The sequence below is a fragment of the Myodes glareolus genome, chromosome 14 (genome assembly GCF_982192425.1).
Source record: "Myodes glareolus chromosome 14, mMyoGla1.1, whole genome shotgun sequence".
Lineage (NCBI taxonomy): Eukaryota > Metazoa > Chordata > Mammalia > Rodentia > Cricetidae > Myodes > Myodes glareolus.
The window spans coordinates 19,960,135-20,104,313 of NC_142039.1; the positions used below are offsets into that span (position 1 = coordinate 19,960,135).

The 144,179-nt window shown below is 38.3% G+C and overlaps 2 protein-coding genes, 1 long non-coding RNA gene and 1 pseudogene across 3 annotated transcripts; 2 read left to right on the forward strand and 2 right to left on the reverse strand.

The window, feature by feature from the left end:
* Nucleotides 1–29,457: 29,457 nt before the first annotated feature.
* Nucleotides 29,458–87,818, forward strand: LOC125417514 (uncharacterized). The gene is made up of 6 exons (XR_015734925.1): nt 29,458–29,554; nt 34,471–34,570; nt 48,043–48,154; nt 56,398–56,494; nt 84,927–84,978; nt 87,462–87,818. It is a non-coding gene; the product is annotated as an uncharacterized LOC125417514 (long non-coding RNA).
* Nucleotides 58,598–59,301, forward strand: LOC148119764 (large ribosomal subunit protein uL6 pseudogene; annotated as a pseudogene).
* Nucleotides 87,819–102,763: 14,945 nt separating the features above from the next.
* On the reverse strand, nt 102,764–106,445 carry LOC125417580 (uncharacterized). The gene is made up of 2 exons (XM_087896735.1): nt 106,360–106,445; nt 102,764–106,146 (listed from the first exon to the last, which is right to left on the reverse strand). The coding sequence occupies exons 1-2, from the start codon at nt 106,443–106,445 to the stop codon at nt 102,813–102,815; spliced, it is 3,420 nt and encodes a 1,139-aa protein (XP_087752861.1). The 3' UTR covers nt 102,764–102,812.
* A 7,641-nt stretch (nt 106,446–114,086) lies between these two features.
* Nucleotides 114,087–117,147, reverse strand: LOC146891936 (uncharacterized). Its single transcript, XM_085699676.2, is given in 5 exon segments — nt 114,087–115,351; nt 115,354–115,504; nt 115,506–115,828; nt 115,831–116,901; nt 116,904–117,147. Coding segments are annotated over 5 exon segments (3,054 nt in total).
* Nucleotides 117,148–144,179: the final 27,032 nt, after the last annotated feature.

The following is a 144,179-nucleotide window of genomic DNA, read 5'->3' on the forward strand; positions in this document are numbered from 1 at the left end:
AATCCACTCCTCAGACAATTAAACGGTGCCAGCCCATATTAAAGGAAGGTATTTCAGTCAGTTTTTTTTTTATTTTGGTCCACAGACTAATGTCTGTGATGTCACAAACTCTCCCACAAATAGTACTTCACCAATTTCTAAGCATCCCTCAATCCACTGACATTGGCTTCTCAAATTAACCATAAATGTGGATAAAAATGCAGAAAATGATTAAGTACCTATTTGCACCTTCTGTCTATAGAAATTCTGTCTATAGAAAACCATTGCCAAACTTTTCCTTCCAAGTTGAAACATTCCCTTGAGGAGGGATCCAATGCAATAGTTTTCTATAGACCGAATTACAGATGCAAATAGGTACTTAATAGAGCTTACTAATGGTTAGGACATTCAAGCAATTTATCCCATTCAGGAGGCTCACAAAACATACCAGGCTCGTGAAGCTCAGAAATATACGTGGCTCACAAGTCACTCTCCCCAACATCCTAGTGTTGCACAAGCAATAAACTGACTCATGGAAAGAAAGAAATTTCAGTGGAGTTGTTTGGAAGTTTAGTAGAGAAATTGATAGCACAGTTTTTATGAGTTATTACTTACGAGGTGCTCGGAATTTCAGTGGCATTGGTGTCTTTTAGTTACCCGTGCATGGATAAATGACCCTAATAAAAGCATTGCTTTCTCAACTTAGACCTGAATTGAATGCTGCATTTGGTTTGTCCTGGGTAACCCTTCTAGACTGAATTGATATCTATTATTAGCTCCCTAAGACGAGTCACAAAAGAGTAATAGTGTTCGTTTGCATTTTCTGTTTTCCTGGGCTAGATTTTACATGGATCTACAGGAAAACTGCAGTCAAGAAGAGAATTGAAAATCCAAAAGAGTGTAAACCAGGGTGCGGGCAACATTTTCCTTCAAGAAGAGTTCAAAATAGTCAGACAAATACAAGCAGACCGGGTTTATTTCAGAGGGATGATAGCAGAAGTGTATTTGAGATTGGGATATGAATGCAACAAAATAGAATCTAAGTATGAATTGAAGGTGGGGTATCAGCAGTTGCATCTACTGAGGAGATAGCTCATTCCTGGTGAATTACTTTTTGGATCCACTTACTTCAATATGATTTTCACCTCAGTTTAGTGGGCAGAAAGTATTTATTTTCTTCATTCTTTCATCCATTTAATTTTCACACTTGAGAAAATCAGTTTCTCTCCCTAAGCCTTCCCCCTCTCTGTTTTCTACAAGAGTGTTCCAATTTTTAGTCCTGGAACTTGCACTAGAGGTTCAGAGATATGCCTGCTTCTCCTGCTTCCCTCCTGAGTGTTGGGATTAAAGGCATATGCAACCCTGACTGGCAAGAAAACCTCACTCGATTTCTTATGTTGCCCCTATTATGTCCCACACTATTTTCATTGACTCATTCAGTACATCAATAATTTCTTTAGATTGTATTTTTAGCTTTTGTCAGTATTTTTCCTTTTATTAAAAATAGACAGTGGGACCAGGATCTATCCCTAGTGCATGAGCTGGTGTTTTGAAGCCCATTCCATATGATGGGATGCCTTGCTCAGCCTTAATGAGTGGCAGGGCTTAGTCCTTCCTCAACTGAATGCTCCAGGCTTTGTTGATTCCCCATAGAGACCTTACCCTTTCTGAGAAGTGGATGAGGGTGCTTTGGAGGGGAGAGGGAGGATGGGAGGGAGGGGAAACTGTGGTTGGTATGCAAAATTAATAAAATAAAATAAGAAAGGATAAACTTTTTTCCTCACATAATATATCCAGTTGATCTTCTCCTATAAATCTACTTCTAGCTCCATTCACACCCCCTCCCATCTGAAACTCTTCCCTTCCTGTCTTTCATTCGAAAACAAATAAACATCTATGGAAAAACAATAAAATAAAGTATAATATGATCATATAAAATAAAGACTAATACATTAAAATTAGACAAAATAAGCAAAAGGAAAAAAAAACCGAAGAGAAGACACAAGAAACAGAGACTTAGTAGTTTGTACCTTTTTGCTTTCACCTTACAGGTCCTTCACTCAGGAGTCACATGCCTTTAATCCCAGAACTAGGGAGGGGGAGACAGGAATGATATGAACTGGGCAGAAAGAGATATATAAGGCAAGAGAACACAGGGAACTCTGAGTTTTGGTGGAGAACATTGCAGTCTGCAGTCATACAATTGTTTGTCTGAGCCTTGGTAGAGGTAAGAACTCTCTAATAGCTTGGCTGCTTTGCTTTTCTGATTTAAGTTTGAACACCAATATCTGTCTCTGGGTTTGTATTGCTATTGCTAAAAGTAATTTGTTTCCCCAATGTAACTTCCTTTGAGGAAACTAAGTTTTCATTTGCAAATGGTTATCGATTAGAGAGCTAAAGATAGGTTTAGAGTTAGGGAGGAGGCATGTGTCTCCTTATCCTTTAGCGCTTGGAGCCCATGTGGTGCAGCCCCTTGCAGGCACTATGCATGCTGCTTCAGTTTCTGTTAGTTCCTATGTTTAGATCCTTGTTTCTTGGTGTCCTCCATTCCCCATGGCTCTTACGCTCTTCCTTCCCCCTCTTCAGCAAGGAGTTCCTGAGCCATGAGTAGAGGGATTTGATGGAAACATCTCATTTAGGGATGAGTGTTTCAAGGTTTCTCACACTAAATATTGTCTGGCTATGGGTCTCTGTATTTTTTCTCATCTGCTGCAGGTGGAAGTTTTGCTGGTGATGGTTGAACAAAGTACTAATCTCTGTATGAGTAGAGTAGAATGTCATTAAGAGTCATTTTTCTTTTTAACATTAGTGTTTGGTTTTACCCTAGGTCCATGGTCGCTCAAGCATCATTGAGTACAATTTCTATCACACAGAATTTGCCTTAAATCAAATCAGATTTTGGATGGTTACTCCTACAGTCTGTGCCATTGCACTAGCTTTTATCAAGGCAGGACACCACTGTGGATCAAGGGTTTTGAGGTTGACTTAGTATTGATGCTTCTCCTTTAGTAGCATGCAGAGTTCCTTACTGTACCAAAGCCACTAGCATTTGAAAGTGAAGGCTCTAGGTAGGCACCAGCTCAAGTTCTCAATATTTAATTAGTTATGTAGGTGTTATTTTCAGCAATGGGTACTTGTCTGGAGTTTCTGTATAGCAGTCAATAGTCTTGATGACAAAATGGGTTGTTTTGGGGTTCCATGAAAATTGGCCAATAACTCAATTGTAATCCATTTCTTGTACTAGAAGCTTCATTTTGGTAGCAAAAGATATCCAGTTGGGTCTCTATCTTCACTTTATTTTGGTGATTTCACTTGGATTGCTTTCAGACATAAAATGTATTTTAGGTAGTCTTTACTGTATTAGGCTTTCATACCACTCCTCAAATGGTCATTAATTTTAGCTGTATTCTTGTTATCAGAAGGCTCCTTGCTCATTTCCCTGCTGCCTAGACCCCAAATAGTCACACTAAACTGTATTATTACAACACTGCTTGGTCTATTAGCTCACTTTTCTTCTTGGTCAGCTCTTCTATCTTAAATTAACCTATTTCTATTAATCTGTGCATTGCCATGTAGGTGTGACCTACTGGTAAGGTTTCATCTGACATTCAACATCAGTCTTCTCTGGTGGATAAATGGCTTCTCTCTGTCTCTGTCTTCTTTCCTCATCCATCTGCTTGGAATTCCTGCCTTGCTCTATTCTGCTAAGCCACTGACTGAAACAGTTTTTTTTTTATTAACCAATGCCAAGAAAACATATTCACAATATACAGAGGGGAATCCCACATCATTTCCCCATTTCTACCTTAAAAAAATGAAGGTTTTAAGTTTAATATAGTAAAATTACATATAACAAATCAGGTATCAAACAAGAATTACAGTTACAATATTTATATTTACTTAATCTTTTATCACAACTAAGAAAAACTATAATTATAACTATTTATTCTTCAACTCCATTAAAAACCCCAGAAGGATATAATATTACCCAAGTTTACAAAAAGTGCATTGTAAGCAACTTCCAAAACTCTAGAATTGCCTGGGCAGAATCCAAAATTTTTCTGTAACATTAGAGCATCCATCTTCAGCCTATAGACCCAAAGTATCCAGCATATTTTTCCATGAAGCAGGATATTATAAAGACAGTTCTACCTATACTGGCAGTTTGTCAGTCACTTTCTTCTGTGTTCTGCGGTATTTTAGGCAGACTCTTTCATGAAGGACTGTCTCACCTTCTTTATATAACCTCAGCAGTCATTTTTCTGTGGGTCCTGTATATCCAGTTTATGCAGCGTACCATTAAGCAGTCCTGACAAGAGCAGTTTCTTTTCCAAATGGCTAACCAACTACATAATAAGACTCTTCAATGTACATAATCCTTTTGAAGTAGATTGGTGCTGCCAGGAGCAGCATTACCATGAAAAGTCCTAAGTTCTTAAAACATTTTAAATGTCATATTCTGTTAGTCTTTGAAGAGTTTGAAGAATAACTATCCATCTGAAATATATCTCTGTACATCTAGAAAACCTAACTAACATGACAAGAAGATTGATTGTTATAAATGACTATCTATTAACCTGTATTTATTAAGTATACTTTACATTTTTAAATGAGCTGCACAAACACTATACCTTAATCAAGAGCAGAAATATACATATAACAAAATTTAAACTTAAATTTGTATAACTAAACCAAAGTTCATACCAATGCAAAGTATTCATCTCTATATCATATCACCCTTTAAATGTAAACAAATATTTATAAACAATGTTTGGGAATTTGAGCATAGTTCTCTCCAAACTGCTTCCTGCTTTTTTTGTTGGGCAAAGTAATTTTGGGTGTTCACAGAGACCTTTTGTGGCAGTTGTTGGTCCATCAAACCACATTAGTTTGGAAGAAATCCACAGGTTCCCATCCTCTGTGGGGAAAAAAAAGCAGAACATTTTTTTCCAAAGCAATATATCTTTAGACCCAAATTTTGAAGTGAAGATACCTTTAAAATACATATGTTGGTTTAGTTTAGCAGCCTGTACAATGAAATGTCTCTCTGTAATTAGCTCATTCACAGTCAAAAACTTTAAAGAAAACACAATAGTATACATAATCCAGACTCTCTACTAATATTCCATCTCGATGTGGCTTATTTTTCTTTACTCCTTTAATCTTTAACTTTCTGTACTCTTTTATATTACTTTTACTGCTTCTTTAATGACCTTACTTCTTTTTATAACTCTTTTTTTTTGTTCCTTGGGCAGCAGAGGAGAGGGTGCCTGAACTGGCCTTGTCCCATAACCACACTGATGAATATCTTGCATATCACCATAGAACCTTCATCTGGCAATGGATGGAGATAGAGACAGAGACTCACATTGGAGCACTGAACTTTTTATAACTCTTTATACTCTTTTTATTCACTCTCCCACCCTATACACATTTTTAAACACACACACACACACACACACACACACACACATATATCACTGTGATCCAATTAGAGGTCTTTTTTTATCTGAATTTGTCTTCATTGTGTATCTGTAATCTTTTTCTAACCAGGACGGTCCATTAAAATGTGGCTAGGCTATGACTAAGGCTGCCTTGCTATTTGGTTATACCCAGTCCAGCATGGTGTTGGTTTGTTCACTTCCACGGAGATGCGTTGTGGGGAGGGGTCCTCACCACCTCAGCTCTGGTAACCAATTGGCTCATGCTGCCACCAAGTAAATTGTAGCATGATTCCCACAAACCCCATTCAAGTACTCAGCATTCTGAAAGAACCAGAGTTTGTGCTGACAGCATGAACCAAAAAGCCGCCATTTCTTATGCTGAGTCAGTAAGTCTTTTCTGAAAGGTTCTGTAGCACTATTGCTTGCTGCCAGCAAAGAGAGCCCATCTGGGAAAAAAAAGTAGCTTCCAAGAAGCTGCAATAAACTCAGCTCTTTTCTGTCTAGAATTTCTTTTCAAACTTTCTCTTAGATTTTTATGGATATAGTCAGCCCCACATTGGGTGTCAGATGAAGATGGATTCTATAAAGTAATCCCACACTAGCTCAAAATTGAGTATAATAAAGTTTTTATTTAGGTGTGGACTCACAGATCACAGTCTTCTGAATAAGTAGAAAGTAGGAACTGAATCCTGCAGCCGGGAGAGAAAGTACACAAGCTTTATGATTGCACTTATAGTATAAGAGACCATGCCCAAGTGGACTGGTATTTTAAAGGCTATTGGCTGAAGTAGTTCCCACAGAATATTCTCTCCCTTGTCCCCCTATTCCCTGCCTTTCCCACAAGAACAGGATGATCAATTGGAGTGTATTTCTACCACAAGGCAAGGTACAGTTTAAAATCACATGGTATAAATATTAATAGCTTATTTTTAGATCGGGATATTTATCTATAGCTAAACACAAACAGTCACATATTTGAGTTTTAGTGTATATGTAACATTGGAGAGACAACTAAGGAAAACAATCAGTAGCAAAAATTAACTTGAGAAATAATATAACTGTTCTGATACTAAGTTATATAATTTCAACTTTGGTGTATGTGTGTGTGTATGTGTGTGTGTGTGTGTGTGTGTGTGTGTGTAAATTCAAAATAAAAAATGGTGATAAGAAACTTCCTGGGGCCTGTGCCTTTGCCTTTGTTGCCTTATATAATCTGTTGAGCTATTTTAATTCTATAAGCACTTTAATAAGTAGACCTCTCTGCGTAAAATTACCAAATTGTCATTTGTTAGTAACAACTGGAATTTGAGGAAAATTTGTCTCCTGATACAAAAAGAAAAGACATGAACAAACCCAGAGCAAAAAGAATCCATATGAGTGCTTTTTTTTAAATCAATTGATGCACAAACCTAGAGCAATATTATTCAACAGAAATGTTATATTCGTACTAATTCTTGAGCTTTATTGATGAATTTGTAATTAGGCACAGCATTCTCCATTACATAACAGAGAAGAGAACAAAGCACTGATTGAAACCACACAATTCCTCCCTGCACTGGCACGGATCCTTCCTCAGAATGGACCAGGTTGGATCATACAAGGGGCCCATTTGCCAGAGACTAGATTTTCATAATGTGAGCCATTCTTTCTCTTTGTAATTACAGATAATGTTGCTGGGAGAGCTGAAGACACATTGAATAATGAATTCAACATTATAGCTCTCTATTGTAGGGCATGTCGGGCAGCCTTCTATTTATGTCCCATAGACTTCAAATGTGATTCAGGGTCAACACTTCTCCATATCTTTGTCATGTCTATCAACCCTTTTCTCATTGGCTCTGTGTGACATCTATACATATTTTTAAGCTGTCCTAACTATTTGAAATGTATATTTAAAATCAATGTTCACTTCGTCATCTAAATTTTTTTCTTGAAAGAATTGAATTGTCAATAATGCAATAACTATGTTTGTCTTTTATGAATTTCTTATGCTACCATTGGATGACTTAATTCATCTAAAGTACATACATGCTTGACATTCAACCTGGGTAAGTTTAGCTACTGAGATATAAACATCACCATCTCTAGTGGATCTATATATACATGAGTTCAGATTCAAAGGAAACCAGGACTGAAAAGGAATCATATCATTGACACTTAAGCTTCTCCTAATGTTTGCAGTGTAGCATACTTAAATTGTGTTTTCACGATATTTTCATAAACTTTTTCTTGAAATCAGAAATAACTACTTTGTGTACTATTAATTTATAAATATTAAACCCCCTTTTAAAAAGCTGTGAGTATGTCTCATATGGGCAGCCCTTTCATATTGTCAATGAACTTTCTTATACTTTTTTGTTAGTTTCGTTGAAACCAGTGTGTGTTTTGTGAACTTCTCACTATCTTTTCTTTTAATTTTGAAAAAAGAATACTTGAGTTTTGTACATGACGATAGGTATGGATCTATTTTCATTCTTCTACATGTTGATATCCAATTATACCAGCACCGTTCTGTTTTCCATTTTATATTTTTTGCTTCTTTGTCAATAATCAGGACTTATCCTAGGTGTATGGATTGATTTATGGGTCTTTTATTCAGTTACATTGGTCCTCCTGTCTGTTTTTATGCCAGTACCAGGCTGTTTTCAGTACTATAACTCTGTAGTAGAGTTTGAATTCAGGGATTGTGATGCCTCTAGAAATTCCTTTATTGTATAGGATTGTTTTGGGTATTCTAGATTTTTTGTTTTTCCATATGGAGCTGACTCTTGTTCTTTTGAGGTCTGTGAAGAATTTTGCTGGGATTTTGATGGGCATTCCATTGAATCTGTAGATTACTTTGTCAAGAATGCAATTTTAACTATGTTAATTCTACCTACCCAGAAGCATGGGGGATCTTTCCATTTTCTGGTGTCTTCTTCAATTTGTTTCTTCAAAGATTTAAAGTTCTTGTCATACAAGTCTTCCACTTGTTTGGTTAGAGTCACCTCAAGATATTTTATGTTACTTATAGCTATTGTAAAGCTATTGTATATTCCTTTGATTTCTTTCTCTATTATCTGTGTAAAGGAGGGCTAAATCTCAACATAAAACCAACCATACTGAACTTCATAGAAGAGAAAGGGGAAGTACACTTGAACACATTGGCATAGGAGACTGCTTCCTAAATATTACCCCAGTAGCACAAACACTGAGAGACACAATTAATACATGGGATCTTGAAACTGAGATGCTTCTGTAAAGCAAAGGACATGGCCAACAAGACACAGCAGCCTACGGATTGGAAAACTATCTTCACCAACCCCACATTGGACATAGGGCTGATCTCCAAAATATACAAAGAACTCAAGAAATTGGTCATCCAAAGAACAAATAATCAAACAAAAAATCGAGTACAGACATAAACAGCAAATTCTCATCAAATAAATCTCAAATGACTGAAAGACATTTAAAAATGCTCAACATCCTTAGCCATCAGAGAAATGCAAATCAAAGCAACTCTGAAATCCCATCTGATAGCTGTAAAAATAAACAAGATCAAAAACAATTATGACAACTTATGCTGGAGAGGATGTGGGGTAAAGGGAACACTTCTCCACTGTTGGTGGGAGTAGAAAACTAGTACAGTTGCTTTGGAAATCAATATGGAGATTTCTCAGAAAATTAGAAAGCAAATAGCCTCAAGACCCATCAAAACCACTTTTGGGTATATACCCAAAGGATGATCAATCATACCACAAGGACATGTGCTCAACTATGTTCATAGCAGCACTATTTGTCATAGCCAGAACCTGGAAACAACCTAAATGCCCCTTGACCAAAGAAAGGTTGAAGAAGATGTGGTACACTTGTACAATGGAGTACTTACACACAGGAAAAAATAATGACATCTTGAAATTTGAGGGCAAATGGATAGGTCTAGAGAACATATTGAGTGAGGTAACCCAGACTCAGAGAGAGAGATATAATATGTACTCCCTCACAAGTGGCTTCTAGACATAAAGCAAAGAAAAAACAGCCTACAATTCACAATCCCAGAGGACCTAGACAACAAAGAGGACACTAAGAAAGACATACATGGATCTAATCTATGTGGGAAATAGAAAATGACAAGATCTCCTGAGTAAATAGGGAGTGTGGTGATCATGGAAGAGGGTAGAAGAAGAGAAGGGAGGAAGGGAGAGGAGCAGAGAAAATATTTAGCTCAATAAAAGCAATTTTAAAAATGTATAAAAATAAATGAAAATGTAAAAATAAACACTTTCACACAGTATATTCTGAACAAGTTTCTCCTTCCCCCATGCCTTCAAGATCTTTCCCACAATCCCACCCACTCAACTCTACTCCCTCTTTTCTCTCTTTCTGTAGAAAACAAACAACAAACATATAAACAAATTAAATAATAGACAAAAACATACCATCAAAACATAAAATCAGAAACTATAACATATAAGCTAAAGACCAATAGTATGAAAAATACTTGAATACAAAGAATTATAAGAGAAAAAAATCTACAAAAATGTAAATAGAGTTCACTGTATGTTTTCCATCTTCTTCTGGGCACTGGGCATACCCCCAAGCTTTGTTAGTATACCCAGTGAAATTCCATTAGAAAAAAAACTGATTTTTCTTTGCAAATGAGTGCCAGTTGCAGATAGCTTCTTAATTATGTTTGTGATCCCTTGTCCTCTTTTCCCTCTAATCTCTGGGAACCCATCTTGATTAAACATGTTCAGCTCACCCAGGCTCTTGAGTTCATATGTGCATCAGTATTGTTGGGTCTGGAAAATATTGTTTTCTTGGTGTCTATCTTCTCTGGGTCATAATCCTTCCAGTTTCTCTTCTGTATAGTGCCCTGAGGCCTAAAAGAGGCATGATGAAGATATCACTTTTCAGAATGAGTACTCTAAAGTCTCTCTAAAGTCTGTCTGTTCCCCCCATCTGTCTGCACATTTTCCAGTTGTGGGTCTTTGAGTTTGTGCCCAACTATGCCAAGAGGAAGGTTCAATAATAATGGTTAAGATAGGTATTGATCTACAGTTTTAGAAGAATGTTTAGAAGTCATTTTATTGTTTCTATAGCAGTATTTTGTTTTCCCTAGGCCTATGGCCTATCTAGTCTATGGTTCAAGGCTACTCAAGCAGTGTTAAGCTAGGACTCCATCTCACAGAGTGGGTCATAAGTCTAATCAGGAAGAGTGCTTCATTACACCCGCAATGTTTGTCCACTCTTGCTCTAGTGCATCTTGCATTGAGGTCACCACTGTAGATCACAGGGTTTGTAGCTAGGTTAGTATTTTCCTTTCTTTTCTGGTGCTAAGCAGAGCACCTTCCAATACTATGAATACTAATTGATAAGGTTGAAGACTCTAGTTAGATACCAGCTTAACATTTAATGTTCAATGAGATATGCAAGTGCATCTTCCACAAAAGGTTCTCAGCATTAGTTTGTGAATTGAAACCAATAGCATTGGCAATACCCTGAGAAGCTTGGTGTCCGTTAGGTCTCTTTGGCCAATTAATCAGCTAGATGCAACCCATAATGACGCTGGAGTTTTCTTTGATGGCAAAAGATATCTGGTTGGGGAATTGTCTCCCTTTATTTGGTGACTCCATTTAGATTTCTTTCATATATGTAAATATTTTGAGAAGCTTACATAGTAGGTTTCCAAAGGACACCTCAAAATGGCTCAGTGTTATTTGTCTGTCCCCATATACCCACCGCTACATCAATCAATCCTCCTGCTCCAGTCTCATGCTGCTCTTTCCTTCCTTGGAATATTCCCCCCTCCACCCCAGTCCTTACTCTCAGCCTAACCTCTGTGGTTATGTAGCAAGTTTGTGAAGGCTTAAAATGAATGTCACTATCTTTTGTTTCTGTATTTAAGTGGCATCCCAGTATCTTCAGCCTGGTAAATTTAAGAGTTGAGAAGTTACTTCTGATTGAATTCTGAGATGAATCTTTTGAGCTTTAAAAGCTCATTTGGCCCAGATTATGAGGTGTCTTCAAAGGTATGTTCTATAAAACAGAAACACTACCTTTCCATTTACTCATTTTTTAGACTGCGGCACAAAACAACTATGCCTTATTCGATCCTTGGATCACTTGAATTTTGAGCAAAACTCAATATCAATTTCCTCCTTTCCAAATAACTGCAAAGAAGACTGACACCTCCAGACACTGACTGCTGTCTGAAACAGCCACCGATGTGTTCAGCATTGGTAGCGTGGAAGAAAGTAGCAGAGCATTGTAGAGCATTGGGGTGGAGAGGGAAAGTAGCTGTGGGAACCTCCAGTCCTTTTCTTAGAATAAATGCAGGAAAAAATGCTAATGCTAAGTTATTTTTAATAAATATTAATATTAGAATCAATATACTGTACAATTTCAGGAGTCTTACTCAAAACAGTTTTCATGAATTCTGCCACAAAACAATGGGAACATAATGCGTACTTGGTCAATTTTTAAAAATCCTCCTGAAAGTAAAGAAAATGATGTTTTATATTCTCTGATTGGCTTATATGGGGAAAATCCGGATATTCTCATATTTATGCATGAGTTTTAATTCCCATTCCTTATATTTGAATTAAAGTAATACCAAAGATTTGGCTGCAAATAATTGCCTGAAGAATGTTTTCTTGAAGAAATAATTGAATTACATAAATTTCCTTTAAACAAAACACAAATAAAAACTCTAGTGATAATAAAATCACAATGCTGTGAAGTGAGACATTGAAATTAAAGATGAACATATTGGAAGCAGTGTGTTGTATTGCTTATGATTATAGACATTAACAATGTTGGTTATAATTCACATTGTTACATTGAACAGCCATGGTGAGACTGCCTTGAAGAACAAGGGAGATCTTCACTGTGTTTATTTTATTATAATACTTGCTTTTCCAAAGTGCTTTTAACACAGAACAATGGCCAGATGGCTGGATGGTGGTGGCACACACCCTTAATCCCAGCAGTCAGGAGGCAGAGATAGGTGGATCTCTTTGAATTCGAAGCCAGCCTGGTCTACAGAATTGGGTTCCAGGATTGGCTCCATTCATGGCTACTAAGAAACCTGTCTTGACAAAAAAAAAAAGAAAGAAAGAAAGAAAGAAAGAAAGAAAGAAAGAAAGAAAGAAAGAAGAAAAGAAACAGAAAGAATGAAATGAAAAGAAAAAAAAGGAGAAATGGAGATACAGTGAGATAAAGATGCCTAACTGAGAGATCTGATAGGGCATCACTTATACTAGAGCCAGTGAACCCTTGTACCATCAACAATGAAGACCGAAACCCAATTATCTTAGCCAGCAAACCACATTAAGAAACAAGCAAAACAACGAATTAAAGGCATTCAACATTTTCCTTCTTAAGTGTGCACCTCTGTCAATACTTGGGACAAAACCGCAGAAGGGAGGAAAGGTCTATGTTGCTCATGATTTCAGAAGTTTCTGCTCCATCTCGGTAGGGAATATGCAACACAGACGAGAGTAAGACACCCCAGCCCTGTATATCACAGTAGGCCTGGAAAAAGGAGCTGGGGGAACCAGGACCTCAGCCATGACTTCAAAGGCTGGGTGCCATACTCGGAAGATTCTAGAGTCTCTCTCAGGAGTGATGAGCCTCAATGGTGGCAGGGAGGACACTGCATCTTCAAACCAGAGCAAATAAGAAGAGTGTGTTTTCATACATTTGGAGTTACATTAACGGGTTTCCAAAGTTCTTGGTATCTAAACCATTCTGAGCATCTTGTCTTCCCTTCATTATACAGAGGAATAGAGGTTCAGGCACTGGGCTTCATCCATAATAGAATAGGCTTTGGGCTTCAACAGGAAAGAAGAGAGAAAGAAAGGTCCTTTGCTGAGACAGCAACAATTTGGCAAAGATCTCTCTGAGCACCGTTCACTCTGGAAACCCAGAATGAGTATCACATAATAAGATGTAGCCCCCAGATTATTCTTCCACAGAGAGGAAAAAGTGAGTTAGAATGATGCAGGTAGAAATCTGTGTCATGCATTATACAAGAGTGAACCGTGAGAGAAATGTCTGTGACCTGTGTTCACTTGTGGGGCAGCACAGACGCAGGCCCTTCACTTGTGCCATACGAGGGCAAACACAGAGGCTTGCTCCTTGCACAGTCCTCTTTCCCTACCTTTATTTCTCACTTTTGTCCCTTTATTTGCTTTTTGTTTTATTTTTTGTTGCTGTTGCTTTGTTTTTGTTGTTGCTTGTGTTTCGAGACAAGTTTCCTCTGTGTCGTTTTGGAGCCTGTCCTGGAACTCACTCTGTAGACCAGGCTGGCCTTGAACTCACAGAAATCCACCTGCCTTTGCCTCCCAAGTGCTGGGATTAAAGGTGTGCGCCACCACTGCCTGGCCCCTTGAATTCTTTTATTTACTGTCTAACCTCAATATGGTGAAACAGCTCTGTCCAAACTCTTTGGGGTCAGAGCATCCCAAATGAATGAGGTGGCTTGGGGGTGCTGGGAACCCTGCTGTGCCTCTTGTGTGCTGTGTGTCTTTCTTCACCCTTCTTTCCGCCAGTCTATATTTCACTGGAACTGTCCTATGTCCTCCTTTCGTCATCAGCACCCCCTATATGAATTTTTTTTCTTCTTCCTTTTTCTGTTGATTTTCTTCAGCTCCCAAACGTTAATGTTTTATCCACCAGGACTTTTCGTTGTACTGAACATACAGACTTTTCACTGCCCGTTGATCCCCTGGTGCCTTTTCACATCTTTCAAATCAACATGCATCCCACAGTTCACTTTTCTAAACATTGCCCTCTTCTCATTTGCTTCCTTTTCCTTCCCTGGCTTCACTGTACTAACACAGAAAATTCGAGGCCTTTGTTAGGCCCAGCTTTGTCGGGTTGAGTTGGGCCTCAGTTAGCAAAACACAGCTGAGAACACGCACAGGCATACATGTTGTAAATGTTTGAGTTCCTGACAAGTAATTCAAACCTCAGCTGCATTCTTTTTTGATTGTTTCCTCAGCTGTGATCTTAAGGCTGCCTGGAAATTCTGTTACATTTCCCTAACCCAGTACCCTCCTCTTCTATTCAAAACTGCAAATCTTTTCTTTCAATGGTCTCATTAGATGGTAATAAAATTTTCGATTTCAAGGAGAAAAAGGAATCACAACAAATGAAGAAAAATCACCACAGACTCCCATCACCATATACACCAAGTCCTAGCATTCATTTTCTCTGCTTTTAGCATTTTATTGTAAATGGATTTTCCATCATATCTCTGAAGGCAATTGCTCTATCTGTAGCTAGATTCCAGCTCTCCCCTACTCCCTATAACATAAAGTCATACTTTTATGTGTCCCATCTGAAAAAGAAAAGGCCCTCTCTTGAATCCATCAGCTCCGACACATTGCTTTTATGCCATTTTCAGAAAAGCTTGAAACTGTCTGCATAAACTCTTCACATTTCATTCCCTCTCTTTCTCTCAACCTACCGTGGTGGGATTTTTCTCCTCTTGACTGCCCTGGAGCCATGATTTCTTGGTGCCAAACTCAACAGGCAGTATTCAGTCCTGTACAGTCGCATTGGGCATCCTTGATCACTTCTATTTTGATAAACCACACTTGTATTATTCAACCATGGTTTTGCCTTTGTTTTTATATCTTACCACTGGTTATTTATTCTCTTTATCCTTTCCTGGTAGCTGTTTTCTTTTAAGTTCTCCACCTTTAAGAACTCCAGTCTATGTGTCTTCTTGTAACTAATTGTTTCTCTTGACATTTCATCATGATCCTCTGATGCTTTAACAAATATTCTCAGAACAATGGAAATCAACATGAAATATATATATATATATATATGACTTTGCTGGGGTGACGTAGGATGTCCACAAATTCAGATGCTTAATCTTTAAAAGTTTTAAATGTTAAAAGTCACTATGTTTTCTTGATCTAGGTTTTAACAAATGAGACACTTGACTAATAATAATGAGATACCTACTTTTGGCAGCATGGAGACAACTGGAAAATAAACAAGAATTCAAGGCACAGTTAAATATGGAATTTAAAGATTTTCAAGTAAATCAGTCAGTTGTCTGCTGAATGATGTGGATCAGAGTCTTACTGCCTTACTATTAGACCATCATCTGCCTACTCTTCCCTGACACAAAGCTTAGTAGCATACAGTAAATTATTGCATGCTATAGGAGGCCACATAATGAGGGCCTGGCATTTAGAAGATCTGAGATGACTTTAGACTTTATAATACAAAATGTCTACAATCTGGATTTGGTGCCTCATCATTTAAAACCATGTGCATGTGTTCAAAACCTACTATTTTTCCCCTAAGAACACAGTTTAAAACTTGACTAAGTTCATAATAAGATATATTTTGGCTTCTGACAGTTGTTTTTAAAAATGAGATTTCTTTTTTCTCAAGAGAAAAATATTAATGTCATGTGGTATGTTAGTTACTATGGTAACCACACTTTTGTGTTTTTCCCCCATAATAATTTGAACTGACTCTTAAACCTGAGGAAAAAAACATGTCTGTGGAGGAGTTAAGTTGCTGCTTCACCAGAGGTCAGCGCTTCAGCCTCTCCCCAATCTCCCTGTTCTTCCAGAATCTGATTTGACATTTATTCACCCAAATTCATATCCAGTCCCCTCCGTTAACTGTGAAACATGACACACTTCTGATATGGAAGTCCTACGTCAAAGGCTATTGTGGGTTTCCCCACTTCCTTCTGCTGATAGAAAAAGCAGGTGAATTTACCTCTTAAGCTTCTTGAGCCTTCTCGATTTAGCACAACAAGCACAACTCCATTTTTTATGTTTTTTTCCCCTTTGCTTCTCTTAGATTCTCTCCACATCCCTGCCTTTCCAAGTACATGCCTCTTCTCTCTTTCTCTTGAAAAAATATAAAACAGACAAATAAAAAAGACAGACAAGAATAAAACCAAACAAAGAAACAGGAAAGAAACAAAGAAATAACACACACACACACACACACACACACACACACACACACACACACAAACCGCATTCGCACACAGAAACTTCAGGCTTCTTAATGGGTGTCTGAACTCTAGCCAACATTTAAGTCACACTTAGGTTCTTCACAATTCTAATGATACCGAATGAGGCTTCAATTATCCAACAGTTAACATGAAGTCAGCCCTCTCCTCCTTTAGGAGCATCAATGTCATGACAGCAGAGAAACCCAATAACCCTTCTGCTCTGGCTTTTATGACTTCCTCTAAAGAGTGCCCGAAATATATCACCTGCATCCTAAAGTTATGGAATTATATAAGAAGTGAATTTAGATTTGTTTCATTAGATTTTTACTTATTGATATTATTATAGGATTTATTTAAAACTATCAGCGAAGTAGATTTCTAACTCCAGCGTGTATCGTTAATGTATGGATTTGGATTTGTGTGCAAATAGCCATTAACACAGTCACTATGCAAAGTATATGAACTTTTGAATGACACCCCAAGATGTATTACAATATGTTTAATTTCACCTAAAATATAAATAAGGAAATAACATTATATAACTCGGGTCAGATCAGAATTAGTACTAAAACTTTAGTAAATATTTTTTTCATTCAGGAGACTTGGGGGAACAGTCACTCTGCATATAGCAAGACATTAAAAGGAAAGATTCCTAATGGATATAATTCTGACACCATGTAGAAAAGAGGAACCATGTATCTTCTGACCCTGTAATTTTACTACTAAAATTTAAATTAAAAACAAACTTGGACATCTGGGTGGTGGTGATGCACACTTTTAATCCCAGAATTTAAGAGGCAAAGGCAGGTGGATCTCCAAGTTCGAGGCCTGTCTGGTCTACATACAAATTTCCAGAATAGCCAAGGCTACACAGAGAAATATTCTCAAAAAAAAAAACCCTTCATAACCATACTTGGACATATGTCAACACATATGCATTACCTATTTGTACACATATATTAGCATATTGCTTTAAAAGCAGAATAGAAAAACTAAATACCTGTCATTGGTTATTTTAAAAAAATAAGAAATTGTTATCTCACATTTTCAAAAACTTTATGTATTATAGAGATATATTGTCATATATAGAGTATTAATAGGTTAATTTATTAGACATTTTTGCTCTATTTCTGAAATAGACCTTGGAAATGATATCTTTTAAATATCAAATATGTATAAAGTAAGAAAAATTGGCATATGAATTACCAATGCTTCATGCAAATGTGTATATCATATATATGGTATTATATATTAAATTATATGGTATATATAAATTCATGTAATATGTCATTTGTTACATGTTACATGTTCACCAAATACATAGTGTTTATTTAACATGTATATAATATATGAAATGTATGCATTAAAAACATACTTAAAATCTAGGTTTCAAATTGCAATTAACAGTATTATTTGTTTTTATAATGGTAAAAAAAAATACATATTATTGGGAGATACTCCTCATCACACAGTTAATCCCTAAAACCTTTCAGAGATTACAAACTGAAAGACCTCTGCCAGCCGACTTCAAAACTCAGGAAGCAGCTGAGAAGCTCCTCTCTTGGGAAGTTTCTCCTTGCTATGTAATCCCAGGGTGGAGGTGTAGTTTATAATAATCCCTATCTCCTGTGGTCCAAGGATGAGCTCCTATCCTGGGAAAGACCTTTAGGACACTTGGTCTATCATCCTCACTTAATATTCATTATGACACTTCTCACTTAGCCAATGCTACTTTTCAAAGAGTAATAGAGAATAGGAGCCAGAACATGATTCTGGTGATGTCATAACTTCTCTAGTAATAAAGTTTATCCAGGAACACAAAACACACATACACACAAGCATACAAGCACACACATACAATGTATTGCTTGGTTACAGGGAAAAAAACTGAGAAATGCTTTTATTCAATTTGATGTTCTTATGTAAACGTGGTATTTTATAGTGTATTATGGGGATAGTAACAGTGTTATGAGAATTAATAAGAAATGCAGAGAAGCAAAAGAATGCTTCTCAGATGGCCTCTTGTAATGGCAATTTTTATAAAATCTTATCGTAAGTGTAATTTTCAGAAATGGACACATTTATGAAATTTTGGAATTGTAAAGACTTAGAAGAGATCTGACTGTGGTACTACCAACTGTAGAAGCACTTAAAGGATGTGATAATCCTAGCTGTCATTTTGGCGGGATCTAGCCTCACCTAGGTGACGAACCACTGAACATGGTTATGGGGTTGAGCTGAGATAGGAAGGCCCACCCTGAGTATGGGGAGGACAATTGTATTGGTTGCAATCCTAGTCTGACTAAAAGGAATAAAGCTAATGAAATATCAGGTTCTGTCACTAAGGTTCCTAATGGCAGAGTCAATGTGACCAGTTGCCTCACGCTCCGGCTGCAATGTCTTCAGTATTTTAGGATTGCACGTTAAAATATTTCACCTAATGATCTTTTCCTTCCTTAGACTGACCTTTTTGAGTATTTTATCAGGGCAACCAAGAAAGTAACAACTACAAGTAGTATGAGAGATAATGAACATCATAAACTCAGTTGGTATCTAACAGAGTGATGTGAACACAGGGGCACACATTTAAATGCGAAATTAGGTACATGAATCCTTAGTTACATTTATTATTGAATAGCCAAATAAAAGTTGCTCTCAGCAGCAGTTTAAGAAGAATTGTAAAATCGTCTTGATCTCGAATTGAGCTGACTCCAAATTGCTAATGCAAGGACCTGGGTGAGCAGGGGCTGAACGCTGAGGTCTTTGGCTGTGTGTGTTTTCTTCTGTCACCCTCTGACTTGTGCTCTATGGAGAGATCTCCTTCCCTTCTTGCGGTCCTCCCACATTCAGAGTGTTGCTGTGTATTGTTCAGGATCCTTGGCCATGAACGGCATGGAGGAGACTCTGTCTTGGAATAGGCTCTGGTCTAAGGTTGGCCAACCATACTCAAATTTTGGAGTGAAGCTTTGCTTTCCCTCCTGTCATTTCTGCATGTTTCACATTTTTCCATTGCTGTGTGTGCTGTGTTGCTCTCCGATCCTCATCAACCAGCAGGCTCTCTGTACAAATACTCAGAGTCATCTGATCTCCATGGGCTGTGTCCCCTGTAGAACCTTTCCCTGTGTCAGGAGATTTCATTTCTCCATTGAATCTTTATACGCATTGAGAGTTATTTTTAAGTCTTCAAGGCTAAAGTTTATGCCCCTTCTCTTAAGGTGCAAATCTTTGGAGAGAATAATCACAGTGAAAATGGAAATTTCAAAGCCTCTTTTATACTTTTACCAGAAAGAGTGTTTATCCCAGCCTTGCTACTTCCAATCTTTTTCATGAGCACGCAGAAGGAGTTTATGCCAACACACCTACAAGTATGGATTTATTTTTGGCTGGATCTCCAAAGTGTTCTTTATTTCTCATACTATCTGATACTCTACTCAGACTTTGTCCATTGGCCCTCGCATCCGTCTTCTTTTCATGACTAACTAAATGTAAGTACTTTGCCCAGGCCATTTTGTTCTTCATGGAGAAAAGCTTTTCTGTTACTGGTTAGATTTCAAGCTGCCTAGGTGGCCTTGTGGCCTTAGCTTTCTGATAGTGTGATTTTATAGTTAATTCTATTTTTTCTTTTTCAGAATAGGAGAGAAATATGCTTTCCTAAATATGAGGCTAAAGTAGAACCTCATGCTTTCTTTCACAGTTTTGATCTTTTCTTCTCAATTGAGTCATCGCATAAAGAATGTAAAGACTTCTTTCTTGGAACACCTAAGCCTGTGCACACAAGCTCATGCAGACGGTCAAGAACAACTTGACCGTTGTTCAAGAACAAGCATGAGCTCTGACTCCATTTCTCTTGATTTCTCTTGCTCAGTTTTATCAACTACTAGAACAGAAGAGTTGTTCTGGTTTCTGTCTCCAGCTCAGGAATTTAACAACATTTTTAAAATGTGCATTCTAATAGAGACAGCATTTGTAAGTCATGACCAAGCTGTTGCACACATGAACGCTCACAGCAGCTGGTACTGAATGAACACGACCTAACCAAGATTTAATGAGCCAAAATACTATCCTGGGTTGGCAAGGGTGTCACAAGATCCCATCACAAGTGGAGGTAAAATTTAAAATGTGTGGCTGTTAATGGTAGGGACATTCTGTTTTCTTTAGGGCTGTTGGCATTAAGAAATTACTCATGGTCCTGTATATCATCCTACACTAATGGACACACAGGCAGCATTATATAGACTCAAGAAATTCTAAAAATGATCACATGAAGTTGGGATGGAAAAGTGGTGAGGGGACTCAAGGACAGATTGGAAAGGAGGAAATGTGTGGTCGGTTAAATCAAAAATCTGGGTGTACATGTATGAACTTCTCAATAAGAATTATACAAAGAAAAACGTGTCTAGTGGCAACTCATAGAGAAAAATAAAGTAATATGATCACCTAAAATGACAATACCAGATGACTTCTCAACGTGAATGGGGAAAATTTCACAAGGCTCCATCCCTAGATAAAGAACTGCAGACCCTCAGTGGCTAATGAGAGAGGGGGAATCAGTTTCCTCTAGGCATGTGCTTTCTGATAGCTTATTCATTTTAAAGTGTTCATTGCTGAACATATGTACATATGAGCAAGACTCAAAAAACTCAGTAGGGTTATACATATGTACATATGCATATATGTAAATATGTATGCAACTCTAATAACTAAAGAAGATGTCATAAATTCAGTAGGGAGTGGATGAGATGAAGGAAGAGTTGGAACAGAGAGAAGGAGGGAAAGGCATGATTTCATCTATTATTTATGTATGAAATTGTAATCAAAATTAGAAGGAAAATATATATATATATATATATATATATATATTACTAGGAACTTAAGAAGGAAATCAAATAAAAATGGTTGTACATAGGCATACACTCACTATGTTAGATGAGATCACAGTGAATATAATACACAGACACACAGAGAGACATACATGTACTAATACACACAGGCATGCATGCACATGTATATATGTATGCACACAGAGAAACTCTCAAAATATGCAAGAATGAATGTGACTACAAACTGATTGCACAGTTGGAAAAAGACAATCTCAATCAGGAAAATACTTTTGACTACTTCAAATCACAACCCTGAAATGAATTAGTGAGGGTGTGTGTGTGTGTGTGTGTGTGTGTGTGTGTGTGTATGTGTGTGTATGAGAGAGGGAGACAGAGACACAGAGAGACAGAGGCAGAGAGGGTTAACAGACAGATATGCATGTTCATGGACAACTTTAAGTCTATGAAGCAAATGACAAGACTTCACTTTTACCCACTCAGTCACGCGTGGAAAGGCTGCATGGTGAAGAGAGGACTAAACTCTTCACCATGCAAACTAAACTTTCACTCTTGCAAAACTCAAGGGTGAAAGAAACCCTGAGAAAACTGATATCTGCACTTGGTCTTTTTTTAGTCAAAAACAAATCATTAGGCTATATCCCACTGTTTTATGATCCTAATATTTAAAATTAAACACCTAATAAGAAATGTTTACTCAATGGGGTGTAAGTCACAATTCAGTATTATCTTTACCAGTTCCATTATGATACCAATTCTCAGTAAAGTCCATCAGTCAAAGAAGTGTGTAAGCTTTAAGCATTGTTAAGAACATCTTTAACAGGAGAGGTAAAGGAGAATTTCTTTCTGTAATTTTTAAGCTACTAAACTCTTTGATTTCTTGTAAAATCATTAGTTAGATCTAATCCATCATTTATTGTTTTACCTTTTACCTAAAAGGTATAATATATTCTTTAAATCGAGTATTAATACAGTGAGTGATACAACAAAAACTGCAATGTTGGCTCGAATTCCAATGGGTACCCCACAGAACACAGACTCCAGTGCGGTCTGCAATTTATGCAGAATGAAAAATAGAGTAGATTGAGTGGTGACACATGTCTTTATTCCCAGCACTCAGGAATGCAGAGGCAAGAGAATATCTGTGAGTTCGAGGCCAGCCTGGTCTACAGAGGGAGTTCCAATACAGCCAGAACTGTTACACATAGAAACTCTCTCTTAATAAAATCAAATTTATTCCATAATAATTTAATACAAACAGATTCTTCTTTTCTTATCAGATATCAAAACAAATTGATCATTATATTTTTCCGTTTTGATAAAAAGGAGTAAAGGTAATTCATTTTAAAATAAGGACTTAAAACAGGCAGGAAGCGAGCGTGCCAGTTAGCTAGTTTCCATGGGGAAAATCTTCTACCATACAATGCTAGAGATTAAACATCAAACCTTAATACTCTCCAATAATGGCCCATAATTTCTAGGTAAGGATAGTCAAAGAAGGATTTATGTTAGTCATTTTATTTTCTTCCTGTGACAAAATGCCTGAGACAAGCAACTGACAGGAAGATTGTTTTTGCCCATGATTTTAGAGATCTCACTCAGGCCATGGTTGTCTGGTCCTATTGCTTTTAGACCTGTGGCATATGACAATATCATGGCTGGAAAACATCAGGTAGGAAAGCGACTCACCTCATAGAATCTAAGAAGCAGAAAAGCAGAACAAGGGGGTGGGCCAAGACAAACTTATTCTGGGTAAGTCTGCAGTGGCATGTGCGTGGTCACATTATCCTTAGCTCCTATTCTTTGTTATCATATAACACCATGAAATCATCTATTACCAACAATGGTGTCAGGCTCCTCATAGGCCAGATGTTTCCCAAATCCTATCACCAGGCATCAAAACCTTCAATATCTAAGCCTTTGTGTGACGGTTTAGATTTCAACCATAATAACAGACACAGGGCATAAACCCCTATTGGCAGTTTCCTCATTGGTCTTCAATGAAGAATGTTCAATTAAAAGCCTTTCAATGTTTACAATTACCTTACATCTACCATGTCATAAAATCCTTATTATTATTACCCTAGAACAAACAAAAGACTCTCTTTGACTTAATTTTTCAAACCCTTTGGCTTTATGGCTTTGAAAATGTCTTGCAATTTTCTTAAAATTTTTCTTTTTGCTTATTATTGTGGATATCATTATGCTACGGTATACACGTGGAAGTTACAGGACAATTTTCAGGAGTTAGTTACTTTACTCCATCATCGATTTTTCTTAGGTGATCATGTTTAGTGGCAAACACTGTGACCTCCTAAGCCATCTTGCCAGAATAAAAACTGTTTCTCCGTCATGTTAAACTTTCATAATCATTGCATGACTGTGCATGCCAATGGAAATACTGTGGGTTTTTTTATCATGTTTTTTAACTATTTGAAGAGTTTCATGATATGAAGAAATTGGCTTTGCTTTCTGTCACACTGAGGTAAATCTCATACCATGTCTTCCTTGGTTATCTACCCAGAGAAAGTTATGAAGCCTATACAATGAAAAACTTCACGTGAGTCTAGGAATTTTTGTGGAAATAGTTAATATTTATATTAGATTATTATGGAAGTATAATTTCATGGATTCTCAAGAGAAGAAACAGTTAAGAACTGAACAGAAGGACACTGCGATATTTCTATAATCTTTTCCCTTAAACTCACTTCTTAAACCAGTCCATTAGATATTGAAGAGAACACTTGATGAGCTGCCAACCATTTAACGCGCATGAATAAATGCATGTACATATGTTGAATCTGTAATGCCTTTGAAAATGGTTCCTCTCTGATAGTTCAGGAAGGAACAAACTCATTGTTTCTTGACCTTCGTTTGCTGTGTCATTGGGGAAAAAGTGTTTGGGTGAGTGCTTCTGCATAAATTGTGTCAGATTTAGAGTGGGGGGTGTGTGTGCACGCGTGCGAGTGTGTGTGTGTGTGCATGTATGCATGTGTCCATGTGTGCGTGCGTGTGTGTGTGTGTGTGTGTGTGTGTGTTTCATTGTCTCAAGACTTCCAGAGGTTAGTTGCTAGGCAGGCTGAATAAGTACTGAGGAAGACAAAGCCACATCGCACAGACTCGAGAGCATTTCAACTGCACCATCTCCACCATTTCTTACAGCCTATCATATTCATGTGTCTTCAACCTTAAAATTGGTTTCTCTGAGAACCATGACCAGCAGACTCATACCTTGGATTTACTTTCTCATCAATGCCGAAACCAAGGCAAGAGGAATATCCTGGAATTTCTTACATTAAGTGAATGACAGATGAATGTATAAAATCTGAAGTTTGTTCTTTGTCCCCACATTCTTATAAAGCGTTCCTTCTCTTTGAAGCAAAGCAGTAAGCCAACGTTGCATATAAAGGCGAGATTCCCAACTTTAAGGTGTATATCAACCACACTCCATAACTGTAAGTGCCCAGCATATGCCGCTGTTGCTGATTTGGACCAAGCTGGAAAAGCCAAGTTTACAGCGACATCCCCAGACCAACTGCTCAGATGAGAACATCTTTCTGAACATAGAAGAATGTGTGTGTGAGAAAGTAAAAGTAAATAGTATCCTAAGATAAGTAAGCTGAAAGGGAATGTTTTAAGCAGCCACATTTTTAGACTTCCATAACCATAAGATGTTATTCAGAAGGAACTCTTTTCCAGACACTTCCGAACATGGAATGGCACCAAGGGAAGGGGGCAGGTAAATCAGGTCTGAGATGCCCTACTGTATCACCTGCTTTCTCACCTCCTGCTAGCACCCAATCTGCCACATCCCACAACACAGATACTTTGTTTACTCTGTGCTCTTTTCCCAGTAGGTCCTTCCCACTGCTAACTCTAACCAGACAGGATGTTGAACCAAATGGTATCCAACAGAGCAGTAGCAGCAGCAAGAGATACCGTTTGAGAGCATTTCTAACTTGGAAACAGCCTCTCAAGTGAGGTATCAGGTTTCTATTTGTTAACCAAGTATCTGGCTTCTGATACAGATCTGGAGTCATCCTGAGTCATTACACCTGACATCACATGCCCATCCTTGTGTGTGTGTGTGTGTATGTGTGTGTGTGTGTGTGTGTGTGTGTGTGTACACACTTACTCACTCACACTTGTACACACACAAAAGCAAGACACCTTTTTCAGGTTTCATTCCTCATCTGTCATCTCTCTGAGTCCTTTAAACACTGTGTGTCATTTTAAAGAGAGGGTTTCTATGTGTAGCTTTAGAGTCTGTCCTGGAACTTGCTCTGTATATCAGGATGGCCTTGAACTCACAGAGATCCACAAGCCTCTGCCTCCAGAGTACTAGGATTAAAGGTGTGTGCCACCACCACCTGGCCATCTGAACTATTTTTTCCTCATCCTCTCAAAGTCTGCATTAAACTTTGGGGATAATAAAGCATATGCAAAAATAAAAAAGTCCTAAAATTAGCATAGAAACTCCACACTTATTTGGGGACTTTATTGTATTAGATATGACTCAAAACTTCAATAAGTTATCATTGATTCATTTTTGCTATTTTTTTCAAATTCTCAAATACAGGCATGGAAAGATTTGTTAATGACTGGATTTTCTCCCTTTTCTCAAATGAATTCTCATAATTATGAGTCTCTATAGTTATGTGTTACTTAAAAAATCTACACAATATTTTTCTTTGAATTTTATCTGACAGGTTGTTTTTTTCGTTTTATTGCTCCCTCCTTGGTTATTTTGTTTAATTTTTGTTGTGGACTTTTGGAATAAAGAAGTCATCCCTGTGGTGAGGTGTGCCTTCTACACTTGCCTGTGGGTATAAAGAGTATAGTACAGAATTATGCTGGTTCAGCAAAATAGTAGTAGTAGTAAATTGTAATATCCCTGACCTCACAAGGCACAGAAAGCTGGCTAGGTTTTTAATGCCCAGCATGACTTCTTCCTCTTGAGTGGGCCTTAAGCCAAATATACAGTTCTTGGCTGTCAAAGATATGTGATTACCGTTTAGTACACCTTAATGCATAACCTGTCATGACGGCAATGGCTGTGGTTCATATGTATGACAGCTGAGTAGGATCTCTGAATTCACTTTCCTCACCTGGAAACCTGCACAGTATTTTCTGAAACCATATAAGCTAGACTGCAGAAAAGAGGATTGCAGGTCATGTCTCATTCTACGGCTTCAAGTCCTGTGGCCTAAGTGGTCAACGTCTTCAGCATTAGAGTCCCTCTTTAACATCTTAGTGTCAACCAAGGACTACACCTATAGCATATATTGTTCGAGAAGTAAATAATGAATGACAATGTTATAATAAAAACTTAGGCAAATGTTGTCTTTCAGTGCTAAAATTTTCTTTCCTTTCACCTTTCCACTTGAAGAAAGCACTTTATGACTTCTCTTCGTTGTATACAAGCTGACAGAGTAACTGATCTTTTATTTGGGGCTGTTATTAAACAAAACAATGGTTATTTGCAAATGAGAATTGTACAATGATAACATAGATCTCCTTTAAATTTTGAGGCAGGCAGCTTATTTGCAGTACACTGCCTCAACCAAGAATGATTTACCACTATAAGTGCATGGCATGAAGACAACAGAAGATTTCATCATTCTACTAAGAAAGAAGTGTAGATGACAGCATATGAATTGTTTATTTCTAGAAATTCTCATACTGTGTTTTCATGTGTCAATTGACTAAAATCATGGATTTAAAGAGGAGGCTATTGTAGTTCTAACCTCTGTCATCTTTATTATAATATGAATATAACTCCTCCTGAGGCAACCGTAAACATGATGATAGTCTATCTATGATTACTCTAATTAATTTCATATGTGTCTATTTTTTCTACTTAAGTCTTAAGACATTTTAAGATTGACTTTATATTATTTATATTACTTTCTTTTTACTACAAGATAAAGTGACTTTTTTGTCACATGAGTAAATAAATTATTCTTTAACTACAATTGGTTTCCTGAAGTTTCTGTGTGTCCCTTATCAGTTCAGTGTAGTTTCTTTCCTCTTTAGACAATCAGGAATGAGTTTCTGTCTTTCATCGTTACTTGTCACCAAAAGCATCAAGCACTCGTGGCAGCTCATTTGCTATGACAATTCATGCAGTCATACGGTGAATGAGTTAATAATCAGGAGTTATCTCTTGGTGATGTTTTTAAGACACACTGTTACTCAGATGAGAAAACGCTAAAATCCTCAGTGACCTAATTTCATTACTTTTTGTTAGTAGCATCAAATGTATGTCCACGGAACACAATTTATGAGATACATGTCCAATGCCTTGGCAGTAGCATTGATTTCTTTTGTTTAGCTGTCTTTTCACAATCATAAATAGAAAGCAGAGGATGATCTCGAACCATGTCTACAGATTTGTGTTATAATTTCTCAAAAAAACTAGACTTTCTGTTTCTTTTCAAATTGTCTTCCTTTAGTTATAAAGAGCAAGGTAATTGGGGAAAATGTCTCTTAAGATCCTATACATGTTATGTTTATAGAGAAGTTAGAGTGAAGGGCTGAAGAGAGGGCTGAACAAATAAGATTGCTGGTTGTTCAGCCGGATGGTGGTAGTGCATGCCTTTAATCCCAGCACTAGGGAGGCAGAGGTAAACAAATCTCTGTGAGTTCGAGGCCAGCCTGGTCTAAAGAGTAAGTTCCAGAACAGGCTCCAAAGCTACACAGAGAAATCCTGTCTTGAAAAACCAAAACATTAATAAAAAATAAAAGATAAAAAGAAAAAGATTGCTTGCTGTTCTTCCAGAAGACCTATTATCAGCTCCTATCACCTCAGCAGAACCTTACAGTTTTTATGTATTCTTTCTTTCTTCATTTCTTTATTTCTGTCTGTCTGTCTGTCTTCCTTTCCTCCCCCCTCTCTTCCTTCTGTTCTTCATTTGCTTGTTTATTTTACATGTCAACTACTGTGTCCCCTCCCTCCTCTCTTCCCATTTCCTCCCCCAACCTCCCTTCTTACACCTCCATCCACTCCTCCTCCATCTCCACTCAGAAAGGGGCAGGCCTCCCATGGGATCCAACAAAGCATGGCATATCCAGTTGAGGCATTTATAACACCATGAAGTTAATGTATCTCTACTTAGACTTACCAAGAACAAAGACACACAGTAACTGGAGTATACCTAATGCAAGTAGGAACCATTAAAGATTCCATGATCATTTGTACAACATTAAAAGTATATCAACAATGTTGTTTAATGTAAACCTAAAATAAAATGGACACATTTCTTAAATGATGCAAAGACATGTCTATCTACACGGCAGACCCTGAATGTACAATTTCCAATCTCCCCACAGAGAAAATTTTAATAACATGTTGTTCTATTATAAATTCTGTCAAACAGTTAAAGAAATAACACTACTTCTCCAAGTTAACTTTTTTCATAACATAAAGACCAAAAGGACTGCTGAGAAGGTTTAGTGGGTTGAAGTACATAAGTCTGATGACCTAAATTCAATCCCAGGACCCCGAGAAGAAGGAAACAAACAACTCACGAAAGTTTGTCCCTGACTTTTGTGACACACTGACCCCTTGACACATCATACATAAACACATACATATTAATAACAATGAATTTTAAAGGTCACTCCCCTAAAAGGGAAAAGAAAGGGCAAGAGAATGTGGTATTCTGCAATCAATAGTAGCCTCAAATCTTACAGTAGCATAAATAGCACAACATAAGCTTTAAGACAAGATCCTTCATGGGCACAAATATACACTTCATTGAATAAGCAGAAAGAAAAATATTTTAACACTGTCAAAATATATGTTCCATCATGACAAAAGCAGGGAATAGCTTATTCCACATGCTCAAAGTCCATGGTCAAAGTACCTATAAAAATAAGAGACCATGACAAGAGCTGTTTAATGGAAGTTTTGTGTGACATGAGAAATTTCATAAGGAAATAAAGACTAATAAAATACAGGAAACATTTTTCATATCATGAACCAATATGACTGAGGAAAAAGGAATATGTTCTCTTGGCATTATAATTTGACTCTTAAATGTCATTCTAAGGCCCTGTGCTTAGGGCTTAGTGACTAACCTATGGAAGTAGTGGGAAGAGATAAAGTTTTAGGAAATGAAGTCCATCAAGAGGAAGTTAACTCAATGCACTAAAATGGGTGACAGAAAATAGCCTTAAATTTTTAACAGAATGTTTTAATATTTCTTTTCATTAGGTAAAAGACACAGAAATCAGTATGGAATTGATGACTTGAAACTCAACATAAAACAAGCCTACCTGTTGTTCTCTCTTTGCTTTGAGGCAACCAGGAGGTGAGCAACTCTACAACGTACTCATGGTATTATGTTCAGCCCCACTATAGGCCACAAAGTATAAACTAAATAACTTTTTTCCTGGAACTTGCTCTGTAGACCAGGCTGACCTTGAACCCACAGAAATTTGCCTACCTCTGCCTCCCAAATTCTGGGTTTATTTATTTTTTTAATTTTATTGATTTTTGTTGAGTTTTATATTTTTCTCTGTTCTGATCCCTGCCTTTCCCGTCCCCTTCAAATGTCCTCCAAGGTCCCCATGCTCTCAATTTACTCAGGAGATTGTATCTTTTTCTCCTTCCCATGTAGGATCTATGTATGTCTCTCTAAGGGTCCTCATTGTTGTCTAGGTTCTCTGGGATTGTGGTTTGTATGCTGGTTTTCTTTGTTTTATGTTTAAAAACCACTTATGAGTGAGTACATGTGGTAACTGTCTTTCTGGGTCTGTTTTACATTACTCAAAATGATGCTTTTTTGTTCCATCAATTTTCCTTCAAATTTCAAGATGTCATTATTTTTTTCTGCTGTGTAGTACTTCATTGTGTAAATGTACCACATTTTCATTTTCCATTTTTTGGTTGAGGGGCATTTAGGTTGTTTCCAGGTTCTGGACATGACAAACAACGTTCCTATGAATATAGTTGAACACATGTCCTTGTGGCACGGTTGAGCATCCTTTGGATATATACCCAAAAGTGGACTGAGTCTTGAGGAAGGTCTAAGTGCTGGGTTTGAAAGAGTGTTCCACCACTGCCCTGAGAAAATGAATAACTTTTGAATGAGACCTCTGAAGCCATGAACCTAAACCTACAGCTCGCTCTCTCTCTCTCTCTCTCTCTCTCTCTCTCTCTCTCTCTCTCTCTCTCTCTTTCTCCCTCCTTTAAGTTAATGTATTTTGGTTATTTGAAACAGCAACAAACGCCCAATTAACACAGAGATGTAATAATCTAGGGAGACTGAGTAAGGCCTGCTTGTTCAGATTCTGCTCCGCATCCCTAGGTTTTCATAAGGATGAACTCATGCGTAGCCTGGGCTCCTTTACATTAACAACTTATGCTGACTTTTTTTCCCCTGGGGAGGAAGCAAGAGTAATCCACTTGCTTTTGGGGTTTTCTGTCTTGAAAACACTCATGTTTTGAAGTGATAAGTCTTTACCAAAGGGAAGATTAACTGAAGATTGTGTAAGGGTGTGAAGTTCAGTTTAATATTTAAAAATCGAACAAAATCATTATTCAGACAAACAAAGTAACAAAGAATAAGGGTTAGAATATCTGAATGCTGTAAATAATTATCAGAACTCACTCAACTTGCATTCATCATAAAAAAAACCCCACAAAAACCTAAAAACTAATGAGGACTTTCCAAAGAAGCTTAGAGGCATGCACAGTTTCACCAGTCAAGCGTTCTCAAGTCAAACATAAAGCTAAGGCAGACTCTATATTTTTTCAATAAAGTACAAGATGACTTACCTAACTATATAATAAATGAGAGAAGGAAATCAGATGTGTGCATGTTCAAAATTTAAATCAAAACAAATATTTATACTTACAGATTAAGTTACACATACTCACTTTCAGATTTCTATAAAAAAAAAGAGACCCTGCTGCTAGCATTTAACAAGGCTACATGGTAAGTCCACAGAAACTCATTATATTCTTGCACATTAGGTCCAACAACTAGAAATAAAAATTTAAATACATCATTCTCATGACATCAGATATCAAGAAATATTTCATATTCCTAATAAGCATATACAAGGGTTTTAAAAACGAAAATTACTAAGTTTTTCCAAAAAATTGCAGAATTGGGAAGATAAGGATATGAGTTTATCCACAGAATTCACAAAAAAATGCACTGTGGTCACCCACGGTTATAATAGACGCTGTGATAAGAAAACAGCAAGAGGTAGGTCACTCGGTCACGCTCCATGCCAGTGAGAGACCCTGTTTCAAAATAAAAGGAATGGCATAGGAATGGCACCAGATGTTTTCATCTCACATCCATGTGCATGTATACATGTATTCACTCATGTACCTGTTCACATGAACACGTACACATACACACATGTACATATATATATATATACACATACATACATACACACATTTATACTTATTAAAAAGAAGTGCAATAAAAGTTTTGAAATGGCTATGCTGATAAGCATCAATGTAAATACGGTCTCTACAAACAAATGTAAAAATTCAAAATAATCAGTGCAGACATTATAGTAAAAATAAGTAGAAGTACAAGGAACATTGCATAGAAAAATACTCACAAAAATGATTAAAGTAAATTGTTGTTCAATGCTTTGCAAGCAAAACACACAATGCAGGAAAATGAGTGCCACAGATGTGAAAACAAACAGGTCAATGGAGCTAAGTAACTGGTCAATTGACTCTGTAAAATGGTGCAAAGTTTTAAAAAGGAAGAATAGATTCTTTTTATCTTATTATGCTTAAAAAATGCTTGATAAACAACACAGTATTCCTTTATAATCTGGATTCTTATCTACCATAGGCATTTCTGTAGATCGCATACAACTAGATAAAACATTCTGAACAAGCACTCTTTCCTGATGCATAAAGATTTCTTAGAAAAGAAAGTTCTGTTACTTGATTAAAGTAAATTTAACATGTCAAGTATATCTACTAAAATAAATTTCATGGTGTTTATCTGTTCATATGATGAGATCATGAGGGAATTACAAAGCATGCCATCATCCTTAGGTGCCTGTGAGACGATATTGTAGGAAAACGTTGACATCATTTGCTTGTATGGCTGCGGTCCTTGAAATTTTGTGATAATCTCTTGGAAACTGTATCACACAGCTTTACACACAATTTAAAAAATATATGGGATCTCTAAAACCAATTCATGGCGTGAACTTTATCTCAACACAGTTACTGTAGCTTCTGTGAATTCTGTACTCTGGAGCCTTCCAACCAATAACACTAACCACCATACTTTACCTTGGCCAAATGCAAACCTTTTTATATTTATAAATTGTTGTTGTGTGAAGAATGAGAGAGGGGGAGGAGGGAGAAGGAAATGGAGAGCGGGGAGAGAGAGAGAGAGAGAGAGAGAGAGAGAGAGAGAGAGAGAGAGAGAGAGAGAGCTATTAACTGGATTTACCTTACACAGTAGAAAATGTTTCTACTGGGATACTTGCCCCTGAGTTGTTGGTCAGGGGTGGCTTGGTGACCATTAAAACAATACAGGCTATAAAAACTTGATAGTAAGGCCCTATTACTGAAGACACTATATTATTTGGACACAGGGCAGAGGAAAATAAAAGTAATGCTCCCTAGGAAGGTTCCTGTCTAGTGGCTAGTCTGCATTGTACTTAAAAGTACTGTGTAAGCTCTTGGGGAAAGAGGACACAATCAACAGTCTTACCCAGCTGTGACACTGAGTTGGGAGTGGATGGGGAAGTAGGTATAGATACTGAAGGAGTTAGAGAGAGGACTAGGGATAAGGGGATGGATATTATCAAAATATGTCATATGGAAGCATGAAATTCACAAGTAATAAATAAATGTATCACTAAAATACACTTAAACTGGAATTGAAGTTGTATGCCTGTAAACGAAGCACTTGGAGATGGAGGCAGAAGAACCACAAATTATACATCAGTTTGAGCACACAGTTCAGGTGTACCTTGAGCCATCCACTAATATCCTATTTCAATGTACATCTCTGTTATATATTTCAGTACTATAGTACATGCCTGGGCTGGAGAGATGACTTAGTGGTTAAAAGCACTGCCTGCTCTTCCAAAGGTACGGAGTTAAACTCCTAGTAACCACATGGAGGCTCATAACCATCTGTAATGAGATCTGGTGCCCTCTTGAGGAAGAGACCTGGTCAGTCCTGATCAACATAGACCATGAAACCCAATATGGACAAGTTCAACAGAACTGTCATATATAGACTACTCCTGCATGCTTGAGCATTACCAGAGCATACATTTTTTCATTCATACATTCATTCATTAATTAATTCACTCATTCAGAGTATATGCCTAGCTTGTGAAAGATAGGCGCTTTGATCTTTACCACTATACATGCACAAAAAACCATAATGCAACCTGACTTAATATTCATCCAAAGAAACCCATGAGCTGAAATTCATACAAATTAGCAAACCACTCAATGAATATAAAAACATAAAATAGATTTAAGAAATGAGGTACCTGGGCTGTAAGAACACGGATAACGGAATATTTGGTTCACTGTTATCACTGCAAACTATTAGACAAAGGCAATAAGCCAGAATGATATAAGTACTTGTTTGATTATGGAAAGTACTTATTCCCATAATGTCTCACTGGAACCAAGCAAATTAAGTTATTTTGGAATTTTCCTAAAATATATATTTTACCAGTGCTAGCTACATGGAGTTTACATTAATTCACTTTATTGGGCATCTATCATTCTTGAGATGTGTGGTTGAGGATTGGAGTATGAAAATGAATGAAATAGCAAATTACAGTTCCTGTTTTCTGCAGCAACAGGAGTGAAGTGCATCCTGAGCTGGAGAAAAGTTGAAGAAATATAATATAGCTGTGGAACTTTGGGGAAAAACTTTTACTGTGGGACAATGGTCTTGTACCCTATAAAGATTTGTCATTTTTATTAATTTAATAAAATGCTCATTGGCCAGTAGCCAGGCAGAAAGTATAGGTGGGGTGACCAGGATAGGAGAATTCTGGGAAGAGGAAAGGCTCAGCCTGCATTTGTCACCCAGACACAGAGGAAGCAAGGTGAGAATGCCTCCCTGATGAAAGATACCAAGCCACGTGGCTAACATAGACAAAAATTATAGGTTAATTTAAGATGTATACATTAGTTAATAAAGAGCCTGAGCTCTTTATTATTTATATAATTAATTTATATTTATATTTATAATTAATGTAGGCCTCTGTGTGATTCTTTGGGACTGAACAGCAGTGGCACTGGGCGAGATGGAAACCTCTTTCAACAGGCTTTCTCTGGGAAATAAGTTCAGAAGTGAACTGTAAGTAAATATCACTTTGTATTTTCTTGTAACAAAACTAGAATAAAAATACTCAAGGCAAAAATAATACATTCTATAAAATCAGCTGACAGCAACTTAGTTCCCAGTTTCCCTTTTAAGTGGAGTCTGGGGCACACAGAAGTAACTCTAATGCCACCATAAATTTTATTAACAGGAATTAACTAATTTTAGTAACACAGCTTAAGGTGTAGCAGAGAAAACTTGCTCTTCCTTTGCATAACAATTACATACAGGACTTCTGGGATAGATGGAGAAGTGTTACAAAATGCCTTGGAGGTGTAAATTGTTTTATTGCTCAGAGGGGAGTCATTACATGAAGAAAAAGATCAAATCTTTAATGAAAGGTAGACAGGAGTTACAAAATGGTTTTCTTTTCTTCCGTAGCTTATATTTCCTCTATTGGGAGAGAACCAATTCGTGTTGTATATACCCAGGTATTTTCAGAGCAATTAGACAATGTCAAACAGACCCACAGTGACATTCTCGAAGCAGCCTGATATACTGATAAGAAACCATTATTCAAGATGCCAACCTCAATGCATTCCAGAGGTCCTCCGGTCAATAGGTTAAAGGCAGCAAATTATAGATAGCAACCAATAACACCTTGATGTCTCTACACCATGAATCAAGGGCTTTGTGTCGTGTAAACAGTGATGACCTTCTATCAGTGATGACCTTTTCAGATGCCCTGCACGATAGAATCTGTGTGAAGATTATGACTAATGTGGATCACATAAGCTGGTTATAACATTAAAGTATATTCTCTGTCAATTCAAAATAAAGAATTACTTTTTAGTAGATTATTGGATCTGAGAAAAATCAATGCCCTAGCCCTTGAGATGAGCATTTAAAACATTTGCAAGCATCCAGAGTCATAGATTTCAGACAATCGCTTCTTTATTAAAGATAGAGGGGAACATTAAATTGGGGTCAGTTAACCCATTGGATGCCTTTATACTCTCAGTCTATGAAACATTTGAAGGTGCCTCCCAGTATTGGTTCAAAATAAAAATAAAAGCTTTGACAACGTGGAACTACTTGGATTAAAATGAGAAGCAGTCTTCCTGTTATTATTATACAGGTATCATTGCTTTAATGAGGAATGATGATAGATTAGCAAAGGGAAACAGTCAGGAATTGAGAAACAATTGTGTGTTAGGATGATACCCTAGGAGTGTCCATTGGGCCCTCTTCTCTTGAGTTATTTAAGTCTAAGCTGGACAGTATACACTGGTTAAAATGGATCATGAGTGTTTCTCACTGAGTCTGGAGGTTGTTGATTAGTTTGTCTTGCTCAGATGGCCATCAAGTCCCTGGGATCCACCTACACATTCCTAGCTCTGCCCCCTAGTACCACGATTGCAAGTGAAGAGCACTAGGCATACTTTCTTTCAGATAGTTGCTAAGTTTCTGAGCTCAGGCCCTCATATGTCCATAATAAACCCAGTTACTATTGAACCACTTCTCCAGCTCAGACTTCAAGTTTTAAACCGCAAACACGTCTTAAGAGATCATAATTGTCAAGTATTAATTATATAAAGTCATTATGAACTTCCTTGCTTAGTACATTATGGGGCTAGAGTTTTTGGCCTATTGCAATGCAAAGATTAGGCTTTGTGTTTTCTAAGAAATAACTAAATAAATGTATCATTTTGATAGAATGCCATCCCAATATTCTCTATGAGGATACATGCTGCGGGAGTATCTTCCACTGCTTCAGCCAATAGTCGCTGAAGCACGAGCCCACGGTGCTGCAGGAGCGCCTTCCGCTCCATCAGCCAATAGCCACTGAAATACCAGCCCACTGGGGCATGGTATATTTCTCTTTTAAAAAGAGCCGCAGATCTCGGCTCGGGCCTCTTGGTTCCAGCTCCTGCTCCCGGCTCCTGCTCCAGCGACTAGGCTCCCTTCCTGACGGTTTATGATATATGTAAGTTTTACCCCCCAAAATAAATACCCCCTTAAAACAAAATTGATATGGGATTGATTCACCTTTAGATACATATGTCATTGACTTTACTGTACTCCTCACATCCTAGTGACCTAAGGATACGTATAATGATGCATGTATAAATTATAGTGTGTGTTAGATAAGTATCTCTTTCATAACAGTTCAATGACTTGTTCTCTCTTAAAGAATTTTTAAATCATCAGTAGCCAGTTTTTCCAAACCTACATCAATGATCACAAGTGGTCTGTGAATTGTACTTTGAGTATTTCCAAATCCAGTTTTACTGTGTATTTGTTATGGCAATCTTTTTTTTATTGGTTTTTTATTGAGTTCTACATTTCTTTCTGCTGCCCTCCCTGCCTCTCCCTTCCCTTTCAACCCTTTCCCAGGGTCCCCATGTTCTCAATTTATTCAGAAGATCTTGTCTTTTTTCTACTTCCCATGTAGATTAGACCTATGAATATCTCTCTTAGGGTTCTCATTGTTGTTTAGGTTCTCTGGGATTGTGATTTATTGGCTAGCTTTCTTTGCTTTATGTTTAAAAACCTCCTATGAGTGAGTACACGGGATAATCTTGTTGCAGCAGTCTTACTAAGAGATAAGTGAGAGAGGCTCTCTTGTAAATCAAGGCAATGACAATGAAAACAATACTCAGCTCAATAAAAAAGGTCATGAATATTTTATAATTGCTCTTACTAAATGCAAAGTAATAAGTTATCATTTCATACCTATGTAGAGATGTCATGGTTCCAGTAATGAGAAAAATCATGTGGTGATTGGAAGTTTTCTCATAGGTCCCTACAAACAAGCCATCTTCAGCTTTACGTAAAGTCTAAATGGAAAACAATGGACATTTAGAAATTTAGATTTGAAGTTTACTTTAACTTTAATTATGGAAAGGCAGTGATAATGGAAAAGGACCCATGGGAAGCTCCTCCTTCCAGGCATGGGTGATATTCAGGATATGAAATAGCCACCCACATTTTGAAATCATCTTCCTGTTTTCGTTTAGAAGAAAAATAGGAAAATAGGGCTTCCAGCCATTGAGGAGCAGGAGTAGCTGAATTAGGGCTCAGCTTCGTGAGTTCTTCATTCTGTAGTCACTAATGGGAGGACAAAGGGAGACTTTCACTGACCTATTGGAAAGTTCTACTTTCATATTACTATACACCTCTTGAGATTGCTATCCTATCACAAATCCATCAGTGGATTAATTCATTGACTATAGAAATAGAGGGTGGCAGCTATACAGCAATGAGAATGTACATAATATCCTGAAGTGTATATTTCAAAGTACCTCAATGATAGTTTTCATTTTTGTGTGTGTTTATGCATACGAGTATGTTTATAATTTTTCATTTATACACATTGAAAATTTGATTTCCTGTTACTAAAAAATAACACGGGAATGTCAAATAAAGACGACTAGCTACTAAATAAAAAGTTGACCTATACTATATTGTGCACTACTAATGCTAGCTATAATTTCCTGCTGCGTAAGCACCAATAGCTCTTCTCTCCCCTCATGGAGAGAAAGAGTGACATTTTGGTTTATTTGTACTTGTCTTAAAGAGATTTTGATTAGATGCACCAGGTAAAATGGCATGCTAGCAAGAGCAAACAATGTTTCCTCAAGGAATCTTGAATTTCAAATCACTAGATAAAATGTGTCAAGTGGTTGAGTGGGAAACACTTTACTTACAGTTTTAATAACTTGAGGGAAAAGGAATTCTTAAAGATACTTTGAATATAGCTCCTCAGTGACAGAAACCACCATGTTCTTTTAATGTTAGGCTCACTTTAAAACTGATTTATGAAATGAGTGAGAAAATTATTGTCTAAGTGCTGATAAATACTTTAAACTATGAACAATAGTACCTTAAATAATAGAATATTTTATTATGCTCTGTAGTTTCATTTTTTCTTTAAACTTCTGTATTGTAAATAATTCAATTGAAAAACATAACTTTAAATTTCTTTTTCCTACTATATTTTATGTTGAATATCACAGTTCCCCTTTTCTAGCACTATCTTACTAGTTTTGATGCTACCGCTGAAGAAACGCTGTGTATGTGTAATTATTATTTATATTTTATAATAATGACATAATATCTTAAGAATGGTTAGTGTAGGTAAATACACGGTCATACTCGTGATAATTGAGATTGACAATCATATAAAAATCAACTATTTTGCTTTCTCTAGGTCATGTTTTTTCTTTCTTATTCTATGAACACCTTGGTCCATTTAGAAAATTAATTCGTTTTCTGAGCATGTTCAAAGACAAAAGTTATAAGTTACCAACATTGCTAATATGTGAATTAACCAGTGACTTTGTGTTGAATTCTTCTGTTGGAGAGGGTGGCAAGCCCATGTAGAATGAGTGGTGAAAGAATAACAACCAAATATATGTAACATATCTGTATCTGTATGAGCATGCACACATGTAGGCATGTGTGCATGTGCGAGCCCATAGGCAGGCATGCGTTCTCCATTCTAAGATTTTGGCACCCCAAATCACATTATCATGTGCCCTGGTAGCCTTAAAGGTATAGAGTGTACACTGTTGGTTGCAGGACTATGGCTTTAGCCTCATCTCCCCTTTTTTGTATCCATACCTCTTTTTGGAATAACAGTCTTTATGCTACTGAGTTGGGAGATTGCAGTAGTTTTTTTTTTTCTTGCTTTTGAAGGATCTCACAGGAAAAGGTTTGCCTTTGAGCCTCAGAAGAGGCTTTGGACTTTGTCTTTTGTTCTTTTTTGTTGTTGTTGTTGTTTAGTTTTGAGATAGTTTGGTGTCTCATAGTGATTGTAAACTTGATAGGTCCAAGAACCAGTGAAGATAAACACATCAGATTTGACCTAAGTCTGTGACCATCTTGAATGTGGCGATGTGAATGGTGCCATTTCAGATGCTATGCTGTCAGGTGGCTTAAAAAGGAGAAAATGGGCTGATATACCCACACCCTGTGATGAACATCTGCCTCAGGCTCCTGCCATGTCTTCTGAAAGAAGCATGGTCTACCCATGTAAAGAACTTCTACTCAAATTCCTTTTTACTATAACCTAATTACCAGTAGATTCCTTCATGACTTCTTCATGCATTTGCGAATTGGGGTTACCTGTGTACACTATCTCTGTGCAACCACCCCAATCTAAACCTTCAGCCCAAGGTGAATACCTGGTCATTTCAAGTCACTTCTGTTCTGCTGTTTCCTCCGATAATAACTTTTAATTTTCCTTCAGTATTAAAGGTTTCTTCTACCCTCTTCACATTCCCTTCCTTTTGATTAAGACTTCTACCTTCATTTCTCCATCTATCAATCTCTTCTCTATTGGAATGCTGTGCTGCCAATACACTCCCTTTCTGTCTCTACTTTACCTGTATCTTACTATTACCCTCCCTTAGTGTGTCTTCCACCAGTGTCTTGTTTCTAATTACCTAACTCCCACAAGCACAATGCTTTTAACCTCTGATCTGTGTTAAGACCACATCGAACTTTAGGTCCTACCTATGTTTTTCCCTATGCTTCTGCATCCATCACAAATATGTTAAGCCTTTATGTGAGAACTATTTACTGTTTCACAAAGTTGCTACAAAACAACTTTTGCATTCTTTAAATCTCCCCTGACTTTTCCTTTTTTAGTCTTTTCTTTTTTGAGACAAGATTTCTCTGTGTAGCCTTGGCTGTCCTAGAACTGACTTTGTAGACCAGGCAGGCCTCAAACTCAGAGATCCACCTGCCTCTGCCTCCTAAGCACAGGGATTAAAGGCGTGTGCACCACCAGGACCCACTGCTTTGCCTTTTTTCTAGTTATATTGTTACCTGTCATCCTTCAGAGAGCTCTTCTTCATTAACTGAGCACATCGTCTCTTCTGCTATTACTGCTGGATAACTGATAAATATCAGCTTATCATTCCACATGTTGAGGGCTCAGATGGCATAAGAATGAGAAATTGAACTGGGCACCAGCAGTCAATCTGGGTCTGTGTCTTCCCCCTGACAGTGGATATCATGTGATAGCAGCCCTGATGGCCTGCTTCCCTGCAGATTCAACACGACTTCTTTTTATCTATTCCCAGCTCTGCTAGACAATTACTTCAAAAAAACTTCCCCCAAACTCCAAGTTCCTTCTCTAATTTATTGCTACTAATTTCTTTTCTTCAATCGTCCTTGAACTTAATCAAGAAATTCTAAAATCCATTGTTCTTTTGTGGGTTCTTTTTTTATGAAGTTCTTTATCACTTCTCTATCATTAAAACAAACTTTCAATAATATTTTTATGCATTTACATGACTCTCTCTTTTCCAATTGCTGGCAAAATCTCCTTCCATATTAAAACAAATTACTCAGTTGTCTGTACATAAGAAAATGCATGGGAGAAAAACTCACCATGATGAACAGATTCACTTCAGAATAGAAAATCAAATCAGACAATTTCTGAACACTGACATCAATTTGGACAGTCCCGTAGATAATACTGTTGACTAGTAAGTTCACTTACTGGCTTCAGCATGCCTCTTTCATACATCTAGCACCTTGTCCTCCATCCTCTGCTAATGCCTTCTCTGCATACTTCTTAACAAAAGCAGAATGAACAGACGAGAACTGACTTATCTAAAAATACCAGCAAGTGCTGCAGCATAAGTGCCGCCTGCCCACACACTTGTTGTCCCTTCTGCTAGAGTGGGAGAACATTTCTGCTGAAATTTAAATCTTGCCTCTCCACGTTTGGCTTCTCTTTCTTTTTCTGTCACATTCCCAAGGACCCTCAGAGCTCCCTTTGTCTCTTGTCTCATGCAGTTGTCTTCTTTTCTCACCTTTCTCCACAAGAAACACTTCAAAGGACTCCCTTGTGCCCCTGCCTGTCCTCTTCTCTTCCCTCTTTCGTTGATTCTCACTGCGCAGTTTTCCATGTGACTTAATTATAATGATTTTTATGTATCACACACACATACACACATACACACACACACACATACACACACACACACACAAACACTAGAGGTGGGGATAAGAAAAACACAGGCACATTGGATAATTTGCATCAGCATTTAACCAAACTAAACAATAAACAGTGACTATTTTCTTATGCCTTTTGGTCACTTTGTGGTGCGGGAGAATGGTTTGTATTCTGTCAATCATGTTTTAAATAAATGCTGATTGGCCAGGCAGGAGGTGTAGGTGGGAAACCCAGACAGGAAGTGGAAATGATGCAAGGAGAGCAGGGGGAATTCTAGGGAGGAGGAAGCTGATTCCCCCACTCATGCCCAGATCACCAAAGCAGCAGGATGTGAGCTGCCCCACTAAAAAAGGTACTGAGCCACATGGCTAAAACAGATCAAAAAAATGGGTTAATCAAGATGAAAGAGTTAGCTAATAAGTAGCCTGACCTAAAGGGCCAATCAGCATTATAACTTAACGAGATCTGTGTGTGATTTTTCTCTGGGACTAAATAGCTTGGGGGCCGGATGAGACAAAAAGCCCCCAACAAGCAGGCCCCCTCATGTTACAACTTTGCACTTCCACCAGTTTTTTGTTTGTTTGTTTGTTTGTTTTTTTTTAATTTTCCTTATTTCCTTTCTTCTCACTGAGTTCACTTTCTAAACTTACGTCTTGTCTGCTCCATCAGTGAGGATTTCTAAGCCAGCCGTATCCAAGATCTCATCTCTGCTTTCTTTTCTGTATGTCTTATTTCTTCACCTGATTTCACCTTGTCCCGTGAAGGAAAATTATTTCCATAAATTCCGTCAACATGACAGGAGCAGTTTGACATTTAAATGTGAGCTGCTTCATGGTGATTTTTTGACTCAAAGCTTTCGGGTGACCTCCGTATCATGTAGACGAGAAGTGACATCCCTGCACGAACCCATGGTCCAGCTTTCATTACATTTCTCCTCCAGTATTTTCCCTGATCTTGCTATGTTGTGATTGCAGTGAAATTCTTGATATTTTTCAAGCCAGAGGCATGCTCCTGGACCCTTCCTGACCATCCTCTGTAGGGACTACTGTTCCCACAAGCGTCCACATGGTTGACTCTAACTACCTTCAAATTCTGTTCAAATGTCACCTTGTTAAAACCACGTTCCCTTTGGTATAGGAAATGTGTTATTAGAAACTTGAAGAAAGGTCATCCTTGTTATAAAATGGCAAAGAACTTGGCTGAAATGTGTGCATGTCTTACTCGTCCATGGAAGTGGGAATGCGGGAACAATGAACTAGGAATCTCAAGCAGGACAGTCAGAATCGATCTATAAACCTACAATAAAGGGAATGGCAGGATTTCTCTTGATTGCTTTATAGTGATTAATCAGATAAGAGAAATGAAGGTTAGATTTTAACAAAAATGAAGCACGATGTAAGGATTTTTAAAATCCTGGCCATGTTGTTAAGAGTGCACACGCATGCTCAGAAAGAAACAAAGATGCAACTCACTGATCTTTTGATGAGATTAGTAGATGGGCAGAATTTTACAAGTCAAGAGAGTCACAGTCTCGCAGGTAGAACTCTCTCAGAAAAAGGTGCCTTGGTATTCATAGGACCTCAGTGTTTTCTGCCTGAGGTGACCTTGGTGCTCTCCTCCCTACATCCAGATAGACAATCCTTGAGCACTGTAGTGGTGCCTCAACTCAATAGGGCTCTAGTAGGACACAGTGATAAATCATAGCAATATCTCTGCAATGTTCTTTCCATGGGTATGCAAAGTCCAAAATCATCAAAAGTCTAACTTTCTCCATACAGAGTGCTGAGGATGTTCCCCTAAGCATCTTGGCTTAGACAGAGAGCATTCACAGAGACAATGCAATGACTAAAAATTCAGATGAGAACAAGGCCCAGGATAGCTATGCAGGAGAGACACTGTACATATTCTCAACTGGGGCAAGGTCCAGTGGAAAGGTGAGGCCCCTGACGACATATCTAATAAATGAGATATGGGGTGGGGCACTGCCTACATTATCAAAGAATAACAGAGCCACGTGGGATCCCTGAAGATTCCATCCCTATCTTATTCTATCTGGAAAGTAGAAGAGGAGGTTAAAAAATGTTTCTCAATTCCAAGGTACAATATTTGCTTTCCATTCTGGCTACACTTGAAATTTTTTTTCCATTTTTTCTTTTGTCTATCTTTTCTTGGGATAAGAATATTTATTCTGAGTCCGCCCTATCTCTATATTTTAGGAATACATAACTTATTTGATTTATTTTCTATCTAATCAAGTCTTCATAACCACTGCTTTACTGTAGGTTTATAGCAGATCTCAGAGTGAAGGTAATTAAGTCCCAGCTGAATCTCTGACTCACAGACACTGTGAGAAGAGTTCATGACTGCCTTTTGTTGTTGCAAGATCTACAAAATTATCAGTGATTGAGAGCTTCTTGAACCTACGGTATTGGCTGTGAGAATTGCACCACTGACAATGTTAAGTGCTTTAAAGTTCTGAAAGGTTTGCCATGGGACTTGGCAAAGGACAAGTACAAAGCTTCAGGTCTCACCATCAGGTGAAAATTAAAAATACAAAAATTTACTATAGAATTTGGACTTTATTCATATTATTGATGCAAACTTAGAGGTAAGCAAGATAAAGATGTTAGTAGCCCTTAGTAGCCAAGGGAGTCTCTCTCTCTCTTCTTCTTCTTCTCATGATTATTATTATTATTATTATTATTATTATTATTATTGTTGTTGTTGTTGTTGTTGTTGTTGTTGTTAGAGACATAAAACTTATCAGTACAGTTTCTGGGGTATTTTTTTTAAATTTTGGTTAATGATTTTAGACATTGTACTACAGCAGTGATTCTCAACCTTCCTAATGCTTCCTAATGACCCTTTAATACAGTTTTTCATATTATGGTGACCCCCAACCATAGAATTATTTTGTGGCTGCATAATAGCTGTAATTTTTCTATTGCTATGAATCATAATGTAAATATCTGATATGCAGGATATCTGATATGTGACCTCTGTTAAAGGGTCTTTCAACACCAAAGGGGCCATGACCCACAGATTGAGAACCACTGTAGTACAGGCTCATTTGACTCCATTGCTTCTGGGTCCATGTGAGACATTTCACATTTAAGCCTTAACTAACTATTCTCTTAAAAATAATCAGTTAGATGCCGAAATTTCAAAAGTAATTTGCATTTTTTCAAAGCATTGAAATACATAGGCTGAAAATAGGGCTTGAAGGTGAAGATTTGATTATAATGTGTTAGACTATAGTTCTGATGCTTAAGAATGGGTCACATGAATGAATGTAACAAATGTATATAGGATCAATATACAGAACTTCAGTAAACATTGTTATAAGTAAATAATAACTCTCTAAATAATAAAAGGATACATGCATTATTTCATAGATTAGAAGACTTAAACTGGTCCATAGATTCAATGTCATCTCAATCAATTTCCTTTTCAATTGATTCACAATTTGACATCTTTATTTTAAATTTAAATAAATACAAAATTCCAGGCTATAAAAAGTGAAAAGAAAATTGGAAGATACACATGATTTGAATTCAAGATTAGTAATAACTATAAAAAGTCAAATAGTTAAAATAATCTATTCTATGTCTAGATATTATTTAGTGGAATAAACAGAACAAATACACAAATCCTTTGACACACAATGAGTAAAAGATAGCTTTATCACTAAAATGTGTTTTAATACATGGTGCTTTATCTGGATGAAGACAAGCAAGGAAGGAAGAACAGTGGCCTTATCTCACAGCAGAGATGACTTATGACGGACTTAGGGTTCTAAATATATGAGATAAACCTTTAAAACTTCTACTTCAAAAATGAAATAAGAAGTAAAACTTGTGAAAGAATTGAAAATACAAGTTGGGTTTAAAAATAAAAAGCATCATTTACAGAGAAAATTCAAAAGCAGAGTCCAGACTGGGAGGAAACATTTGCACAATAGAGATATGATAAGCCTCTAAGCACACACAGACAGCAATTTCACTCCGTAATAGTGGTCATTGCTATTATTATATACGGATCTCAGAAAAACTGAGGTAATATTTGAGCAAGAATTTACCAATAAGAGAAGAAAATGCCCTTAGGGTGGTAAATTCAACTTCATTAGTAACTAGAGAAAGTAAAATTAAAATGCAGGGCCTGGGCAGATTGCTCAGTGGGTAAAAATGCCTGTTACCTAAGAATTAGTTCCTGAATTTTGTTCCCCAAGACCCTTGTATGATGTGCACCTGTAATTCCAGCACTGTAAAGGCAGAGGAAGGCAGATTTTGAATGAGCTGCTGGTTAGTCAATCCAGCTGAATTGAAAAGAAAAAAACACAACAGGGTGAAACAGAATAAAGAAAGAAAGTCAACGCCAGGCTGTGGTCTCCACACACATACGCAGGTTACATGCTCTCAAACCCAGGCTTCCTTATCCATACATGCAACACACATACACAAATATGCAGATGTACATACACAAGTATTGTATGACCACACACACAAATGCAATTTATTTTAAAGGAATATGGCTGACCGTATATTATTCAGGAGAAGGGAAACAAGTGAACCTTCAATATGGTATAACCACTTTGTAGACAGAGTTACCTTCTGATAACAAAACCAAACTTACAATACAAGTATCCTGTGACCGCACATTTTACCCCTAAGTATTTAACCAACAACCATGAAAAATAAGTTTTGATAGGATATGAACATCAAGTATCATGTCTAAATACACACACACACACACACACACACACACATAAAAGAACTTCTGTGAGTTCTTTGAATTTGAATGTTCCTCAGAGGCTAAGAATGTATATGGAGTGTGTCCACACAATCTTCTATGGGAAAGGGTTGATAAAGGAAAGAGCCTTGAGAGGTCTTCTCTCACAGATGTGTTAAGGACATCAAGAGAACAGCTTACTTATGGTGGGACTGAAGTCCTGATGAAATTTGGTAAATCCCTGCTCTAGACCTATAATGTACTCCACCATGTTAAGATGAAGCAAAAGTACTTATCAGTGATGTCTTCACCTTGTCTTAAAGGTTTTGGTGTCCAGAATGGGAAGGATTAATTTCTCATTAGGTTTTCTTCAACATCAAAGACATTTTATCATGAAGACATCACAAGCAAGCAACATTACTTGATGCATTTATATGTGTTATGAGAAAGGCCATATACATTTTTTCCTGTATCCTTTCAAAGGAGAATTAGTATTCAACTGCATTTCAAAACATGGTGTTGAACGTATTAAGTTGAAAAATGTTCATTGATGTTTTAAAATAACATTTTTAAAATTGTCTTTCATTGCACAAAATGCTGGAAATATAACTTTTTAATTAGTATGCATTAATTATACATACTAATGAGGTTCAATGTGATATTTCAATATGAGCATGTAGTGCTTTTCTTTTTAAATTACCTAGTCTGTTGTATTCTGTTCAGAAATACCAAACATACTGAGATAAGTGCATATTGATTTCATTTATCTATATATGAAGTATACAACAGAAAATTAAGGTATATGAGTACTTACTAAGAATATTGAGTATGATAATTTGCTGTAAAGAATAATATATGAGGTAAAGGTAAACTTAAATTTTATAAACATATATACATATATGCAAAAGTCATCAAAATGACTGAAATGGATAAATTTAACCATATGCAAATTAAAATGAGATAATGTTGATTTTAAAAGCAAATAAGATTTAAATTTCTTCTTTCCCTCTTAGTGTATAACTATGATGCATTTACTTGGTTTATGTAAACCTTAAACGTACAAATTATAATATTATCTACTCATAGTTATTATAGCTTACAATACACAGAACATATATACCTGATATATCAAGAAAATGAATGTGACCTATCACAAACTTAGTGGCTTCAATGCTTTCTTAAATGTGTTGAAAATTATATATATATATATATATATATATATATATATAGTATTAGCCATCATCTCTGCTGTTATATGATTAATGAGCTCTTATTAAGATGAGCTGATGGGATTAGTATTTGTGTTTGTGATATGAGAAAAAGTGTAAGGAAATTGGTAATTAAAGGAATGTGCATGCACACACACACATTTCTTCATGTGTGTGTTTGTGGGGTATATGCTCAAAGGTGTGTGATTGCTCCTGCCTATATGTGTACATAGAATATGGAGTTCAATTCTATATGTCCTTCTCTATAACTGTGTGACTTTTTTGGCTTTTTACTTGTTTATTTTAAAATCTGGGAGGAAGTGGGTGTTAGTGATGCATACCCATGATCGAAGCACTTAGGAGACGGAGGCAGGATCAGTCTAGATTACATAGGGAGTTTTAGGTTACAGAGGACTTGTATATTTCCTACATAATAGAAGGACTCTATCTTTTAAAAAAAATCAAAATCAAAACAAAACCAAAAGATCCAGAAAACAGGAGAAGCAAAGGGGTGTGTAGAAATTGGACAATATGAAGAAGGATAACGGATTAACAACTATTATATTCTCATCTCCTGATTTTATACTTCTGACTCCTAGTATGTCCATGGAGAGTTCTCTTTGTGAAACACAAGATGAAATGTTATAGATTCTCAAAGATAAAATGAGACTTGAAGGACAACTGGAGGCTTTGTCATTAGAAGCCAGTCAGGTAAGGGGCGTTTGATTGTTGCTTAATGAGACAAGTCTTGGAAAAAATATCTTTTTGTCTTTGTTGTGTGTAAATTTATAGATATCCTTAAGTGTAATTCATCAGCCAAGTTGTCCATGTTACTCATTTTGTGTGCAGAGTGTGTTGGTGTTATACAAAGTTGTGTTATTTGTGTCTTTCCCTTTGTCTCCATCAGAATTTGCCAAGAGCATGTCCTAAATATACCTGAGAGTGTGATAGTTTATTTCTCCTGGTGGCTTTACATTTCTCTGATAGAGTAACAGTTTCATTTTGTCCCTATTAGTACTTTTCGCAGTGGCTTCTGCATTTACATTTTTTTCTTTCTGTTTTTTTTGAGACAGGGTTTCTCTATAACTTTGGACTTTGTCCTGGAACTAGCTCTTGTAGATTGTGTGGCTTAATGACTGGAGGCAGGGTATCTTACTGTATCTGAAGCTAGACTAGCTGAGCAGCGAGCTTTATCAATACTCTTTTCCTCCACTGGTTTGGTAGTTTGGATGTAAGTGAACCCATAATCTCATAGGGAGCAGCACTTTTAGGATGTGTGACTTTGTTGGAGAGGGTATGGCCTTGTTAGAGGAAGTGTGTCACTGAGGGAGCAGGCTTTGAGGTTTCCTATGCTTAGGATACTGTAGCCCACTGTCTCAGTCGACTTCCTATTGTCGCAACTACTACTCCATCACCACGTCTTCTTGCAGGCAACCATACTATCTGTCATGATGATAATGGACCAAAACTTAAAACTGTAAACAAGTTACCCCACTTAAAAGTTTTCTTTATAAGGTTGCATGATCATGGTGTATTTCACAGCGATAAAAACCCTAAGGCAACTGGTGACAACTTGGCTTCTAGGGACCGATGGTTACAATCTCTGATTCTCACATTTACACAGTAAACACTATTCCATGTTGAAGCATACCTTCTTCCCAGGAAGCAGATTTTGACTCAGAAGAAGTAAAAGCATTTAAAATTTAAACTAACCTCTATTCAGAATGAGTGACCACATCACAGCAGTGAGTTTTCAGGGTTGATGGGCATTGAAACAAAGCTTTAGGTATCTCTTAAGGTTATAAAAAAGAGAGGCATTGATATTGCTGAGCAGGGACTTAGAAGTCCTCTTATGAGAAAGCTTCTGGAGAAGAAGAATAGTATAAATTTTCTTTTGTGTACAAAGTGGGCTTTTTATATTTAGAAAATGTTTACTGTAGATTTGCCTTTGAAAGAAATATTCTGCTATAAAATTAGCATTAAAATACTCCTTGTAAGAGGTGATATTATTGAACTTAAAATATTTATGTGTGTCGCATGTGAATGAGGTATGCATGTCCATGTGTGTATGAATTCACTAGTGTGTGGGAGTACTTGTGTGTGTGTGTGTGTGTGTGTGTGTGTAGACCTAAGACTAGCACATGTAGTTTTACTTAATCATGCTTCAATTCATTCTTTGATGCATATTCTCTCAGCCAAAGCAAGAGCTGGCTTATTTGACTATCCTAGGTGCCAACTTGTCCTGGAAATCTTTTGTCTTAGTTACCTAGTGTCATTATTGAAAGAAATCTGCTTTCACCTACTCAGAATTTACATTGGCTCTGGGGATCCAAACTCCAGTTTTCATGTTTGTGCTGAAAGCCCTTTATCCATAGAACCACCTTCTCTGTTCCTTCAAGTAGCTGAAACCCAGAGAATTATAATGAATTTCTAGTCTGATGTGTTTTGTGACTTGCACTGCAAGTACCACAGGCCAAAAATATGCATGCATTTGCAGCATGCATCACGTTCATCACATAATAAAATAAGAGATATGCAAGAGCTCCCAGCAACACAATATCATTGAATGCGCCTTCCTCAAGCTCAGAGAGAGCTTGTCACACCACACAGTTTCCACTTTCTGCAGCTCTGAATTGCACCCTTACAGAAACTTCATGCTCGCTGCATTTAGCCTCCCATTTCAGCTTTCAGAGACTTTATTCCATCACTCAGCAGCTCACTGATGCACAGTGCTGTCATCTGAAAGCAAAACTGAAAACTTTAGTCTATTTTTCTAAGTGCTGCTCCATGTATATGGAAGGATTTTCAAATGCCCGAAAGGAAACGACAGTGGGGCAGGGAAAGCCACATCAGACAAAATTATTTTAATAAAATTTGAAGGGTTTCTAAACTCTTAGAGACAAACATGGTCGTTTAGCAATTAATTAATTTTGGCAAATTCATTCTTAAAGCTCATGTGTAGTACAACTGCAGGTGTCACACATGCGTCTTTGCGGCTTTGGATAATAGTAGTGCAGTCATGAATAATATAGAGTTGATGATTGTATTTTTATTCAGTTGCTCAACATTTTATATATCTGGTTATTTGAGAAGGAAAGCTCCCTAAGCACAAGCATTACGATCAGGTGAGGAGTGGATGCTCTTTGTTAAAGGTAATATCTAAGTAGCTATCATTCTGTCTCAGAGATTTGGGGTTTGAGTTCTAAGACTGACCCTGGACTGAGGGAAAACACTCTAATAAGTTACATACTTGCTTTCAATGATGTAGTCTTTGGGAATTAAAGACAAATTAAGAATCTGTTGTTTGTTCTGAATTGCTCATGTCAATAGAATGCATGTGCCATTCTGATGCTTGCACTTTGCTCCTTACATGTGTCTTTGACATGACAGACTTTTAAGAGCTGGAAGCTCACTGACAAGTAATTCTCCTCTGGACACTCCCACACATGCTGCAGTTCTTTAGGCAGCTGTGAGATATCAGTCACTTGTGAGAAAAGAAGGAAGCAACAAAAATTAAAAATCTTCAGTTATCTACTGTTTAGTTTAACTTCTTCTAGTTCCTCTCATGACTCACTTCATGGTTCATTAGGACTCTGCCAGAAGGTGGCATGGCGGTGACTGCAAACAGAAAGAAAATCCAAATTGATATGGTTTCACAACAATCTTGGCATTATTCAAACGGGGATGCTTCAGATGATTAGTACGTGAAACTGCATCAATGTGAAGACTTCACTCCTCTCATCTTATGGCTGGGTCACATCTACTTTGCAAATCAGATGATTACATGACTGTTGAGGTAAATGCCTAGAGAATGATAATGTACCACATTTCCCTTATCCATTCTTTGGTCAAGGGGCATTTAGGTTGTTTCCAGGTTCTGGCTAGGACAAACAATGCTATTTACACAATGGAATACTAAACAGCAGAAAAACTAACAACATCTTGAATTTTTCAGGAAAATGGAAGGAGCTAGAAAACATTTTGAGTGAGGTAACCCAGACCCAGAAAAACAATTATTGCATGTACTCACTCATAGGTGGTTTTTAAAAATAAAGCAAAAAAAGTCCACAAACCACAATCCCAGAGAACTTAGACAACAATGAGGACCCTAAGAGAGACATACATAGATCTAACCTACTTGGGAAGTAAAAAAAGACAAGATCTCTTGAGTAAATTGGAAGCATGGGGACCTTGGGGGAGGGTTGGAGAAGGGTAGGGACGAGGCAGGGAAGGGGACCTGAGAAAAATGTAGAGCTCAATAAAAATCAATAAAAAAATTAAAAACTTAAAAAAGAAGAATGGTTATGTTGGACTAGTCAGAGCATATTCTAGAAACTGGTATCTGATCTTATTGACAAAATCACTGAGAAATGAGGTACTAGAAAAATCACTAAACTGGTAAAGTCTGAGTAAGCATGCTGACCCAAGGATGAGCCTTAGAATTCAGGAATCCATGCATGAAAGCTGGATATGGTAACTTATGTTTATAATCCCATACCTATAAGCCAGAGACATGTGGTTTCAGTTTCTCACTGACCAGACAGCCAAGACTCCTTGGTGAGCTCCTGGCCAAGGAGATATTTACTTTTCTCCAGAAACAAACAACAATAACAGGAACAAGAGCACAACAGCTAGTTGGGTATTTCCAGAAAAATGATCCCTTAGGTTCATTTTTGATAAATGTATGAGTGCGCACATGTGTGCATGTACATGAACAAACACAAAAATGCACACACACATACACACACTCACACACACACCTGTACCCACAGAACTTTCTTCTCAATACCCATACCAACACAAATAATGAAAAAATGTGATTTTGGATTCAGACAAATAACTAAAAGAAATTGGAAGATGTGATCAACTAAGGTCCTTTCCAGATAAGAGCCCAGTACATCACTGGCTTCCCTGAAACCTATTCAGTTCATAATCCCATCTTGAGAGATATTATGGGACATTTTTTCCTACTGCAACAAAACTACATTACTTCTAAAAGTGAAACAAAGAAATGGAACCACCTTGTACTTATTCCAGTTGCCATTAACGTTATGGGAAGCAGGGTGGTTGTTACACAATTTCTCATCACAGCTTATTTCTCTCTGTTCCCATCAAATATGACTTTATTGACCAAACTGTGCTATGGATCATTGAAAACAAAACCTATTAAGTACATTTTTATAGTACTTTCTGGAGGTTATTCTACAAGTGCTTTGAATTCTATCAAATGACTCAACCAATAGCAAATTAAATAATAAAAAAGATCTACCAAAGGTTCTTATTATACTGATTATAATGCAGGAAAGTAATACTTGCTTTTACTTCCCGCCTCTTGAATAAAAAGCCAAGGAGAATCCGTTTTTATGACAAAACTTTATAGGGATCTAAAATTTTAGATTAAGTGATGATACATGATTTTTATCAGTGGGAATATTCAACCGAGATAGATCAGTGACAACAGGCTGAATTAATAATACCGACCAAATGAAGCCCAATAGATCAGTGAGTTTATTGGGCTTACTTATAGGAGTGTAGGTGAGGGGTGACTTACAAAACCATCAATCAAAGACAGCTCTATCACCAACACCCCACCCTAGCTTGGGTGTAGACTCTCAAAGGCTGTGTCACTGAGCTCTCCGCACAACTTGAAGGCTGTTAAGCTCTCAAAGAATCTCTTCACCGCAGCAATTTTGACGACTTGTCTATAACCTTTGGGGAACATCTTGCATGTTTCAGAAGCTTCCGTGGATTTGTAAGGACTAGTTATTTCCTAATTCTTCAGCGAATGTTTAACTTGCTATGTAATAGTGGGAGTCGAAAATCTCTGGGGAGTGACCTAGATGAATATCACAGCCTGGTTGGTATTTTATTCTTACAGTCATCATTGCTAACTAGATAATTAGGTTATATTATGTCTTATATGTCTGAAAAATTATTTTACCTGTGTCACATTGTATCTAAAGAAAGAAAGAAAAGAACAAACAAACAAACCAAAAAGAGTACTATTTGGGGGTAATCTCTATTATCTAACAAGCTTTAAAACATAAAAGTTCTTATATTTTCTAATATTCTTCTCTCTCTGAGGACAACTCAGTATAAGAGTACTTTTTTAGAGAATAAGTTAGTGACTATTCATATTGTCACTAACAAAAAATGGCACAGTTTGCAAAAACTGTCTACAAACAAAATTATGAAGGAGATTTTGATTGCGTAAACATTGTACTTACTCCATCAGCAAATATTTTCACATAGTGGTCCAATCAATTCTTAAGTCAGTAGTCTGTCTTTTTACCCATTTTCTTCCATTAAATGTGAATCTAAATGACAATGTGAGCATTTCTAATGAATCTAAGCTTTTCTTTGAGAAACAGAGTATGTTGTTTGTTATGTGGATGTTATTTGGGCTCAAATTGACAAACTGTCATTTGCAGTAGGAATCCATGATACTTAATATCTATTCATTAGTAAACATTATATATATATATATATATATATATATATATATATATATATGAGAGAGAAAGAGAGAGAGAGCCATATTTATGACTAGCTGTATTTATGACTTATGACTTATACAGCAATATACATCTTGGTTTACTTGTGAGATTGCTAACAGTGGGAGCAGGTGCTGTTTCTGATACTTTTTCCTGCTTTGAGGGACCATTTTCCTCCTATTGGGTTGCTTTATCCAACCTTAATATGAGGGAAGGTGCCCAGTCTTACTGCAACTTGATATGCCATGTTTGATTGATATAGCTGCAAGGCCTTTCCTTTTCCAAAGAGAAACAGAGGAGGAAAGAATAGGAGTGAGGGGACTGGATAAAGAAGAATGAGATTTGGAAACTGGTAAGAATCTAAAATATGAGAGAATAAATAATAAAACAAAGTTGTTACTTCTTACACTTGAATAAAAGGCATGCTTAGACTGTCTTCTGTGTTGTTGCTGTTGAAATAGGGTCTCATCATAAAGTTAAGACTGACAAGACCTCATTGTGTAGCCCAGGTTGACCTTAAAAATGTTGTCTTCCTGTCTCAGCCTATTAAATTGTGGACTTACAAGTGTACTAACAAATAAGGTCTGAAATAATTCCTATTGTGAGTTTTATACATAAAGTCCATCTCATCTAAATTTTGTGGTTCTTTATTCTGTATGTTTTATACAATTCACTCTATCTTTACATTTTTTTACAAGAGCAAAGCTTGTATAATAGGATTTGTCCATATTTCTAGATTTCATATTCTGAGTTAACCTAAAGATAGCAATATCAAAGCACAAATATTTTTACTGTCTTCCAAATGTAATATTCAATAATTATGTTATCACTTCAATCACAACCTTTGTACTTAAAATACTTCCTGTCTTATCAAACTATAAGGTCTCTCTGATGACACTGAAACAAGAACTGTTCTTTGAAAACAATGAACTGGAAACCTTTGACTTCGTGAGGTATCTTTAAAGTCAATCACAAAGAAACAATTCCTACTTCTAAATTCTGATGGATGAATTCAAAGTTAGTAGTGAGCAGATGAAGATCAGTCGTGAACTACCCACGACCCAGAACACACATTGTTACTGCACATACCTTTACAATTCATATCAATTCTGCTGATATCACTCCAGAAAGGAATATGAACTATATAATGACTTTTTTAATCCAAAACCAAAGAAGCAAAAGTATACATGCACATAGAAGACATAAAAGTATGCATCGTGAGAATCTTGCTAGGTAATCATATTTAATTAGAAGCAATGCATATTTGAAAAATAAGGGCAGTGATATCAGAAAACTGAGTTTAAATTCTGTCCATACTTTTAATTACAATTATGCCATGTAAAAATATAGTGAGTGTTCACTAGTCTCAATTAGTTGTTTTATTTATAAAATGGTCTAGTGATACTGAATGTCTCAGAAAACCAGTATGAAAATTAAATGTAAATTTACATTAGCCATGAGAGGAATTAGCCATTCAATGCATGCTTGTTAACTTCTTTATCAGTATAACTGAAATAAAAGTATATTAGATGCAGTAGCGAGATATGTAATTAGCCCTAGAATTCCCAATCATTCAACTATAAATATGTATTTCATTATATATTTCTGCTATAAATTTCAGATATAATTTCAATATCTACTCTAAATTTCAAAGTCAAATAGTTTAGAGAAAGAAAAGAAAAAGTTGTTGCTTATTGTTAAATTCAAGACCTCGGGTTAAAAATAAAATTACAGAGACAGAGAAAATATTTCAAGCAAGTTATAAGTTATAGGGCTGGCTATTGGAAGATTATCCTCCACAGAATTTCTATACACAGGAGACACAAAAATCTCCCACGAATCATTTTATAAAAACAAAGCACCTTTCCACACTCTATAAGTAAATCTGGCATTTGAACGCTTGCCTTTACTCAAGTGTAGGATGTCTTTAGCCTGCCAATAAGAAGAAGCATGATAAACTCTAACTTAGACTCAAACTCTTTCTTAGTCAACAGTGAAATACATTATTTAGGTGGATAAAATCTTATAAAGTTGTTTTCTTTCCATCCATCATATCTCACCATAAAGGCTGCTTATTGCTGTTGTCAGTCTTCAATTCTAAGCTTATTTCCCCATAAAGTGGAATTTGCTCCTGGTTTGATCCGGCTATGAATCATAGCACTATATTTACAAACTCCTAGGGCTATTGTCAACTCACTTTGTAATGATGCCTTACAATAAGACAGATTTGGGGGGCAAGAAATCCTTAACTAAGGCAGTCAGTATCTTCAGGCAGTAAATCAACCACGATCATTTATCTCTGGTAATCTTGTATGAAAGCTTCATGTAGTTTCTTAAACCAACAATTGTTCTCATTTGTGCCACCTGGTAAAAGATAAATTGTAATAAATGAGTTGCAATTCATGACACATCTTAGTGATATAGTTTACTTGTTTGTAAGTGGATCCATTTGTCTTCTAGGACTGCCACAGCAGAGTACCACAGACTAGATGTCTTAATCAACAGAACTTTACTGACTTCACCTACTTGGAGTCTGGCAACCAGTGTCAAAATACCGGTAGGTCTGGTTAATTCCAAGGCCCTCGGGGAGAGTCTATTATTACCTAATCCCTGTTGGTGGAAAGCTTCTCTTTGTGTCTTCGTAGAAACCTGTCTTTGTCCACATTTCTTCTTTCCAGGTCATGGTGTATTAAAGTCCATTTTAACTTTGTTACTGCTATGCAGCCGTCATATAAAGTTGCTGTTTTGTTACCAAGGTCTAAAATGTCACCATATAATCTGTACGTATTTTTCTTCTACAGATAGACAGCTGTCAGTTCTCTTTACCTACTCAATTAGTTCTTTGCATTTTCTTAATAATGTTCTTGAGGTACAAAATTTTATAATTTTGGTGGAATAATGATAATGGGCCTGTCTCCTTTTACTGTTTGAGTTTTGATATCATCTAAAAATTAATCTCATCACAAGGAAGGAAAAATATGCTCCATTTTAAGACTTTTAGTTAAAGCCTATGTTTTTGTCTCTGAATCACTTTGAGTTTATATTATAAAGGATGGAATTAAGGAAGACTGGCTATGCTTTCACATATGCCGTTCCGTTTTCATAGCATTGTCTGTTCAAAGAACTGTGCTTTTCTGTTGAAATTTAAATATTCTTGTCAAAACTCACTTGATAATTAATTAAAAGCCCATTTGCTGAAAACTAAATTCCAATTCTCTGAGTTCTAAGTTTGCCCAACTTCCACCATCATACCTTCTTAATTACTTCAAATATTCAATACATTGCACAGTCACCAAGAGTAAGATATCCAACTTTGTTTTTTTAAAGATTGTACTGGTTGTCCTTAATTTCTTGCGTTTTCATATAAATCTTATACATTTTAAATAAAATTCCAGTTTTACAAATAAACTTTGGATTTTGATAGGAATTGCATTGAGTCTGGAAATCAATTTGTGAAATAAAGGCTTCTTTCACGTGACCTCCAGCCCAAAATTATGAGATGCCAATCTATGCTTTTAAAAATGTTAATCTTTCGCTATAATAGTTAACAATTATGCTTATCTTAATGTCTTTCAGTTGTTTTTCTAAAGTTGTTTCTCTATACTTCTTTATTTTATTGTAAATAAGAATTTCTTGAGTTCTATTTTGACTTTCCTGTTGTTCCCTTCTAAATTAAACTTAAATTTGTGTGTATTGAATGTTTACCAGGAAGCCCTGGCATGCCATTTAATAGTTTTCCAATGGTTTCTTGCACCTGATCATATGCTTTACAAGTAAAGAAATTTCCAATCCAGGATTTTTTCTTAACTATTATTGTCTGTATTTCTTGTGTAGATTTAAGTAAAGTAGTAAATGGAAATTTAGAGAAAACACATTCCTGTCTTGTTCTTTCTCGTGGAGGTAGACGTGAAGTTCAGCACTGTGCAGGATGTTGGATCTGAGATTTTAGCACATGTCCACTATCATTAACTTTTACAGCTATGACTACATGAAAAGGAGGAATTGTGTGGAGGGAGTGATTATCGAGGGGCTCATGATTTCAGAGGTTTTAGCCCATATTGAGAAGTAGGACATGCTGAAGAAGATCATTTCACAAGGACTCAGAGAAGAGAGGATCCATTTAAGGGTAGAGAAAAATTTCAACACACGTCCCCAGTGGCTCACATACACAAGCCAGTATTCACTTACTATCTGCCACAATCTCCTAACAATATTATATTATGAGCACATTTAGATTTAACTTGATTATATCAGAGCCCTCAGGGTACAATTCTTAAAGGAATCATCACTATAGACACACCTAGCTGTACTTTATTGTTCTCTTAGGCATTTAATACAGTCAAGTTGACAGTTCAGATGAACAATCAATCTGATTCCTTTTCTTAAATTTAATTATTTTCTGAAGGCCTCATCTCCTGATACCATTACATGGGATAGAGATGTTTAATATAAATTCTGAAAGGGGAGTGCACATACTTTTAGTTCATAACTCAAGGAATTGCATTCTTCTCACTTAATTTATTCTTTTTCAGGAATTGGTTTCAATACATTTTTTTTTCATCTTGTTTTTTTAATTCTGTCTGGGCCTATTGTTTTAACTCTACAGTGTTCAGAGAATTGGTGGTTCTAATTGTTTAAGAAAAAGAACCACCACCTCTTTGCCCCATCTACTGCGAGAATGAAGACCATTCTCAGCAATCAGACGGTCGACATTCCAGAAAATGTGGACATAACTCTGAAGGGGCGCACAGTCATTGTGAAGGGCCCCAGAGGAACCCTCCGGAGGGACTTCAATCACATCAATGTAGAGTTGAGCCTTCTTGGGAAGAAGAAGAAGAGGCTCCGGGTTGACAAATGGTGGGGCAACAGGAAGGAACTGGCCACCGTCAGAACCATCTGCAGCCACGTTCAAAACATGATCAAGGGTGTTACACTGGGCTTCCGCTACAAGATGAGGTCCATGTATGCTCACTTCCCCATCAACGTCGTTATTCAGGAGAATGGGTCTTTGGTTGAAATCCGAAACTTCTTGGGTGAAAAATACATCCGCAGGGTTCGGATGAGGACAGGCGTTGCTTGTTCTGTCTCTCAAGCCCAGAAGGATGAATTAATCCTTGAAGGAAATGATATTGAGCTTGTTTCAAACTCGGCGGCTCTGATACAGCAAGCCACGACAGTTAAAAAACAAGGATATCAGAAAGTTTTTGGATGGTATCTATGTGTCTGAAAAGGGAACAGTGCAGCAGGCTGATGAGTAAGACCTAAGTTACCAGCTCCAGAAACAAGATCCTGAATGTTAATGCGATTTGGGGTGTATTTTGGGACAATAAAAGACTTGTATTGAAAAAAAAAAAAAAAAGAACCACCCATACCCATGTGGTTTCCAGGAAAATCTTTTCCCGAGCACTCTAAGCAATCACCAAGGACATCTAAGGAAAGCTTCATCTCCTACAATTCGCTTCCATTCTTAGCACTTACATTCTTTCTGCCTCCTCTTCAGCCATGTACCATGAAATCGGGGTTGAGGGAGCTGGCATAGACTTCCTGTTTAGGGTTGAGCACTCAGCAGTCATCTGTTCTCAGCACTTTGACCAGCTGTGAGTCTGCATCACCCGTCTACCACTGTGGTCTAGATACTTAAGGGGACTGAAGAAAACACACAGAAACGGCCATTGGAGTACTTACCATCTGTAGGATACTCATCATGAAGTAAAGAGATACAGCATGAGGCTGTCTAATCTTTATTTGAACAAGAAACCTCACTTGCTTCAGAGGTGTGACAAGCATGTCAGTCCGATAGATATTTGAAACTCATTGTGCTGCCTTCCTTAATTTTGGTCCTGTTTCCACAGTGGTATCCCCCCACGTGACTCAGTACGTGGGTCTTCGGTGTGCATCATCTCCAATTCCCTTTCTTTCTCCTGTTCTTCTGCTGTTTATTTTTTAGTGTGAGCCCTCCTCTTTGTCCCATGCCTACCAAATCTCACTCTGAATCTCTCAAAACTATTTGTTGATGTTAAGAAAGTAACTTTAGGTGTTCAATTTCCAGACATATCTTCATTTTAATAAAGAACTCGTTGGAGAGTGAAAATAATTCAGTCCTATGGGAAATGAATTACAATAAAGCATTTCAAGCATCATATCAAATGGTGGAGACAATGCTTCTGGAAGGAGAGATTTTTAAGCTGTTGGAAAGCACACACGGTGTCCATCCTACTGGTTAGGGGGTTACACCAATGCCTCACTTTGAAGTTCACTGGAATTCAGGGATTCTGGATTAACCATGGCCCCCTCTCATACAGAAAATACAATAAATAAATTGTGAATCAGGAAAAAGTATTAGGAGTCAAAAACATGCATTTAACACATAGAAATAATTGAAAAAAAAAATCTTACCCTGCTATCTAGTCTTAAATGAAAATGATTGCCAGTAGTTCTCAAATGTGTGGTCAATGGAAAAGAAAAAACAAATTTTGGAGACTTTCAGGGATCCTCTGTCTCTGCCTCCCCAGGATTAGAGTCTTAAGCATGTGCCATCATGCCCAGATTTTTACATGGGTCCCAACGCTTCACATCCTTATGCTTGCAGAGCATGAATTTTGCCACTGTAGCATCTGAACCACTTTCCCAGCCCCATTCTTTGCTTTTTGTGACAGCATCTTACTATGTAACTAAGACTGGTCTAGAACACACTTTGTAGCTCAGGCTGGCCTCAAACTAGCAATCATCCTATCTCTGTTATCTTATTGCTGAGTATTGCGATTACAAATATGCACTACCGCCTCTACCCAAATTTATTTAAGATTGAGTTCTTTAACATGTTTGCTTGGTTGCTTGCTTGTTTATTTTTCAGTGCTGAAGACCAAGCTCAATGTCAGGTGCATGCTTAGCAATCATTCTACTACCAAGATAAACCAAGCCTCAAACTTAAATTCTTAATATAATTAAATTTATTTGTTATCTCTTGATTTACTTCCTTGAGAATCAAATCTTTATCCTTAAGACAAAATAAGCAGTACTCCCATCAACAATATAAAGTCAATAATTGTTTTATTTGTGTATTTGTTTTTGAGGCAACATCTCGTCTATTGCAGGCTGTTCTCCAACTTTATATAAAGAGGAGATGACCTTTAACTCGTGTTCCTCCTGCCACCAGTTCCAAACTGTTGGAACTGCTGGTATTTGTGCTAAAACACGATTTTATGAAGTGCTAAGGGTCAAACCTAGAGCCTTTTACATAGTATATTTTTCTTTCTCAAGATTTAGTACTTTCACAATGACTGCAGTTGTATGACCATGACATTGAGAACTCAAGTTTTTCAAAGGCAGCAGCAACCTTCACTTAGAGAACTTTCTGGTCAGATGACTAAAAGTACTTGACACAAGATTTTAAGACAACAGCTTCAAGAAATCTCAAAATAATACAACAATCAGCATAAGTTTAGCATGTACCAGTCAATGCATAAAATTGGAATTCCTTGCTAGAATGATAAATCAGCTTCTCAGGTTTGTTCAGTTTTATGAAATAAATGAAGCCCTGAACTTCCTGGGTTTAATTAAAAATTTCTCTTTTGATTCATAGAACAGATTAAAACGTCTCATTCTTTAAAGCTCAGCATTCCCTGTTTTAAACATAAGGCAAGGATGAGCACTTGGGCTATGCCACAGTTCTAAAATTGACTACTATACACCATCTGATCTATCTAGATGTTAATTCTATTCAGGTTTTGTTTCCTAAATGGTTTCTGCTTTATTCTATAATGATGTTTCTGACTGTATGACGGTGTTATTTCCACATATGACTACCTTTATTAACTTAGCTGTGTCCTCAAAAGTAGGATGTGGGGTCCTAAGGGTATGTGATATTTTAATTCTCCTCCAATTTTTAGCAGGAAGCGTTGCATCATATTTTTCTTCTTTCTGGTTTTTCATATTTTCTTTCAAAGAGTCAGAATTTGTGGTGAACCCATGAGGCCATGTATCCTACCTTGATCTTTCTGTGGAGTGCCCCTTGGCTTCTGGGGAAATACCACTGGAGAACAGAGAAAGATGCTGGCCTAAAGCAAACCCCAGAAATGGACACGCATGTCCATCTGGTTTAGATAGCACCATTAGACCGTCGACAGAGATGTTATTAAACACAGACAAGAGGGAGCATCAAGGGGATTTTCTTCCCTTAGATATGACTAAAACAAGAAAAGAACCAAGCTGCCTATTTCTTGCTTTAAGGAACGTTAGCAGCAGAATGGGAAAGATTTGAAGGAATTTCTCAACTGCAAAATTTCACTCCAGGGACTATTTCTTTGAGCCGACTCTGGCTACTTAAATTGAAAATGAAATTAAGCATTTTCAGAGAATTTTCTATTTCTCCCCTGCTGGCAGCTCCCCAATGCCTGTACTAGCAAATGAGGAGCCTGATAAAATATGGCCTTCAAAACCTTGCTACCATCTCTCCTCCCTTCAAGGGACAGTGGCTATTTATTAAATTTTACTCAAGTCTGACACATATATTTTTTCTCCTATGATACAACTTAAATTTGTTAAAATATTTTAAAACACTTAATAGTTACCAATAGTAAAAATGACTCAGCTGGAATATTTAAATTCTGACACTGTATCAGGAATGAGTCAGAGGCCTGGGATTAGTGACAAACAATATTTAGTTGTAGAACACATTAATATGCCTTAGTTCCTATCTAATTGTGATTTGAGAAAATTATTTCATTTGATTTTTTTCCCAGATGCCTTCATGGATCTCAGAGTGTCCCCTGTTTGACTGGAGATATTTATGTACATAGAGGAAATGTTTTAAGAGATGGTACTGTCCAGCCTGGCAGCAGTGGCATACACCCAATCCCAGCAGAGGCAGGAGGATCTCTGTGAGTCTGAGGTCAAGCCCATCTACAAGAGCTAGTTCCAGGACAGGCTCAAAAAAAAAAAAAGAGAGAGAGAGACACAGAGAGAGATAGTACAGTAAAACTAGAGTATTATTAACTTGAATTGTTAGTATAGGAACCTTCTTTTGTCATGAGTTTTCTTTGCCTTAAAATTCCTTATCACATTGCTCTGGTCTAGATCCCGGATTTTTCTTGAAGGTCCCTGAATGTAGCTGTGGAGGAGTTTTAGGTCACGAGGTATCATTTTGTCCAGCCATACTTCTGTTTTGGCATGCTTTCTCCTGACAGCCCCTAGGCAAAGGGCTGTCTTATTATGGATGGCAACCGTCAAAACCACCTTTTCTTTTCATATAGTGGTTATTTTTTGAATTGTGTTATCATAACAGACAATTTAGTAACTCAGATGTTATTTGCGGACTGATTTATGTGACACAGTTCCTAGTGACCTCACTCAATCATTTTCTACTTCCTTCAGTCTGTAGCAATTAAGGTGACTATTGGATAGTCCCTCAGTATGCCAAAGATGCTTGGATTTGATCTTTATGGCTTGGGTATGATCTTTATTTTAGATACTCCTTACATGTTATTTCACTGGGAGTGAAATTGTGGTCTGATGGTCTCGATTAAAATATTATGTTCCCACCATCTCATCAGCGTGTACAATATTTTGCAGTAAAGTAACCAAGGAAACTAATGCAATAGCCCTTCTGCACACGCATATCACAGGTACACCCCCACACAATGCTTACATGGTCACTGAAACGTAACTTTAAAGAGCATGAATTAATGAAAAGAAGTCATCATTCAACTATGTCACAATCTAGATTTGTACATATTTTCTTATAATTTGACTCCTAGTGGGAACATTTGGGAGGGAGAACCCAACGCTGTTTAGATTGTGTTTTCAATGCATCACAGCAGGTGATAAATAAAGCCAGTGGTAGTGATATTAAAATGGTAACTGTTAGAACTTTCACGTGAAATGATCCCTTTCACCATCATTTTAACAACAAATGCATGGAATCTGCTTCTGAGGTTGCTTAAAGGCTGTGTTAACTCAGCACTCTGCATCCAAAATGTTTGGCATCCTTTGACAACCCCTGACTAAACAACTTTCATCTGTGTGTCTCTGAAATATTAATCTATTTAATTCTATGTATTTTAGCTATGTATAGAGGCTTTGATCTTCCACTTTTTTCTTCCTTGGTATTTTACCCTTTACTTTTGAGTCTTTGAATGTTACTGAAGACTACTACCAGTAAATTTTACGTATTATGCTCTATTATATTATTTTTCAATAATTTGAAAAATCTAGATTCTTTTTAATATATCTAGTTAGTTTTTCCTTTATTTACTCTTACCCTCTTTTCTTTGTTTATAGCACATCCTATCCTAACACAGGCTCTTCGTGTGCTGCCTCTGATGATGCCCTGGCCTCAGTCAGTTGCCAATGGACTTTCATATTAATATATGTATATATATATATATATATATATATATATATATATATATATTACTCTGATGACTTTCCTTCATCACCCTGTCTTATTTCCCTCTCATCCCTGTCACTCTGTCTTTTTAGACAATGCTATTTCGGGACTATCGTCTGAGAATTTACTGTAGCTTCAACTTGAATATTTCTAGGCAATTTAAATGAATTAATTACGGAGTATATAAAATGACATTTGTAGTTCAAATATAGCACAAGAGACTTCTCCTTTTCTCATTTTGTTTAATCCATAATCTTGGCAGTATTTGTGGTGAATTGCCTGACTCCCAGCCATCGATATTCAGGCTCTTGCTCAGAAGACTCCTGCTCCTATTCCTGCCCACTTGCCGCCGCCACAGGTAGCCATTTTATTGGCTTCTGGTTTTACTGATGGGCCTCTTTTTGAGAAGAAGAAAGTCATACTCTTAAGTATACTCTCATTTTTCTCTTTGTTAAAGCCACTACTTGCATTATTCTTGTTATATATCTTTATCAGTCTAATTCAGCATTATCAATTAGCATTTACCTTCTCACTGTTGTATCAACAAATTCAAACTATATTTTGAACTGTATTACTGTGTGCTTGTGTTTACACATGTGTGAAAAGCATCATGAGTGAAGGTCAGAAGACAGCTTTCTCTTCTTCCATTCCTGCATTTATATTTCCTCCAGCCCTCTTCTGCTGTGGAGGACTGAGGCAGCTTCCTCTAACTTGAGATTTAAAATATCATTTCTGTGAATAATCTGATTCTTATATCCTGTTATAATACTGAATGTACATCTTCTAAGTAAATAGCTAGAAATTGAGTGTGTGGTTTTGTTATATGTCACTAATAATCTTCTTTTCATATGAGAAGTTTGCACATTATCAAAATCTAAGTGAGAAAGGATTAGATATTGTGTAGTAGAAATCCAGTGTCTGCAAGTCTCCAGGGTTGACTCCAGCATTAAAAACCATTGTGAGTCATTTTTTTCTTGATTTATTTGCTTCTCATTCTTTGTTTATAAAATTGTTAATTTCATGTTTAATGTCCCTTGTTTTATAATAATTGTTATAACATTCCTCATTCACTTCACATATATCCTTTCAACCTGCCAAAATGCCATCCCAACCAACATCTCAAAATAGCATTAAATTATTTTGGGCCATATCCATAGCAGCAAATGTGAATCAGAGAACGTCTGTGTATTTTGGGGGTCCATTTAACCACTCCCTTTGATAAGAGGACCTAGAATTTAGTAGCAATTAAACATGCTGCTCTAATTTGAATAATCTCTCCATTTTCATCTGTATCTTCCTCAATAACATGAAATAGAAACTACAGAATTTATCTGAAGTTCTTGAAAGAGCTATATTAGTAAAAATAAAGGAACATGGGACTAAGTATTGTAACATATTCCTTCACTTATTTGTCAATATTGTCAAAACCTTCCACCCATGAGTGTTTTCTTCTACCACATAGGAAAGCAGTAAAAGTCATAAGATAAAAAATATTTAAGACACTGTAGTTTTAACTATAAGATGACCTTGCTCATCAAAGTATCATAACACATTTCTAGGGCCAGAATTTAAATGTTATATTAAACAATGAGAACATACCTGTTTTTATTTAATAAGAACAATATAATAATAATTCTTCTCTAATATTATCTTCTATAAATATATACATATTTGTGTGTTTGTGTGTGATTATATAACAGTCATCAAAGAGCATTAATCAGAAAACACCAAAACAACATGCCATAAATTCTGTTTGAATTAGTTCATTTTCTAGGCACATGGAAGGATACATATTAAAACAGTGGCATAACAGAGCTTTTGCACTGGGAGGTTTAGAGTCGGTGATACTACAGATGCAACTCCTAAAGTAAGCAAAATAGCTATTTTATTATTTTTGCTTGTTTCTTTGTTTGTTTTTTATTGATTTTTATTGAGCTCTACATTTTTCTCTGCTCCCCTCCCTGCCTCTCCTCTCCCCTTCAACCCTCTCCCAAAGTCCCCATGCTCCCAATTTACTCAGGAGATCTTGTCTTTTTCTACTTCCCATGTAGATTTGATCTATGTAAGTCTCTCTTAGTGTGCTCATTGTTGTCTAGGTTCTCTGGGATTGTTGTTTGTGAGCTGGTTTTCTTTGCTTTATGTTTAAAAACCACTTATGAGTGAGTACATGTGATACTTGTCTTTCTGGGTCTGGGTTACCGCACTCAAAATGGTGTTTTCTAGCTCCATCCATTTTCCTGTAAAATTCAGCATATCATTTTTTTCTGCTGTGTAGCTATTTTTAAATGATACCTCCACATTTCCTTAATGTCTCAACACCAGGACTCCATACATCGTTGAAATCCTTCTCCTCCAGGAGCTTCTTCTGCACCTCTCAGGTGCCCCTCTGAATCCTAACAGAAAAGACAAGGCCATTAATAATGGCATCCTAGTTTGTTGCCAAGTGACCAAGAAAGACTAAACCAGCATTTATAGCTTTATGGGCTGGCTGCAATGGTCACGGGAAATCATGGAATACATATTTATCACAGGGCACTCAAGAGGTCTTTCATGAGAGCACTGGTTTAAAAGCTATTTTAAATTTTATCACATAATGTGTCAATCCATGTGACAGTTCATGTTTAAATACTAATTGATGGGGTACACTCTTAGGAAATGTTATTATTCATGTTGGCTAATTCACAACTAACCAGGTGGCACAAATTCAGATTATATGTTCAATTACTTTAGAATGCTGTTTGTCTTCAGTTTTCTGTCACCAGCCAAATGTTTCTTTGTCACATATGTGTAATGAATTTTTATGGCGATTATGGGGCTATAAATCACCATGATTTTGACCTTCTACAATAAGCTTTCCCTGCCTAATATCACTTAAATCATAAATTTATAGTTTCCAACTACCAGCAAATAATGTTATAAGCTAATACTTTGAAAATAATTTATGTAATTTCTACAGCTATATATAATTCAAATTTAAAGCATGGGGCTAAGCTATGTTCTCCACAATAAATTTCATAAGCATAAAAGTGGATACAATGTCATGTGAAACAATGCAGAATTATCTCCATCTTCTTAAAGATATTTTTGTTTAGGATAATAAAAGACTTTTTTCCATAAAAAATTTTCCTCTGTAAAAAGGCGAGAGATAATTTTTATTATAATTTCCTTCCAGAAATACCAACCTCACTGACATTTCACTTCACATTTTAACTATGAATTCAGGTCTTAGCAGTGAGGCTTTGAAAATTTTCTGTTTGAGTGGAAAATTTGCCTGCAATGCTGAATGGATTACCATGCCTTGGGCAACAGCTCCCTCTATGCTCCATCACCCAGATAATGACTGTGTCTTCAGCAATACTGTGGCACTTTGTATAGTGACAAATACTCTTTTAGAAACAACACTAGGGTGATTCAGAGCATTGGCAGTAGAGGTTTCTGGTTGCTGTTATTTTTTATTCAAAAATGCCTCTTATAGTTGAAACATGTTTTTTGTTATTTGATCTTTAGTTTTGAATAATCCAATACTAATTTTAACTGTATCTCCTACATACAATTAGGTATTAACATAATAAGGAACTGGGGTCAAAAGGCAGACAGGGTGAAGCACAGTCACATAGAGGATAAATTTCTTTTTATCTGAAATCGTGGATTTTCAGTTGTTTTGATGTTTTACTAATAGGAAAATATTAAGCTGGCTAGAAATTTTAAAATAAAGTACAATAATGGGAATACCTTTTAAAGGGGGAAATGAAGCGATTTACCAGTAGGGAGAATGAGCTGAGGATCCACTCACTCTGGCAGCATCTAACACGACTAAGAAATTACAAAAGACTTGCAGAGTTGTGCAAGGAGCTCCGTGAAAACAACGTGAAGTTCCACAGCTGGCTTTGCTTCTGTTCAGGGAGAGCAGAGTTACAGGAACAGAAGAGCCAACCTACTCCTTATCTGTAGAAAGGAGTGGCGGGCTGCATTCCTGCCTGGCTCGCGCATGGCTAGCTTTATACCCGAAATAACAACACACAAATTGTATTCTTTTAAACATTGCCTGGCCCTTTATCTGTAGCCTCTTATTGGCTAACTTTCACATCTTGACTCAACCCATTTCTAATAATCTGTATCTCACCACAAGGTCTTGGCTTACCGGAAAAGATCTTAACCTGTGTCCATCTTGGAGGGGAGAGCTATCATGTCTGCCTCACTGCCTTCTTCCTTCCAGCATTCTGTTGTCTTCCCCACCTACCTATATTCTGACCTGTGAGGCCAAGCAGTTTTCTTTATTAATTAACCAATGAGAGTAACACATAGACCGATGACCCTCCTCCATCACTTATCTGACACCTACATCATTCATTCCTGTAGATTTAAGATGCAACATTGGAAACTTCAAAAACATAGTCCTTGAAGTCATATGGGCAGCGTGTAGACAGAGTTCTTTCCAATTATGTTACTATTCTTCATTGAGTAACAAATCCCTAAGTTTCCTTGTAATGGATGGATTATTGAGACTTGCATGTAATAATTGTATATGAAGAATTCTTGTATATGAATGTAGGTTTTCTGGAATTTACAGGTAAATTTGTGCCTTCATATAAAATTTATAACCTAATATCTTTCAAGAGACTTCTAAGGGAGAAATGTAAATACACAAGCCGGGGCCAGGGGTGAAGGGGAGAGAGAGGGAAAGGTATTATCAGACAGGGAGAAGAATAAAGTGTATTGTAAAAAGCAAATGTTTGTAACCACACTGAAGACAAATTAATACACTCAGTTTCTTAATCAAATTATTTCTACAAACACTTAACCGAATTGAATATTTTCTATTTTATATTATCATCAGAACTCCTAGAGCTAAAGCTACAAGTGGTTGTGAGTGCCATGTATGGGTGCTGAGAACTGAATAGGGCCCTTTGCAGGAGAAATGTTTGCCCTGAACCACTATGTCATCCCTCCAGGCCTATCTCCTTCTCTACTTTTATTACTAAGAAATATGTAAACTTGTTCAATTTATTGCAAACTTGAAGTACAACCAACAAATGTCTGGCTCCCAAAATTTTGATCTATCTTTTTCACTATTTATTTTATTTGTATAAGTATGAGTGCTTTATTTGTATGCAAGTATTTGCATGATATATGTATGTGCCTGGTGACTGCTGAGTCCAGAAAAGGGCATCAAACCTTCTGGAACAGGAGTGACAGATGATTATTAAGCCATTGTCTTTGTGCTAAGAATCAAATATGGGTTCTCTACTGGTGTAACAAGTACTCTTAAGCTGGTTATTTCTCAAGTCCCAAAAAAGATGTTGCTCTTAAATTTCTTGTGACATTGCCTTCTTGTTCTTTTGACACCATCTCATTTTTTATTTAAATTGACTCCTAAACAGGGTACACATATAATATATAATATATGGTCTATGTAAAATATCACTCTTATATGAAATATAATAATTTTATAAATTGTTTTCTGCATCAATTCATTATCTAAACAAAAATGTTCTAGAGAACAAGATGTTTGTCAAGATGCTCAATAAATTTTCTAAGAACTGTCATATAAAAATGAGTTTCACAAGTAAAAAACTGTATTCCCTTGACCTAGAACAGAAAAAATAAATACATATGTACATGCACAGCAGAAATGCAAAGCACAAATGTACACATACAAATGCTGAGTTGATAGGGAGGGAGAGAAATAAAAAGAGAGAGAGAGAAATCTTTTTGAATTTCAAAATGTGTTTTATCTCAATATATACCAAAATGATTATCGAAGCCTCTCCTTTTGTAAGAACCTATAAAATTGATTAAATTAAAATATTTTTTTAAAGTTACTGTTCACCGTTGCCCATGAAAAGAATGAGTGGTATCTACAAATTCTAGAGAAAAGTGAAAATTTTTATAAGGAAACATGATAGTTCATATATCATTAAAGAAGAACATATAATTTCATTTTCAGACATTAATTATAGTAACTATTGTTAGAGAAAAGAAACTACCAAGGATAAAAAGAATCAGAGAAAATTGTTTACTTTACATTTTTTCTATGTTTATATATATATATATTTTTACTTGTTTAATAAAAAAGCTTTTTTATTTATTTTTCCATTCAGAAATTACACTTCCTCCCCTCCTCCCATTCCCCTTCTGCTCCCCCACTTACTCTCCTCCCTCTCCCTCCCTCCTTAAGAGAGGACAGGGAACCCTACACTGTGGGAAGTCCAAGGCCCTCCCCCACTACATCCAGGCCTAGGAAGCTTTGCATCCAAATAGACTAGGGTCACAAAAAGCCAGTACATGCAGTAGAAACAAGTACCAGTGTCTTGATCAATGGCTTCCCTGTCAGCCCCCATTGTCAGCCACATTCAGAGAGTCCAGTTTGATTGTGTGCTTATTCAGTCCCAGTCCAGCTGGACTTGGTTAGCTCCCATTAAAACAGACACACTGTTTCAGTGGGTGAACCAACCTCTCAAGGTCCAGACTTCCTTGCTCATCTGCTCCCTCCTTCTGCTTTTCAAGTGAACCTTGGGGGCTCAGTTGGTTGCTCTGATGAGTGTCTCTGTCTCTATCTCCATCTGTCGCTGGACAAAGATTCTATGGTGATATCCAAGATAATCATCAGTGTGATAGCGGGGCAAGGCCAGTTCAGGCACCCTCTGCTCTTCTGCCCAACGACCTAGCTGGGGACATCCCCATGGACACCTGGGAATCCCTCTAGAGTCAAGTCTCTTGCCAACCCTAAAATGGCTCCCTTAATGTAGATATCTTCTTCCCTGCTCCTATATCTGCCCTTCCTCCAACTCCACCCTCCCACTTCTCCAAGCTCTTGCCAGTCCTTCCTTTCTCCCTTCTCTCTCCCCTCTCCCCTTCCCCCACCCTCCCACATCCACCCCCATGCTCCCAACTTTTGCCTTGCAATCTTGTTTGCTTCCAATTTCCAGGAGGATCTATATATGTTTTTCTTTGGGTTCACCTTGTTAATTGGCATCTCTATGCTTGCGAACTATAGGCTTAATGTCCTTTGTTTATGGCTAGAGTCCACTAATGAGTAAGTACATACCATATTCGTTTTTTTCAGTCTGGATTGTCTCAATCAGTATAGTGTTTTCTATTTCCATCCATTTGCATGCAAAATTCAAAATGTCATTATTTTTTATAGCTGAGTAGTACTCTAATGTGTATATATTCCACACTTTATCTATTCTTTCATTGAGGGGCATCTAGGTTGTTTTCAGGTTCTGGCAATTACAAACAATGTTGCTATGAACATAGTTGAAAAAATGCTTTTGTAGTATGATTGGGCATCTCTTGGGTAAATTCCCAAGAGTGGAATTGCTGGATCCTGAGGGAGGTTGACTCCCAGTTTCCTGAGAAACTGCCACACTGATTTCCAAAGTGGTTGCACAAGTTTGCATTCCCACCAGCAATGGATGAGTGTTCCCCTTACTCCACATTCTCTCCACCACAGGCTATCATTGGTGTTTTTGATTTTAGCCATTCTGACAGGTATAAGATGGTATCTCAAAGTTGTTTTGATTTGCATTTCCCTGATTGCTAAGGAGGTTGAACATGACCTTAAGTATCTTTTGGCCATTTGAACTTCTGCTGTTGAGAATTCTCTGTTCAGTTCAGTGCCCCATTTTTTAATTGGGTTAATTAAAATTTTCATGTCCAGTTTCTTGAATTCTTTATATATTTTGGAGATCAGACATTTGTCTGATGTGGGGTTGGTGAAGATCTTCTCCCATTCAATAGGATGCCTTTTTGTCTTAATGACATTGTCCTTTGCTTTACAGAAGCTTCTCAGTTTCAGGAGATCCCATTTATTCACTGTTGCCCTTGTTGTCAGTGCTACTGGGGTTATACGTAGGAGGTGGTCTCCTGTGTTCATGTGTTGTGGTCTACTTTCCACTTTCTCTTCTATCAGGTTCAGTGTGGTCAGATTAATATTGAGGTCGTTAATCCATTTGGACTTGAGGTTTGTGCATTGGTGATAGATATGGATCTATTTTCATTCTTTTACAAGTTGACATGCAGTTATACCAGTACCATTTGTTGAAGATGCTTTTTTTCTTTCACTGTATACTTTTAGCTCCCTTGTCAAAAATCAGGTGTTCATAGGTTGTGGTTTAATATCTGGGTTGTCGATTCGATTCCACTGATCAATGTTTCTGTTTTTATGCCAATACCAAGCTATTTTCATTACTGTAGGTATGTAATAGAATTTGAAGTCAAGGATGGTAATGCCTCCAGAAGTACTTTCATTGTATAGGATTATTTTGGCTATCCTGGGTTTTTTGTTTTTCCATATAAAGTTTATTATTGTTCTCTCAAGTTCTGTGAATAATTTTGATGGGCTGTCCACTCTCTCCATACCTCTTCAATATAGTGCTTTATGATAAAGGTCTTGGAGAGATTGGGGATACAAGGTTCATTCCTAAATATAATAAAAGCAATATACAGCAAGCCAAGAGCTAACATTAAATTAAATGAAGAGAAATTCAAAGCCACCCCACTAAAATGAGGAACAAGACAAGGCTGTCCACTTTCTCCATACCTCTTAAATATAGTGCTTAAATTTCTAGCAATAGCAATAAGACAACATAAGGAGATCAAGGGGATTCGAATTGGAAAGCAAGAAGTCAAACTTTCATTATTTGCAGATAATATGATAGTGTACATAAGCAACCCTAGAAACTCTACCAAAGAACTCCTACAGCTGATAAACACCTTTAGTAATGTGGCAGGATACAAGATCAACTCCAAAAAATCAGTTGCCCTCCTATACACAAGGAACAAAGAAGCAGAGAGGGAAAAATCAGAGAAACTTCACCTTTCACAGTAGCCACAAATAGCATAAAATATCTTGGGGTAATTCTAACCAAGGAAGTGAAAGATCTATTTGACAAGAACTTTAAGTCTTTGAAGAAAGAAATTGAAGAGGATACCAGAAAATGGAAGGATCTCCCATGCTCTTGTATTGGTAGGATCAACATAGTAAAAATGGCAATTCTACCAAGAGCAATCTATAGATTCAATGCAGTCCCCATCAAAAAAAGCTTTTTTAAAAAAAATATTTTTTTTTTTTTTACTGGAGAACTAGACTTGGGTATCTTCCAACTAAAGAGCTATGGTGACAATGATGAAAAGAATAGAACTCAAAATGTAGTCAGAAAGTAGATGATGCTGTCAGGGATTCACAGCTACATCTGCTTGTATGTAAGATTACAACAACAAAACAAAATTAGGTCTAAAAGTACTCATGTGTGCATGAATTGAAAAATATGCCTCCCCATAATCTGAAACAATTGGTGCTTTGTAATTAAGAAAGATAATTTAATACAGACTAAGTTAAGTAATAGATTTTTTCCCCACAAGTAGAAACAGTGTCATCTCCCCCACAACAGAAAATATAGAATCATAGCATTACAGAAAAAATTCAGAAAGCCATTTTTGAGGCACTGTCACTAAAAATCAATGTGTAACTTCACTGCAGTACACATTAAGGTGTATGCTAGATTTTGTATTTTTCACCTTCATTACCTTAATGTTTAACATTCTACCAAGGCATGTTTTCACTTGTTTAAATCTCAAGCTTTGCTCAAGAAACTCCCCTGCCCATAATACCTTTATCCACATTTAATGATTCTAATAGCAGTATACTAACCTTTCCAGTCTCATAAAAACTTAAATACCAAGGCATTATAATAGTATTCATTTATTATATTTGATATCATCAAATACCCAAGACTGACATCACCTAGAAATCCTCCTATCTTTGCTTCCAATGTGCTAGGATTATGTATGTGTTTCACTATCCCTTGCTATGTGTATGTGATGGTTTGAATCATGACTTGCCACATCGGCCCATACTTGGGACCCAGTTGGTGGAACCCTTTGCCAAGGATAAGGAGGTATGACTTTGTTGAAGGAAATGTACTCATCACTGGGGATGAGCTTTTAGTCCCAAACAGATTCATGACATTCTCAGTGTTTTCTCTGTCTCTTCCTTATGGTTCAAGATATAAGTTCTCAGCTGTTCCTGCTGACATGATTGTCATTCCTCTGCCATTATGGACTGTAATTCTCTGGAACCATAAGTCCAATTTGTAGTATGAGGGCTGGCTTGTTGGGGTTTCTGTCCCACCCAGTACCCCAACAAGCCAGCAAGTCCCAAGGAAAAATCACGCACAAGACTCCATAAGGTTATAAACTGATTGGCTCATTAGGTCAGGCTACTTATTAGCTCTTATAACTTATGTTACCCCATTATTCTTATCTATGTTAGCCACATGGGCTCATTACCTTTCTCAGTGTGACAGCTTACATGTTGCTTCTTCCGTGGTCTGCACAGGAATGGCAGAGGAACCTCTCTGCTTCCCAGAATTCTCCCAGTCTCTTTGCTCCACCCCTACTTCCTGTCTGGCTTTCCCGCCTATACTGCCTGCCTGGCCAATCAGCGTTTTATTAAAATATGATTGACAGAATACAGATAATTCTCCCGCACCATTTTAAATGCTTTCTTTAATAAGTTGACTTGGTCATGGTGTTTTATCACAGCAATGGAAAAGTAAATAAGATACTCCATGGAGGTTGTGGTTCACCTTTTGTCCTAGTACTGTGGATTTTGAGTGTTATAATACAGATAACAGAATTTCAGCTGCTAGGGTAGAGGTGTTGTCACTGTGAGAGAAATGCCCTTTTCGGGGTTGATGGCTGGAGCAAAGAAGTTCCAATTCAGGCAATAGCATATAAAATTTTGCACTGGTAAAGCAAATGATCACAGGGTAAAAGTTCATCCTACAACCCAAAGAACATTGAGCAGCAACATAGGAAAGGAATTGAGGACAGTTATAGTTGATAACAAACAAAATAGGGTCTTATGGGCACAGCATTATAATAGAACAAGTAGGAGCTTAAAAGTAGCTCAGTAGTAAACAATTGTTCTTGTAAATGACTCGATTGTTTTGTTTTGCTTTGTTTTGATGTTTGCTCCCCACCCCCACCCAGGACCAATGTTGCAAAGCTTGCAACTCTCTATAACTCTAAGGAATCCAAGGCACTCTTTTGGCCACTTTTGGCATGCACACATGTTAGTATGCACACACACACACACACACACACACACGCACACATACAAGCTCCACATGCGTAAGTAAAACTAAATCTTTAAATAATAGAACAAGCTAATCATATCTTGCTATCCTGTTTTTTTTTTTTTCAGTCCTCTAATGAAATACATAATCCCAGAGATCAAGGAGATGTTTTAGGCAGACAAATCTCACCAGTATGCATATGCATGTATGCAAATATGCACAGTCAATAATCAATTATCAAGAGCCCATTTCCATCTCAGCATGACAGATATGTTGAATAGTGAACAGCCAGTTACCTACAAGAAAATCTTTTATTTAAACTGTTATTAATATTAACTAACTGAACAAGTATTGAATTAGCTTAGTTTATTGTCAGAGGATTTAGAAATCTTTTGAACAGATATTATCTTTCACGAATCCAAGTTGTTTCAGGCTTGGTTCTAAATCCCTAGCTCCAATTATTTTTAAATAAATATTTCTTGATAAATATCAGTGTTCTTCCATTTTCAGTGTGAGGAAACTTGAATAGCCTGTTGAAAACTCAATCACAGTTGTTAAATTTGGAACTCTTACATATAAATGGTAATGTAAAAGTTTATGAATTTTATTCTGGGGTTACTATTTTAAGTGACATTCCATTTGCAAACATGTATTTCTTTGTCTGTCTGACCTAAGCTCAATGGCCTGAGAGTAGTCATGATTCTAAGGAAGACAATATGTAAAATGCCTCAAAGCGGGTATATGGAAATGTTCAGCGTTTTGAGTTGATACTTAAATAATAAAAAATATTTAAATAAAAGGGAATCCTGGAGGCTGGAGAGGTAGCTCATCATCTAAAAGTACACGATGCACTTGCGGAGGACTTGAGTTCAGTTCCCAGCACACAAACATATACACATAATGATAAAATAGAAATAAATATAAGGAAAGGAACTATGAAAAATTTTATAAGTAAAGGTAATTTTTGTTTGCAAAACTTTAAAACTAAAATATTTTTGTTTAAAATTTCCCCTCTATCTTCTCCCTCCAGCAGTCTACATGGTGCCCCTTCAAATTAAGTGATTAAATATAAGTGATTATATATGTGCATATATTCATATATGCACAAATAAATAAATAAATAAAGGCAGATATATCTAGTGTTGTTATATGTATATGATTTCAGTGCTGACCACTTAGCATCTGATAACCTAACAGAGGAGTCAGACCTGGGAAAGACTAGCTCGCCTTCACCCAGAAGTTAATTGCCTATAATTCTTTGTCTAAGGGAGGGGCTCAATGAGATTCCACCTTCCACGTTAGCAAGGCTTCTGATGTCGTTGTCATTGCTTAAGTAACTGTCGGTAACAATTTTATTAAAATTTCCATGTCATTTCTCTGAGGCACAGTCTCATAGTAAACCTCTTCTGTCCTTTACCCCTATAGTCTTTCTGTTCCCCGAGCCTTGTATGGGACAGAAATGTTGAAGAGTCATCCACTGGGGCTGGGTACCCCACAGTCTATTGTTCATTTTATCTTGATGACATGTGGTTTTCTGTAATGGTCCCTGACTGCTGAAACTTTTTACACTATCTTTCCCTCCCGACTCAGGAAAACTCTGCCGTGAAATAGAAGATTGCAGGGATATTTGTAAACCATGGACAATATCAATCCTTTCTTATCTTTCCCTTAATGACTTTCTTTTATTATGTTGAGAGTTATAATAAATTTTGTAAGTATTTGGTAGCTGTCTGATAAAAATTTAAAAGAGACGTGATGAAATTAAAGTAACATTAATTGTCCTGCAGTTTTACTTGAGAGTTATTGATCAGTAAGAGACAACGAGGGAACTGTCATGAAAATTAGAAAGAATTTGCTAGACCATCCTTGGTGGCACTGGTGCAGATATGATCTGTCTTCAGTCCAATGGATGCAACAGCACAGAAATGAGTCAGGGAAGAAGCTGAGGCTGAACTTCTCCATGAGCATCTTCAGCTTTGGCTTACTCGAGAGAGGAGCATAGTTTCCTAGACAACAAAGAAACAGGACGTAAGTGAGCCATAATTGTTTTCAGTGAATTGATTTTCAGAGTTCTCTCCCAGAGACACCTGTAGCTGAGCCCTTTCCAGATACTTCCTCACAGAAGTCTCATGACACCATATGGGCGAAACCAAAGTCAAGGGGGCAACCTAAGATTTAATGGATGGCTTTAGTTGCAACTGAATATTCGAATGAAATTAAAGTGTTTAACAAAAATGGCTGTGTCATGCTACTTAAACTTAAAAAAGTAAGCTTGAACAACCAAAAGAATCCAAACTAGAAAGCTACAAGTCGAACTCCAATGACTACATGAATTGTGAACAGGCCAGTTTCCTTCTCCCAGGCTGTTTTTACAAAACATCTCTAAGCCTGAAATATCACCTAAAACCAAACTGAAAAGTCATGTAAGAATTGTTGAGATTTCCCCTCAATAGTTTAGAAGCAATAATTCAGATAGGCACAGGCGTAAGTGGATTGAAGAACATACTTCACTTTTAAAATTGATAAAATGAAATCAAAAAGCAGGCATAAAATAAGTGAAAGCGGGATGCATTTCTAGAATTTCCAGAGATAAAAACAGCCTTTTATTCTTCATGTGAGGCTGAAAGCATGCTTTATATTAGACATTTTTTATAAGAGCTAGATTTTTATAGTTGAAGTGACTTGAACCTTACATCAAGAAGAAATGGATGTTAGATAAGATTTGGAGGTTAGGTGGTGAAGATGTTGGTGGAATGATATCTTTGTTTTATCTTTGCAGCTATTTAGATCAGAGATCATCAATAGTACTTTACTTGGCCTTCCTCTTCTGCCATTATCTAGGACATTTAGGTCATCATCAAATATTATCAAAGCTATCTCCAATATAGATCCTTGCTGAGTGCAGTGGCACCTGCTTTTAATCCCACAATAAGGAGGCAGAGGTCAGCAGATCTCTACCTGTGAGAGGCTAGTATGTGTTCTACACAGCAAATTCCAGGCCAACCAGGGTAACATAGCGTGACCCCATCTCAAAAACCCACCAACCAATTTTATAGTGCCTTTTCACAAGTAGAGCTGATATTTCAAGCATGGGAGCATCATTTCACATTTGGTTGATACTGTATCTTTCTAAATGATGCCCGCATCTTCACAGCTAACTTTCAAAAATCTCAAAGTATTACAAAAAGAATATTCATTTTTAAATGAGGATGTAAGTAATGCACTTTGATTTTTAGTTATTTTGATAAACTTTATTGAAATGTTGTGTTAGCAACTTATATTGTAACCAGATGCCTAGCAAGAAGTTATTTATGGGAAGAAAGGCATATTCAGCCTACGTTTTGAGAAGGTAATAGTGTTTCTTGTTAAGAAGGTTTGGTAACAGGAGGCTTCTTGTTGACAGAAGTATAGTTAGGGTGCCTCACCGCATATCTTGGAGAAGAGAAGGATCAATAGGAAGTACTATAAAACTATGAAAGCTAACCTCTCTCTCTCTCTCTCTCTCTCTCTCTCTCTCTCCCTCCCTCCCTCCCTCCCTCCCCTCCCTCTCTCCCTCTCTCTCTCTCTCCCTTCCTCCCTTCCTCTCTCTCTCTCTCTCTCTCTCTCTCTCTCTCTCTCTCTCTCTCTCTCTCTTTCTCTCTCTGTAATTCATTCCCACTAGTGAGGTGCCTCCCCCTGAAGCTTCCACAAACTCTCAGAACAACTCCGGCTGAAGTCTAGTGTTCACATACTTGACCTTACCAGGCAAGTAACAAACTGCAAATGTATATGTCAATGAAGTGTGATTTTATGTTAAGTGAATTTAGACTTAGACAGTTGGACAGTCTTACAACATTCATCACAGTCACAATATTGGACATATTTATAGACTGTAACGCCCCCTTCGCCATCTGAGGCACAGTCATTTCCTCTGTTCTTAGATCATGGCAAAACTTAACAGCCTGGCACTACTATCTTTATTTCATTAGAGTACAAATGTCTTGAAATTTGTGCCTGCTTTCTTACTTACTTGATAGTTATAATATGAATCTGTATTATGCTATTAATCAGACGTACTTTCCTTTCCATGGGTATAACCATATGCATGTAGCACTTTTGTTGATGGACATTTGAAAACCCTCCATTCACAGCTGTTACAAGTACCATTTTCCATCCATGTATGAGTCTTTGTATGGATTTAAGACTTATTTCCTTTCCTGGAGTAGCACTGCTTTCCTCCTTGAAATATTTAACATTAAAGAACCATAATTGTCTTTCAAAGGGATTGTAAGAGTTTGTATCTGCACTAAGTGTCAGGAACTGTTAGGATTTTTGACACTCTCCCATCTACTGGGTATTTTAAGCATTTTCATCTCTCTCTGTCCATTAAGTATGTGCAGTACCTCATGATGAAATTAAATCTGTATTTTTGTAATGAAGGATGGTGTTAAACTTCTTCCTTTTGAAATTCCCAGGCATCTATTGTCCTGTGAGACGTATTGGTTAAACTTCTTGACAGTGCTAGTAGTTAGAAATATAATTGGCACAAAGCCTTCCATTTTATTAATAAGTTCCTCTGCTTATGTCTTACATCTGCTTTAGAGATTTCTTTTGAAGATATGAAATTGATAAAGTCAAAGTCATGACTTTTCTTTTAGAAGTCTGGTTTTCTGTGTCATTTTGAAAAAGTTTCACATACTACAGTGGCAGAATAGTAGCTTATTTAATATTTTCTTATTTGTTTGAGAATTCTAGTTACATATATACATATACATAATCTGCCTTAATATAAAAACATTTCTAGGTGAGGTGCAGGTTTATTTAACTTTACCTTCTGTGAATATCCACTTTTTACAAAACCACTGATTAAAATGTTGATATTTTCTCAAATAATTCTCTAGGGGTTAGCTATGGTTTGAATATGAAATGTCACCCCCAAAAGCTAATGTTACAATGGTTTGATAGCAAGCTGTTGAATCCAGTTACTGAAACACAGTTATATCAGAAGAAGTCTAACATAGTTGTTGAATTTCCAGTTTCATGTGTTATTGTAAGATGATATTGTTGAGAAATGAGGCCTATCAAGGGACCGTGAAAAAAATCATGTGGTCATGTTCATCTTTGGGCCCATTCCTTTTACTCTGGTTCTTGTCTATTGTGTTTTATTCTTACACATGCCCTTGATAGTCAGTCTGGCCTCAGTGGTAAATGCCTGCAATTAAAGCACTTGGGAGGAAGAGGTAGAAAGATACTGAATCTGATGCCAATTTGGTAGGCTACAGGGTGAGTTAAAGCAGCCTGAGGAATGTACTAAGACTGACTTTGGTGGAAGAAATAGAGGAAAAAAATAGAGTGAGAGGTGGGGGGAGGGAGGGAGGGAGGGAGAGAGAGAGAGAGAGAGAGAGAGAGAGAGAGAGAGAGAGAGAGAAATAAAAAAAACCAAAAAACTAAAAATTGTAAAATCACAAGGCTAAAATAATTATTTCTTCCGTTAGTTGTCTCTCTCGGTGTTTATCACAGATATGGAAAGTTAACCATGGCTGCATTCTTGCTGTTGTGGCTGTTGTTGAACATCAAGTATCTTATTAAGCGATTTCTGGATCTTCTATTCTATTGAGCAATCAAACTATATTATTATTCTCATTTCATTATTCATTATATAGGAACTGGTTCAAGAAAACTGAGGATCTCCACTGTTTTGAAAGATTTTCTGTTACTGCTGATTGAATTCCAATATTCATTGAAAATAATGAAAAAGAAATAGAAAGAATAGTCTGTTAGAGTTCTCTAAGGGAAGGGTTGTGAATCTCAGGGTTCCTTTAACTATTGAACCTTCCAGTCTGGGGTGTAATAGGTTAATTTGTCATTTAATTACTGCACATTGTTTCATTGTCGTTGTAGGGATCACAGATGCAGAATAACAATCTATCCTTAAAAGTTTAATAGTCACAAAATTATAAACAGTGTTTTAGTTGTTTATTTTTAATTCTTCATTGTAAACATCTAGTGACATAATTTGCTTTTGTATATTGGATTATATTCTACTAGTTTCATAAGTTTGCATATTTTCTTTTAAATGCCATTGCAATAGTTTTTTTAAAGAATTTTCTACATGTATGGGAAATAAATATAATTTCACTGTGTAGCAGTTTCCTAGGCTGCCGTATCAAAGTACCATAGACTAGGAAACTTAATACAACAGAAATTTTCTGAGAAATCATCCACACTGATATCCAAAGGGGCTGAACCAACTTGCACTCCCACCATCAATGCAGGAGTGTTGCCTTTACCCCACAACCTCTCCAGCATAGGTTGTCATCAGTGTTTTTGATCTTGGTCATTCTTACAGGTATAAGATGGACTCTCAGAGTTTTTCTGATTTGCATTTCTCTGATGACTAAGGATGTTGAACATTTCCTTAAGTGTCTTTCAGCCATTTTAGATTCCTCTGTTGAGAGTTCTCTGTTAGAAACAGCCTTCCTCAAAACCCAGCAATATCACTTTTGGGTATATATTCAAAGGACACTCAATTGTACCACAAGGGCATGTGCTCAACTATGTTCATAGCAGCACTGTTTGTTATAGCCAGAAACAACCTAAATACCCCTCAATCAAAGAAGATAAGGAAAATGTGGTACATTTACACAATGGAGTACTACACTGCAGAAAAAAATAATGACATCTTAAAATTAGCAGGCAAATGGATGGAACTAAAAAACATCATATTGAGTGAGGTAACCCAGATCCTGAAAGACAATTATTATATTACTCAACTCACTCATAAGTGGTTTTTAAATATAAAGCAAAGAAAACCAGTCTATAAATCACATCCCAGAGAACCTAGACAGTAATGAGGACCCTAAGAGAGACATACATGGATCTAATCTACATGTAGTAGATTACATGTAGATTAGATACATGTAGTATTAGATACATAGTATACATAGTATTAGATACATAGTATACATATTATGTATACATAGTATACATAGTATTAGATACATGTAGATTAGATACATGTATCTAATAGTATTAGATAGTATCTAATACTATGTATACATAGTATTAGATACATGTAGATTAGATACATGTAGTATTAGATACATAGTAGTATTAGATTGCATGTAGATTAGATACATGTAGTAGATTACATATAGATTAGATACATGGATCTAATCTACATGTAGTAGATTACTACATGTAGTAAAAGTACTACAAGTAGTAAAAGACAATATTTCCTGAGTAAATTGGGAGCACAGGGACCATGGGCAGGGTTGACGGGGAGGGGAGAGAAAGGGAGGGAAGCAGAGAAAAATGTATACCTCAATAAAATCAACTAAAAAAAATACCAGAAACTTATCATCTTGCTATCTTAGAATGGAAGACCAAATCCAAAACTTTACTTTTCTGTGTGCTTTTTGAAAGTGATGTAGGAGAAATCACCCAGTTCATCCTTGTTACTGATGTGGAAATTTGATCTTCACTGTTTACAGTTTTTGACTGAAGGGGTGGTGACTTCTCCACCTTGGGATTTAGTACGTCACTAGCTATGAAACCTACCATCAGTATACAGAAAGGAACTGAAAAGTGTGAAGAACCATTGATCTGTCCAGTCCTGTACCTAGTGCTAGGTAACATTTATAATGTACAGGAAGAGAAATAAAATGAAATTGATATGTCATTCTAACAATAAATGTTTTTCAAAGTTGCTCAAAACATTTTTAGTGTAAAAATTTCTCCCTATAAAATGCTCATAACAGCAATATTTGTAATATCCAGAACTTGGAAACAATTAATTGGCCTTCAGCCAATGAACAGATAAAGAAAATGTGGAACGTTTACACAATGGAGCATTACTCAGTCCAGTGTTTGGCTGTTGATATCTGCATCTGCTTTCATCAGGTACTAGATGTGGCTTCTATGATGACAACTGGGTAGTCACCAATCTGATTATAGGGTAAGGCCAGTTCAGGTACCCTTTCCACTATTGCTAGGAGTCCTATCTCAGCCATCTGGAACTCTCCTGTTCCCATCCCCATCCCTTTCATTCTATCTCTCCTCCCTGTTTACCCAGGAGACCTTAACTAGTTCCTTGTCCTGGGGTCCTCCCTGTGTGTCCCTCTTAGATCCTCCTTTATACCTAGCATCTTGGGGTTGTAGATTGTAACCTGGTTATCTTCTGCTTTACTTCTAATATCCACTTATGAATGAGTACATACTGTGTTTGTCCTTCTGGGTCTGGGTTCCCTCACACAGGGTGGTTCTTTCTAGTTCCATCCATTTGCATGTAAATTTCAAGATGTTCAAGATGCCATTTTTTTTAATGGTCGATGGAAGCAGATGCAGATATCAATACCCAAACACTGGACTGAGTTCCTGAAGTTCAGCTGAAGAGACAGAGGAGGGATCAAATGAGCCAGGGAAGTCAAGATCATGATTGAGAAAACCACGGACAGCTGACCCGAGCTAGGGGGAAGCTCATGGACTCTGGGATGACTGCTAGCAAACCTGCATGAGACTGAACTAGGCCCTCTGAATGTGGATAACAGATATATGGCTTGATTGGTTGAGGGGGGCCCTGGCAGTGGGACCAGGACATAGTCTGGGTGCATGAATTGACTTTTGGGGGCTTATTCCCTATGGAGGAATACCTTGCTCAGTCTTGATACAGTGGGGAGGGGCTTGGTCCTGCCTCAACTTTGTATGTCAGACTTTGTTGACTCCCCAAGGAAGGCCTTGCCTTCTCCGAAGAGTGGATAGAGGGTAGAAAGGGGGAAAGGTGAGAGTGGGAGAAGGGGAAGGAGGGAGAACTCAGGTTGGTGTACAAAAAGAAAGAAAAACTAAGTCATAGTTTTAAAGTGTTAATAAACTCAATTACAAGAAATACACAAGATATTACTGGAGGCACTGATTCATATGCAGCTGCTAAAACATTTTACAAAAGATGGAGTTTGCATTGGTCAGCTTACCAATATGTAAATGAAATACCCAAATCAATTAATTTACAAAAAGAATATATTTATTTCATTTTACAGTTTGGACGTGGGCATTTCAGCCCCTAATTAAATTATCTTATTGCTTTCTTCCTCTGACAATTGCGACGATGGTAGAAAGAGCTCAGAGGTGAGCAAAGTGCTCACCTCATAAACCAGAAAGGAAAAGAAAAAAAAAGAAAAATGAAGTGGCTTCAATACCCAGAGAGAGGATGTTCTGGATCATCTAAGGGCCCCAGTGACACCTGAAATACTCAGGTCCTGAACATCTCTCAAAGGTGCCAACTTCTGTACCACGTTCTCTTCACATGTGGACCTCCGGTTGAAACATATCCGAACCACAGACAGGCCTTAGCCTTCTAAAAGCATTTCAGCCTTGAAAGTATCCCTGCAGCATTCTGTCCCAGGATGCATATGTTACAGTACCCTTCACTCTTTCATTGTGAATCTATTTGTAGCATCTAATTTTGCGTTGAGTCCTTAATGAATTGTTCTCAGTGTGTTCATATTTTAATTTTGTACTCTCTTCCCCCCTTATTATACTAGCTGACCTTCGTGTATTTGATGGATGGGAACCACTATCCACGCAAAATTCACGGTAATTACTGATCTGAGTGTTAATAAGTATTTATTCTCATTTTATTAGCAATGATGTTATACTGGGATACAGAAATGTGTGAATTGATAATGGGCTCCAAAAAAAAAAAAAAGACTTTGAAACAGTTGCCAAAAACCTAAGTAAATACAGCTAGCTTCTTTTTAAAATCTCTTGCTAATATAAACAAATAAATGTTGCTAAGGCAATTTTTCAGTTACAATGACAGAGCATGAAGAATAAAGAAATGTGATATTCTGTCTATAATTTTCGGGTGAAGATCATTCTAAGATCCTGTAAACACATTTTTATTTTGTTTGCTTTGCTTCAAAAGAATGTCTCAGAGCCCTGACTTAGAATAGCTATGGCTCTTTTTCTTTTCCCTGGAGATGCTAGATAAATGCTTGCAGCAGACAGAAGTAGTTTGTCCAATGACCTCAGACCATATTCTGATATATAGGTTACCAAGAAGGTTATACTTATATCCAAGTACAGGCCTTCAAGTTGCGTACGTGAACAACAATTGGTCCTGATAATCCATAAATTGCAGTACTTGTGACAAAGGCAATGGGGCTGTAGGATAACAACATGGTGGCTCGCCTTGGAGCACTGAACTGTTAGATGTGAAAATCGCCTTCCAAATGAATGGTTTAATTAGTTAGTCTATTTATCCCCCGGTAGCAACAAATATGCTAAGGTATCAATCAATAAGATGCTTCATTGCTGATGTCCAAAGACTCTGTGCAAAAAAAAGGGAAAAAAAGGAAAAAAAAATCACGTGATACATATGATACATTTTTTTTGATCATTAAACGGACTATGGTTTTCAAATATTGGGCTAAGAAATGAAACTGGGAGGGATTTTGAGTTTAGTCTTAGATACCAACCCCTGTGAAGACTTTACTGAGGCTTTTAACCATGTTGCATATTGGTCTTGTTATACATGTGATACACATGACAATGCTGAACAGTTCCTGAGGGTGTGCGATTAGCTGACATTATGAAATGACTTAAAGACAGGTGCCATGTGAGAGCTGAGTGTTTAATGTAAATCAACAGGGAGCTGATGGGCCCCGCATCTGAGTGCCATGCAGGAGACACACAAATATCTGGAAGTGATAACAGCGACACTTGGAATATAAAGATAAAAGTTCTAAACTCTGGCAACTAATCCAGAGCTCTCGGGACATCCATGTAACCAATTACATAACTTTGTCCTTTGACACACACTGTAGCAAGCTAGAAGCTTTATTTTGATCCTTCTTTTCAGTGGTTTGGACCCAAACACAGAAAGAAGAGTAAAAATCATCCAATTATCCATAATAAGCACCATGCACATAACAACCCTTCAAAGCACACATTCATGAGAAATTGAAGGAGGACTGGGAACCATAGCTGAGAGATAGACTAGGCATGCCCAATATAAAAGGAGAGCAATGGCTTCTTATTTTCTTTTTAAAGAATTACTTAATTTATTTTCCGTGAATGAGTTTTGCTTGCATGAATGTAAATGTGCTGAATGCATATACCCACAGAGGACAAAAAGATGCCAGATGCCCTAAACCTGGAACTGATGGTTATGAGCTCTATTATGTGGATGCTGGGGACAGACCCTGCATCTGTGAGAGGCCAGCAAGTGCTCTTAACGCTGACCCATCCCTGCAGGTGTCACCCCACCCCCATTTTTGAGACAGGATTTTCCTGTACAGCCCTAGCTTTCATGGAACTCATTCTGTAGACCAGAGTGGCCTCAAACTCAGAGATCCACTTTTCTCTGCCTCTCAAGTGCTCGATTTAAAAGTGTGTACCACTGGCACCCTAGCTAACTGTCTTAAGTTTATCTCTGTGTACGTGTGGTATACATGTGTGTATGATGGTTAGAGTGTGAATGTGGGCACAAACCTGCCATGGTACACATGTGGAGGTCAGAGGAGATCCAGTTCCAGTTGCCACCCTTCACTTTGAAGCAGGGTCCCTTGCTCATTTCTGTTTATCCTGTGCTAGCTAACCAGTGAGATTATAGGCCTTTCCTGTGCCTGTCTCCTATTTGGCAATAGGAGCCATGGCATCATAGGTGAGTGCAGCTGTATGTAGCTTTATTCGGATGGTCTGGGGTTGAACACAGACACTTAGGACTGTATAGTAAATGTTGTGTGTGTATCGCAGACCTGAAAGCACAGGAAGTTGTTTTTAGTCGTTAACATATACTACATGTTGGATACGACGTGTTTCTGAAAAGTTCTTGTATTGAAAGCTTGGTCCTGAGCGGGTGGATCTGATCACAGAGAGGGGATTGAATGGTGACTGCTCTGACAGATCACGAGACTAATCCCCTAATGCTGTCATAAGTTAGGGACATTATTGAAAGCTGAGAGAAAACTCCTGAGGTGCCAATGTCTTTTATACTTAAGTCTTGGGTCACCAGCAATGTCAAAGCTAGATTGCTTGGTGTCCTTCTTCAATGTTTCCATTTTCTCTGTTTCCAGGAAGCTTTGAAGTAAACAGTGCTGGTCCATCATGTGCAACATTGCATATCCTCTACTGCAGGCCCAAAACTATGGGGCCAGGGAACCATGGACTACAATCCCAGCAACTGTGAGTCATGAAACTCTTCCTGTGTGAAGGCTTATTTGTCTTAGCTATGCGTCATGAATTTCTAACATGATACATTAACAACTGCAACACATTGTGAGTCTGTGTTGGCTAAGGAAAGACATTATATGTATAGTTCCCAGACCCTTGAGGTAATAACTTCTTGTTGTGTTGTCTCTGACAGAAGAAGGAAAGAAGTGGAACAACCCATAGGTCAGTGTTATCCTCAGAGAAGCACCATTTGGACAGCTCATTTATTATGACAGTTAGCAGTTAACTTGTTTGATCTAAGAGTCCCCTCCTGCCTTCTTCCTCATTTGTGATTTAAAAGTGGTTAGAGTCATTAGAAATATAATTCAGGATAGACTGCTTGCCTAAACATATGGGACGCTCTATTTTATTCCCAGTACCATAAAAATATGGTTAGAATATTAAATAAAATGGTTCTCATAATTTAGGATAAGAAAAGCTGGCAAGAAACAAGCCAAGCCAAGGGGCTTTTATAAGTAAGAAAACAAATGTCTATACATCAAAATATATGAGATATGTAAACAACAAATAGGTTGTATACAGCTGTGATCAGATGCAAAAATGCAGTAAAGAACTAGTTTTGTTAAAATAATTTTTCCACAAATATATGAGACTAAAATACATAATTACCAAAAAATGAAGAACTTAATAAAGTCAAAGAAGTAAAATTACTAATAAACAGGAGATATTTGTAAAATTATAAAATAATATCCAAATGAAAAGTTTGAAAATATAAAAAACAATTGCCAACAAATTATATGACTTAGGAAAATTTATATACCCAGGTTCAAGAGAAATTGAAAATATCCCTGGTGCTATGAGACAAAGAAGTAAAATTGTGTTGGTTTTAGGTTCTGATGGCCTTATCACCTGAGCAGAAACTGTATTTTGAAATCAGAGGTTCAAGTGTTACATTTTTCAAAATGACGAAAAATAAGACCTTTGAGCCTATATTTTATATTTCAAGCAATATTACTGAAGATATTTTATACCTATGTCGATCTTATGTTCTATTTAATACCTCCCATCTTTAATTCTATTTTAGACATTCACATTAATATTGACTATTGATGTATCCATTTAATGTATATCATGACTGTAATTGTCCTATTTTTAGAATATGCATCATTTCACTTGTCCTCAGTGTGTGCTTCTCTGGTAGTCAGGGAGCATTCTGCTTACATCATTTTATATCTAAGCTTATCCAGGACTCTTCTGCGTAAAAATTGTTTTAATGTGTGCCTTGGATATTCTAGTGCATGTTTTAATTGACCCAATTTTTTTGTAAAATTGAACTACTCTATGGCTTCAGACTTAGTTTTGTATTTCATTATATTTAACACTCACCCATATATTATACTTTTTTTATTATTTACAATTTGTTTTCTTTATAAAAAAATTGTTTATTCAAGTATCCAAAAACACTCTTTCCACTTCCTCCCCTCCTCCCAATACCCTTCCGCTCCCCCTACTCCCCCCACTCCCTCTCCTCCTCTCTCACTATTCCCAAGAGCAGTCAGGGTTTCCTGCCCTGTGGGAAATCCAAGTTCCTTCCCCCTCCCTCCAGGTCCAGGAAGGTGAGCATCCAAACAGGCCAGGATCCCAAAAAGCCAGTCCATGCAGACGAAACAAGACCCAGTGATATTGTCAATGGCTTCTCAGTCTTCTTTTGGACCTTGGGGGCTCAATCAGCCCCCATGTCAACCACATTCAGAGAGTCTGGTTTGATGACATGCTCATTCAATCCCAGTCCAGCTGGCCTTGGTGAGCTCTTATTCGATCAGTCCCCTTGTAACAGTGGGTGAACGCACCCCTCAGGGTCCTGACTTCCAGTGCTCCAATGTGGGTCTCCATCTCTATCTCCATCCATCGTCAGACGAAGGCCCCCTCTGATTTTGCTTTCCTTGCTCACGATCTCCCTCCCTCTGCTTCTCATTTGGGCCAAGGGAGTTAAGTCCAGTGTTCCAGTATGTGTCTCTGTCTCTATCTCCATCCATCGCCATATGAAGGTTCTGTGGTGACATGCAATATATTCATCAGTATGGTTATGGGCCAAGGCCAGATCAGGCACCTTCCCTCTGTTGCCCAGAGTACAATCTGGGGACCTCTCCTTGGGCCTGGGAACCCCTCCAGAATCAAGTCTCTTGCATACCCTAAAATGGCTCCCTTAGTTGAGATATAAACTTCCCTGCTCCCATAACCATCCTTCCTTCCTCCCCGCCTCCCATTCCCCCAAGCCATCCCCGATCCTCCCCCCTCCCCTCTCACCTCCCTAACCATCTAACCTTACTTCCACACCCCCACCGTCCATGCACCCAAGTTTGCTTGGCAATCTTGCCTACTTCTAATATCCAGGAGGATAATGATATGATTTTCTTCAGGTTCACCTTCTTATTCAGCTTCTCTAGGATCACAAATTATAGACTCAAAGACCTTTAACTATGGCTAGAAATCACTTATGAGTGAGTACATACCGTATTCCTTTCTTGGGTCTGGGTTACCTCACTCAGTAAAGCGTTTTCTATTTCCATCCATTTGCATGCAAAATTCAAGATGTCATTATTTTTTACCGCTGAGTAAAACTCTAATGTGTATATGTTCCACACCTTTTTTAACCATTCTTATATTGAGGGGCACCTAGGTTGTTTCCAGGTTCTGGCTATTACAAATAATGCAGCTATGAACATAGTTGAACAAATACTTTTTATGTATGATAGGGCATCTCTTGGATATATTTCCAAGAGTGGAATTGCTGGGTCCTGAGGGAGGTTGACTCCCAGTTTCCTGAGAAACCGCCACACTGATTTCCAAAGTGGCTGTACAAGTTTGCATTCCCACCAACAATGGATGAGTGTTCCCTTCACTCCACATCCTCTCCAGCATAGGCTATCATTGGTGTTTTTGAGTTTAGCTATTCTGACAGGTGTAAGATGATATCTCAAAGTGATTTTGATTTGCATTTCCCTGATCGCTAAGGAGGTTGAGCATGTCCTTAAGTGTCTTCTGGCCATTCGAAGTTCATTTGATGTGAATTCTCTGTTCAGTTCAGTACCCCATTTTTTAATTGGGTTAATTAGAGTTTTAGTGTCTAGTTTCTTGAGTTCTTTGTATATTTTGGAAATCAGACCTTTGTCTGATGAGGGGTTGGTGAAGATCTTTTCCCAGTCCGAAGGTAGCCTTTTTGTCTTACTGACAGTGTCCTTTGCTTTACAGAAGCTTCTCAGTTTCAGTAGGTCCCATTTATTCATTGTTTCTCTTATTGTCTGTGCTACTGGGGTTCTACTTAGGAAGTGGCCTCCGGTGCCTATATCTTGTAGACTACTTCCCACTTTCTCTTCTATCAGGTTCAAAGTGGACAGACTAATGTTGATGTCTTTAATCCATTTGGACTTGAGTTTTGTGCATGGTGACATATATGGATCTACTTTCATTCTTCTACAGGTTGACATCCAGTTATGCCAGCACCATTTGTTAAAGATGTTTTCCTTGTTCTATTGTATACCTGTATTTCCCTTGTCGAAAATTAGGTGTTCATAGGTTTGTGGGTTAATATCCGGGTCTTCTATTCGATTCCATAGGTCGACTTCTCTGTTCTTATGTCAATACCAAGCTGTTTTCAATACTGTAGCTCTGTAATAGAGTTTGAAGTCAGGGATGGTAATGCCTCCAGAAGATCCTTTATTGTATAAGATTGTTTTGGCTATCCTGGGTTTTTTGTTTTGCCATATAAACTTGATTATTGTTCTCTCAAGGTCTGTGAAGAAGTTTGATGGGATTTTGATGGAGATCGCATTGAATCTATAGATTGCTTTTGGTAGAATTGCCATTTTTACTATGTTGATTCTCCCAATCCAAGAGCAGGGGAGGTCTTTCCATTTTCTGGTATCCTCCTCAATTTCTTTCTTCAAAGACTTAAAGTTCTTGTCAAATAGGTCTTTCACTTCCTTGGTTAGAGTAACCCAAAGATATTTTATGCTATTCGTGGCTATCGTGAAAGGTGATGTTTCTCTGATTTCCCTCTCCGTTTCTTTATCCTTTGTGTATAGGAGGGCAACTGAATTTTTGGAGTTGATCTTGTATCCTGCCACATTACTAAAGGTGTTTATCACCTGTAGGAGGTCCTTTGTAGAGTTTTTGGGGTCGCTTTTGTACACTATCATATCGTCTGCAAAAAACAAAAGTTTAACTCATCCTTTCCAATTCGAATCCCCTTGATCTCCTTATGTTGTCTTATTGCTATTGCTAGAACTTCAAGTACTATATTAAAGAGGTATGGAGAGAGTGGACAGCCTTGTCGTGTTCCTGATTTTAGTGGAAAGGCTTTGTGTTTCTCTCCATTCAATTTGATGTTAGCTTTCGGCTTGCTGTATATTGGTTTAATTATATTTAGGTATGATCCTTGTATCCCCAGTCTCTCCAACACCTTTATCATAAATGGCTCTTCCTGGACGTTCTGGTAGAATTCTACATTGAAACCATCTGGTCCTGGGCTTTTTTTTGGTAGGGAGATTTTTGATAACAGCTTCTAATTCTTCACAACTAACAGGTCTATTTAGATTGTTCACCTGTTCTTGGTTCAACTTTGGTATATGGTATTTATCTAAAAAAATGTTCATTTCTTTTACATTTGCCAACTTTGTCGCATATCAACTTTCGTAGTAAGATCTAATGATTCTCTGAATTTCCTCTGTGTCTGTGGTTATGTCTCTCTTTTCATTTCTGATCTTATTAATTTGCATGTTCTCTCTCTGCCGTTTGATTAGTTTGGATAGGGGTTTGTCAATCTTGTTGATTTTCTCCAAGAACCAGCTTTTTGTTTCATTGATTCTTTGGACTGTTTTCTGTATTTCTATTTTGTTGATTTCAGCCCTCAGTTTGATTATTTCCAGTCTTCTACTCCTCCTGGGTGAATCAGCTTCTTTTTTTTCTAGTGCTTTCAAGTGTGCTGTTAAGTCTCCAATGTGTTCTTTCTCTGTTTTCTTTAATTGGGCACTTAGTGCTATGAACTTTCCTCTTAGCACTGCTTTCATAGTGTCCCATAGGTTTGAGTATGTTGTGTCTTTATTTTCATTAAATTCAAGGAAAACTTTAATTTCTTTCTTTATTTCTTCCTTGACCCAGGGGTGATTTAGTAGTTGACAGTTCAACTTCCATGAGTTTGATGGCTTCCTGGGTGTAGCATTGTTGTTGAATTCTAACTTTAATCCATGGTGATCTGACAAGACACAGGTGGTTATTAATATTTTTTGTATCTGTGGAAGTTTGCTTTGTTACCAAGTATGTGGTCAGTTTTTGAGAAGGTTCCATGGGCTGCAGAAAAGAAGGTATATTCTTTCCTATTTGGGTGGAATGTTCTATAGATATCTGTTAAGTCCATTTGATTCAATACCTCCAATAATTCTCTTATTTCTCTGTTGGGTTTCTGTCTGATTGAACTGTCCATTGGTGAAGGAGGTGTGTTGAAGTCTCCTACTATTAGTGTGTATGATTTGATGACTGCCTTGAGTTCTAGAAGTGTTTCTTTTACATAAGTGGGTGCCTTTATATTAGGGGCGTAGATATTCAGGATTGAGACTTCCTCCTGGTCAATTGTTCCTGTTATGAGTATGAAATGTCCATCTCTATCTCTTCTGAAAAATTTTAGTTTGAAGTCAATTTTGTTAGATATTAGAATGGTCACACCTGTTTGTTTTTTAGGTCCGTTTGCTTGGAAAACCTTTTCCCAACCCTTACTCTTAGTAGATGTTTGTCTTTGTGGTTGAGGTGTGTTTCTTGTAAACAGCAGAATGTTGGATCCTGTTTTCGTATCCAATCTCTAAGTCTGTGCCTTTTTATAGGTGAATTTAGTCCATTGATATTAAGTGATATTAATGACCAGTGGTTGTTGACTCCCGTCATTTTTTTGGGTAGTAGAGTGTATGTGTTTCCTTCTTTGAGTTGTGCTTGTGAAGGGTTGCTAGATGTCTGAGTTATTGTAGGCAGTGTTGGGAATGTTGGATTCCTTGGGTTGTGATTTTCCTTCTAATATTCTCTGTAAGGCTGGATTTGTAGCTACGTATTGTTTAAATTTGTTTTTATCCTGGAATATTTTGTTTTCTCCGTTGATTGTGAACGATAGCTTGGCTGGGTAAAGTAGTCTGGGCTTGCATCCATGGTCTCTTAGTTTCTGCAGTACCTCTATCCAGGACCTTCTGGTTTTCATGGTTTCCATAGAGAAGTCTGGTGTAAGTCTGATAGGTTTACCTTAATAAGTTACTTGATCTTTTTCCTTTGCAGCTCTTAATATTCTCTCTTTAATCTGAATGTTTTGTGTTTTGATTATTTTATGGCAAGGGGATTTTTTTTTTGATCCAGTCTATTCAGTGTTCTGTATGCTTCTTGAACCTTCATAGGGATATCATTCTTTAGGTTGGGGAAGTTTTCTTCTATAATTTTGTTGAATATATTTTCTGGTCCTTTGATCTGCAATTCTTCTCCTTCTTCTACCCCTATTATTCTTAGATTTGGTTTTTTTATTGTGTCCCATAATTCCTAAATGTTTTATGATGAGAATTTGTTGGATTTGCTGTTTTCTTGAGCGTTTAATTTCTCTATGGTGTCCTCAGAGTCTAAGATTCTCTCTTCTATCTCTTGTATACTGTTGGTTATGCTTGTTTCTGAAGTCTCTGTTCGTTTACCTAAATTTTCCATAGCCAGCCGGCCCTCGACTTGTGATTTCTTCATTGACTCCATTTCAGTTTTCAAATCTTGAACTGTTTCCATTACCTGTTTGATTGTTTTTTCTTGGTTTCCCAGAATTTCATTTACGGATTTACTCATTTCTTCAAACTTTTTGGTATATTTCTCTTCCATTTCTTTACTCATTTCCTCAATCTTTTGGTTATACTTATCTTCCATTTCTTTACAGCAGATTTTCACCTCCTGTTTAAGTTCCTCTATTATTTTCATAAAGATCCACTTAGAGTCAATTTCTTCTATTTCTTCTGGAGTAGGGTGTTCAATTCTTCTAGTTTCATGATCCCTGGATTCTGGAGATGTCATATTGCCTTTCAGGTTGTTGGAGGAATTCTTGCATTGGCGCCTGCCCATCTCCTCCTCTCTGGATGAAACTCCTCAGCATTCTCTGGATAGAACTCCTCAGCACTCTCTGGATAGAACTCCTTAGCACTCTCTGGATAGAATTTCTCAGTACTGCAGCAGGGAATGCTGGTGTTTCCTGGACCCAGGAGACAAAAGGGCGGCAGCAGTGGGGGCAGGGAGGGGTCTCGTGGAACATCGAAGACCCTGCCACAGAAGCTGAGGGGGGAGGGGCTGTGCTCTCTTCTGGGACAGAGCGCCAAGGCAAGCACCCACTCACCTCTCTGGATAGAACTTCTCAGTACTGCAGCAGGGATAGGTGGTGTTTCCAGGACCCAGGAGACAGAAGGCTACTTTTTTCTTTATAAGATTTGTAATATACTCTAGGATTATGATAGTTTACTATTAGTTAAAGACCACTTTCATTTTTCTCTGAATAATCAACATAAGTACATCATGATATTTCACTATTTTATCCAAATCAGTTAAAGATGAAATTTATTTATATAAGGCACTATTTTTAATTTGAATATTTATAGGTATTGCTTATAGAACAGTTCTACTTATATTTACACAGATCTTAATGAATTTTAATTTTTATTCACTTCATCCAGATCACATGCAAACCATGGAATATCTTCTTTTTATTTTGCTTTCTCCATTAGTACTGGGAAGTTGAAGTATGAAGTAGGGTCAGAGTCTCCTTAGGAGGAAGTTATTTTAATTTTCATAATTACACTGTTATAACCTGACACTGTGTGATGATTTTATCGTTGCATGATCCTCACCAAATATAAGATAAACTAAGGGTTTTTTCAAATATAATTTCATTTAAGAAATTTTAAATGCAAGGAAATGTATACAAAGAGTCTCTTTTTTTTCCAACATGTGTGTCCAAGACTCAAGGCCTCGGACTTGATGGCAAGTGCCCATCTCACTGAGTAATCTTGCACACACTGCCTAATCTGCTGACAAATCACGTTTTAGACAACCCTCTGTTTTGGCCTGATCTCCTCTATTAGCTTCTTATGTTTCCTTTGCTATGACACAATAAAAACCATAATTCAAATTATTTTTATGTTATCCTTTGCCACTAATTTAAAGTTCATAGCTAGTAAAGAAGAATTTCCAGCAATGTATGGGCATGGCTAACTAGATAACGAGAGGGTCTTTTTAGAGAATATCATATTTGTCTAAAAGATAGAAACATTTCTTCTACATACAACCATCCATTAGAGCAGAGCTATACCTGTTTCTGTTAGGTCTTATATATGAGTCTTAAAGGGAGCCCAGTAGATAAAGACAAGTGCTTCCAAGACTAATGATATGGCTTCAATTCTGTGCACTGTACTCAAGGAAGAAAAGAATCAAGTCCCACACATTTTCCTATGACCTTCTTGTGACTTCCATGTCACATGTATGCCCACACACACACACACACACACACCACTGTGAAATGCAAAATTAGCAAAATTTTACCTTATTAATAATTATTCTGCCTATTGACCAATGAGTAGCATATTAATTTTCTTTTCCAAATACACAGAATAGTTGCTCAGGGCACATTGCTAATTCCCACCCCTCCTCATACTTCTAAAATACAATCCAAGAAAAGGAAATATCATTACTTAATCTCTGGTGAGGACTATTTAATGAGAACACAACAAAATTCCATGACCTGTCTAGTATTAAATATGTATAATAATTTATAAGACAGAAACACAAGCTTAAAGAACTTTTATATAAGCAATAAGGCACGATTACAATGAGAAAACCTTTAATTATGTTATAAAGGTCTGATATTCCAGGAAAATGTCACTTCAAAATAAACTTCTAACAGTTAATTATCAGTGATATTTAACTTGTACAAAAATTAAATATCACCATATAATCCTGTGATCAGTTTATTGCCTTTATAGACATTTAAGTATTTTAAGGTTTTCAAGTAACAATGTAAAAACTAGCCTCTTGTCAGGTTCTTAGTGCTGGGTGAAGAACCCCAGGATGTTCTGGTGGCATGTTTTACAAAAAGACTTTTCAAAATACATGGGGAAAGTATAAATTATATTCAGAGAATAAATATGAAATTACACAGTGTGCTGTAAACTGTTCAATCCTAATAGTTCATTAAATATAAAATTTAGTGCTTAAAACAGATAGAAATCTCCAGTTCCTATTACAGCATTGAAAAGATCATGGAGAATTGTTAGATCTCAGGAAGGCTACTTTCGAAGTAAAACCCAGTCAATGACAAGTTCGTCAATCGTGATACTGTCTGGCTGAAGTGATGGCCTCTCCAGATTACTTAAACATGCATGATGTGCTTACCCTATGCATAACTGTCATTCATGTCATACATGACAGTTGTCTTTGACGGAAGATTTTAATGAATAAGGGTGTTCCTGGACTACAGTAATCAATGACGAATAGAAGACATCAATGTTCACAGTGTCATACCTCCTTTATGTCTAAGAGCCACATCTTTATAGCAGTGTTGATGAGAACATTGTTCTACATTTTGAAGACATAAATCATACATTTGGGTACAGCATACAACTATGCTAAGTAATTTTTTCATATTCAATTAGAATCTTCATTAATTTTGATGATAGCCATAGCTTTCCTTATCCTGTGCAAACAAAAGCAAAACCTATTCCCCAACTCTCTTCAAAGCCTCCGTCAGTATAGTCTGCTGGCCTGCCCATGGCATTGATCTCCCTTCTAATACACTCCAGATCCTTAACAACCCATCTCAATGTCCCTCTTGATCCACATCTGAGACCTTTCCTGTGGGACTGTGTGAGGTCCTGTTGATAAGCCCCTGCGATCTCAGCAGGTGACGGTGTATGACTTGTGTGCTAGGTCTTCCCATGAAAACTCTATGAAAAGTACAGACGTTCTGTGTGGAATCCCAAGGGACGATGTGAGGTCTCTGGAAGTCTGCATCACCTCCATGTGTCACGAGAGGTCTCTGGGTATGGAGAAAGTCTGTATGATTGTCCTTCTGAAGGTGCTGTGTGAAGGTCTGGAAGGCTGAGAGGTGTTACTGTGAGGGAGTGCTGTGTGCCACCCTGAAACCACCAAGTGAAATCTCCACTTAGGTCTCTGGGAAGTTTCTGAGGTCTCCCTTACTGTCTCTATCAAAAGTGTCTTTGAAAACTCTGTGTGGACTCTGAAGTTTGTTCCTTTCTCATATTGTAAGATGTACCAACAATCAGAAGTCTCTTTGGGGGGGGGTCATTGTCAGGACTTTAGTATTGATCTTTGTGGGGGTATTTCTGTTGATTTCTGAAACTCTGTGGTGACATGTCTCTGTGTGGGTCTTGGTAGAGGTCTGCCTTCGGTTTCTGTGCGCATGCCTGTGGAGGGCTGAGAGGGTTTCTGCTGAAGTGTGCTGGAGCAGACCCCATGTCCATGTCCTTGATGACACCTTCTAGAAGCACATTTTTACCAGGAAATCAGTGATGCTGCTGGAGCTGTTTCCTGCTGCCTTCTGTGAGGAACAGTGCAGGCCACCCTGGGAATAGGCTGCTCTTGTATGCAGTAATGCTCACGTGTTTCCTAAGAAACAGAGACTGAGTAAGGAAACCTGGAAAAGTAGCCAAGCAATGCTCAGGAAGGGACTCTTCTTGGCCGGTCCAGAGCCACAGTTTTGAAAAGTCCCTTCTGCTGTGTGAACTAGCACTATGAGACGGCTTGTTCTGCTGGTCTCATGGGAAGGCAAGGGCTGGAGGCCTAGAATGCCTTGTTGTGTGAGCAGAGTATTCTCTCAACCATTTCCAGGTCCCCTCTTTTTCCTTGAGAGTAATGCTAGCACAACGTGCATGTGAAGGCCACCAGTCTGTGTGGGACATTCAGAATTCCTAACTTCTGGCCTTTCCGCCAGCTCATCTCTAGACCTCAGAAGGGAAGAACATGCAGATTGCTGAATGTGCTGTTGGGAAGCAACCCTTCTATTCTTGAGAAAGTCAAAATCTTATTAGCCAGGACACAGAGCAAAGATCAGTCGTGAGCAGATTATTCATGGCCCCAACAGGTTGCTGAAGAAAAGGACCTCATAACCTCTTTTGGATTGATTCCAGAGAAGAAACTGGGGTTTCACCATAGGTGTGAAAGAAAATTTACACAAAGAAACACCCAATACTACATCCTGCAAGTCGGCATGTCTACCACCACAGGATTATTAGGGTACAATCTAAGAAGAATCACGGAAACACTAACTGTGTTAGCCAAGCCAACCCTATGGTACACAACCAACTTTCCACAGACAGCTGGATGTCCCATGATCATCCTATGTGCAGAGAACCTGTGTTCTGAGCTGTCCTGTATCATCACAGGGTACAGGCACCATGTATCACAGAGATACCTATGCACTGTCCAAGACTCTGCCTTTGCAGAAATGTACTATCTGGAAAAGCAAGCACTTTACCCAATTTAAATTAAATAAACACAACTATTCAGGAGGACAATATGAATTTTGTATCCACACCATAGAGCCTTGTGGGAAGAGCCTGACACAGTGATGTTTTTTTCTGGAATTTTGGACAGGCAACACCGAGGAATCCAGGCTTAGACAATAATGTGTACGAGCCACAGGAGAGTGATGTTTTAGATTTAGGAGAAATGTACAAAGGGGTGTCAATTCGGGAACTCAGTGTGGCATCCAACTCAACAAGTAGCAGGAATACAAAAGAGCTGGAGCAGGCAGAGAAAGACGAGTCCTGTGAGTGAGCGTTCCTTGTGGAAACTCTAGAGATGAGTAACTCTCAAATCAATGAATCTCTGGAGACAGAAGTCTATCCAATTCTAGAACTATTTCCCAGAATCCAGAAGACTCGGGCCTGAGCACATGTGACTACTTGTCCAGAAAGACTATGCCAATGGAAAGTCCTTTCGAGCTAAAGGGCTCTTCCAGGCCATAGGGAAGCATGGACGGAGGCTAAGATGTGTGACTCTGACCCCAATGTCAACAGTCTGAACTGGAGGGGCGGGGGATTCATATGTATGGAAATATTTATGTCAGTCTCACATTACATGGTCACCTGCCTTGGCTCTAAACTTTGTATTTTCTATATCCTCCTACCTTCATCATGTCCACAGTCAGATGAGCACTGTATATACAGGAGGTATTGCAAATGACCAGGGGTCTCTGCAGCTACCACCCTCGTGAAAGTTGTCTGTTCCATGCTGGCCACCATTCTGGCATTGTAGGCAGACATAGGACAGAGTGACACTACTTTGCCATCCAGGCTGAACTGGCAGGGACTGGAGAACTCAGTTGGTTGCCTTTCTCCAGTGAGTTGATTAGGAGTTTCCTAAGGCCCCTAGATCCTATATGCCTCGGCAGGATATTCAGAGGTAATCATTCGTCTACTTTGAACTCAAGGATGCCACACTACTGTCCTGAGCACTGTGCCTACTTTGTGACCTGGGTAGACACTGAACTGGCTCATTGGTGCCTCTGTACACAGCTACACAAAGGTAAATTTAGAGCATATCAGGAGTAAATCATCATGACAATAAAAAGCCTTTTATTCTGTCCCCAAACTTCTTTTCATGGTTATTTGACATGGAGGATTCTAGAACCCTTGTCCCTATAGCCTATAGGTCCTGCCTGTGGCTTCCATATTAAACTTTTTCATTGTTTGAACCAAAGATATGGTTATGCCATGCTCCCTAGGGATTTGAAATCTTGGGGACATTCCGCTTTCTTGACAGAAAGGGATTCCTCTTCTGGGAGCGTGATGATTTGGAGCAAGCACAGTCTTAACATGAACTAACAACGCTAGATGTCAAGATATCTGCAGCCATCAGAACCACAGGACCCACTTCAGAAAGAACATTCTCTAATTTTACATAATTGTTATAGTAGCCATGAGAAGAGAATGGATCATGGGCCTGGGATTGGATTCCAGCCACTGGTGGAGAACGGGACCAGGAGTGTTTTTGAGTCAAATGTGTGGATTTGTCAAATTGAAAAATCAAGGAATTCTAAGAGAAGAGCTGTGGAGCTATGATAGTTTACACTTTGCTTGCTAGTGGCACTTGGTGCTTTTGGTCATAGATGAGAAACCCTTGCATTTTTGCTTGGAGTTCTCTTTCACTTTAGGCAGGGAGTTAAAATCGATATTATCAGCCTTTTCATTCAGTCTCCCTACTTTTCATTACTTGATGTGTTGGTTTGGATAGCCTTCATCCCTTTATTTGTATGTTGTGCCTGAGAGTTGTGTATTGACCTTTTTGGATATTTGCAACAAAGCCATGGCTATGATATGGTTCCTACAGGTTACAATTCTTGTGGTAAGAAAGGGGACCTATCCTGAAAAGGTGACTTAGTTGTAGTGGACTCAGTCTTGATGATAGACCAGGAGGTGTTGGAAGCCAAGATATCTGCAACAAGCAGAACCTAGGCAGCCCAGTCTTGTGCTACCTTTCCAGTTATACATGCCTGCAGGACTAAGCGAGCAGCTGAGCTCAGGCCTGAGTGTCTACATTCTTGAAAAAGGGGTTAAAATAAATGACAGAGTCCACTTGTCTCCAGCAATCGATTGATTGGAAAATCACTCATTTTTCCAGATTTAACAGGGCATGTGCATGCACAGGATTCTTCCCCCTCTGTCTCCTCCGACTCCCTGCTATCGCTGCTACTTGAGGACTGAGAAGCCCCACTGTTCTCCTGAACTGCCACCCCAAGGTTGTTAAGTCTTAAAGTCACACCCTCACTTTCTTTGACTACCATAAACCCTGGAACGGGGCATGGATTCAGCTCTGGGTTTTCTGCCCAAAACCTAACAAATGTGCCACGCTCTGCCCATGTGACTCTGTGAGGTGGACACAGAAGTCACATTGTACCCCTGGACAATTATAAGAGACTCAACAGGCACAGCATTGATACTAGGTGGAGACTCTCTCAGAAATGCTGGCTGGAGGGCAGGAGGAGAGCTCTGTGTGGACTGATTCTACAGAGGAAGCTTTTGTCTTCACATCTGTTTCTGGGCCTTGCTACATGATTTCTCCAGGTCACTGGATATTTGTATCATAGAGTTGTCTTTAGAGTCCCAGGACAGGGATTCACAGAGGAATGTGAAAAGGGTAAAGTTGTAGCCTTCTTCGTGTATAAAATATATATGATCTTAAGGCCTCTAGGGGTAGGCTACATCTGTGTATCACCAGGTATCTTGAAATACATGTTTCTAACAACTTCTGAGTGCCTGGATCTTGTCAAGAAGGCCCATTAGGAATTTTAATGTTAGGGATTGAATCAGTTAACATAAGTTTTTCTAAGTTTCCATATTTGGCTTGGAGATTTCAGATGGGACCAATGAATGCATGTTCTACACATACACCATAAGAGATTCCAACGGGTACCATATACTGTCACTAGTTTTCCTACACTTACTACTTAAGGGGTTCCTCGGGGTGACTTCTAACTGTTTCTTTCCTTGTCTCTCCTGGGAACCACTTTGCACATCACCTCTTGGGTGTCTCATGTGGCATATTTCCCCCTCTGTCACAGAGAAGGCCTTGATAACTCTAACTAGGGAGCCTTCTGGGGACCTGTGCAGATCTTTTTCCAGAGCTCTGCCCAGAGAGTGTGTCAGATCCTTGTGTGGGGTCCTCCATGGTTAAAATATCTTCGGAGCCTTTGATGAGACATTCTGTGGACTCAGCTCTGCTGGAGTGGTCAACACCTGGGGTGGCCAGTATACTCCTGCATTGGTGGTCAAGACCTGTGGTAGTTGGGATAGGAGCTGACCCTTAGGGTGGGGTCTTACATGGTTGACTGATCACAATCCCTAGTACCAAAGACTTCTTTTTTGTGTTTTGTAGAGTTCATTTAGACACCTCCCCTCTACAATTACACACACATACATATGCACACACTCACACACAAATCCTCAATCTTTTGTTTCCATAATTACAGTTTGATTGACGCTACCCACAGTGATGGACCTTGGGGATGGTTCTGTCTCCCCTTTATAGTTCCATATCCTCTCCTGAAGCAGTCTTGAAGGTGGACCAGATGCAAACATTTCTCTTTGACCTAGCAAGCAGATACAACCACAAGAAAACACATTCTCAGAGAAAGTAAAGCATAAAAGTTGACTTTAATTTGGGGAAAGCACTTTCTTTCCTGTTCAAACTTTAATGCAGTGTCTGTGCCTTGGGCAGGACACTGGGATCCCAGGAGCATGTTGCATGTGGGCGCTTTTATAACAGGAGCTGGCTCGGGAGACAGGGTCTCTGGTTGCCTGCACCTGCTCCTTGACATAGGGTATCCCTGTATCAAAAGAAGGTTGACTCTTGATGCCTGCATGATAAACAGTGCCAACGCTTTTTGGATTTATCTTTGGTTCGTAGACTGGCTTACTCCTTGCTTTTTGGGGAAGACTAGGACCTGTGAGTGGCCCTTGGGTAAAAGATGGGAAACTCTGGCAGTTTGGCCTTGATTTCTCTTGTATATTACAGTTGGGGGTGAAAGTTGAGAATATAACCTTTTTAATTTTGTCCCCAAACGTTTCATCATTTGATGGATGGCCTTGCACAGGTTTCGTACCATGAAGTTTTGTGTCTTGCCTTGGAGGACTTCTGTATTTATCTTTCTGCATGTTTGTGACAAAGCTCTGGTACTGCTGTTGTTCCTGCAGTTTGCAAATGTGGTGGAAACTACGTCCTCTTGATGAGAAACGGGATTTATTTTGGACGGGTAACTTGTGTGTAGTAAACTCCTTTATAAAGTTGGACCAGGAGGTCCTGGAGGCCAGGATATCGGCAGCAAGCAGAACCTCGGGGTCCCAGTCCTGGCATACTTTCTCGGGGGCACAGTCCCGCAGGTCTAAGCCAGCCGCCGAGCTCAGGCTTGAGTCGTCTGTAACGTGGGAATAGGTTTTAGAAGAGGGTGATAGAGTTCTACTTTTCTCTAGCTGATTATTGATTGCAAAATCACCCATCTTCCCAGTTTCCATTGGGTGTGTCCAGTCACAAGATTCTTCCTCCTCTGTCTCCTCCAGCTCCCTGATAGCCGTGCTATATGAGGACTGAGAAGAGCCACTGATCTCCTCCACTGAGACCCCATGCTGGTCCTCTCTTAATGTAAACCTCTCACTCTCCAGTGTCTTCCAGATACCGTGAAGTTGGCATTGATTAGGCTCTGGGTTTTCTGCCATAGATCTATCAACTCTTTCCCTGTGCCATATTCTGCCCACAAGGCACTGTGGGGTGGACAAATTAGTGTCATTGTATCTCTGGGCAGTTGTAGGGGCCTCAGAGGACACAGAGTTGTTACAAGGTGGCACCTCTCTCAGGGTTGCTGGCTGCAAGACAGAAGGAGAATTCTGTGTGTACTGAGACTCCATAGATGACGCTTTTATCTTCATGTCTCCTTCTGGAGCTTGCTGGATTGGATGTCCCAGAATACTGGCTGTTTCGATCATGGAGTCGTATGTTGATTCCCAGGACAGAGAGGCTTTGGAGGACTGTGGATAGGTTAAAGATGTAGCCGTCTTCAGGTTTAAAGTATTTATGGTCTTGAGGCCTCTGCCCTGGGAACCCTCTGGCGGCAGATCTTGTTCCAGAGCTCTTTCCAGATATTTTGGAAGATCCCTGAGTGTGGTCTGCCATGGTTGTAACATCTCAGGACCCTTTGCTGAGACACTCTGTAGACTCTCTCCACTTTCATTTGCCTGTGATGAGGGACATGAAATCCTGTGATTAACTTCTGCCTGACCCAAGTCCAGAGATAGCTGGACTTTAGGGGGCCATTGAAATTGGTGTTGTGTGCGTCTCTTTTTGAAGTGTTCTTCTGTCTTCTCCCGGAACTCAGGGCTAATGTAATCCCCCTGGTTATGGACAACAGGCTCCTGACCCAGTGAGTCCCAACCCTTAATAGTGTTTTGATTGGCTGCTTCCTGAGATTTTTTATCGCTGACTGGCAAATCACTCGAGATTTCTCCTTGTTTTTTGATAAGGTGGTGCTCTAGGTTTTGAGCCCTGGGAGAAACAATAAATTGGGCTCTTGAAGATGTAAGACAAGAAGCCCCATCTTTCTTCACTGGAGGTGAATTGCATGGCAGCTTTGAGAGAGAGGATGCGTCATGGGCCTTGCCTTGGATTCTAGTCTCTGATGGTGTTCGGGACCAGGAAATCTTTGAAGACAGTGGCTGGGATTTGACCAAGTGTTGAAGTAAGGGCTCTGGAGAACAGAGCTGTGGATGGCCTTTATTCTTTACATGTGATGGGCTGTAAGTAGAGAGTCCATTAAACAAAATGAAGGCGAGATCTAGTGGGGAGCCTGCCATGCTGACAGGAGCCACTAGGGACTCACTGTGGAGACAGGGGAGACCCCAGTAAAGCTGCACACATTTCTCTTGTAAGCCATTAGCTAGGACCCTCTTGTGAGTTGGGTCCATCCAGAAAGGGCATGAGGTGACATTGCCCTCCTTGCTGCTGCAGGAATCCAGTTTATTGACCATGCCGATGGTGGAAAGGTCTGATCTTCCTTTTGTTTCCCCTTTGCAATGTTTTTGTTGGACTCTTTTCCTGATATGATCTTGCTGAATCTCATGTATAACAGGGCTGATGAGAGTGGGCTCCACAGCCTCTAACTGGCTGTCTTTGGGGCCTTTCCAGAATGAGGCTTTATCGATGGTGAGAGCAAGATCTTCTTTCAAGGCCTCATCAGGTGCGGAGGTAGAGTGGCACACGGTTCTCGAAGTTAACTGGTACCTGAAAGGGCCTGAGATAGGCCTACTTGAGTGTTCAAGGCCTGGAGAGGATGAGGTCGGCCTGTCTAAATGGCCAACACCTGGAGTGCTTGAGGTAGGCCTGCTTAAGTGTTCCTGGTTTAGGCTGATTGAAGTAGACCTGCTAGAGTAGTTAAGGTCTGTGATGGTTGAAGTAGGCCTCCTTGAGAGGTTGATACCTGCGGTGGTTGGTATGGGTGAAGGCAAACCTGGCAGAGTGGGTCTTTGTGATGTTTCTAGCATTTTCCTTTCAACGTGAAGAGTTGCCGCACTGGGATCAGTCATGGGTGGAGAACAAGCCACAGGATCCAGAGGATCTGATGGATAGGAAGATACCCTTTGTTGTGATTGTGAAAGGTGTCTTCCAGTTGTCAAGGTCTCTGGTGGCCAAGAGGCACTCTCAGATGACTGTGACTCCATCGGTGAGGAATTCAGCATGACAGGAGATAAGGGTTTAGAATCTTTGAGCAACAGGTGTTCGTTGCAAGAAGCAGAGGAAGTCTCTAGCGATGAATGGGTTTCCTCAGACTCCCCTGTGGGCTGTCTAGGTGGCAGGTGAGCTTTGGCAGCATCTGGTTTGAATGCTTCACCTGAGGCATCTTGTCCTAACTGGCTGCAAATGCTGATGGTATTGGCAAGCCTCTCCTGAATGCTGTAAAAGGCAGGAGATATGATTGCAGCCAGGATCTCATGGGGCCAGGAGTTTGGGCAAGATGAATAGGGAAGGACCCTCGCAGCCCATCACCACCACCGTTCCACTCTCTGCTCTATACGAGACCTTGTTATCCTAAACTCCAGGGCTGTATTCATATCCCACCCATCCAGGGAGCCCTTATTCCCAGGATAACCTTATGCCCTGGTCACGGGTGATCACATAGCAGGCAATAGGAGTGAGTCAGAGAGAACTGGGGATGGCTCACCTGTACAGAAGTGAACCCAGTACCTTGTCCTCCTTAGGTTTCTTCCCGCTGACTCTGTAAGCTGGAAATGGAGACTGGGATATTGGTGGGTATTGGAAGGACCGGGCATCTTACCGGACTGAATGAACCTTCCTTCCATAGATATCAACTGTTATACAGGTACTCTATTATGGCCATGAGCATGACCGTGTGCCCTAATGCATTGAGAACAAGGTGCATGTTGGGCAGGACAATTCCATGAACCCGGTGTCTCCCCATCTAATGACCTCCATAGGTGTCATTATTTGCCTGTGGAGTGGAAGGAAGGACCAGGGCTCTGAGAGGAGAAATTGTCTCAGAAGAGGCAAACAACCAATTTACCTCCAAATCCAGGCAGAATGGGGTCACTTCCTCCCATGACACCACTTCCTGACACACCATCCCTCCCCAGGCAGTACCCAGTCCTGGCGGTACAGAGCTTCATTCTTGAGCCCAGAACCTGGGAATTGTCTTCAATTCTGGGTTCCTTCCCAGGAGCTGCCTCTTTGAGGTTCCTGCAACTCATTAGTGTTACTGCAGGATGAGGGGGAGGCTAAAGTCATCTTGTCCCAGGGGATGAATTTATCCTACCTTTCACAGTCCTGGTTTTCTTCCTTACTTTTCTGTGCTCCCACCTCACCACCTGAGACAGCGAGATAGATAGATAAATAGAGAGAGAGAGAGAGAGAGAGAGAGAGAGAGAGAGAGAGATAGAGAGAGAGAACCTGTGGTTCCATTCACAGATCTATGTATAATGTGGGCAAATATGTGTTCTTTTTCTCTTAGAAAACACAAATGGCGACTGTCTCTGTGAGAGTCACAATGGATGTCAATGCTGTTCTGCTCAAGGACCAGAGGCTCAGCTCTGAAGTACCAGCAGTTGCTTCCTGATGTTCTGGATGTCATTGCCCCCTTCATATCATCTCGATCCACCCTATAAGCATGTATGTTGAGGACATAGAAACCATGGCTCAGAACTTTTCCTTTCTCAGAAGTCCCTATCCAAACCAGAAAACATTGCTCCTGACCACCAAAGCACAGGGCTACTCCCAGGTATAGATTGTCCGAGAGCAGACATCTTGGAGCCCACTCTCCCTTCTACCCTACCTGCCAGGTCTCAATAGGATGGGGTCCTAGTCCAGGCTGAGATCCCCTGTCAGCCACCTTCCTATTTTATTTAGAAAGTGAAGCCTGGAGAGAGAGGGAACTATTCTTCCTTGGTTTGGGCCTAAGGCCAACTTACCTTTTGGGGGTTGGTGTTTCCTGCTGGTGCAGGTGAGGGTGAATCAAGGGGGAGAAGAGGTAATAATAAGCAGAAGAGCCCCAGCCCACACACAAAGGCAACGATCATGTCCATTGCCCAAGTGGTGGAGCTGGGGGTCAGCCATGAAGGATCAACGCTTTCCAAAAGAGAGAGAAAATTTTCCATCTGAATCGCACTGTTGCTCTCAGGCAACTGAACTCTGAGACTTCTCTCTGGGAGTTGGCAGCTGGGTCAGGTCCACATCACAGAGCTCCTATCTCCCTGTCACAAAGGGCTCCTGAGTCTGTGGGAGGGGCACTTGCAAGAGCTATCCAAACACTCACTCCCTGTCCTCCAGGCTCCACATGGGCTCCATCCTCTACAGCCTTTGTGTCTGTTTCCAATCCATCTGGACACTCCATCAGAAATAGAATCTTGTCCATTTTCTCTTCCTCTCCTATCCCCGGACAGAGGCTTGTTAACGTTCTGTGGGCTTTGGAGCCCTCCATGCCACCTCCAGTGACATACCTCCTTCAAAAGGCCCCACCTCCTCATCCCTTCCAAAAGTTCTACCAACTGGAGACCAAGCTCTCAAATCTATGATCCTATTGGGGTTTATTCCACCCCCTACAGTCCATTCTCTGAACCTCCATAGGCTTGTAGCGATATCATAAAACAAAATTCACTTAGTCCAAGTTCAAAAGTCCCCATAGTCTTTCACAGTCTCAACATTAATTCAAAGTCCAAAATCTCTTCTGAGACTCAAGTCAATCTCTAACATAACTGTAAAACTCAAATTGCCTGTTTCAACATACAATGTCACAGAAAACAGTTCCATTTCTAAAGGGAGAAATTAGGGTGTTGTGAGGAAAGGCTGGACCAAAGCAAGACTAAAACCAAGCAGGGAAAACTCCAGACTCTGCATCTCCATGTCTGGTATAAAAGAACTCTTTGGCTTTCCCAGCCTTCTCTGCTTCGTTGACTGCAGCACACTTCCTTCTCTTTTGCTGAGTCCACTACCTGTTGCCACTCTAGTTAGCAGGAATCTACGGCTCTTGCATCTCCAACATTTTGGTGTCACCAACGAAGTCTATACTTCACCTTAACAGAGTCATGTAATGGCCTCTCTAGGCATCAATGCAGGGATGCCACCGACATTTGCCTGTCCTCAGAAGCTTTCACAAAACACCAAGAATGATTCCACAATAGCTTTACTCTTCTTTCCTTCATGACTATGCACGACCCACATGACCCTGTTGCCAAGATCTGCTGCCTGCTTTGGATAAAACCGGAACCTGAATGGAACTTTCTTGAATTGTTTTGGCAAAAACGTTGATTTCATGTTGCTCTTTAGGGACAAGTCATTCCTAAAGGCTTTTTCTGCTCACAAATTGCAGGATTAGCTGGCTGGGGTCTTGTCCTGTGGGGCACCTCGCTTTACTTCCTTCTTTATCTCTTCAGCACCAAGCAAGGCTCCAACACTGCATTTCTTGTGCTCTTTGACCCATCAAACTGTACATTTGTATTTCCTTCTGCCCAGCTTGATCTTTTTCATTGTAGATATTCAAACCAGTGACTAATCTCTAATTAACACACAACAGAGACAAAAGAAAACTGTTTTGTAAACTTCTCTGCCTTAAACACATTGGCACGGGAGAGCACTTCCTTGGATGTTAGATCAGAATGTTCCTGCAACTTGAAGGTTTTAGAGAAAAGCAGTCTGATTATGAAAGAATTAGAATCCCTTCCAGGATGAGACGGTATGTTGGAGTAACTAATGTGAGCTCTTTTTACCCCGGGATTTATCTGCATTCTCACACAGCTCCATCTCCAGGCTTCACATCTGTGTGGGGACACCAGGACAATCATTTTTTCTGGGTTTCAGTGTCTGTGGTGTTTTCTGTTGCAAAGAGAAGCCTCTGTGTGGAGAGATAGGACAGACACTTATCTGTGGATATATTAACTCTTTAGAGACCAGTAAGGAAATATGTCAATTTAGTAAAGTGCCAGCTGTAGTTTCCTTTCTATGACCCACTGAACCCTTGCATCGGTGAGGTGTCCCCCTTTCCCTCAAGATCTATTGGCCTCCAGTCTGCCAGGATAAGAGAACAGAAGCTGCAACAGGAAGCTATGTATGCCCTGTGAACATGGTAGAAATAGCCTTCTGGGATTCAAGATCAGTGAGTGAGAACAACTTCCTCCCAGAGTGATGGAAGATAAAAGCATCACAGTAGAGGCTGGGACATCTCCAAATTTTCTTGAAATCGCACATTTTATCATATGGCCTCTAGTACAAATCTAATTGCCATACAGGCAGCAAGTATTAACTTTCTGCAGGGGACTGTCTCGAGGGTCATATTAGAGATAAGGAATTCTAAAAGAAGAGCTATGGAGGTATGATAGTGTACACTTGGATAGGGGTGTAATAGAGCATCCATTAACTAGATGGAGAGATGATCTACTGGGGAACCTGTCATGTTGACAGTAACCACAGGGGACTCATTGTGGAGAAAGAGAGGCTCCAGAAGAATTGGCTCCATCACTGCTGTAAATCAGTGTCTAAGGCCCCTGGTCTAAGCACTTCCAAGGAACTGAATACTGCTCTGATTTGCAGTTTCTGCTCCTAAAGCTGCAAGAGGTTTTACTGACCTGCTTCTGGCTCCACTACAGTAGGATATGGCTTAAGACATCCCTTTGTTAAGGGAAAGTTGACTCTCCAGGTGTGCATGGTGAACTCTTCCAGGTTTTTTTTTTTTTTTTTTTTTTTTTGGTTTTTCTTTGATTCGTTTTGGGAGAGTTGCCTGCTCACTGGATTTGGGTGAGCACGGCTATAGTGAACCCCCCAATTCCTCTTTTGAATTTGTCCAACAAATGTCATTATGTTCTGTCTTTCATGGATCTGCTGAAGCATGAACACTTTGATTGTGAATGGTCCATGATGCTTTGGGTCATAGATGCAAAACTCTTGCATTTTTGCTTGAAGTTCTCTTTCACCTGCCTCCGGCTCCACTACAGTAGGATAATGTCCATACAGCTTAAGGCACAGTTAGATCTTCCTTTTCCTTTTTATTTCCAAACCTTCAGTCCAAGCCTCTTTCTAAGGAACTTCCAGCATCTCATGAATATTAAGGTTAATTAAAGGGGGTTCACCAGCCTCTATCTGCCTGCCTGTTGGTCCTTCCATGTGAGGCCTCTTGGAAGCTGAGGGAAAGATTCTCGTGCTAGGGCACATAAAGTGATGAATTATGTTGGCACCAAGTTTTTGTAGCTGCTTGGTAAGTGGAAAGGCCTGAGTCAGACCTGCTTAAATGATCAAGACCTGCGGTTGTTTTGCTCTGATGCCTTGTGGGGTCAGCGCCTGCGGTGATTGGAATGGGAGCTGACCATTAGGTTGACGTATATACGTGGTTGACTTATCACTCACCACAGTACCAAAGTTTTCTTGTTTATGTCTGGTAGGGTTAATTTAGATGCTACTCTCCACACTCACACATATAAGCACACAGACCACACAAATCCTAAAATATGTTTTTACACAATTACAGTATAACTGACTGTAACTAGTAGCTGATACAATCTAAAGAAAAACATACTGAGAGAGAACTATATCTAAAAGTTTACTTTGTTAGGAAAAGCACTTGCTTTCCAGATCACATTTCATGCAATGCCTATTCCTTGAACAGCAGACAGGGATTCCTGGAACGTGTTGAATATGGGCTCTTTGCTGACAGTAGCTGGCTTGAAGACAGGGTCTCTGGCTACCCTGAAGTGCTTGTTGCCATAGGACATCTCTTTGATAAGGGAATGTTGACTCTTCAGGTGTGCATAGTGTAGTGTGCCAATGTTTTCTTTATTTTTTTCCTTTTTTTAAATTTTTCTTTGATTTGTTGTGGGAGACATGCTTACTCAGTGGATTGGGGGAATACAGCTATAGTGGACCCCCAATTTTCCTCTTTAGTATTTATGTAACAGGGGTCCCATTGTTCTGTCTTAAAAGGATCTGCCTAGGCATGAACATTTTGCTTGTGATTGGCCCATGATGCTTTTGCTCAAAGATGGGAAACCCTTGCATTTTTCCTTGGATTTCTCTTGTACTTTATGCTGGGTGTTAAAATCCATAGTGTCAATCTTTTCATATGTCTCCAAACTTTTCATTACTTCATGTTTTGATTTGGATAGGCTCTGTCACTTTAAGTTGTTTGTTCTGCCTGAGACATGTTTATTGATATTTTTTGATATTTGCAACAAAGTTATAGCTAAGCTATGATTCTTGCAGTTTGCAATTCTTGTGATAAGAAAGGGGACCTCTCCTGCAATGGTGTCTTAGTTGTAGTGGGCTCCATCTTGATGATGGACTAGGAGGTGTTATGAGCCAGGATATCTGCAAGTAGCAGAACCTAGGCAGGCCAGTCTTGGCATATTTTTCTAGTTGTACAATCCTGCAGGACTAAGCAATCAACTGAGCTCAGGCCCCAGTTTCTGCGTCCTTGGAAAAGGAGTTAGAATAAATGATAGATTCCACTATCTCCAGTAATAGATTGATTGAAAAATCAGCCATCTTCCCAACTATAACAAGGCATGTGCAAGCACAGGATTCTTTCTCCTTGTTCTTATCCAGCTTTCTGATATCCCTACTACTTGAGGAATGAGACGCCCCACTGAAATCCTGAACTGACACCCCAAGGTTGTTAAGTCTTAAAGTCACACCCTCACTTTCTTTGACTACCATAAACCCTGGAATTGGCATGGATTCGGCTCTGGGTGTTCTGCCCAAGATCTAACAAATGTGCCACGCTCTGCCCACGTGACTCTGTGCGGTGGATAGAGAAGTCACATTGTACCCCTGGGCAATTGTAAGAGACTCAGCAGGCACAGCATTGATACTAGGTGGAGACTCTCTCAGGAATGCTGGCTGGAGGGCAGGAGGAGAGCTCTGTGTGGACTGATTCTACAGAGGAAGCTTTTGTCTTCACATCTGTTTCTGGGCCTTGCTGCATGGGTTCTCCAGGTCACTGGATATTTGTATCATAGAGTCGTCTTTAGAGTCCCATGACAAAGATTCACAGAGGAATGTGAAAAGGGTAAAGTTGTAGCCTTCTTCGTGTTTAAAATATATATGATCTTAAGGCCTCTAGGGGTTGGCTACATCTGTGTATCACCAGGTATCTTGAAATACATGTTTCTAACAACTTCTGAGTGCCTGGATCTTGTCAAGAAGGCCCATTAGGAGTTTTAATGATAGGGATTGAATCAGTTAACATAAGTTTTTCTAAGTTTCCATATTTGGCTTGGAGATTTCAGATGGGACCAATGAATGCATGTTCTACACATACGCCATAAGAGATTCCAACGGGTACCATATACTGTCACTAGTTTTCCTACACTTACTACTTAAGGGGTTCCTCGGGGTGCCTTCTAACTGTTTCTTTCCTTGTCTCTCCTGGGAACCATTTGCATATCACTTGTTGGGTGTCTCATGTGGCATATTTCCCCCTCTGTCACAGAGAAGGCCTCGAGAACTCTGTCTAGGGAACCTTCTGGGGACCTGTGCAGATCTTTTTCCAGAACTCTGCCCAGATAGTGTGTCAGATCCTTGTATGGGGTCCCCCATGGTTAAAATATCTTTGGAGCCTTTGATGAGACACTCTGTGTACTCAGCTCTGCTTGAGTGGTCAACACCTGGGGTGGCCAGTATACTCCTGCATTAGTGGTCAAGACCTGTGGTACTTGGGATAGGAGCTGACCCTTAGGGTGGGGTCTTACATGGTTGACTGATCACAATCCCTAGTACCAAAGACTTCTTTTTTGTGTTTTGTAGAGTTCATTTAGACACCTCCCCTCTACAATCACACACACGTACATACACACACACACACACACACACAAATCCTAAATCTTTTGTTTCCATAATTACAGTTTGATTGACTCTAACTACAGTGATGGAACTTGGGAATATTTCTGTCTCCCCTTTATAGAACCGTATCCTCTCCTGAGCAGTCTTGAAGGTGGACCAGATGCAAACATTTCTCTTTGACCTAGCAAGCAGATACAACCACAAGAAAACACATTCTCAGAGAAAGTAAAGCAAAAAAGATCACTTTAATTTGGGGAAAGCACTTTCTTTCCTATTCAGGCTTTAATGCAGTGTCCGTGTCTTGGGCAGCACACAAGGATCCCAGGAGCATGTTGCATGTGGGCGCTTTTATAACAGGAGCTGGCTCAGGAGACAGGGCCTCTGGTTGCCTGGGCCTGCTCCTTGACATAGGGCATCCCTGTGTCAAAAGAAGGTTGACTCTTGATGCCTGCATGATAAACAGTGCCAACGCTTTTTGGGTTTATCTTTGGTTCGTAGACTGGCCTACTCCTTGCTTTTTGGGGAAGACTAGGACCTGTGAGTGGCCCTTGGGTAAAAGATAGGGAACCCCGGCACTTTTGCTTTGTGTTGTCTTGTATATACAGTTGGGGGTGAAAGTTGGTAGTATAAGGTTTTTAATTTTGTCCAAAATGTTTCATCATTTGATGTATGGACTTGCACAGGCTTCCTCCCATGAAGTTGTGTGTCCTGTCTTGTAGGACTTCTGTATTTATCTTTCTGCATGTTTGTGACAAAGCTCTGGTACTGCTGTTGTTCCTGCAGTTTGCAAATGTGGTGGAAACTACGTCCTCTTGATGAGAAACGGGATTTATTTTGGATGGGTAACTTGTGGTAGTAAACTCCTTTATAAAGTTGGACCAGGAGGTCCTGGAGGCCAGGATATCGGCAGCAAGCAGAACCTCGGGGTCCCAGTCCTGGCATACTTTCTCGGGGGCACAGTCCCGCAGGTCTAAGCCAGCCGCCGAGCTCAGGCTTGAGTCGTCTGTAACGTGGGAATAGGTTTTAGAAGAGGGTGATAGAGTTCTACTTTTCTCTAGCTGATTATTGATTGCAAAATCACCCATCTTCCCAGTTTCCATTGGGTGTGTCCAGTCACAAGATTCTTCCTCCTCTGTCTCCTCCAGCTCCCTGATAGCCGTGCTATATGAGGACTGAGAAGAGCCACTGATCTCCTCCACTGAGACCCCATGCTGGTTCTGTCTTAATGTCAACCTCTCACTCCGCATTGTCTTCCAGATACCCTGGAGTTGGCATTGATTAGGCTCTGGGTTTTCTGCCATAGATCTATCAACTCTTTCCCTGTGCCATATTCTGCCCACAAGGCACTGTGGGGTGGACAAAGTAGTGTCATTGTATCTCTGGGCAGTTGTAGGGGCCTCAGAGGACACAGAGTTGTTACAAGGTGGCCCCTATCTCAGGGTTGCTGGCTGCAAGACAGAAGGAGAATTCTGTGTGTACTGAGATTCCATAGATGACGCTTTAATCTTCATGTCTCTTTCTGGAGCTTGCTGGATGGGATCTCCCAGAATACTGGCTGTTTCGATCATGGAGTCATGTGTAGATTCCCAGGACAGAGAGGCATTGGAGGACTGTGGATAGGGTAAAGATGTAGCCTTCTTCAGGTTTAAAATATTTATGGTCTTGGGGCCTCTGCCCTGGGAACCCTCTGGTGATAGATCTTGTTTCAGAGCTCTTGCCAGATAATTTGGAAGATCCTTGTGTGTGGTCCGCCATGGTTGTAACATCTCTGGAGCCTTTGATGAAACACTCTGTAGACTCTCTCCACTTCCATTTGCCTGTGATGAGGAACATGAAATCCTATGATTAACTTCTGCCTGACCCAAGTCCAGAGATAGCTGGACTTTAGGTGGCCATTGACATTGTGTTGTGTGCGTCTCTTTTTGAAGTGTTCTTCTGTTTTCTCCCTGAGCTCAGGGCTAATGTAATCCCCCTGGTTAAGGACAACAGTCTCCTGGCCCAGTGTGCCCCAACTCTTAATAGTCTTTTGATTGGTTGCTTCCTGAGATTTTTTTAACGATGACTGGCAAATCACTCGAGATTTCTCCTTGTTTTTTGATAAGGTGGTGCTCTAGGTTTCGAGCCCTGGGAGAAACAATAAATTGGGCTCTTGAAGATGTAAGACAAGAAGCCCCATCTTTCTTTACTGGAGGTGAACTGCATGGCAGCTTTGAGAGAGAGGATGCGTCATGGGCCTTGCCTTGGATTCTAGCCTCTGATGGTGTTTGGGACCAGGAAATCTTTGAAGACAATGGTTGGGATTTGACCAAGTGTGGAAGTAAGGGCTCTGGAGAACAGAGCTGTGGATGGCCTTTATTCTTAACATGTAATGGGCTTAAGTAGAGAGTCCATTAAACAAGATGAAGGGGAGATCTAGTGTGGAGCCTGCCATGCTGACAGGAGCCACTAGGGACTCACTGTGGAGAAAGGGGAGACCCCAGTAAAGCTGCACATATTTCTCTTTAAAACCATTATTTAAGACCCTCTTGTGAGTTGGGTCCAGCCAGAAAGGACGTGAGGTGACATTGCCCTCCTTGCTGCTGCAGGAATCCAGTTTATTGACCATAGCGATGGAGGAAAGGTCTGATCTTCCTTTTGTTTCCCCCTTGCAATGTTTTAGTTGGACTCTTTTCCTGATCTGAACTTCCTGAATCTCATGTATAACAGGGCTGATGAGAGTGGGCTACCCAGCCTCTAACTGGCTGTCTGTGGGGCCATTCAAGAATGAGGCTTTGTTGATGGTGAGAGAAAGATCTTCTTTCAAGGCCTCATCAGTTGAGGAGGTTGAGTGGCACACGGTTCTCGAAGTTAACTGGTACCTGAAAGGGCCTGAGATAGGCCTACTTGAGTGTTCAAGGCCTGGAGAGGATGATGTAGGCCTGTCTAAATGGCCAACACCTGGAGTGCTTGAGGTAGGGCTGCCTAAATGGCCAACACCTGGAGTGCTTGAGGTAGGCCTGCTTAAGTGCTCTTGGTTTAGGCTGATTGAAGTAGACCTGCTAGAGTAGTTAAGGTCTGTGATGGTTGAAGTAGGCCTCCTTGAGGGGTTGATACCTGGGGTAGTTGACATGTAAGAAGGCAAACCAGGCAGAGTGGGTCTTTGTGATGTCTCTAGTATTTTCTGTTCAAAGTGAGGAGTTGCCACTCTGGGATCTGGCATGGGTGGAGGACAAGCCACAGGATCCAGAGGATCTGATGGGTAGAAAGATACCCTTTGTTGTGATCTTGAAAGGTGTCTTCCAGTTGTCAAGGTCTCTGGTGGGCAAGAGGCACTCTCAGATGACTGTGTCTCCATTGGTGAGGAAGTCAGCAGGACAGGAGACAAGGGTTTAGAATCTTTGAATAACAAGTGTTTGTTGCAAGGAGCAGAGGAAGTCTCTAGGGATGAATGGGTTTCCACAGACTCCCCTTGGGCTGCCTAGGTGGCAGGTGAGCTTTGGCAGCTTCACCTGAGGCATCTTGTCCTAACTGGCTGCAAATGCTGATGGTATTGGCAAGCCTCTCCTGAATGCTGTAAAAGGCAGGAGATATGATTGCAGCCAGGAGCTCATGGGGCCAGGAGTTGGGGCAAGATGAATAGGGAGGGACCCTCGCAGCCCACCACAACCACCGTTCCACTCTCTGCTCTTTATGAGGCCTTGTTATCCTAACCTCCATGGCTGTACTCATATCCCACCCATCCAGGGAGCCCCTATTCCCAGGATAACCTTATGCCCTGGTCGCGGGTGATCACATAGCAGGCAATAGGAATGCCTCAAAGAGAGGTGAAGATGCCTCACCTGTGCAGAAGTGAAACCAGTACCTTGTCCTCCTTTGGTTTCTTCCTACTGCCTCTGTAAGCTGGAAATGGAGACTGGGATATTGGTGGGTATTGGAACGACCAGGCATCTTACCGGACTGAATGAACCTTCCTTCAGTAGAAATCAACTGTTATACAGGTACTCTGTTATGACCATGAGCATGACCGTGTGCCCTAATGCATTGAGAACAAGGTGCATGTTGGGCAGGACAATTCCATGAACCTGGTTACTCCCCTTCTAATGACCTCCATAGGTGTCATTATTTGCCTGTGGAGTGGAAGGAAGGACCAGGGCTCTGAGAGGAGAAATTGTCTCAGAAGAGGCAAACAACCAATTTACCTCCAAATCCAGGCAGAATGGGGTCACTTCCTCCCATGACACCACTTCCTGACACACCATCCCTCTCCAGGAGGATGAGTCAAGGGGGAGAAGGGGTAATAATAAGCAGAAGAGCCCCAGCCCACACACAAAGGCAAAGATCATGTCCATTGCCCAAGTGGTGGAGCTGGGAGTCAGCCATGAAGGATCAACGCTTTCCAGAAGAGAGAGAAAATTCTCCATCTGAATCGCACTGTTGCTCTCAGGCAACTGAACTCTGAGACTTCTCTCTGGAAGTTGGCAGCTGGGTCAGGTCCAGACCACAGAGCTCCTATCTCCCTGTCACAAAAGGCTCCTGAGTGTGTGGTAGGGGCACTTGGAAGAGCTGTCCAAATACTCACTCCTTGTCCTCTAGGCTTCACATGGGCTCTATCCTCCACAGCCATTTGTGTCTGTTTCCAATTCCATCTTCACACTCCATCAGAAATAGAGTCTTATCCATTTTCTCTTCCTCTCCTATGCCCAGACAGAGGCTTGTCCACTTTCTGTGGGCTTTGGAGACCTCCATGCTACTTCCAGTGACATGCCTCCTTCAAAAGGCCCCACCTCCTAATCCCTTTCAAAAGTTCTACCAACTGGAGACCAAGCACTCAAATCTATGAGCCTATGGGGGTTTATTCCACCCCCTACAGTCCATTCTCTGAACCTCCATAGCCTTGTAGTGATATCATAAAGCAAAATTCACTTTGTCAAAGTTCAAAAGTCCCCATAGTCTCAACACTAATTCAAAGTCCAAAATCTCTTCTGAGACTCAAGTCAATCTCTTAACTGTAACCTAATATAAAAGTAAAACTCAAATTGCCTGTTTCAACATACAATGTCATAGAAAACATAGTTCCATTCATAAAGGAGAAAAGAGAGTGTTTTGAGGAAAGGCTGGACCAAAGCAAGACCAAAACCCAGCAGTGCAAACTCCAGACTCTGCATCTCCTTGTCTGGTATCAATGCACTCTTCGACTTTCCAGCCCTCTGTGCTTAGTTGACTGCAACACACTTGTCTTTTCTTCGGCTGCTTCCACTCCTGTTGGCAGCTTTCCTTGGCAGGAATCCACGGCTCTGGAATCTCCAACATTTTGGTGTCACCAATGAATTCTATGTTTCACCTTCACAGGATCATGTAGGGCCTCACTAGGCCTCTATGCAGGGCCACCAATGACATATGCCTGTCCTCAGCAGCTTATTTTAAACACCAAGGATGATTCCACAGTATCTTTACTCATGTGTCATTCATGGCTATTACACCAGAACAACTTGAATGAAGTTTTTTAGTTCTGCTGCCTGCTTAGGATGAAACCGGAAACCTGGATGGAGCCTTCTTTAATTTTATGGGCAAAAACTTCGATTTCTTGTTGCTCTTTAGGGCCAAGTCATTCCGGAAGGCGTTTTCTTCTTACAAATTGCAGGATTAGATGGCTGGGGTCTTGCCCTGTGGGGACCCCTCCCTTTACTTCCTTCTTTTCTCTTCAACACCAAGCAAGGCTCCAACACTGCATTTCTTGTGCTCCTTGTCCCCTCAAACTGTACATTTGTATTTCCTTCTGCCCTGCTTGATATTTTTTAATTGCAGATGTGCATACCAGAGACTGATCTCTAATTACCACACAACAGAGACAACAGAAAACTGTTTTGAAATCTTCTATGCCTTGAACGCATTTGCGTGGGAGAATACTTTCGTGGCTGTTAGATCAGAATGTTCCTGAAACGTGAAGGTTTTAGAGAAAACCAGTCTGATTATAAAGTATTAGAATTCCTTCCAGAATGAGACGGTATGTTGGAGAAACTAGCGTGAGCTCTTTTACCCTGGGATTTTTCTGCTTGCTCACACAGCTCAATCTCCAGGCTTCACATCTGTGTGGGGACACCAGGACAATCATTTTTTCTGGGTTTTAGTTTCTGTAGTGTTTTCTGTTGCAAAGAGAATCCACTGTGTGGAGAGATAGGACGGACACTTATCTGTTGATATAAGTAACTCTTTAGAGAGCAGTAAGGAAATATGTCAATTTAGTAAAGTGCCAGCTGTAGTTTCCCCTTTAGGACCCACTGAACCCTTGCATCTGTGTGCTACCCTCCTTTCTATCAAGTTCCATTGGCCTCAAATCTGCAAGGATAAAGGAGCAGCAGCAGAAATGGAAAGCCATGTATGTCCTGTGAACGTGGTGGAAATATCCTTCTGGGATACAGGTTCTGTGAGACAGATAAGTTTTCTCCCTGAGTGTCTGAATTAAAAAGCATTGGGGCACAGGCTGGTGCTTCTCCAAATTTTCTTGAAATAGCACATTTCTATCACAAGGTTTCTAGTAAAAGTATAATGGCCATATGGACAGCAAGGAGTAAGTTTCTGCAGGGGACTGTCTCAATGTTCACACTAGAGATAAGTCAAGCATCTGGGCCTAGAGAGGTTCTCTAGATAAGGCCAGGTGGAAAACAGAATGACATGTGCTGTGGAGTTGGGGAATGGGGAGTGGAAGGAGTGCTTCATACCATTGAACTCAGAGAGATCTGTCAGGCCATGGTGAACAGCAACCTCTGACCAGCAAGCAATGCCTCCCAACACAACATTAGGTTCTTGTGACATGCTGGTTATTGTAGATCACAAACATCATAGCTGAAAAGTTATAGGTTGCTCACCCTTCTTCCCACCCCAAAAATTATTTCGTGTAAAGCTAGCTGGACGGCAGGGAGCTGGGCAGGAGGAAAAGCGGACCGCTTGCTCCCTCTTCTACAAAGTGGCACTCCAACATGGTAACTCACTCCACGTAAAACCTAAAAGGGCTTAAAACGAAATTCTATACACAAATAGAGAGTTTAACACAGCCTTTTGCTGTTTGCTGGCCGGGTGAAGCAGAGAAATTTCCCTGACTCAGCAGCACGATTTTAAAATGCAGCTTCCTGGGCTGTGCCACTGGTGCACACTCGGGCTATGGAGCATTTCTGGGCCCAGATGTTTGTGTGCCCACTCGGGATCAGAAAGAAAGTATTATGAGACCATGCCAATGGCTCAGTGCCCCCTGCCTGCACCTGGGCAGACAGTGGGATCAGGCTTAGGCAGGTGGAAGAGCATGGCGGATTCATGTTGCCATGCACAGAGATGTTTCCAAGCTTCGTAGGCTGTGCAGTGCTCTCTGCATTGCTGATTTGGCTGTATCTCAGACAGAAAGAGTTTCTGTGCTGCATGGTCAGTCTCAGCATTAAACTGCTGAGTGCAGGTCTTATCTGGTGGCCCCAGAGCTAGTAGAAAATGGTATGTCCCCCATTTTGAAATTGGAGAGAGGTGGAGCCAACCGTTCTGCAGCTCTGAGGCACAGCTGATTCAGAGTCACAAGCGGCTCTGCCATGTTGGACTGGATGGGGCAAGTGCACAGTACCTGTTTTTGACCTAGGCATGTCACAGCTTAGATTCTTAAGCGCTTAGCAATTTAAAACTGCAAAACAAAAATGCTCCTGGATAGTAAAAAAATTACAGAAAATGCAATAGGACAGATTCAGACATTAAATACCTCTAAATGGGTCATAGTGTTAGACATACATAGATTTGGGAGGGAGAAGAAAAAGAATATAGAGAATAAAGATAATGCCTTTAAAAAAAAGGATAAAGTCTTTAAAGAGACAGAATAGAGATAGTTACAGATTAAAAGAAATAAAGAAAAACAAGCCACGTAAAAATGGAAAATTCACAAAGTCTTTGGATTCTGTATATTGTATTTTCTTTGAAATTTTTGACTGTGAAGGAGCTAAATACAGAGAGACATTTCATTGGTGGACTGCTAAGCTGATCCAACATGTATGCTCTAATTTATCATGACTTTCAAATTTGGGTCTAAGGATATGATGCTTTGGAGAGGGTCTTGTTTTCACAGAGGATGAGACCCTGTGGATTGCTTGTATCCCAATATGGTATGATAGACCACGTCCTCCTTAAAGGTTGCTGTGAACACTCTCAAGAAATTACTTCACTCAACTGCCGACTGAGATAAACTTAGCAGACAGGTTATACCATGAAAGACCTGAATAACAGCGCCCTCATACAGCAGGAAGCAGTTGGGAGAGAAAATACTGCACCCATATTCCCAAATATTGCTTATAAATGTTCTTTATATCATATTATCCCCCTTTACACTTAAAAGGGGGATAATATGATATAGATATGAATAATTTGCATTGGTATGGATTTTAAGGTCATTCTTGTTATATGTATATATATATTTCTGATCTTTATTAAGGTATTGTGATTGTGTAGTTTGCCCCAATGGTACAAAAGAACTTTGAGTGACTGTACACACAGCAAGATGTCTCTGTCATTTCTAGAGTTTTGGAAGTTGCTTATTTCTTGTTTACTTAGGTAATCTTATATCCTTCTCGAGTCTTTGATAGAGTTAAGAATAGATAGATATAGTTATAGTTTTCCATTGTTATGATTAAAGATAAGATAGATATAAATATTGTAACTGTAATTCTTGCTTTATAACTGTTTTGTTATATGTAATTTTACTATGTTAAAGTGAAAGCCTTTTTTTGTTTTAACAGAAAAAGGGGAAATGATGTAGGAAGGTCTTCTTTATATGTGTTGCTTTTATTGGTTAATTAATAAAGAAACTGCTTGGCCTGATATGTCAGAACATAGGTAGGTGGAGTAGACAGAAAACAATGCTGAGAGAAAGAAGCAGAGTCAGGCAGACACCATGGCTCTCCTCTCCAAGATGGATGTAGGTTAGACACATCCCGGTACGCCACAGTCACATGGTCATATACAGATTATTAGAAATGGTTTAATTAAGATGTGAAAGTTAGCCAAGAAGAGGTTAGATATAACAGGCCAGACAGTGTTTAAATGAATACAGTTTCTGTGTAATTATTTCGGGTGTAAACTAGCCGGGGAGCCGGACGGTGGGAACACAGCCCACTGCTCATATTACAACAGGGCCTAGAGAGATTCTCTAGGTAAGGCCAGGTGGAAAGCAGAAAGACACGTGCTGGGGAGTTGGGGAATTGGGGGGGTAGAAAGAGTCCTTCATACCATTGAGCTCAGAGAGAGCTGTCAGGCCATGGTGAACTGCAACCTCTGACCAGCAAGCAGTGCCTCCCAACATACCTAAGGTTCTTGTGACATGCTGGCTATTGTAGATCACAAACATCATAGTTGAAAAGTTATTGGTTGCTCACCCTTCTCCCTACCACAACCTGTCCTAACCCCACCTCATGTGGGGACCTATGAGACTGTATGACACCTTCTACTTCCATAAAAGCTAGTTACTGGGGGGAAAATTTAGGCCAGACCATGTCTGATAATCTGACTTCCTGTGCCCAAAGCACATTGTTTCTTCAGCAATAAAGACTTTTCTCCAAACTTTGGGAAGTAGCCAAGGGCAACAGCAATAGCCATAATATTTGGCAAGACTTCGAGACTGACTCCCTGACCAACATCTCATTGTGGGGTTTTGTTAAGTAATCTATGGTTCTTGCATGTAACACTGCCCCAGACCTATCAGGAATATTTCACTATGCCTGTGTACACATAGACTTATATGCATTATCTGTAAATTTAGGGGCGTGGAATGTGGTAGCATTTACTGTGACATTTTCAAACATCCTTACTGCTGTTGTGCCCCTCTCCTCTCTTCCTTGTCATTTTCTGTTATTTTAAATTTTTACTTTATTAATTTTATTGCATTTTACCTGTTTCACCTTCTCAGGGGCATCAATGTATGTGTCTCTAAGGGTTCTCCTTGTTACCTAACTTCCCTGGGGTCATGGAGTTTAGGCTGGTTATCCTTTGCTTTATGTCTAATATCCCCGTATGAATGAATACATACCCTGTTTGTCTGAATCTTTGTTACCTCACTCAAGATTTTTTTCTAGTTCTATCTATTTGCACACAAATCTCAAAATGTCATTGTTTCTGGTAAGTTTTTTTTCTCCATTTTGTAATTGCACCACATTTTCTTTATTCACTCTTCAGTTGAGGGACATCTAAGTTGTTTCCAGGTTCTGGCTATCATGAATAATGCTGTTATGAACACAACTGATCAACTATCCTTGTGGTATGAGTATGCATCCTGTGGGTATATTCCCAGGAGTAGTACTGCTTAGTCCTGAAGTAGACTGATGCTTGATTTTCCGAGAAATCTTCCTGCTGATTTCCAAAGTTGCTGTACAAGTTTGCACTCCTACCAGCAATGAAGGAGTGTACCCTTACTCCACATCCTCTCAAACATAAGCTATCATTGGTGGTTTTATCTTAGCCATTCTGAATGGTGTAAGATGAAATCCCAGATTTATTTTAATTTTCATTTTCCTGATGGCTAAGGATGCTGAACAATCTCTTAAGTGTTTTTTGGCCATTTACAATTATTCTGTTGAGAATTCTCTGTTTAGATCTGTACCTGATATTTTGATCGGATTATTTGATGTCTAGTTTCTTGAATTCTTTATATATTTTGCAGATACTTTTGTATGTATGATGGGGCATGTGTGCACAGTATGTATGTGGAGGGTAGAGTTTTACCTTTAGAAGTAAGGTTTCTCCTTCAACTTGGGTCATCCATCATCATGAAAAAAATTAGGACCTACTAAACTATCTTGCAGGCCCTTTACCTAATTTTTTGACACAGTCATTAATTACTTTCTAATTGTAAGAGTCATTTTGACTAGGCTTATTTACCACTGGGCTCTTGTGATCCATCTGTCTTATTGTCTTAGTCTCCCAGTGATCCATCTAGTAATGGGGTCACAAGTACACACAACCAAGCTTGACTCTTTTGTCTTTTTTGTTTTATTTTTTGAGACAGGGTTTCTCTGTAACTTTGGAGCATGTTCTGGAAGTAACTCTTGTTGGGCAGGCTGGCCTCAAACTCACAGAGATCTACCTGCCTCTGCTTTCCAACTACTGGAATTAAAAGTATATGCCATCACCACATGGTGCCCAAGCTTGACTCTTTACATGGGTACTGGCGCTTTGAACTGAGTTCCTGCTGATTCCACATAAAATGCTCACACCCATTAATCCATTTCCCTAGCTCCTTAGTTATTGTTTAAAGTGTAATCCTTGTACTTTTAAGCAGGTTATACTGTTTTAAAAAAACTGTGATATTGACACCTTCAAAGGCTTCATACAGGTCATGGCTCCTTAATCGTATCTTTATGTTTTGCAGAGTGGTTGATCTGCAGTATCCACTTTGATCTTAAAATGCTATATAAGTTCTGCACAATGACAAAATACATAATAAAGTATCTCAAACTTTGTCACTGTTATGATGACATATTGTACAAAGATTATGTCAAAAATGGAACACAAATAGAGGTATAAAACTGATATTGAGAAAAAGGGAAGATATTATATTTGCTTTAAATACTCACTACAGGGGCTGAAGAGATGGCCCAGAGGTTAAGAGCACTGACTTCTCTTCCTGAGGACCCGGGTTCAATTTCCAGCATCCACATGGCAGCTCACAGCTGTATCTCCAATTGTAAGGGATCTGAAATTCTCATGCAGACATACATTCAGGCAAATAACCAATGCATTTAAAATAAAAATAAATTATTAAAAAATAATAAAGTATAATACTTACTGGAAATCTGCTTGCTTGAGTTTCCTAAATTGAAATAAAACAATTACGAGCATTTTATCATTTGTACCCTAGGGAGATATATTATTACCAGAATGAACGCTTCCCAAATTGTCATATTAATTAAGCTCTCTTTAAGAACAAGTGTATGTGCATCTAGGTAGAGGGGATTACATGTGCATGTGTGAGCCTATGTATGTGAAGGCTGGTCGTCAGCATCAGGAATCTTTCTCAATCCTTACGACCTTATCATTGAGAAAACTCTCTCACTTGAACTCAGAGTTTAGTGATCAGTTAGTCTAGCTAGTTTGGTTGCTCTGGGGACTCTTTTCCCAACTCCTAAGTATGGGAATTGCTAGTGGGAGGCTATGTCCAGCTGTCATTTGCATGGGTACATGGGTAGGACCTCCAGTTCTCACTATTGTGCTTCAAGGTCTTTATCCACTCAACCATATTCCTACCTCCATCTCCAGCAATAACTTCTTACTAAACAGTCAGAGACCTTGTTTTCTTTTACAGCCAAGTATAAAGGCATATTCAAAATTGTTTTCACATAACACATCGTACGTTATGTAGAAATATTGTGAATTAAGAATAATAAAACCTGATTTACCTTATTTTAATGCTTATCAATATCTTTATTTTTGTTAGGGATAAATTTTTCAGCCCTATCCCTATACTTTTGAATATAAATGCAGCAGCCAAGAATTAAGAGATAAGTATTCATGACAAGTTAAGCACTATTATTTTCTAACTATACTGAAATATATTTGACAAACAAATATTCTGTCTACTTTAGGTAGAGGAATGATGTTTTACCATGAAAGTATTCATGAAAAATTTTATTTCCACCATCAAGGATGCCAGGTATCCTCAACTCACATAGTTTCCTGTTCTATGATTAAGGGCACTCATGTTCCTCTCTCTGTAGATTTTTAATAGTCTCTGCAGTTTTGTTAGCTATGGCCATCTTGCTCCTTCTGCTGTCTTAGGGTTTCTATTGCCACATCATCATAACTACAGCAACTCTTATAAAGGAAAACATTTCATGGGAGTGGCTCACGTACAGTTCCTTTGAACAGTTCAGTCCATTATCTTCATTTTGGGACATGGTGGCAAGCAGGCATACATAGTGCTGGAGAACTAACTGAGAGTCTTACATCTTGCAGACGATAGGAAGTGGTCTGTGACATGGGGAAACCTCAAACCCTGTCCTCACAGCGACACACTTCTTTCGACAAGGCCATACCTACTCCAACAAAGCCACACCTCCTAGTAGTTCCACTCCTTTTGAGTTTGTGGGAGCCAATTCCATTCAAGCTACCACAACTGCTGACATTTGTTACCCTTTAATTAGCATCTTCATACCTTCCACACCTTCGGACCCTAGCAAACAGTTTTAGTTTGTAGAAGTGTGAACCAGTTTTAGAGATTCCACACACACCTTGTATCAGAGTTGCTTTCTGAGTTCAGCTTGTGTCAGCTCATCTGAGGATATTCTGGCTGTTTCCATGTCCTATGTCCCTTCTTCTATTGCATTTTTGTTGTTGTTGCTGCTACTGAGGTTTTTGTTTTTCATTTTGCTTGTTTGTCGGTTTGCTTTGTTTTGCTTTTCAAGACAGAATTCCTCTGTGTAGTGCTGGCTGTCCTGGAGACCACTCTGTAGACCAGGGTGAACTCCAGTTCTGGGATCCACCTGCCTCTGAATCCTGACTGCTGGTATTAAAGGTGTGCACCTCCCAGCTGCTGCTGCTGTTCTTAGAGGAGGTACTAAAGTATAAAGTAGTATGTGGATCGAATAAACCTGAAACTCTTAAATAGCTCTGATATTTCTAGATAAAAACCAAATTGTACAGAATATGTATGATTTAAGGAAATAATAAGGCAAGTGGAAACTAAAGATCCACAATCACATACTAATGATTCAAGAGCCCAGACGAAAATTTATACATGTTTCAGGCATTTACTCATATGAATCTATCTACATATTACTGATGCCTGAGCACCAAAGGCATGAGTAAACACGCTCACTATTTTGGCTAGCAGGTGACCCTCAAACTAGAGAAAGAAAATTGATGGAGGTATGGTGCGGTTCATGGCATCAACATTAAAACAGCCTATTATACAGAGAAATTATGAAATAATAAATTTATGCTAAACATGCTGATGAATTGATATATACAATTGATCTAATAATCCTACCAAAAAAGGTAAAATTGCTTCCAAAACTAAAAACCTTTCTCAAGTGCATTTAAGAACCAAAACTGATTCCTAAAATCTATAACCTAGTGAGAATTAAGAAAACATGACTGAAGAATTGGTGTTAAGAACTCTCATAAACAATACCCTAAAGAGAAGGGGATAAAAGGATCTTCATAATACAATTATAATCCCTATTTAACAAACTGTATGATACAAATTAATCATACAATACAAGAATAAACACAAAAAATTTAATGATAACTATGTACCAATAATTATAACTTTTCAAAGTTTGTAATTTTATTGTAAAGCTGTTCTCCTCCTGCTACTGCTAGAGGCATGGAATGTGTGAAAATTTTCCATTCTTATTTTCTACATATGTTTGTAGAAGATTCATATAAAGTATATAGATATATATGCACATATTTTATATATAATATACAAATATGTATTATCTAATACTTATACTGAATTCTGTATCATATTCAAATTTTTAAATCTTCATAAACATGGTGAAACAGGCCCAGTTATTGTCTTTCTCAACTATGAAACATATTTATGATTTTTTAATATTAATTTCCATTTTGTCAGAACAAAAAAAGGTTTTATGATTAAAAATAATAGAATATATTTGGTACCCATCCTGAAAGTCCACAGCCGTACTATGGGGCAAAAATACAAAGTAGTTTGATGACAATCAAGAATCACATATTGAACACCATAGCCTTGAATATTTTAGAAATGATCCCAGTAATATTTAAAAACACTAACTGAGCACAGAAGTGTATGTCTGTAGTTTAGGACTCAGGATAACAAGATGGGAGGATGGCAAATGCAAGGCCATTTAAATGACAAGGTAAGATGCTATCGATAAAAGCAAGTATACAAAAATAATGCAAATAATTGTGATTATTTTTGTATTGTACACATGTAGCTGCTCATTTTATTTATATAATGAGTTCACTTTTAAAGCAGAAAAGATGTATTCCTGGAAATCTTTTAACAGTGTAAAAAAATCAATATTTTCAAAAAAGAATATTTCATTTTGAGTTATCATCATTATCGTGTACAATATGCAATATAAGTTGGATTCTTCTAGTTCTACAAAGTAACACCCCACATGTTAATTTATATATACTTGAACACAATCACTTAGATCATAGCTCAATACATGATATTTAACCCTTGTGTATAGGGCCTTGTATTTCATCCCAGCACCACTGAGGAAAAAAAAATTACTTCTGTCTAATTTTTATTGTCTTTTCTAATTCAATTTCCTTCTTCTTTTTTAATGGTTAAAGGAAGGTGTGCATGTAATTTCTGAAAAAAAATTATTTGGCCAACATCTTAGATTTACTTAGAATATTCCATCTGAATTACTACTCACATTTTAAAAAGTATAGAATGAAGAAATGAGTATTTCAGTATTTAACAGTATTAAAAAGTGGTGTGTGTGTGTGTGTGTGTGTGTGTGTTATATGCTTATGAGTACATGTATACACAAGTACGCATATATGGAGACCAAAATAGGAAGTTTAGTATCTTTCTCTACTGTTTTCTTCGGGCTAAACGAGCGGCCCAGGAGGTGCTAGTGTGCTTCTATGTCCTTTATCCCAGTGCTGGGATTTAGTCACATGCAACCATGCATGAGTTTTTATATGGTTGGTAGGGATTCAAGCCCAGGTCCTCATGTTTGTACAATAGGAATTCTTACTTCCTGAGCATCTGTTCAGCAGGACTGTTAAGTCTTATTATTTATTTCTACTTTCTAATCCTCTTCTGAAGAAATCATTTCTGATTTTCACACCATGAGTCATCTTGTTTTTCTTCCTATTTTATCAGTTTTGTTGTCTTCCCTTTATAATTTTTAGCTTTGCCTGTGTTAAAAATCCACATCATTTGAATCCTCTGTATATTTTGGTGTGTTATCTGCATTTAATTTTTCTTTACAAGATTTTTGTGGTAATATACCTAGTTATGAATTCTCTCTATCCTTTTCATTTTATGAAACTGAGAATTAACTTAGAGCAGTGAAAATTTACAGCAAGGGCTCACAAGGCTATATTCTCAGCCATCTTTCCATTTTAATTTTGGAAAAAATATCTAATATCTCTGTAATTATGTCATTGTATTAATGCAGCCTTGTTCTTTTGTATCTGCTTGCCTTTTGGAGGGCCTACCTCATAATAGCATCATCTTGGTGGGAGGCAAGGATAGATTTCAATCATATCTAAATCAGTGAATTATTTGTCTTTTTTTGCATGAGATATTATAACTGGAATGATACAGAAGAATTGGATCCTGAATGCTTGTCATCATGACTCTGGCTTGGTCTTGACATCAACAGTCTAGTTTAAGTTCCTGAAAAGAATAAGAGTTAAAAAGCTAGTTTTTATTTTTCTTTTTATTTTTTTTTTATTCTGGAAGCTAGCTTTCCCTAAGAAATGATTGGCATAAGAAGTTGTCCTGTATACTCATTCTGATGTTTCCATCATAAATTTTTAGGAAGCCATTATCTTTAAAATGCATTTCAGAAGGGCAAAACCAATTTCCTTTTATTTTTTTTACAACCAAAGTTTAGATTATGAACATTGATGTTTACTGATCAACACAAAGAGAACAGTGCTATTTTTCTCCCCTCATGAACAGTCAAAGAAGGGTCAAAGCCTAAGGAGTGAGATTTTCCCCGTCGTTATGATTATAGCTCAAATTGGAGGCTACATACTCCTCTGATAAACTGCCAAATGGTCCTCTCTGGTGTTCCATAAGCTTGCTTCATCATTTCCTGAACAGCCTTCATACTTCCTGGAATTCCACAGCTGCATATGCTCCAGACAAAATTTGGCCTCAGGAAGCCAAGCCCTGTACATTAGCCTTCCAACTCCCTGTAATCAAGTTTTCCAAAGGAATTAATTATGACAAGGAAATGCAGCTGCAGCTGTTTCAGTCTCCCTGAGATAAAATTGAAATAGTCCTGGTTTCTTCCATTCAATATAATTTATTCATCCCACAGGACCATAAGGGATCATTTCCAAACCTTTTTATGATGAAGGATAGTAATATATCAGCAGATAAAAATCAAAATACAACACAAAATAAAAGAAATCTGTAAACTTTGTGTTTTATATTTTCAAACAATTGAAAAACTTAAATGCCTTTGTTTTTTGTTACTTTACTCTTTTTATCGATTACTGTAAGAGTCATTTCCCCCTACTCTATTTTTAGATCATTTTATCTTGTTTTCTTTTTCAAAGAAATGTTAGAATCCTAAATTTTAAATATAATGTATATGACTTCATTCAAATTTATTAAGTAAAATGATTATTAATAAGAGGTTTCTCAGTATGATATTGGAAGCAGAAATTCTCTACAAGATACTTACAAACTGACTGTGTCTGCTCTCTATTTGCTTTCAATGTAATGCTTGAAGTCTTATATAGAACAATATGAAGAAATAAAAGGTATAAGTTAGAAGAAAGGCATCAAATAACCAAACTTTGCAGATGACATTATTTTATTCTTAAAAGACCCCACCAAATCACACCGTACTACTTCATATCTGCTAGCATTTTTACCAATGTAGCAGAGCAAAAAATTCAGCATACAAAATTCATAGGCCACTACCCACCCCTCCACTGTACTAATCTGGTGTTGTGTGGCTTCTGAATCCAGAAGTTCAACCAGAATTCAATCACATTATGTATTTCACCAATTAGGGAACACTTGAAATTTGAACCCTGAAACTCAGGGTAGGTCTGAAGCAGAAAACCCAGATTTTCAGCAGATTCATAATCTGACAAATTGGGGCAGAGGCGACAGGCAAAAAAAAAAAAGATAAAAAAGATTTGAATACCTTCCAACAAATATGTACAACAAGAAATGTCACAAATGTTGTACCTCCAGATGTTTGGTCCCATTGCAAAAGCAAACACACTAATAACTAAGACAATATTCCTCCTCCAAAAGCCACCAACCACATTGCAAAATTCCCCAAGAAAATAAGTTTATCTGAAGCACAAGAAAAGAACATCAAAAATAGCAATTATGAATATGTTCAAGGACCTTAAGGAAGCTAAAAATGAATGCCCAAATGAAGACAACAAAAACATAAGTAGTTGAATAAAATAATGAAAATCAAATTCCAGATATAATAGTAGATATAAAAATAGAACTTAACAAAGGAAATAGAATCACTGTGGGAAAACCAAACTGAAATAAAAACCTAAGGTTGTCAAACTAAAACAGAGAAGACATGAAAGAATTTCAGGTTTTAAATCAAGGTCAAAGAAATGGATCAATCATCAAAGAAAATGTTAAATCTCAAAACAAAAAAAAAAACCAAAAAGATGATAGCACAAAATATTTCTTAAATAGGGGAAATTATACAAAGACCAAATGTATGAACAACTAATTTAGACACCAAAGGGGAAGAGGAGGAGGAGAAGGAGGAGGAAGAGGAGGAGGAGGAAACAACACTCAGGTCAAAACACAGAAAATAATTTTAACAAAATCAAAGAAGATAATTTCCAAAATCTAAAGAAAGAGGTGTATATCAAGATGCAAGAAGCATAAAGAACACCAAATAGACAGGCCAGAAAGAAATGTCTCAAGACATATAATAATCAAAACACCAAATGTACAAAACAAAGAAGGTATATTAAACACTATAGTGGGAAAAAACCAATTCACATATAAAGGCAGCGCTACTAAAGTATCACCTGACTTTTCAGTGGAGATTATGAAAGTCAGAAGGACTTAGATGAATATCCTATAAGCTTTAAAAACCACAGATGCCAACCCTGCCTATTAAAACCAGTAAAACAATCAATCATAATCAACAGAGAAAGAAATATACTTCATAATAGTTTTTCTATTTATAAATTTGTAATACAGGAAAGAATTTAGGTGAAATAATACATGCATAATAGCTTTACAGTATTTAAAAATCAACCTGACTTAGGAGGTGAATGACTTCTAAAATGAAAACTTCAAGACACTCTAAAAAGACCTTAAAGGAGACATTAGGTACTTAGAAATCTTTCATGCTTATGGAATGACAGGATTAATGACTGTATTACTTAAAGCAGTCTACAGATTTCAAGACATCTCTCTCTCTCTCTCATCTATGAGTATAAACCTAGAATCTTTACATGTATGTGTTCCATTTAATACATCTACAGCAGTCAGTGAATTAGTAAGGGCCACTGGGGAGGGGGACTTTCAAGGAGTATAGATAAAATATGGCCACATAAATGGCTAAAAGGCAATAATGGTACATGAAGAGTTTAAATGGAAGCAGGAATGGGAGGGCAGGGAGATGAGAGCATATAGAAATAAATAAATAACATCTTAAACAAATGAACACTTCAATGGCATTAGATATTTAAAAATCACCTGTAAGTTTCCTACTGAAGAATGTTTCTAAGATATATGCATGCTCTTATATAAGAAGTTTTAATTAAATTTTATTATAATAAGGCAACAATGCCACTATTAGACACCAAAGAATAGCAAATTAAAATCACAGTGCCCAAAATAATATACCTATTTTGGATTTTTTGGCAAGCTTATGTTCTATAGATACTCACAAATCACAAGTTATGGCCAATGCTCTTAATTCCTTCAGTACTTGATGGTAAGACCCTATCACTGAAGATACCACACACTTGAGTCATTGAACACAGGGTATCAAGCTATTGCCCACTAGGAAGCCTACTGACTAGTTTTAACAATGGCATGAATGTTGTCAGAGAACAAAAAGAATCACCAGTCCTACCCATCTGTGATTCCTGCAAGCTACATCTAGCTGACAAGACATGCCCCCAAAGTGGCAAAAATGTCAAAAAATGTAGATGATCACTTTCTTATCGGATTTATGTCTTGCTCTTCAAATTGAAACCCATGCCAAATATACTTATCAGGGTCTAGAAACAGTTATCAGACTGATTATTGGTTGTAGGAAGGAACATATCACTTATTACTGTAGTAAAAGTCTAACTCTAGTCTTCATTGGAGTAAAAATATTAAAATGGAGGTGGAAACAAAAACCTAACCCTAACCAAGAGAATACCAACCAGAAAGAGAGATGCTAAGGGTATCATAGTACCTCACCTCACTTTATACAGCAGTGCCATAGTGACAAGACAACTTACCATGGGCACAACAATATGTTAACATTATGGAACAGGATATCAGATCTAGAAATACATCCACACAGCCAGGTCAAACAATTTGTTTTTGGCAAATGTATCAAAAACAAACAACAGCCTTTTCATTAGATGGTGCTAAGAAAACTTGGTATTCATATGAAAATGGTTTAAATATGTCCCTATCTCTTACCTGTGCTAAAATAAATTCAAATGGTTTAAAGACTCTGATAGGAAAAGTGAAGCTTATAAAGGAAAAGAGTGAAAAGAACTCAAGACACAACCATAGCAAGGACTTTCTGAAAATGTCTCTTTTACTTCAGGGAATAATCCCAAGAATTGGTCCATGGGATTTTATAAAAGCTTAAAACTTGTGCATAGCAAAGATGATACTCAGCAGAGTGGAGACTAAGCCTACAGAAATGCTAAAAATGACAACTATGTATCAGACAAAGAGTTAATGTAGCAAATATAGAAAAAGCTGCAAAAAAATTAAACACCAAATCTTAAAAATTCAATTTAGTAAGTGGGCTAATGAAATGAAATGATAGTTCTTAGAAGACACAGATAGATAGATCGATAGATAGATAGATAGATAGATAGATAGATAGACAGACAGACATATATCTTGTTGTACTTGTCTCTTAACCTAAGACATTTTCTTAAGCATGGTGATATTTATCTAAAATATAAACAGTATACAGTTTTATGCGGCAGCTATTAGAATTCAGTAATTCAGTACAGTATATGAAGTTGGACTGTTGAAGACATGTTCTAGAAATGGAGGAATAAAGGGAGATTCATAGAGAGGATGGTATGGTGCTCCTAATATAAGTCCATGAATTGTTTGCAGAACATCTTAGTTGCTCCTCTGTAGGTAAAATTACATAGACTTGATTAATTGCTGTGGAACTGCAGATAGAATACGAACATCACTGGGGACTTTGTAGGGGCTCGAGAGTTGACTTTTAAAGATCTTTTTACAGAGTATAAACTCAAGCACTTAGAAACTGAGCTTTATAAGTACAGGAAGAGCTACACCAAGGGAATTGTGGCATAAAAAATGTTACAAAGTTATGTTTACAGCCAATCTTCATACAAGACTTTCCTATGAGTCTCTGATGAGACTCTGGAGAAAAAGAAACAACTGCATATTATATATGGGATAAAGAATTTAAATATTATGACTGTCCTCTCATCATAGACAGAAAGACTAGAAAAAATTGTATGAGAAACTTAAGTTCTAAGAGGAAAAAAGTAGAAATCATAGCAAGAAGTATAATCAGCTATTATGATGAGTGAAAAAAAGCATTCTGGAATGAGCAAATGTTCTGAGAATTAATTGTTAACAAAACTCACCAGAAGAAGTGCTAAAGGATATTCTTCAGGCAGAAAACTCATGATAGCAGATGGTAAGTTGTATAATAAGACAGGATGAGATGAACAAGTAAATAAAAACTGTCATTATTTTTCCTACTGTCAACTCTTTTAAAAAGACAACAGGCTATTTAAAGTTAAAGCAAAATTAAAAGGTGGATTGCATGCCATAGTTAAAGAGAAAATATATGGTGTAATAAAAAAAATGATAGATGTTATGGCAAGGCACCAATACAGTTCATTGTGTTTGTGATGTGGTATAAATGAGAACACATTTGGTATAAATGTCAAATTAGGTTGCAAAATGTGTCAAATGTGAAGCAAGCAGTAGAGAGTATCCCAGGTGGAGCACTAACTGAAACAGTATTGACTCCAGCAAACCCCAACAGGTTAAAGAAATGTTTTAATCTTGAAACTCATAGCAATGTAATTACCTCCAAAATGTGCAATACAGAGTGGTATTGGGGAGACAGATGTTCAGAGGCTAAGACCTCTTGCTGTATAACCTTACTAGGGCAGTTGTGTGAACACTGGATTAAAATTATCCGTTGGAACCTGGTGGGGTCACCAGTGGGTATACAACTGAGACAATGACTTCCCATCTTTGTGAATTTATTGGTAGCAAATATTTCAACAGTGAAGAAAAGAGGCCCCTAATCCCTCTCCAAAACATGCCTCTCTGTTGAGAGTGCCAGAACTATGCAGACCCAGGGCAGACAGGCAAAGCTGCTGTGAATTCGTTGTTTCAATAGCTGTGGCTTGTCCATAATATGATATTTTGTAGCCCTTCTCCACATTCTGCTCTTATATTCTTTCTGCTTTGTCTTCCAAACTGTTCCCCAAGGCCAAGATAAGGGGTTCAAATGTCTTCCTTAGGTGTGTGTGCTCAACAATAACTTACTCTAACCACCTTGTGAGTCAATAGTTTCTGCATTCACTGCCTTTTACTGCAGAGAAGCATCTCTTATTATGGCTGAGTGTAGCATTTTTCTATGAGTATAAACATAAATATTTAGAAAGCAATTTGATGCTATGTCCATTTTGACAAATAAGAGTATTCAGGATCATCCTAAAGCCTATGGTCTCCCTGCCATTGTATTTTGAACAGGTGTATAGTATTAGACATAAGATATCTCCTATGGAACTGGTCTCAAATTTAATCAGAGTATTTGATTATCCCCCATAACCATAGTGTAACTGTTTGCACAAGTGGGCACATCTTCGCTAGCACATCGCTCTTATAGTTCATAGGGCTCACAAGTGGGTAAGAACATTAATGGTTTTTTTCTCTTGGTTTCATGAATAATGCCTTCTATACCCATGAAGCTAGCCAGTAAGAAGGCTTTAAGCTCAGTTTCAGCTTGATTTCCTCACATCATGCAAGCAAAGTGTGTCCTGTCTTCATAAACAGGACTGTATCACCTAGTTTTGGTCAGCAATCAAGAAGGATGACAAGAGTCTACTTTATTTAGGATCCTGTGAATATAATAAAAATGTAATACATGTATAAAATAGAATATTATTCAGTTGTACAATTGTGAATTATGAATATTCTGGTAAAAAAACAAAAAAAATATACATTCTTCTTTGGAAGTAGATGCTGCCTTTGATTATCTAACTGTGTGTGGCCAACTTGGAGATTCTATAGAAACCAGAGAGACCAGGGGATGAGAAGCTAGAAAGTAGGAGGCAGAGAGGTAATCGGGCGGGAGAGATATAAGACAGTATTGCGATGAAAGAGTAATCAGCATGCATTAAATACAAGAATTAAACTGTTTAAAAAAAAAGAACAAAAAATTAGAAGCTAGATATGGTTGTTCATTCCAGAAGTCTCAACCTGTGGAAGCTAAGGCAGGACTATTTGGAGGGAAACTGACACCAGCCTGTACTGTAGGAAGTCTTATAACTATTGGTTACCCACCCACTGTAGTGTGGCCTCTTATACAATATATGCCGATGTAGAACATCAATCCGGCCTTTTTTCTGGCCTTTCTGTTCCGGTTGTAGAATTCATTTTCTGATCTCTATTCAAACAGAGGATTCTGATTTGTGAGTCTACCCCTAAATAAATAAACATCTATTTCTCAATTCTGAGCTAGTGTGGGATTTCTTTTAAGCGTCCATCCACATTTGGCACCCACATTGATTTGGACTCCACGAATACAAGGTGGACGACCTAATGGCCTAGCCAGTCTTCCAACCCTGCCTGCTTGACTTGCTTGTTCCTAAGCAGTTTGTTTTTTGGGGGGAATTCCCGCCACAGCGAAGTTTACTGTGTGTGGCAACTTGGAAATTTCCCAAGCGCATGCACAACTTCTGCATTCCCTGGGGTGGTTCCTTGCTGCATGGTGACTTGTGCAGCTTCCGATTTCTGCTCCCTGTCCGTGAGTTCTGGGTTTCTTGCTCCATGTATGGAATTGATTTATTTGCTTTTAATTTGCCAAGCAAAGCATATTTGTCAGTATTTAACCAGTACCAAGGCAGGAAACGAAAGCGTCTCGGAAACTAAAGAGGCTGAAGACTGTTCCTGTCGCCATCATGAATCAGCAACCACAACATCAGCTGGACAATAAAGATTATTACACCTAAAATAATTTACCTGATCTCATAACAGGTAATTAATAAATCAATATGACAGATTACATTAATATTGAAACTATTGAAACTCTCAGTAATTTTTTTGTTAATACTTTGGGTTGTATTATGCGAGTCATATATGGTTATGGTGATGCTTCAATTTATTGAGAAACTGGGATTCAGTTTTCTTCTCCATATTCTATCATTAAAAAAAGAATATGACACTTTTAGGACTGACACAATCTTTACAAACTCATAATGAACAGTTAGTTGGCAGGATTAATACCATGAAAAATCAAAAGTTGCCTGAAAAATTAATACTATTAAAAAGAATAACATTAATTTGATAGACAAAATTGAATCCATATCAAAGGATACTAAGAAGTTATCTGAAAGAACTCACACTGTTGAATTTAATAATCAAAATTTGTTAAAAAATTATGATAAGTTAACAGATAGATTGTCTTTCAAGGATGACAATCTGCATGCTATTCAAGTAATGTCAAAGGATAATATGATATCTTTAAAGGAGAAACTTCAGATCTTGGAATCACATGTGCAGAATGAAGACCAGAGGCTAGGTGCCTAAATAAAATCACTAGAAATATATACAGGCTAGGAGATTCAGGCATTACAAAAGACAATAATAAAAAGATTTTAAATAATTGAGGAAATTATTAGAGCTAACTAACAGGGAAAGAAGGCACAAGGACAGGATTCAAAAATCACTAGTAGCTGTCAGAGATGATTTACCCAAGGTTTTAGCTTCCTACCCTGTAATCACTCTGACAAAGCATCAAGTTCTAATTGCCTGAAAAGGATCCAAAGATGGTAGATGAATACCTATAGGAATGAAGGATCTAAAAGAAATTAAGCAAGCTTTTGTAACTTATGGCTTGCATTCCACATTTGTTAAAGAGATGATAAATACAGAAAAGGGAACCCGATACCATCAGGAAACTCCACGAGGGGCCTCTATCAGGCCCCCAAGCCAAAAGTGGCCCAGTCATTCCCAGTAACTGTGAAGGACGTGTCTCATCAGGAAAATTAAAAACTCAAGAACCTTCTGTAAAAAACCATATGGTTCTAGATGACAGCATAAACAAGGAGGATAAGTCAAAACTTCCAATAGGAAATAAGAAACGTATATTCTGGCAAACTTCTATAAATGATCAAAGACCAAAGCTAAGAGTGCATATTAATGGTTGGTTTGATAGACACAGGTGTGGATGTGAGTATCATTACTCCAGAATCTTGGCATCCAAATTAGCCCCTTCAGGAGGCAGATGTTCAATTACTAGAAATTGGAACCATATCTCAAGTAAAGAAAGCATGAGATGAGTTGGCTGTATTTGGCCAGAAGGTCAAAGAGGGAAGCTGAGGCCATATGTTGCAAATATTGCATTAAATTTATGGGTTTGTGACCTGCTGCAGCAATGGAATTCCCAGATTATCATTCCTGTAGTCCCAGTAACTCATAATTCTGGGAAGGATATTATAAGTTACTATACACAAAGGTCACCAGTCATTTAGGCTGTACAAAATCATAAAACAATTAGCAAACCTTTAGAGGTAACAACAGCCCTGTGTTTAAAATGGTTAACTGAGAAGCCTATATGGGCTAAGCAGTAGCCTCTAGCTGAATATAAGTTGCAGGCTGTAGAACAGCTGGTACAAGAGCAGGCAGATGCTCAACATATTGAAGAATCAACCAGCCCTTGGAATTCTCCTGTATTTGTTGTAAAAAAAGAAATCTGGTAAATGGAGAATGGTGACAAATCTAAGAGCTATCAATAAGGTATTTCAACCCATGGGTAATCTACAATCTGGAATTCCTCTGCTTTCTCTATTACCAAAAGGATGGCCTCTTATATTTACTGATTTGTAAGATTGTTTCTTCACTATACCTTTACAAGAAAAGGATAGAGAAAAATTTGCCTTCACAGTTCCTGCTTATAATATTTCTCAGCCTAATAGGAGATATCAATGGACTATCCTCCCATAAAGAATGCTCAGTAGCCCCCACATTGTGCCAATACTTTGTAAGTCAGCCATTGGAAATAATACATAAGCAATTTCCTAAGTCTATAATTTATCACCACATGAATGACATTTTGCTATCTGATTCAAACATGGATACTTTAGAATGTTTAAAAAAGTAAAGAAAGTTTTGCCAAATTGCACCTGAAAAAATACAGAGAGGAGATTCTGTTAATTATCTAGGTTATAAAATAGGTTTGCAGAAACTTAGGACACAAAAGGCTCAAATTAGGAGAGACAGGTTACGGACTCTTAATGACTTTCAAAAATTGTTAGGAGACATTTCCAGTCTATGACTGGCTGTTTGGATACCACCTGATCTAATGTTTCATTTGAACAAAACCTTAGTCTGTTTTATGGTGATAAAGACTTGAATTGTCCCAGAGAATTAACAGCTGAAGCAGAAAGGAATGACAATTGTTGAGGAGAACTTACAGGAGGCACATGTGGATAGGGTGAATTCAAATCTTAATTGTATTCTGGCCATATTGCCTTCCAGAATTTCTCCTATAGAAATTTTAATGCAGAGGGATGACATTATCTTAGAGTGGATCTTTTTATCACATAAACCAGTAAATACATTTAAAAATTATGTGGAAAAAGTCTCTTAATTAATTATAAAAGGTAAATTAAGACTTTGTCAATTAGCGGGTATAGACCCAGCAGAGATTATATTGCCTTTTACTACTGATGAAATAAAGAAGTTATTGGAAGAAAATGAACCACGGCAAAGAGCTTGTGCCAATTTTTTGGGAGAAATTAATAGCAATTATCCCAATAGCGATAGACTTAACCTTATAAAGAGAAGTTCTTGGATTCTTCCCCGAATTGTACATGATACTCCAATAATTGTAGCCTTACCTTTTACATTGATACAAACAAATCAGGGAAGGCAGGACCCAAATCAGAAGAATTAAGTAAGGTAGATCAAAGCCCTTATAATTCTGTCCAGAAGGCAGTATTATATGCTGCTATTTTCATGTTACTAAGGGATTTTTACAGAAGCTTTTAATATAGTTACTGATTCACAATATGCAGAAAGTGTTATCTTACATATTGAAACTGCTGAATTTATACCAGATGATACAGAATTGACTTCATTATTTATCCAGGTACAAGACATAATCAGGAATAGACTTTTTCCTATATACATAACACACATCTGATCCCATATGGGTGTGCCAGGTCCTTTACCATAATATAACGCAGAAATTGATCAATTACTGATTAGAAGCATATTGCGGGTCTCATAATTTCTTAAAAAAACATTATGTCAACAGCAAAGTTTTAAAGAAAGAGTTTTCTATTACATGACAATAAGCTAAGGATATTATAAAGAGATGCCCTACTTTCTCTTTCTATAACCAAACCCCACCACCTGCAGGGACTAGCCAAAAGGATACTCAAAGGAATGAAATCTGGCAGATGGATGTGTTCCACTTTGCAGAATTTGGAAAATTAAAATATGTACACCACACCATTGACACTTATTCAAGTTTTCTATGGGCAACTGCTTTAAGCTCAGAAAAGGCAGATTCAGTAATCACACATTTATTAGAAGTTATGGCTATCATGGGTATACCCACACAAATAAAGACAGATAATGGTCCAGCACATGTTTCTAGAAAAGTGAAACAGTTTTTTGCTTATTATAATATTAAAATAATTACATGTATACCACACAATCATGATGGAGAAGGGTCATGTTACTTTCATTGGTTAATAAAGAGACTGCCTTGGCCTTTTTGATAGGCCAGCCCTTAGGTGGGTGGAGTAGACAGAACAGAATTATGGGAGAAAGAAAGCAGAGGCAGGCAGTCGCCATGACTCTTCTCTCCGAGACAGTCTCAGGTTAGAATCCTCCTGGTAAGCCACCACCTCGTGGTGCTACACAAATAACTAAATATGGGTTAAAACAAGATGTAAGAGTTAGCCAATAAGAGGCTACAGATAATGGGTCAAGCAATGCTTAAATGAATACAGTTTCCATGTAATTATTTCGGGGGTAAGCTAGGTGGGATCCTGGGGGGGGGGGGTGACAACACAGCCGGCTCCTTCCTTCTACATAATCATACATGTCAAGCAGTTATAGAAAGATCAAATCGAACTATAAAGGATATGTTAAACAAACAGAAAGGGGTGGGAAATGCCCCCAGAAATAGATTACATAATGTTTTATTAACCTTGAATTTTCTTAATACTAATGAGAAAGGGACAACAGCAGCAGAGAGATATTGGATAATAGAAAAGTCTTCTGAATTAAATCAACTCTGAATTAAATCAACTGGTTTATTTCAATAATACGTTGACCTCAGAATGGAAGCCAGGAAATGTGCTGCAATGGGGAAGGGTTTTTGCTCTTGTTTCCACAGGAGAATAAAAACTATGGATACCATCAAAATTAATAAAGATTCAGTTTGAAAAGGAGAAACACCTTGAAAAAGAGAAATGACAGCTTATCCACAATGGTGACAACCATACAGATGGCAAGAAAACCTCATAAGGATTGGGGCAGGGTTTTGTTTTTGTCTTTGCAGGAAAATACTCATCTTCCAAAATTCAAGAGACCCTGGATATTTGAATGCTGACAGATGAAAAAGTAACTATCCAATAAGGATCATCAAGAAAATCAAATATGATTTGTAAGTATATATGTTAAAACATATACATTTATATATATGTATATATGTTTATGAATATATAGAGCTAGGTTTGGAGTTGGACACTGGCTCTGTACTTCTCTAAATTCAAGCATGTAGTTAAAATAAAAATTCAGAGTTTCTGTCTCATGTCAGGAGTCATGATATGGGATAGAAAGAAAAATAATTAAAGAATTTTTACTTTTCTTCATATCTATTTTTCTCTCAATTGTACCTTTCATTGAATATATATGTCTATACAAATAATGTTTATGTTTTCCACAATGAACAATAAATTTTCCTGCAGTAATATTTGAAGTTTCCAAGAAGAAGATGGGACCCCACAACAACAACTCCACCTGGTTGATATGACATCATGCTGCTGATAGCACTACTACCATACCTATTTGCATACCAGCTGCTCAAGACGGTTCCAACTTGGTTAGCTGAAATGGTGTACATTTTTACAATGTTCTGGTCAGACCTGCAACTAGGAAGCTCAGAAAAACCCTACCAAATACTCAGAGACTATTTGCAATTATACCAGACAGTAATGTTGGAACTTAACCATCATTTTGCTTTCACAGGATTCCATAAAAAGAAGTAATTCTAGAAGACAACATCCCCTCTCCCAACAAAGTTTGTCCTCAAGGTTAGGGACATCATTTAGGGGTTGTTAATAATTGGTATAGGGTTGGGAGCTGGGGGGAGATTTATAGGCTCAGGGATCTCTTTGAAAAAAAAGGGGGGGAATTGGATGGGATAATAGATTAGTATGAGCTTACTCACACTAATAATAATAATAATAGTGAGTAATAGAGTGAGTTATTTTTTATAGTCAATTACATTGGTATAGATTCTTGGATATTGATACATAGTTAAATTACATTGAATATTGTATGCATGCATGCTTCTACCTCTGGATAAACATTTTTATATATTTATATATTTATCATATTGCAATGTATATTTTTATCTCTGATAAAGATACTTATAAATTGGTTACATTTTGAGGTCATCATTCTTATTTGTTGCATAATTGTTTATTATATAATATTCTAATATGAAGTCTTAGTCTTTAAGTTACATAGGTATTAAGGATTATAGATCAATAGTCATCTATGTTTGTCATACTTATAGTTAAACTAATCAGGTTCTTTAGATATATAGAGATTATATTCTGCACAGATAGGTAATCTTCAACCACCTCAAAGAGCTGTAGAAAATGGCATTTAAATATCTTAAGGTTCTGTTGAAGTGAGACACAATTGCTCTTGGCAGCACCAATCTATTCCCTAGAGAATGTTGGGCACCGAAGACACTCCACTTGGAGCTTGTTTTCTTCCTGGAAAAAGTGGCCTTTGGGCAAAGAAATGTCCATGCCTCAACCACTGACAAGATAGATGATATCTGAAAATGGATAAGTAGGACTGTCAAATCTTGCCAAGACAGAATAAGACGGTTTTGAAAAATTTCCTGCCTCTGAAAATGGTCTGTTAGTTATTCTAGGCCTTAGCCAAAGTTGGTTGCTTCAACGTTGCTCTATAGTCAGGTTCACAGCCTTGTGAGTTCCTCCAACATCTATTTGCAACAACGTTGCAAATGAGGCTCTTGGTGAATGTCCAGGGAGCCAGTTGTCTCTGTCATTTGTTACACATTTTTGAAAGTTGCTTGATTTCACTTCCTGCTTGCTCAAGTAACATTATTTTCCTTCTCAGATCTTCAATAGGGATGAAGACTAGATAGTTGTAGTTACTTTCCTCTCATGACTCGGCCAAGTTATTTAGTATACAAGACTTAAGCTAGTTAGGATAGGTAATTATTGAATATATTTGTTCTTATTAGGCTTAGAACTCTCTTATTTAAACAAAAGGGGGAGGTACTGTAGGCAATCTTACAGCTAGTGGTTACCTGCCCACTGAGGCATGGCCTCTTATACTACATATGCCAATGTAGAGCATGCATCTG

What these genes read in the sequence shown, in the direction of transcription:
- LOC125417580 (XM_087896735.1), bottom strand. Translation starts at nt 106,445, where the DNA reads ATGCCCGGTCCTTCCAATACCCACCAATATCCCAGTCTCCATTTCCAG. An exon ending in AGAAACCTAAGGAGGACAAG is followed by an intron (nt 106,147 to 106,359) that starts GTACTGGGTTCA and finishes ATGGGCTGCGAG; the next exon opens with GGTCCTTCCCTATTCATCTT.